Genomic DNA, 130,125 nt, shown 5'->3' with positions numbered 1-130,125 from the left:
TATTTATTTTTAATCCATATGTTTTATTCATCTGTCCATACTGTAGATCAAAGGAGCATCAGACACAAGGTTTCACAATCACACAGTCACATTGCCAAAGCTATATCATTATACAGTCATCTTCAAGAAACATGGCTACTGGAACACAGCTCTACAGTTTCAGGTACTTCCCTCTAGTTTCTCTCTACTACACATTAAACTAAAAAGGTGATATCTATATAACGCATAAGAATAACCTCCAGGATAACCTCTTGACTCTGTTTGGAATCTCTCAGCCATTGACATTTTGTCTCATTTCACTCTTCTCCCTTTGGGTCGAGAAGGTTTTCTCAATCCCTTGATGCTGAGTCTCTGCTCATTCTAGGATTTCTGCCCCATGTTTCCAGGGAGGTCCACACCCCTGGGAGTCATGATCCACATAGAGAGGGGGAGGGTGGTGCATTTGCTTGCCGTGTTGCAGGTCTTCCATCTTGGGGCTTGCCCTTACAAAACTTATTCCTGCAAAAGAGAAGTTAAACCTGCTGATGATTATGCCTAAGAGAATCCCCAGAGAACTTCTGTAGTTGCTCAAATTTGGCCTCTCTCCTTAAGCCAATTCTGGAGGTAAACACACTGACCTCCCCCATATTTGGGACACACTCCCAGGTGTGTAAATTTCCCTGGCAACCATGACTCCTGGGGATGGAATCACGGGAGTGAGAAAGACTTCTTGAACCACAGGGGGAAGAGAAATGAAACAATATGAAGTGTCTGTGGCTGAGAGATTTCAAAGAGAGTTGAGAAATCATTCTGGAGGTTATTCTTAGGCAGTGTATAGATATCCCTTTTCAGATTTTGATGTATTGGACTAGCTAGAGGGAATTATATGACACTGTTGAATGTAATCAAATAGCCTTGATTCTTGAAGATGATTGAATAACTATAGTGCTTTTGAGATGTAACTGTGATTGTGAAAACCTTGAGACGAATACCCCCTTTATCCAGTGTATGGACAGATAAGTAAGAAAAAAAAAAGAAACAATGGGGTAGATGGTGGGTGTGGGATGTCTTGGGTGTTAGTTTTTACTTGTATTTTTATTGTTAGAGTTTCTCTCTCATCTGGAAAGGCGTATGGTGAACACAGTCAGGGTTCCTCTCTCATCTGGAAGAGCACGTGGCGAACACGGCACCAGCTAGCCTCTTTTCCTGGATTCCTCTTTCATGAACCTCCCCAGGAGGCGATTTCCTTCTTCATCTCCAAAGGTCGCTGGCAGGTGGACTCTGCTTCTCTTGGCTATGTCGTTATGCTCTGCTCTCTCTGAATCTCTCATTCTCCAAAATGTTTCCTCTTTCATAGGACTTCAGAAACTAATCAAGACCCACCCGATTGGGTGGAGACATGTCCTCATCTAATCCAGCTCAACAACCACTCTTGATTACATCACATCTCCAGGGAGATGATCTAATTACAGTTTCAAACATACAGCATTGAATAGGGATTAGAAGAAACGGCTGCCTTTACAAAATGCGATTAGGATTAAAACACGGCTTTTCTAGGGTACATACATCATTTCAAATCAGCGCATTTACCATTATGTTATCAACTTTATGTATTTCATTGAATTTTTTATTGTCTCTTTAATTAAAGAAAAGAGCCAAGTATTATTTCAAAATGATGTGTGATCCTGCCTAGAATGTCACAGAGAATCTATTATTTCACCTTATAAAATTGGGGTAAAAATAGATTTATTTGATATAAATTGCATTAGAAATATCCATTAAGAAAGGATTTTGAACTTACTGTTAGGTAAATTTATATAAATAAAATGTTAATGTATTTATGAATATTTATATATATTCTAGAAATTGTATTAAGTTCCCAAAGCTTTGTCAACATCCTCACTGTCCATAAGATATCCTAGTACTAAACATTATATTAAACAAAATTATAATGTTAACAGGCATAATTTCAGTTACCGTTCAAAATGTTACATGCTAGAAGACACACATTTTTGATAATAAATGCTCATTAAATCTTTCAAATTTATAAAATAGTACTGTTAACCATAGCCATTATTTGCCTTTATTATTAGATTTTATTTATTATTGACATTGTGGGTTTACAGAAGAAGTGCAAATAATACACAAATAATACACAATTACCACCCCACCAAGAATAACTTGCATTAGTGTGGAACATTCGTGACAATTGATGATAGCACATTTTAATAATTATATATTAACTAAAGTCCATGGTTTAATTTAGGGTTCACTGTGTAATGTAGTTTCATAGATTTATTTTTCATTTTTATTCTGTTAACACATTACAATCTAACATTTCCTGTCTTAATCATATTTAGATGTATTTTTCAGTGCTGTTGTGATCACCGTGCTGTGCTACCATTACCACCATCCGTTACTAAAACTCCTCAATCATTCCAAATAGGAAACCTGTTTATTTCCAGCCTCAGCTTCCCAGTCCCTATCCCCACCTCATTCTCTGGCAACCTATGATCTAGATTATGACTCTATGAGTTTATTTATCATTGTACCTATTTCTCCTACATGTAATATTTGTCCTTTTGGTTCTGGCATATTTCACTCAACGTGATGTCTTCAAGTTCATCCCTGTTGCCAAATCTTTAGGACTTCTCTCCTTTCGATGGCTGAATAATATTCCATTGAATGTACATACCACATTTATATATCAGCTCGTGGGTTGTTAGACATGGGTTGCATCTACCTTTTGGCAATTGTGAATAATACTGCTATATGCATTGCTGTGTAAATACCTGTTCGAGTCCCTGCTCTCAGTTCTTTTCAGTATATATTTAGTAGTGCAATTGAAAGCTCATATGATAGTACTAAACTTAGATTTCTGAGGAACTACTAAACTGCCTTCCAAAGTGGATACACCATTTTACATTGCCCCTACCGTTGAATGAGTGCCACTATTTCTAAACATCCTCTTGAACAATTATCATATATATTTTTAACAGGAGCCATTCTAATGAGCGTGAAATGGTATCTTATTCAGGATGTTTTTACTATTTCTAAATTGGATTGTTTGTCTTTTAGTGATTTTGTTAGGTTGCTAAAGGTGCTGGAAAGCAATATATCAGAAATGGAAAGGCTCTTGGAATGGGAATTTAATAAGCTACAAGTTTGAAGTTCTAAGGCCATAGATAAGTCCTAACTAAGGTATCCAGAGAAAGCCACCTTGTCTCAGGGGAAAGCTGATCTGGGAAGGCACGTGGCTGGCATCTGCTGGTCCTTGCTCCTGGTTTTGTTGCTTCCAGCTTCCGATGCCAGTGGTTTCCTCTCAAAGTGTCTGTGGGCCTTCACTTAGCTCCTCTGGGACACAACTCTGGGCTCTGGCCTGCTTAGTATCTTAGGGGAAGGCACACGGCAATGTCTGCTGGGACTTGGACCTCCAAATGTCCGGATCTCGTGTTGGCTCTGAAGCAATTGTTCTTCAAACTGCATCTGAGGTTTCTTCAAAACGTTTCCCCTTGTAATGGACTCCAGTAAATGAATCAAGACCCACCTTGAATGGGTGGAGCCACATCTCCCTCTAAGCAAAAGGTCACACCCACAATTGGGTATGTCATATCTCCGTGGAAGTAATCTAGTCAAAAGTTTCCTACAGTAGTGAATGAGGACTAAAAGGAGGGCAAAGGAACGCTCATGAATACCGTGCCCACCTTATCTATTTTAAGACCCATTGCCTTCTTTAAAACCTTTAAAACAAAGTTCAACAGACCAGGCCCAATTATTTCTGTCTCACCTATCCCTACCTCCAGGGTCTCTTAAAATTTGGCTGAGTATGAATGAACTATAGGGATGTTTGGGTGCAGAAATATGGGGGAGGTGTGGGTTTGGTTTAGAATTCTTTCTACTGCCCTGGAGATCAGGAATGATAGGCACAGTGGAAATGTTGCAGAATAGGCCATGTTTGTTCTGAGTGAATTCTTTCATTAAAAGAAAAATTTTCAGTAATATCTTTGCAATGGTAGCTGTCATGAACAAATTATTATTAAATCATAAATGTAACGAGAAGAGGGTAATTGAATAAAATCTAATTGTCACATTTCCATAAGTAAAGACAAATATGCTTGAGAGTTATGGAAAGGTTTTCCTACATTATGCTTCAGACAAATTAAACAATTGTAGTATATTTTTCAGAACTTGATAGTCAATAACCTTTTGAGATTGTCACAATTTTAGGATATTAGGTGTTCTAGTTTGCCAGTTGCCGGAATGCAGTATACCAGAAATGGAATAGCTTTTAAAAAAGGGAATTCAATAAGTTGCAAATTTACAGTTCTAAGGCCATGAAAATGTCCCAATTAAAGCAAGTGTATAAGCATGTCCAAATTAAGGCACCATCAAGAGGTTACCTTCACTCAAGAAAGGCTGATGAAGTTCAGGGTTTCTCTATCAACTGGAAAGGCACGTGACAAACATGGCATCATCTGATAGCTTTCTCTCCAGGCCTCTTGCTTCATGAAGCTCCCCCGGGGGTATTTTCCTTCTTCATCTCCAGTGGTTGCTGGCTGGTGGACTCTCTGCTTCTCATGGCTATGACATTCTCATCATTCTCTGTTCTCTCTGACTCTCTCTCCAAAATGTCTCCTCTTTTGTAGGATTCCAGTAAACTAACCAAGACCCATGCAGACTGGATGGAGACACATCTCCATCGAATCAAGTCTGATTGAGTCACATTTCTGTGGAGATAACCTAATAAAGTTTCCAACCTGTAGTACTGAATACGGACTAGAAGAAGCTGTTGCTCCCACAAGGTTGATTAAGATTAAAACTTGGTTTTTCTAGGTTACATAATCCTTTCAAACCAGCACATTAGGTACACAAAGAGATTTTTCAACCTCTTTTTAGGTTTGCTAAAGATGCTGGAATGCAATAAACTAGAAATGGGTTTGCTTTTTACAATGGGGATTTATTAGCTTACAATTCACAGTTTTAAAACCATGGTCATGCCCCAATTAAGGCATCAGCAGGATGATGCCTTCTCTGAAGAAAGGCCACTGGTCTGAGAGAAAAAGTTACAAATCAAGTGAGGAAGATTATTCTCTAAGGGGCTCATCTTCCTCCCAAAATGGGGAAGCAGGGCCTAGCTCAAATGGCTGCCCCATGTAAGAGCATTCAGACCCCAGGTGCTGGGAACCAGAAACAGCTTGAGCTTACCTTCCTCCTCAGCCTCTGTCTCAACACATCCTGGGCAAGCTTAGAATGAAATGTCCCACACCTCTCTATGCCAGTGCAGAGCTGTGGGCTGACAACTGCCACCTCCAGAGCAGGTTAGAAAAAACACAGGTACTGGAGGTGCCACAGGAAAGTTAGCCAACCTGCTGGTTCTCCTCTTCAGGGAAATTGGTAATGATTCCACGCTTCACTTGAGACCTGGTCCTGCCTTGTCTTGGAAAATGTAATCTGGGTCATTCACTTCTGGGGAGACCCGCCTCAAAAAAAAAATGGTTCAATATAGGCAGAGAAAGTACCATAAAAACAAGAGCTGAAAAGTTCTGATCAGTTAAATAGATTGTTGGAGGTCTAGAATAAGATGAACTGAGTGTCAAAGAACAGACAGAGGATAAAGTTAACCAACAGGAAAATTCTAGGTAAAAGAGTTAAAATGACTTCCAGAATAAACTAATTAAGGAAATCGGATGTCTAGATATAGGCCAGAAATTATGAGGCATACTAAAAAAAATGAAGATATAGCCTGGTCAGAGGAATAAACTAATACTTTAAAAGAGATATAGGAGTTAAAACAACTAGCTAATGTTCAAACAAACATTCTAAATCAATTCGAAAATAAAATCAATGAGTTTAGGGAAGATATGGCAAAGGAGATGAAGGATATAAGAAGACATTGGATGAACATGAAGAATTCAAAATTTTGAAAAACCAAATGTAGAACTTATAGGAATGAAAGGTACAGTAGAAAAGATGAAAAACACGATGGAGAATTATGACAGCAGATTTGAAGAGGCAGAAGAAAGGATTAGTGAACTAGAGGACAGGGCATCTGAAATCCTATACACAAAAGAACAAATAGGGAAATGAATGCAAAAACATGAGCAGGGTCTCAGGGAATTCAATAACAACATTAAGTGGATGAATATATGTGCTATGGGAGTCCCAGAAGAAGAAGAGAAGGGGAAAGGGGAAGAAAGAATAATGGAGGAAACTAACACTGAAAATTTCCCAACTCTTATGAAACACACAAAAATTTCACAGATCCAAGAAACCCAGCATAATCCAAACGAAATAGATCCAAATAGAGCTACCCTAAGACACTTACTAATCAGATAGCCATATGTCAAAGAAAAAGAGAGAATTCTGAAAGCAGCAAGAGAAAAGTGACCCATCACATGCAATGGAAGCTCATAAGACTATGTGCAGTCTTCTCAGTAGAAACCCTGGAGGTGAGAAGGAAGTGGTAAGATGTATTTAACATACTGAAAGTGAAAAATTGCCAAACAAAATTCTATATCCAGAGAAATGGTTCCTCAGAAATGAGGGAGAGTTTAAAATATCTTCAGACAAACAGACACTAAGATAATTTGTGAACAGGAATATTGCTCTACAAAAAATACTAAAGGGAGCACTAAGGCAGATAGGGAAAGAGAGGAGAGAGAATTCTGGAGAAGAGTGCCGAAATGAAGACTAAGGGTAAAAAGAGAGAAAAATAATACAATAGAATGAAGTCATGTTGCATGCAAGAATGTGGATGAATCTTGAGGACATTATGTTGAGTGAAATTAGCCAGAATCAAAAGCACAAATACTGTATGGTCTCACTATTTTGAACTTACATTAATAAGCAAACCCTGAGAACTAAAGTTGAGAACACAAGTTAACAAGAAATAGAAAGAGGATAGAGATTGGGCATTGATGTTAAAGGAGTAAAGAATGTTCAATAAGGTTGATTGTAAAGATCCAGAAATGTATAGCACAATACTATCTGATGGCAGCACAATATTGTAAGTACAATGAGCAAAGCTGAATATGACTATAGATGAAAGGGGAAGGCAAGGGGCATGTATAGCACCAGAAAAAGAGATAGGAGATTAAGCTTGGGACTGCATAACTTAGTAAAATGTAGAGTGAATAATGATGGTGGTTAAATGTACAAATATAAGAATGTTTTTACATGATGAAGAACAAATGAATGTCAACAGTGTAAGGTGTTGAAAATGGGATGGTAGACGGAAAAAAACAAAACCAAGGCAAACTAGGATCTATACTTAGCGGAAGCATTGTACTATGCTTCCATTAAATGTAACAAAGGCAATAGACCAAAGCTAAATGTCAATAAGACGGGCCTATAAGGGAAACGTATGGGATTGTTGTTGTTGTTTCTCCTTTTTATTTCATTAATTTTAATTTTAATTTTATTTTTGTATGCTGTATGGCGGGGTCACATTTCATTCTTTTCCCATGTGAGTATCCTGTTACTGCAGCACCTTTGTTGAATTTTTTGTTTGGTTGTTTGTTTTTGATGTTTTTCTGTGTTAGTTAGGTTCAAGTGTCAACTTGGCCAGGTGAAGGTGCCTAGTTCTGTTGCTGTGGCCATGAGCCATTGGCATGTGACACTCATCTACCACTGATTGCACCTGCGCTGGGCTAAGGGGTGTGCCTCCTACAATGAACGATAGTTAATTTAACTGGCTGGATGCTTAAATGAGAGAGTTCAATGCAGCACAGTCCAAGCAGCTCGGCATACCTCATCTCAGCATACCTCATCTCAGCATACCTCATCTCAGCACTTGCAGCTCAGCCCAGACCTTTGGAGATGCAGACCCTAGGGAAAGCTGTGGGAACCCAAAAGCCAGGAGAGAAGGCCAGCAGAGATCGCCCAATGCTTTCTTGTGTAGGAGAGAACCTCAGATGAAAGGTAATTACCTTTCCCCTGAAGAACTGTAAGTTTTTAACTAAACAAATCCGCCTTTCTTAAAAGCCAATTCATCTCTGGTGTGTTGCATTCTGGCAGCCTTAGCAAACTAAAACAGATTTGGTACCTGAGAAGTGGGGTGCTGCTGCAGTTTGTAGATACCAGACATGTTGGAACAGTTTTGTTTTTTTTTTTTGGTGGATAAGGGGAGGATTCTGGAGGAATTGTGGGGAACTTGATGGAGGCCAGGAGTGCTCGAAGAGACTGTTGATGTAAATGGACCCACTGCCAGTTTGGACACACGGGGACAGAAAAGGGACGGATTTGAGGTTGAGAAGGTGGAGTCAAGAGTTTTATCTGTGCCATTTAAAAATGTCTATGAAACATCCCAAATGGAGAATGTTTCATATGCAGTTATCTGTGAGCCTGGGTCAGGAGAAAGATGTGGGCTGTGGATGGAAATTGGAGAATCTTGAATATATAAAATTTTGAAAGTGGTGAGAGTTGCTTGGACTACCGAGTGAATGATTATCCGACGAGAAAATCCTCGGGACCTGGGGCACAGGAGCAATTTGGGGAAGTGAGCTGGACACTCAGGTTTAACCTGTGCACGACCGCCATGGCCGTCGGAACGTAAAAACTACGTTTCCCAGAAGCACCTTCGGCCCCTGGTTCCGGGTCATAGGCTGCCAATGAAACCCCGCCAGATTTGGAAGTCGGAAGTGAAGCGCAAGCCATTACTCTCTGGAGGCGGTGGCCAGAAGACACATGGGCAGAGTAACGGTATGCTGCACTTTGTTTCTTGCCGTGGGTCGCCCCAAACGTCTTTCTTTCTTGCCCCCCGCCCCCGCTCCGCTTCCCCGTGGCAGACAGGAACCTTTTCGGCCCTTCGGCGGCGGCTTCCTTGACTTCCGCTCACCCAGCTGTGCCCCCACACCTGTAAGCCCGCTTTCCTCGCTTAACCCCATCACGCCCGGCGTTCCTGAGGCCCGCGAGGCAGAGGGGAGTCAGTGGATTCGGGAAGCCAGACAAACGGCCTAGTAGAATATTTTAGGCGCTGTGTTAAGCGCTATGAAACTCTGGGGACGCGAGGACCACCGTGTGTACAGACGTGGCGTTTTCAGAAAGCTGAGAGTGCGTGGGATGGGTGCGGAAAACCTGGTCGAAGTGAGTTCAGAAGCTAATGATAGGGCGAGGATAATCAACTTTGATTTGCCCTGTTGTCATTCTTGTCTGATATTAATATAGGCACACTGATTCTCTTTTTGCTAGCATTTGCCTGGAATAACTTTTATTCCCGAACTTCAACCTTTCGGTTGAATAGCTATATTTTAATTATTTTAGCTGGCCCTTGTTTAAATAGTCTATGACTGATTTTAAGAATTCAGGTCAACATTCTGTTACTTAACTTGAGAGTTAATCCATTAATATTTATTGTGATTACGGACATTTTACTTTGATTTTTGCCTTTTTAGTTTGTGCTTCCCGTTTATCCTTTTCCTTTCAAACGTTATTTATTGGGAAACAGAACATACATGCCAAATAAAGAATGAACTTACATATATATAATTAAAAGGTTGCAACGCCAAAGTGACTTAATAAACCAGGCCAAGAAAGTGATTATTAACCCCCTAAAACTTGTGTACTCCTTCCAAACAGCATTATTCTCCTTATGGATTTTACCGCTTAGATGTGTTTCCCAAAAAATGCGTTTCCTAATTTGTTAATAGATAGTACTTTTGGGGACATCCTTTTTTGTTCATATATCTTTTAATTAACCCACGTTGATGCGCCTAACAGTGAAAATGCATATGCCAAAACTTATTTGTGCATTCTACATATGAGTATTTGTTTTCATTTTTCGCTGTAAGCATTTTGTACATGTCAAAGTGCATGTGTAAGAGTGTATATACACCCTGGGTCATGGGGTGTGTGCTTAGTTCATTTCTTTAGGTAGTGCCAAAATGTTTTCCACTGTGGTAGTGAGATGGTATCTTAACTTTTTTTCCTTTTGGTTACTTTTTTTTTTTTAATTAAAGAAAAAAAAAAGAAATTAACCCAACATTTAGAAATCTTTCCATTCTACATATGCAATCAGTAATTCTTAACATCATCACATAGATGTATGATCATCATTTCTTAGTACATTTGCATCGGTTTAGAAGAAGAACTAGCAAAAGAACAGAAAAAGATATAGAATGTTAATATAGAGAAAAAAATACAAATAATAATAATAGTAAAAAAAAAAGAAAAAAAAGACGAACAGAAAAAAGCTATAGTTCAGATACAGCTTCATTCAGTGTTTTTTTTTTGTTTTTTTTAATTAATTAATGGAAAAAAAAAACAGAAATTAACCCAACATTTAGAAATCATACCATTCTACATATGCAATCAGTAATTCTGAACATCATCACATAGATTCATGATCATCGTTTCTTAGTACATTTGCATCGGTTTAGAAGAACTAGCGACACACCAGACAAAAATATAGAATGTTAATATAGAGAAAAGAAATAAAAGTAATAATAATAGTAAAAAAAACAAAACAAAAACGAACAAACAAACAAAAACAAACAAACTAAACCTATAGCTCAGATGCAGCTTCATTCAGTGTTTTAACATGATTACTTTACAATTAGGTATTATTGTGCTGTCCATTTTTGAGTTTTTGTATCTAGTCCTGTTGCACAGTCTGTATCCCTTCAGCTCCAATTACCCATTATCTTACCCTGTTTCTAACTCCTGCTGGACTCTGTTACCAATGACATACTCCAAGTTTATTCTCGAATGTCGGTTTACATCAATGGGACCATACAGTATTTGTCCTTTAGTTTTTGGCTAGACTCGCTCAGCATAATGTTCTCTAGGTCCATCCATGTTATTACATGCTTCATAAGTTTATTCTGTCTTAAAGCTGCATAATATTCCATCGTATGTATATACCACAGTTTGTTTAGCCACTCGTCTGTTGATGGACATTTTGGCTGTTTCCATCTCTTTGCAATTGTAAATAACGCTGCTATAAACATTGGTGTGCAAATGTCCGTTTGTGTCTTTGCCCTTAAGTCCTTTGAGTAGATACCCAGCAATGGTATTGCTGGGTCGTATGGCAATTCTATATTCAGCTTTTTGAGGAACTGCCAAACTGCCTTCCACAGTGGTTGCACCATTTGACATTCCCACCAACAGTGGATAATTGTGCCTCTTTCTCCGCATCCTCTCCAGCACTTGTCATTTTCTGTTTTGTTGATAATGACCATTCTGGTGGGTGTGAGATGATATCTCATTGTGGTTTTGATTTGCATTTCTCTAATGGCCAGGGACATTGAGCATCTCTTCATGTGCCTTTTGGCCATTTGTATTTCCTCTTCTGATAGGTGTCTGTTTAAGTCTTTTTCCCATTTTGTAATTGGGTTGGCTGTCTTTTTGTTGTTGAGTTGGACAATCTCTTTATAAATTCTGGATACTAGACCTTTATCTGATATGTCATTTCCAAATATTATCTCCCATTGTGTAGGCTGTCTTTCTACTTTCTTGATGAAGTTCTTTGATGCACAAAAGTGTTTAATTTTGAGGAGCTCCCATTCATTTATTTCCTTCTTCAGTGCTCTTCCTTTAGGTTTAAGGTCCATAAAACCGCCTCCAGTTGTAAGTTTCATAAGATATCTCCCTACATTTTCCTCTAACTGTTTTATGGTCTTAGACCTAATGTTTAGATCTTTGATCCATTTTGAGTTAACTTTTGTATAGGGTGTGAGATACGGGTCTTCTTTCATTCTTTTGCATATGGATATCCAGTTCTCTAGGCACCATTTATTGAAGAGACTGTTCTGTCCCAGGTGAGTTGGCTTGACTGCCTTATCAAAGATCAAATGTCCATAGATGAGAGGGTCTATATCTGAGCACTCTATTCGATTCCATTGGTTGATATATCTATCTTTATGCAAATACCATGCTGTTTTGACCACTGTGGTTTCATAATATGCCTTAATGTCCGGCAGCGCAACACCTCCAGCTTCGTTTTTTTTCCTGAAGATGTTTTTAGCAATTCGGGGCACCCTGCCCTTCCAGATAAATTTGCTTATTGGTTTTTCTATTTCTGAAAAATAAGTTGTTGGGAGTTTGATTGGTATTGCATTGAATCTGTAAATCAATTTAGGTAGGATTGACATCTTAACTATATTTAGTCTTCCAGTCCATGAACACGGTATACCCTTCCATCTATTTAGGTCTTCTGTGATTTCTTTTAGCAGTTTTTTGTAGTTTTCTTTATATAGGTCTTTTGTCTCTTTAGTTAAATTTATTCCTAGGTATTTTATTCTTTTAGTTGCGATTGTAAATGGGATTCGTTTCTTGATTTCCCCGTCAGCTTGTTCATTAGTAGTGTATAGAAATGCTACAGATTTTTGAATGTTGATCTTGTAACCTGCTACTTTGCTGTACTCATTTATTAGCTCTAGTAGTTTTGTTGTGGATTTTTCCGGGTTTTCGACGTATAGTATCATATCTTCTGCAAACAGTGATAGTTTTACTTCTTCCTTTCCAATTTTGATGCCTTTTATTTCTTTTTCTTGTCTAATTGCTCTGGCTAGAACCTCCAACACGATGTTGAATAATAGTGGTGATAATGGACATCCTTGTCTTGTTCCTGATCTTAGGGGGAAAGTTTTCAATTTCTCCCCATTGAGGATGATATTAGCTGTGGGTTTTCCATATATTCCCTCTATCATTTTAAGGAAGTTCCCTGGTATTCCTATCTTTTGAAGTGTTTTCAACAGGAAAGGATGTTGAATCTTGTTAAATGCCTTCTCTGCATCAATTGAGATGATCATGTGATTTTTCTGCTTTGATTTGTTGATATGGTGTATTACATTAATTGATTTTCTTATGTTGAACCATCCTTGCATACCTGGGATGAATCCTACTTGGTCATGATGTATAATTCTTTTAATGTGTTGTTGGATACGATTTGCTAGAATTTTATTGAGGATTTTTGCATCTATATTCATTAGAGAGATTGGTCTATAGTTTTCTTTTTTTTTTTTTTATTAATTAAAAAAGGAATTAACAAAAGAATTAGAAATCATTCCAATCTACATGTACAATCAGTAATTCTTAATAACATCACATAGTTGCATATTCATCATTTCTTAGTATATTTGCATCGATTTAGAAAAAGAAATAAAAAGACAACAGAATAAGAATTAAAACAATAATAGAAAGAAAAAAAACAAAAACAAAAAACCTATACCTCACATGCAGCTTCATTCAGTGTTTTAACATAATTGCATTACAATTGGGTAGTATTGTGCTGTCCATTTCTGAGTTTTTATATCCAGTCCCGTTGTACAGTCTGTATCCCTTCATCTCCAATTATCCCTTCTCTCTTTTTTTTTTTTTAATTAACGGAAAAAAAAGAAATTAACCCAACATTTAGAGATCATACCATTCTACACATGCAATCATTAATTCTTAACATCATCACATAGATGCATGATCATCCTTTCTTAGTACATTTGCATTGGTTTAGAAGAACTAGCAACATAACCGAAAAAGATATAGAATGTTAATATAGAGAAAAAAAATAAAAGTAATAATAGTAAAATCAAAACAAAACAACACAAAACAAAACAAAAACCTATAGCTCAGATGCAGCTTCATTCAGTGTTTTAACATGATTACTTTACAATTAGGTATTATTGTGCTGTCCATTTTTGAGTTTTTGTATCTAGTCCTGTTGCACAGTCTGTATCCCTTCAGCTTCAATTACCCATTGTCTTACCCTGTTTCTAACTCCTGCTGAACTCTGTTACCAATGACATATTTCAAGTTTATTCTCGAATGTCCGTTCACATCAGTGGGACCATACAGTATTTGTCCTTTAGTTTTTGGCTGGATTCACTCAGCATAATATTCTCTAGGTCCATCCATGTTATTACATGGTTCATAAGTTTATTCTGTCTTAAAGCTGCATAATATTCCATCGTATGTATATACCACAGTTTGTTTAGCCACTCTTCTGTTGATGGAGATTTTGGCTGTTTCCATCTCTTTGCAATTGTAAATAATGCTGCTATAAACATTGGTGTGCAAATGTCCGTTTGTGTCTTTGCCCTTAAGTCCTTTGAGTAGATACCTAGCAAAGGTATTGCTGGGTCGTATGGCAATTCTATATTCAGCTTTTTGAGGAACCGCCAAACTGCCTTCCACAGTGGTTGCACCCTTTGACATTCCCACCAACAGTGGATAAGTGTGCCTCTTTCTCCGCATCCTCTCCAGCACTTGTCATTTTCTGTTTTGTTGATAATGGCCATTCTGGTGGGTGTGAGATGATATCTCATTGTGGTTTTGATTTGCATTTCTCTAATGGCCAGGGACATTGAGCATCTCTTCATGTGCCTCTTGGCCATCCGTATTTCCTCTTCTGAGAGGTGTCTGTTCAAGTCTTTTTCCCATTTTGTAATTGGGTTGGCTGTCTTTTTGTTGTTGAGATGAACAATCTCTTTATAAATTCTGGATACTAGACCTTTATCTGATATATCATTTCCAAATATTGTCTCCCATTGTGAAGGCTGTCTTTCTACTTTCTTGATGAAGTTCTTTGATGCACAAAAGTGTTTAATTTTGAGGAGCTCCCATTTATTTATTTCCTTCTTCAGTGCTCTTGCTTTAGGTTTAAGGTCCATAAAACCGCCTCCAGTTGTAAGATCCATAAGATATCTCCCAACATTTTCCTCTAACTGTTTTATGGTCTTAGACCTAATGTTTAGATCTTTGATCCATTTTGAGTTAACTTTTGTATAGGGTGTGAGAGATGGGTCTTCTTTCATTCTTTTGCATATGGATATCCAGTTCTCTAGGCACCATTTATTGAAGAGACTGCTCTGTCCCAGGTGAGTTGGCTTGACTGCCTTATCAAAGATCAAATGTCCATAGATGAGAGGGTCTATATCTGAGCACTCTATTCGATTCCATTGGTCGATATATCTATCTTTATGCCAATACCATGCTGTTTTGACCACTGTGGCTTCATAATATGCCTTAAAGTCAGGCAGCGCGAGACCTCCAGCTTCGTTTTTTTTCCTCAAGATGTTTTTAGCAATTCGGGGCACCCTGCCCTTCCAGATAAATTTGCTTATTGGTTTTTCTATTTCTGAAAAATAAGTTGTTGGGAGTTTGATTGGTATTGCATTGAATCTGTAAATCAGTTTAGGTAGGATTGACATTTTAACTATATTTAGTCTTCCAATCCATGAACACGGTATGCCCTTCCATCTATTTAGGTCTTCTGTGATTTCTTTTAGCAGTTTTTTGTAGTTTTCTTTATATAGGTTTTTTGTCTCTTTAGTTAAATTTATTCCTAGGTATTTTATTCTTTTAGTTGCAATTGTAAATGGGATTCGTTTCTTGATTTCCCCCTCAGCTTGTTCATTACTAGTGTATAGAAAAGCTACAGATTTTTGAATGTTGATCTTGTAGCCTGCTACTTTGCTGTACTCATTTATTAGCGCTAGTAGTTTTGTTGTGGATTTTTCCGGGTTTTCGACGTATAGTATCATATCGTCTGCAAACAGTGATAGTTTTACTTCTTCCGTTCCAATTTTGATGCCTTGTATTTCTTTTTCTTGTCTAATTGCTCTGGCTAGAACCTCCAACACAATGTTGAATAATAGTGGTGATAGTGGACATCCTTGTCTTGTTCCTGATCTTAGGGGGAAAGTTTTCAATTTTTCCCCATTGAAGATGATATTAGCTGTGGGTTTTTCATATATTCCCTCTATCATTTTAAGGAAGTTCCCTTGTATTCCTATCTTTTGAAGTGTTTTCAACAGGAAAGGATGTTGAATCTTGTCGAATGCCTTCTCTGCATCAATTGAGATGATCATGTGATTTTTCTGCTTTGATTTGTTGATATGGTGTATTACATTAATTGATTTTCTTATGTTGAACCATCCTTGCATACCTGGGATGAATCCTACTTGGTCATGATGTATAATTCTTTTAATGTGCTGTTGGATACGATTTGCTAGAATTTTATTGAGGATTTTTGGATCTGTATTCATTAGAGAGATTGGTCTGTAGTTTTCTTTTTTTGTAATATCTTTGCCTGGTTTTGGTATGAGGGTGATGTTGGCTTCATAGAATGAATTAGGTAGTTTTCCCTCCACTTCGATTTTTTTGAAGAGTTTGAAGAGAATTGGTACTAATTCTTTCTGGAACGTTTGGTAGAATTCACATGTGAAGCCATCTGGTCCTGGACTTTTCTTTTTAGGAAGCTTTTGAATGACTAATTCAATTTCTTTACTTGTGATTGGTTTGTTGAGGTCATCTATGTCTTCTTGAGTCAAAGTTGGTTGTTCATGTCTTTCCAGGAACCCGTCCATTTCCTCTAAATTGTTGTATTTATTAGCGTAAAGTTGTTCATAGTATCCTGTTATTACCTCCTTTATTTCTGTGAGGTCAGTAGTTATGTCTCCTCTTCCATTTCTGATCTTATTTATTTGCATCCTCTCTCTTCTTCTTTTTGTCAATCTTGCTAAGGGCCCATCAATCTTATTGATTTTCTCATAGAACCAACTTCTGGCCTTATTGATATTCTCTATTGTTTTCATGTTTTCAATTTCATTTATTTGTGCTCTAATCTTTGTTATTTCTTTCCTTTTGCTTGCTTTGGGGTTAGCTTGCTGTTCTTTCTCCAGTTCTTCCAAATGGATAGTTAATTCCTGAATTTTTGCCTTTTCTTCTTTTCTGATATAGGCATTTAGAGCAATAAATTTCCCTCTTAGCACTGCCTTTGCTGCGTCCCATAAGTTTTGATATGTTGTGTTTTCATTTTCATTCGCCTCGAGGTATTTGCTAATTTCCCTTGCAATTTCTTCTTTGACCCAGTCGTTGTTTAGGAGTGTGTTGTTGAGCCTCCACGTATTTGTGAATTTTCTGGCACTCTGCCTATTATTGATTTCCAACATCATTCCTTTATGGTCCGAGAAAGTGTTGTGTAATATTTCAATCTTTTTAAATTTGTTAAGACTTGCTTTGTGACCCAGCATATGGTCTATCTTTGAGAATGATCCATGAGCACTTGAGAAAAAGGTGTATCCTGCTGTTGTGGGATGTAATGTCCTATAAATGTCTATTAAGTCTAGTTCATTTATAGTAATATTCAGATTCTCTATTTCTTTGTTGATCCTCTGTCTAGATGTTCTGTCCCTTGATGAGAGTGGTGAGTTGAAGTCTCCAACTATTATGGTATATGAGTCTATTTCCCTTTTCAGTGTTTGCAGTATATTCCTCACGTATTTTGGGGCATTCTGATTCGGTGCGTAAATATTTATGATTGTTATGTCTTCTTGTTTAATTGTTCCTTTTATTAGTATATAGTGTCCTTCTTTGTCTCTTTTAACTGTTTTACATTTGAAGTCTAATTTGTTGGATATTAGTATAGCCACTCCTGCTCTTTTCTGGTTGTTATTTGCATGAAATATCTTTTCCCAACCTTTCACTTTCAACCTATGTTTATCTTTGGGTCTAAGATGTGTTTCCTGTAGACAGCATATAGAAGGATCCTGTTTTTTAATCCATTCTGCCAATCTATGTCTTTTGATTGGGGAATTCAGTCCATTAACATTTAGTGTTATTACTGTTTGGATAATATTTTCCTCTACCATTTTGCCTTTTGTATTATATATATCATATCTGACTTTCCTTCTTTCTACACTCTTTTCCATATCTCTCTCTTCTGTCTTTTTGTGTCTGACTCTAGTGCTCCCTTTAGTATTTCTTGCAGAGCTGGTCTCTTGGTCACAAATTCTTTCAGTGACTTTTTGTCTGAGAATGTTTTAATTTCTCCCTCATTTTTGAAGGATAATTTTGCTGGATATAGGAGTCTTGGTTGGCAGTTTTTCTCTTTTAGTATTTTAAATATATCATCCCACTGTCTTCTAGCTTCCATGGTTTCTGCTGAGAAATCTACACAAAATCTTATTGGGTTTCCCTTGTATGTAATGGATTGTTTTTCTCTTGCTGCTTTGAAGATCTTCTCTTTCTCTTTGACCTCTGACATTCTAACTAGTAAGTGTCTTGGAGAACGCCTATTTGGGTCTAATCTCTTTGGGGTGCGCTGTACTTCTTGGATCTGTAATTTTAGGTCTTTCATAAGCGTTGGGAAATTTTCAGTGATAATTTCTTCCATTAGTTTTTCTCCTCCTTTTCCCTTCTCTTCTCCTTCTGGGACACCCACAACACGTATATTTGTGCGGTTCATATTGTCCTTGAGTTCCCTGATACCCTGTTCAAATTTTTCCATTCTTTTCCCTATAGTTTCTGTTTCTTTTTGGAATTCAGATGTTCCATCCTCCAAATCACTAATTCTATCTTCTGTCTCTTTAAATCTATCATTGTAGCTATCCATTATTTTTTCTATGTTTGCTACTTTATCCTTCACTTTCATAAGTTCTGCGATTTGTTTTTTCAGTTTTTCTATTTCTTCTTTATGTTCATCCCATGTCTTCTTCATGTCCTCCCTCAATTTATCGATTTCATTTTTGAAGAGGTTTTCCATTTCTGTTCGTATATTCAGCATTAGTTGTCTCAGCTCTTGTGTCTCATTTGAGCTATTGGTTTGTTCCTTTGACTGAGCCATATTCTCAATCTTTTGAGCGTGGACAGTTATCTTCTGCTGCTGGCGTCTGGGCATTTATTCAGATTTCTCTTGGTGTTGGACCCAGCAAGGTTGTAATATTTTTCTGTGAAATCTCTGGGTTCTGTTTTTCTTATCCTGCCCAGTAGGTGGCGCTCGTGGCACCCGTTTGTCTGCGGGTCCCACCAGTAAAAGGTGCTGTGGGACCTTAAACTTTGGAAAACTCTCGCCGTCCTGAGGGTTCGCTAGCCGAAACGGCTTGAGCCGGCCCGGGGTCCGAACGCAGGGAGGGTTGCTGGTCGCTGCAGCCAGGGAAAGAGCCCGTCCGAATTTCCTAGTCGGCCCTGGGCAACAAGCGTGGCGGGAGGGCGCCAGCGGCAGCGGCCCGCCCGAGAGAGTGCACGTTCCCCGGGAGTCACGGGTTTGGAAGGGGCCTCCCCCACCCGTCACCGTTCTCCGCGGCCTGGGGGTTTCCGATCCAATTCTCTCAGTTGGTCCGGGGGCTGCGCGTGGTGTGGGCGCCAGCCGTCTTTGTTTCAGGGGACCGCCTCTCCAATTCTCCCAGCCGGCCCGGGAAGGGGGAAGGGAGTAACTCCGGCCGCTTGCCACCCCGCCCGGTAAGGCCCGCGCGCCTCGGCGATCTCACCCGAGCTGCTTCTCTTAGCCAGCCAGCCGTTCCAGGATGGGGTACGCTGTCTTTTTTATCTCTGTTGTGGCTTTGGGCGCTTTCTGTATCGTTTCTACTCCCCTAGTAGGTGTCCTGGAGAAGAAACTAAGATCCGCGCATCTTACTAAGCCGCCATCTTCCAGGAAGTCTAGTTTTCTTTTTTTGTAATATCTTTGCCTGGTTTTGGTATGAGGGTGATGTTGGCTTCATAGAATGAATTAGGTAGTTTTCCCTCCACTTCGATTTTTTTGAAGAGCTTGAGGAGAGTTGGTACTAATTCTTTCTGGAATGTTTGATAGAATTCACTTGTGAAGCTGTCTGGTCCTGGACTTTTCTTTTTAGGAAGCTTTTGAATGACTAATTCAATTTCTTTACTTGTGATTGGTTTGTTGAGGTCATCTATTTCTTCTTGAGTCAAAGTTGGTTGTTCATGTCTTTCCAGGAACCCGTCCATTTCATCAAAATTGTTGTATTTATTAGCGTAAAGTTGTTCATAGTATCCTGTTATTACCTCCTTTATTTCTGTGAGGTCAGTAGTTATGTCTCCTCTTCCATTTCTGATCTTATTTATTTGGATCCTCTCTCTTCTTTTTGTCAATCTTGCTAAGGGCCCATCAGTCTTACTGATTTTCTCATAGAACCAACTTCTGGTCTTATTGATTTTCTGTATTGTTTTCATGTTTTCAATTTCATTTATTTGTGCTCTAATCTTTGTTATTTCTTTCCTTTTGCTTGCTTTGGGATTAGTTTGCTGTTCTTTCTCCAGGTCTTCCAAGTGGACAGTTAATTCCTGAATTTTTGCCTTTTCTTCTTTTCTGATATAGGCATTTAAGGTAATAAATTTCCCTCTTAGCACTGCCTTTGCTGCGTCCCATAAGTTTTGATATGTTGTGTTTTCGTTTTCATTCGCCTCGAGGTATTTACTAATTTCTCTTGGAATTTCTTCTTTGACCCACTGGTTGTTTAAGAGTGTGTTGTTGAGCCTCCACGTATTTGTGAATTTTCTGGCACTCCGCCTGTTATTGACTTCCAACTTCATTCCTTTATGATCTGAGGAAGTGTTGTGTATGATTTCAATCTTTTTAAATTTGTTAAGACTTGCTTTGTGACCCAGCATATGGTCTATCTTTGAGAATGATCCATGAGCACTTGAGAAAAAGTGTATCTTGCTGTTGTGGGATGTAATGTCCTATAAATGTCTGTTAAGTCTAGCTCATTTATAGTAATATTCAGATTCTCTATTTCTTTATTGATCCTCTGTCTGGATGTTCTGTCCATTGATGAGAGTGGTGAATTGAAGTCTCCAACTATTATGGTATATGTGTCTATTTCCCTTTTCAGTGTTTGCAGTGTATTCCTCACGTATTTTGGGGCATTCTGGTTCGGTGCATAAATATTTATGATTGTTATGTCTTCTTATTTAATTGTTCCTTTTATTAGTAGATAGTGTCCTTCTTTGTCTCTTTTAACTGTTTTACATTTGAAGTCTAATTTGTTGGATATTAGTATAGCTACTCCTGCTCTTTTCTGGCTGTTATTTGCATGAAATATCTTTTCCCAACCTTTCACTTTCAACCTATGTTTATCTTTGGGTCTAGGATGTGTTTCCTGTAGACAGCATATAGAAGGATCCTGTTTTTTAATCCATTCTGCCAGTCTATGTCTTTTGATTGGGGAATTCAGTCCATTAACATTTAGAGTTATTACTGTTTGGATAATATTTTCCTCTACCATTTTGCCTTTTGTATTATATATATCATATCTGACTTTCCTTCCTTCTACACTCTTCTCCATACTTCTCTCTTCTGTCTTTTCGTATCTGCCCCTATGCTCCCTTTAGTATTTCTTGCAGAGCTGGTCTCTTGGTCACAAATTCTCTCAGTGACTTTTTGTCTGAGAATGTTTTAATTTCTCCCTCATTTTTGAAGGACAGTTTTGCTGGATATAGGAGTCTTGGTTGGCAGTTTTTCTCTTTTAGTAATTTAAATATATCATCCCACTGTCTTCTAACTTTCATGGTTTCTGGTGAGAAATCTACACAAGTTTTATTGGGTTTCCCTTGTATGTGATGGATTGTTTTTCTCTTGCTGCTTTCAAGATCCTTTCTTTCTCTTTGACCTCTGACATTCTAACTAGTAAGTGTCTTGGAGAATGTCTATTTGGGTCTATTCTCTTTGAGGTGCACTGCACTTCTTGTATCTGTAATTTTAGGTCTTTCATAAGAGTTGGGAAATTTTCAGTGATAATTTCTTCCATTAGTTTTTCTCCTCCTTTTCCCTTCTCTTCTCCTTCTGGGACACCCACATCACGTATATTTGTGCGGTTCATATTGTCCTTCAGTTCCCTGATCCCCTGTTCAAATTTTTGCATTCTTTTCCCTATAGTTTCTGTTTCTTTTTGGAATTCAGATGTTCCTTCCTCCAAATCACTAATTCTATCTTCTATCTCTTTAAATCTATCATTGTAGGTATCCATTGTTTTTTCCATCTTTTCTACTTTATCCTTCACTTCCATAAGTTCTGTGATTTGTTTTTTCAGTTTTTGTATTTCTTCTTTTTGTTCAGCCCATGTCTTCTTCATGTCCTCCCTCAATTTATCGATTTCGTTTTTGAAGAGGTTTTCCATTTCTGTTCGTATATTCAGCATTAGTTGTCTCAGCTCCTGTATCTCATTTGAACTATTGGTTTGTTCCTTTGACTGGGCCATATTTTCAATTTTCTAAGCGTGATCCGTTATCTTCTGCTGGCATCTGGGCATTTAGTCAGATTTCCGTGGGCGTTGGACCCAACCGGTTGAAAGATTTTTCTGTGAAATCTCTGGGTTCTGTTTTTCTTATCCTGCCCAGTAGGTGGCGCTGGTGACACACGTTTGTCTGTGGGTCCCACCAGTAAAATATACTGTGGGTCCTTTAACTTTGGAAAACTCTCGCCGTGGGGGAGGCTCGCCAGCCAAAGCGGCTTGGAAGAGTGCCAGCCAGCCTGGGGGTCCAAACGTGGGGAGGGTTGCCGGCCGCCGCAGTCCGGGAGAGCGCCCGTCCGAATCTCCTAGTCGGCCCGGGGCGCCAAGCGTGGCGGGAGGGTGCCAGCTGTCGTGGCCCGGGAGAGTGCACTGTTCCCAGCTGGACCGGGAAGTCACATGTTTGGAAGGGACCCCGGTCACTGTTCTCTGCGGCCTGGGGATCTCCGATCCAATTCTCCCAGTTGGTCCGGGGGGCCGTGCATGGGGGGGGGGCGCAAGCCACCGCGGCTTGAGGGGACTGCCTGTCCAATTCTCCCAGCTGGCCCGGAAAGGAGGAAGGGAGGGACTCCGGCCGCTTGCTGCCCCGACCCGGGGAAGCCCGCGCCCCTCGGCGATCTCACCGGAGCGGGTTCTTCCAGCCAGTCAGCCGTTGCAGGATGGGGTACGCTGTCATTTTGATCTCTGTTGTGGCTCCGGGAGCTGTTCTGTATCGTTTCTACTCCCCTAGTAGCTGTTCTGGAGGAGGAACTAAGATCCGCTCGTCTTACTAAGCTGCCATCTTCTCCGGAAGCCCCTTTTGGTTACTTTTGAGGGTTAACTTTTTCTCCGTCATTGGCCATTTGTGAAGTACCTGTTGGTGTTCTTTACCTGTTTTTTTTTTAAATTGATGTTTGCTTTTCTCCTATTGCCTTTAGGAATCTTGTTTCATAATAACTGCTGCCTTATCTTTTGTTGTACTCATTATGCAGATATCTTCCTGTTTGTACTTTTCCACTATGTTGCTTAATCAGCAAATTCTTGTGTTCAGTCTCCTTTTAAGTGTTTGAGTGGCTGAGTATTTTGATGTAAGGTTAAAACATCTCACCTTGGATCATACACATTCTTTGTTATTTTTTTTTTGTGTGCTGACTGGCTGAGATTTCCAGTTTTATTGGATAGAGTGCAGAATTGAATTTTTCATTTGCCGGAGAGTTTTATTTTCAAATAAAATTTCAAAATAATTTCACACTTACTAGGGCAGTTGCAAAATTAATGCAACATCCATACAGAGAATTCCACCATGTCCACCAAAAAGGTAAAGATAATCTTCAAGGAAGCTCCCTTTTCCTAGTTTAAGAGTATTCCTTATGACTTGATATTGGTTTTGCAAATGATTTGTTTCAGCATATTATCTTCATACCTATTTATTGGTGTATTTCTTAGTACTTTAAGTGGTGCTTGGTCTGTGACAGGTACTCAGTATTGTTTGTTAATTGAATGAATAAATGAGTAATATGATCATCTTATTTGTGTGCTAGTGGCAAATTAGACTAGTTGATTGCCTAGTTTTAAATTTGCTTTGGTGAACAGCTAACTTGGAAAAGATGCGTCCTCTTTTTCTTTAGTTAGAGATGTTGTGGGTTTCCAGACCAATCAGTCATAAAGTACAGGATTCTCATACACCACCTCACCACCAACACCTTGCATTGTTGTGGAACGTTTGTTACAATTGCTCATAGAAGCTTTTAATAATTGTACTTTTTCTTTAAAATAACGGTAGTTGCCGTTTTTGCATTTGGTGAAAGATTATTAAAACCGTACTATAAACTTTAATTCACAGTTTACATTAGGTATATTTTTTTCCCCAGATACCAACCTCTTATTAGCACCTTGTATTAGTGCCATACATTTGTATAATTCATTAAGGAACATTCCTTTTTTTTTTTTTTTAATGTTTTTGTTGTGAAATTTAACATGTGTATAAAAAAGCAGTAAGTTTCAAAATGCAGTTTCACAAGTAATTATAGAGCAGATTTCAAAGTATGGTATGGATTACAGTTACACAATTTCAGGTTTTTCCTTCTAGCTGCTCCAAGACACTGCAGATAAAATGAAATACCAATGTAATGATTCAACAGTCATATTCATTTGCTAAATCCTATCTTCTCTGTTAAAACCCCTCCTTCTCCTCTGATCCTTCTCCCAGTCTTTAAGGGTACTATTAACTATAGTTAGTTGTCTATAATAGGTTCACTGTATTACACAGTCCTGTGCTTTATATCTAAATTCTTATTTTAGTAATATTACGACCTAAAGTTTTCCCTTTTAACTACATTCATCTGTATATTTCAGTGTTGTTAAATACACTCACGATATTGAGCTGCCATCACCACCATTCATTTCCAACTCTTTATAATAAACCTAGATAGAAATTCTGTATAAGTATCAACTCCCCATTCTCTGGATGCAGTCTGGCCCCTTGTAAACTCTATTGTATGAATTTGTTTATTGTAATTAATTCATATCAGTGAGATAATACAGTTTATGACCTTTTATTTTTCGTGTATTTCTTTCTTTCTTGTCTTCCCATGCACTGGATAAAGCAGGTGTTAGTCACAAGGCTTCTACGATCATGGTCACGAGATGAAAGCAGTGTTGTAAACAGTCATCATCAAAGATCAAGGCTACTGAATTAAAGTTCAGCGATTTCAGGTATTTCCTTCTGGCTATTATAACAGACTAGAAATTATAAAGAAATATTATATAATGAGCCAGTAGTCAAAAATATTTGTTAAATCCTAACTTCTCAGTTACGACTCCTCCCTCTCATTTGGTCATTCTCTCCATCTTCAGGGCTGTCTGAGTAATAACCATTTTAGCTGCCCCTGTGGGTGTTTCTCTCCTGCATCTCCAAAGGTCTCTGGCTTCTCTGAAGCAACTGTTCCCCAAGCGTCTGCGTCAGCTCTGAACTGTCTCCAAAATGTCTCCTCTTTTAAAGGGCTCCAGTAAATGAAACGAGACCCACTGAAATAGGTGGTTATAGCTCTGTCCGCACCCACGGTTGGGCATGCTGCATCTCTGTGAAGGTAATGTAATCAGAAGTTTCCACCGTATGTGCTGAATCAGGATTAAAAGAAATGGCTGCCCTCACAAGATAAGATCAGGATTAAAACGTGGCTTTTCTGGGGTGTATAATAGATTCAGACTGGCACATTGTGCTGCAGAAAATTTAAATTCTGGACAAAATAAACCTCTCTTCCTTTGGTCTCATACAGAAGTTGGAGTTTTAAAATAAAGTCGGTCGTTCTTTACCCTGTATTCTGGCTACTCTTAACCAGTTTAGCTTCATTTGTATCTCTAATTGGAGTCTGATCTCGTTTTCAGCTTCTTTAGTAGTTGCCATATGGGTTAATGCTGACTTTCAGAGCTGCAGAACCCTAACAGTAAGTCTAGGTGTAACACATAACCAAATTTCCAGGGAATGTTTGGGTTATACACAAAGAGCGCAGCATCTCAGAATTTAGAAATAACAGTTAAAACTCAGGAATAAATGGGACTACTATAAGAGCATATAATCTAGGAACCTTTACAGTGAGCCTTATTGAACATTTTGTACTTCTTAATCATAATTGCCCACTCAGCCCACTTTCTATTTCTTTTTTTTTTTTTTTTATTAATTAAAAAAAGAATTAACAAAACAATTAGAAATCATTCCAATCTACATGTACAATCAGTAATTCTTAATAACATCACATAGTTGCATATTCATCATTTCTTAGTACATTTGCATCGATTTAGAAAAAGAAATAAAAAGACAACAGAATAAGAATTAAAACAATAATAGAAAGAAAAAAAAACAAAAACAAAAAACCTATACCTCACATGCAGCTTCATTCAGTGTTTTAACATAATTGCATTAGAATTGGGTAGTATTGTGCTGTCCATTTCTGAGTTTTTATATCCAGTCCCGTTGTACAGTCTGTATCCCTTCATCTCCAATTATCCCTTCTCTTTTTTTTTTTTTTTTAATTAACGGAAAAAAAGAAATTAACCCAACATTTAGAGATCATACCATTCTACACATGCAATCATTAATTCTTAACATCATCACATAGATGCATGATCATCATTTCTTAGTACATTTGCATTGGTTTAGAAGAACTAGCAACATAACCGAAAAAGATATAGAATGTTAATATAGAGAAAAAAATAAAAGTAATAATAGTAAAATCAAAACAAAACAAAACAAAACAAAACAAAAACCTATAGCTCAGATGCAGCTTCATTCAGTGTTTTAACATGATTACTTTACAATTAGGTATTATTGTGCTGTCCATTTTTGAGTTTTTGTATCTAGTCCTGTTGCACAGTCTGTATCCCTTCAGCTTCAATTACCCATTGTCTTACCCTGTTTCTAACTCCTGCTGAACTCTGTTACCAATGACATATTTCAAGTTTATTCTCGAATGTCCGTTCACATCAGTGGGACCATACAGTATTTGTCCTTTAGTTTTGGCTGGATTCACTCAGCATAATATTCTCTAGGTCCATCCATGTTATTACATGGTTCATAAGTTTATCTTGTCTTAAAGCTGCATAATATTCCATCGTATGTATATACCACAGTTTGTTTAGCCACTCTTCTGTTGATGGAGATTTTGGCTGTTTCCATCTCTTTGCAATTGTAAATAATGCTGCTATAAACATTGGTGTGCAAATGTCCGTTTGTGTCTTTGCCCTTAAGTCCTTTGAGTAGATACCTAGCAATGGTATTGCTGGGTCGTATGGCAGTTCTATATTCAGCTTTTTGAGGAACCGCCAAACTGCCTTCCACAGTGGTTGCACCCTTTGACATTCCCACCAACAGTGGATAAGTGTGCCTCTTTCTCCGCATCCTCTCCAGCACTTGTCATTTTCTGTTTTGTTGATAATGGCCATTCTGGTGGGTGTGAGATGATATCTCATTGTGGTTTTGATTTGCATTTCTCTAATGGCCAGGGACATTGAGCATCTCTTCATGTGCCTCTTGGCCATCCGTATTTCCTCTTCTGAGAGGTGTCTGTTCAAGTCTTTTTCCCATTTTGTAATTGGGTTGGCTGTCTTTTTGTTGTTGAGATGAACAATCTCTTTATAAATTCTGGATACTAGACCTTTATCTGATATATCATTTCCAAATATTGTCTCCCATTGTGAAGGCTGTCTTTCTACTTTCTTGATGAAGTTCTTTGATGCACAAAAGTGTTTAATTTTGAGGAGTTCCCATTTATTTATTTCCTTCTTCAGTGCTCTTGCTTTAGGTTTAAGGTCCATAAAACCGCCTCCAGTTGTAAGATCCATAAGATATCTCCCAACATTTTCCTCTAACTGTTTTATGGTCTTAGACCTAATGTTTAGATCTTTGATCCATTTTGAGTTAACTTTTGTATAGGGTGTGAGAGATGGGTCTTCTTTCATTCTTTTGCATATGGATATCCAGTTCTCTAGGCACCATTTATTGAAGAAACTGCTCTGTCCCAGGTGAGTTGGCTTGACTGCCTTATCAAAGATCAAATGTCCATAGATGAGAGGGTCTATATCTGAGCACTCTATTCGATTCCATTGGTCGATATATCTATCTTTATGCCAATACCATGCTGTTTTGACCACTGTGGCTTCATAATATGCCTTAAAGTCAGGCAGCGCGAGACCTCCAGCTTCGTTTTTTTTCCTCAAGATGTTTTTAGCAATTCGGGGCACCCTGCCCTTCCAGATAAATTTGCTTATTGGTTTTTCTATTTCTGAAAAATAAGTTGTTGGGAGTTTGATTGGTATTGCATTGAATCTGTAAATCAATTTAGGTAGGATTGACATCTTAACTATATTTAGTCTTCCAATCCATGAACACGGTATGCCCTTCCATCTATTTAGGTCTTCTGTGATTTCTTTTAGCAGTTTTTTGTAGTTTTCTTTATATAGGTTTTTTGTCTCTTTAGTTAAATTTATTCCTAGGTATTTTATTCTTTTAGTTGCAATTGTAAATGGGATTCGTTTCTTGATTTCCCCCTCAGCTTGTTCATTACTAGTGTATAGAAATGCTACAGATTTTTGAATGTTGATCTTGTAACCTGCTACTTTGCTGTACTCATTTATTAGCTCTAGTAGTTTTGTTGTGGATTTTTCCGGGTTTTCGACGTATAGTATCATATCGTCTGCAAACAGTGATAGTTTTACTTCTTCCGTTCCAATTTTGATGCCTTGTATTTCTTTTTCTTGTCTAATTGCTCTGGCTAGAACCTCCAACACAATGTTGAATAATAGTGGTGATAGTGGACATCCTTGCCTTGTTCCTGATCTTAGGGGGAAAGTTTTCAATTTTTCCCCATTGAGGATGATATTAGCTGTGGGTTTTTCATATATTCCCTCTATCATTTTAAGGAAGTTCCCTTGTATTCCTATCTTTTGAAGTGTTTTCAACAGGAAAGGATGTTGAATCTTGTCGAATGCCTTCTCTGCATCAATTGAGATGATCATGTGATTTTTCTGCTTTGATTTGTTGATATGGTGTATTACATTGATTGATTTTCTTATGTTGAACCATCCTTGCATACCTGGGATGAATCCTACTTGGTCATGATGTATAATTCTTTTAATGTGCTGTTGGATACGATTTGCTAGAATTTTATTGAGGATTTTTGGATCTGTATTCATTAGAGAGATTGGTCTGTAGTTTTCTTTTTTTGTAATATCTTTGCCTGGTTTTGGTATGAGGGTGATGTTGGCTTCATAGAATGAATTAGGTAGTTTTCCCTCCACTTCGATTTTTTTGAAGAGTTTGAAGAGAATTGGTACTAATTCTTTCTGGAACGTTTGGTAGAATTCACATGTGAAGCCATCTGGTCCTGGACTTTTCTTTTTAGGAAGCTTTTGAATGACTAATTCAATTTCTTTACTTGTGATTGGTTTGTTGAGGTCATCTATGTCTTCTTGAGTCAAAGTTGGTTGTTCATGTCTTTCCAGGAACCCGTCCATTTCCTCTAAATTGTTGTATTTATTAGCGTAAAGTTGTTCATAGTATCCTGTTATTACCTCCTTTATTTCTGTGAGGTCAGTAGTTATGTCTCCTCTTCCATTTCTGATCTTATTTATTTGCATCCTCTCTCTTCTTCTTTTTGTCAATCTTGCTAAGGGCCCATCAATCTTATTGATTTTCTCATAGAACCAACTTCTGGCCTTATTGATATTCTCTATTGTTTTCATGTTTTCAATTTCATTTATTTGTGCTCTAATCTTTGTTATTTCTTTCCTTTTGCTTGCTTTGGGGTTAGCTTGCTGTTCTTTCTCCAGTTCTTCCAAATGGATAGTTAATTCCTGAATTTTTGCCTTTTCTTCTTTTCTGATATAGGCATTTAGAGCAATAAATTTCCCTCTTAGCACTGCCTTTGCTGCGTCCCATAAGTTTTGATATGTTGTGTTTTCATTTTCATTCGCCTCGAGGTATTTGCTAATTTCCCTTGCAATTTCTTCTTTGACCCAGCCGTTGTTTAGGAGTGTGTTGTTGAGCCTCCATGTATTTGTGAATTTTCTGGCACTCTGCCTATTATTGATTTCCAACATCATTCCTTTATGGTCCGAGAAAGTGTTGTGTAATATTTCAATCTTTTTAAATTTGTTAAGACTTGCTTTGTGACCCAGCATATGGTCTATCTTTGAGAATGATCCATGAGCACTTGAGAAAAAGGTGTATCCTGCTGTTGTGGGATGTAATGTCCTATAAATGTCTATTAAGTCTAGTTCATTTATAGTAATATTCAGATTCTCTATTTCTTTGTTGATCCTCTGTCTAGATGTTCTGTCCCTTGATGAGAGTGGTGAGTTGAAGTCTCCAACTATTATGGTATATGAGTCTATTTCCCTTTTCAATGTTTGCAGTATATTCGTCACGTATTTTGGGGCATTCTGATTCGGTGCGTAAATATTTATGATTGTTATGTCTTCTTGTTTAATTGTTCCTTTTATTAGTATATAGTGTCTTTCTTTGTCTCTTTTAACTGTTTTACATTTGAAGTCTAATTTGTTGGATATTAGTATAGCCACTCCTGCTCTTTTCTGGTTGTTATTTGCATGAAATATCTTTTCCCAACCTTTCACTTTCAACCTATGTTTATCTTTGGGTCTAAGATGTGTTTCCTGTAGACAGCATATAGAAGGATCCTGTTTTTTAATCCATTCTGCCAATCTATGTCTTTTGATTGGGGAATTCAGTCCATTGACATTTAGTGTTATTACTGTTTGGATAATATTTTCCTCTACCATTTTGCCTTTTGTATTATATATATCATATCTGATTTTCCTTCTTTCTACACTCTTTTCCATATCTCTCTCTTCTGTCTTTTTGTATCTGACTCTAGTGCTCCCTTTAGTATTTCTTGCAGAACTGGTCTCTTGGTCACAAATTCTTTCAGTGACTTTTTGTCTGAAAATGTTTTAATTTCTCCCTCATTTTTGAAGGATAATTTTGCTGGATATAGGAGTCTTGGTTGGCAGTTTTTCTCTTTTAGTATTTTAAATATATCATCCCACTGTCTTCTAGCTTCCATGGTTTCTGCTGAGAAATCTACACAAAGTCTTATTGGGTTTCCCTTGTATGTAATGGATTGTTTTTCTCTTGCTGCTTTCAAGATCTTCTCTTTCTCTTTGACCTCTGACATTCTAACTAGTAAGTGTCTTGGAGAACGCCTATTTGGGTCTAATCTCTTTGGGGTGCGCTGCACTTCTTGGATCTGTAATTTTAGGTCTTTCATAAGAGTTGGGAAATTTTCAGTGATAATTTCTTCCATTAGTTTTTCTCCTCCTTTTCCCTTCTCTTCTCCTTCTGGGACACCCACAACACGTATATTTGTGCGGTTCATATTGTCCTTGAGTTCCCTGATACCCTGTTCAAATTTTTCCATTCTTTTCCCTATAGTTTCTGTTTCTTTTTGGAATTCAGATGTTCCATCCTCCAAATCACTAATTCTATCTTCTGTCTCTTTAAATCTATCATTGTAGCTATCCATTATTTTTTCTATGTTTGCTACTTTATCCTTCACTTCCATAAGTTCTGCGATTTGTTTTTTCAGTTTTTCTATTTCTTCTTTATGTTCAGCCCATGTCCTCTTCATGTCCTCCCTCAATTTATCGATTTCATTTTTGAAGAGGTTTTCCATTTCTGTTCGTATATTCAGCATTAGTTGTCTCAGCTCTTGTGTCTCATTTGAGCTATTGGTTTGTTCCTTTGACTGAGCCATATTCTCAATCTTTTGAGCGTGGACAGTTATCTTCTGCTGCTGGCGTCTGGGCATTTATTCAGATTTCTCTTGGTGTTGGACCCAGCAAGGTTGTAATATTTTTCTGTGAAATCTCTGGGTTCTGTTTTTCTTATCCTGCCCAGTAGGTGGCGCTCGTGGCACCCGTTTGTCTGCGGGTCCCACCAGTAAAAGGTGCTGTGGGACCTTAAACTTTGGAAAACTCTCGCCGTCCTGGGGGTTCGCTAGCCGAAACGGCTTGAGCCGGCCCGGGGTCCGAACGCAGGGGGGGGTTGCTGGTCGCCGCAGCCAGGGAAAGAGCCCGTCCGAATTTCCTAGTCGGCCCTGGGCAACAAGCATGGCGGGAGGGCGCCAGCGGCAGCGGCCCGCCCGAGAGAGTGCACGTTCCCCGGGAGTCACGGGTTTGGAAGGGGCCTCCCCCACCCGTCACCGTTCTCCACGGCCTGGGGGTTTCCGATCCAATTCTCTCAGTTGGTCCAGGGGCTGCGCGTGGTGTGGGCGCCAGCCGTCTTTGTTTCAGGGGACCGCCTCTCCAATTCTCCCAGCCGGCCCGGGAAGGGGGAAGGGAGTAACTCCGGCCGCTTGCCACCCCGCCCGGTAAGGCCCGCGCGCCTCGGCGATCTCACCCGAGCTGCTTCTCTCAGCCAGCCAGCCGTTCCAGGATGGGGTACGCTGTCTTTTTTATCTCTGTTGTGGCTTTGGGCGCTTTCTGTATCGTTTCTACTCCCCTAGTAGGTGTCCTGGAGAAGAAACTAAGATCCACGCGTCTTACTAAGCCGCCATCTTCCAGGAAGTCCACTTTCTATTTCTTGATAACCTATGTTTTGAGTGATTCTTTTAGTTGCTGTTGAATATGGAATTTTTTTTTTCTTGACTCCTCTTTGGATAGCTCATAACTAGTGTATCGAAACAGTATTGATTTTTGTGTATGTTAATCTTGTTTTCTGTCAGTTTGCTAAACTCATTTATTAACTCTAGTGGCTTTGTCATAGATTTTTCAGAACTTTCTAGATATAGGATCATGTTGTTTGCAAATAGTGAAAGTTTTATTTCTTCCTTTTCTATTTGGATGATTTTAAAATTTATTTCTTGCCTAATTGCTTTAGGTAGAACTTATAGCACAATGTCGAATGAAAATGATGGTAGTGGGCATCCTGTCTTGTTCCCAATCTTAGAGGGGAAAAATTTTGGTCTTTTACCTTTGAGAATGATGGTAGCTGTGGGTTTTTCACGTATGCCCTTTATCATGTTGAGTTAGTTTCCTTCGATTTCTGATTAAGTGTTTTTATCAAGAAAGGATGCTGGATTTTGTCAAAGGTCTTTTCTGCATTGATCAAGATGATCATGTGGTTTTTCCTCTCAGATTTATTAATTTGGTGTCATTGATTTTTTTCTTTTAAACTCATTGTTTACCTGGAATAAAACCCACTTGATCATGGTGTGTAAATCTTTTAATATGCTGTTGGATTTGATTTACATATATTTTGTTGAGGGTTTTTTCTCTATATTCATTAGAGAGATTGGTCTGTGGTTTTCCTTTTTTGTAGTCTCTCTCTCGAGTTGGTATTAGTATGATGATGTTGGATTCATAGACTCAGTTAGATAGTATTCCCTTCTCTTCAGCTTTCTGGAAGACTTTGAGCAGGATTGATATTGATTCTTCTTGGAATGATTGGCAGAGTTTGCTTGTGAGGCCATTTGTTCCTGGACTTTTTTTTGTTTGTTGATTTTCGATGATTGATTCAATCTTTCTACTTGTTACTGGTTTGTTGTCTGTTGCCTGTGTCTTCTTGAGTCATTGTAGGTTGTGTTTTTCTAGGAATTTGTCCGTTTCGTCTACCTTGTCTTGCTTGTTGTCATGTAGTTACTCATAGTATCCTCCTTTTTGTTTCTGTGGGGTCAGTGGTAATATGCCACCTCATTTCTGATTTTATTTTATCGTGTCTTCTCTTTTGTCTTTTGTCGGTCTACGTAAGGGCTTGTTGATTTTGTTGATCGTCTCAACCAGCTTTTGGTTTTGTTGAATGTCTATTGATTCTTCTTTTTTTGTTCTCCATTTCATTTATTTCTACTCTAATCTTTATTTCTTTAGTTCTGTTTCCTTGGGGTTAGTTGCTGTTCTTTTTCTAGTTCGTGCAGGTGTGTAATCAGGTTTTTGACTTCAGCTCTTTCTCTTTTTTAATGTAGGCAGTTAAGGTTGTAAATTTCCCTCTCAATACTGCCTCCACTAAATCCCATAAGTTTAACTATATTTGTTCTCATTTTCATTCATCTCAAGATGTTTACTGATTCCACTTGCAATTTCTTCTTTAACTCTCTGATTATTTAATGGTGTGTTGTTTAATCTCCATGAATTTGTGCATTTTCCAGTTCCCCACCTGATCATTCCTTTATGATTAGAGAAAGTGCTTTGTAATATTTCGATCTTTTAAAATTTTTTGAACCTTGTTTTGTGCCCCTGCATGTAAAGTCTCTCCTGGAGAATGATCTGTGAAAACTGAAGAACAATGTAAGTATGCCCTCTTTTTTTCTCTCTCTTTATCCTTTTAATTACCCTTACTGATAATCTTCATTTCTGTGCTGTTCTCTAAGCTTCTCTCTCCTGTTCTTTCCTTTTATCCTGCAGTATATATTGTAGGGCAGTTCTCTTGTTAACAAACTCACTCGGCCTCTGCTTATCTGTGGCTATTTTAACTCCCTCATTTTTTAAGGACACTTTTGCTGGATAAAGAATTCTTGTCTAGCACATTTCCTCTTTTAGTATCTTGAATATATCATATGCCATTGCATTCTCACCTCCAGGTTTCTAATGAGAAATTGGCACTTAGTCTTCTCAGGCATTCCTTACATGTTATGAATCTCTTTTCTCTGGCTGCTTTAAGAATTCTCTCTTTAACTTTGGCAATTAATTTTTGATTAGTATATGACTTGGAATGGTTCTGTTTAGATTTATTTGGTTTGGCACATGTGGTGCTTTTTGGACCTAGATGCCAATGCCTTTCATAAGAGTTGGAATGTTCTCAGCCATTATTTCCTCACATACTCCTTTTTGCTGTTTCCCCTCCTCTTCTCCTCCTGGGACCCATGACACAAATGTTCATGTGCTTTGTGTTGTCAGTCAGTTCCCAGGGACACTGTTCAATTTTTCCTATTCTTTTCTCTCTGTTCTTTTGTCTGTTTGAATTTGAATGCTTTGTCTTCTCTCTCTGATCCTGCTTTCTGCCTCTTCAGATGTGCTTTTGGGTGCTTCTAGTGTATTTTTATTTCATCTGTTGTGCCTTTCATTCCCATAAGATCTGTTAATTTTCTTTGCATGCTTTCAAATTCTTTTTATGCTCTCTGAGTGTCTTCTTAGTAACCTTTATCTCTTAATTCATGTAATTGAGTTTATTTAGGAGTTTTGTTTGAACATACTCGGTTAGCTGTTCCAGGTTCTGTGTCTCCTCAGAGATTTTTATTTGTTCCTTTGGGCTATATCTTCCTGTTTCTTTGTATGGTTTGTAGTTTATTGCTGATATTTGGTCATTTGTTATCTTGTGGGTTTATTCTGAAGGTTGATTTTTCTCTTGTGTGGGATTTTGTTATTGATTGGATTTGTATTAAGGCTCTTCTTTGATGATTGGTTTGTTTAGTATTTCCCAGCCACAATAGGACCAAGTACCCATGCAGGGAGGCAGAGACCAGATGCAAAGGGCCTGTGGTGAGGTCAGGAAAGACTGCAGAAAGCCTTTTGTTCCCCCCTCCACTACCCAAGGCTGCACTTTTCTGGCCTGCTCAGCAGATGGGACTCCTTGCCAAGCCTCCTTGTTGATGCTTCTCTGTAACTGCATTTTCTTGACCTGCATAGTAGATGGCAGTCTCTGACAACTTATTCCCTCAGCCCTAAGAAGGCAGGCTATAATTGGTGCTTTGCCAGTTCTGCCTGTGATGTGGTTGAAACATTGACTCATTCGCTTATGAGCAGGACGGGCTAGAACAGCAGTAAATTTAGTAAATCTAAAAAATTTAGTAAATCTAAATTTACTGACCAATACTGGATGAGTATTGGGCTGTGTCCTCCCCTCAGGTTTTCGTTTCGTTGTAAATTTTTATGAATTTGTTTTTCATACATTTATTAAAATGTGTAAGTAAAAGTTCATAATACCTTTTTTGGGGGGCATTGGGGTAGGGTAGGAGGGAAGTGCCTGGGCCAGGAATCAAACCTGGGTCCTCCTGTATGGCAGGCAAGAATCATCATGTTTTCTGTTTTATTTTTGGTGCTGTAATTCTATCTGGCTTTTCATTCTTAATGTTTTTATGTGACTTTTATTGACTTTTTAATAAATCTTGCCATAATTATGCCAATTTTGTTTTTTTCAAATAACTTTTTGGCTTGATTGAACCACTTTATAATATGTGTGTTTTTTACTTTTAATTTTTTTCCTTTTACTTTTTTGGGGTATTTTCAGTTGCTTATGTTGTCATTACTTCCCACGGAATTGCAAGATAATATTTTTATTGTGTTTGTTTTAGTTTTAGATATTATCAGATATTATAATGGCTTCTTTGATGTGTCTTATTAAGAATGTATTTCTTTTAGTTTCCATTCTTGTGTTTTTCTGGTTATGTTTTATTTATTGTTTGCAAACTTCATTGCTCTGTGGTCAGAGATTGACACCCATGGTAGTTAGAGTCAGTTGTCAACCTTGGCCAGGTGAAGGCACCTAGTTCTATTGCTGTGAACAGGAGCCAATGGTACGTGAACCTCATCCATTGCTGATTACATCTGCAGTCGGCTAGGAGGCTGCCTGCTGCAATGAATGACGCTTGACCTAATTGGCTGGTGCTTAAATGAGAGACTCAGTGTAGCACAGCCCAAGCAGCTCAGCACGCCTCATCTCAGCACTTGCAGCTCAGCCCAGGCCTTTGGAGATGCAGAAAGAAATCACCCCGGGGAAAGTTGTTGGAACCCAGAGGCCTGGAGAGAAGGCCAGCAGAGACCACCCTGTGCCTTCCCACTAAGAACCTTAGTTGAAAGTTAGCTGTGTTTCCTCTGAAGAACTAATGAAATAAATCCCCTTTTATTAAAAGCCATTCCATCTCTGGTGTGTTGCATTCTGGCAGCTAGCAAACTAGAAAACCGCTGTATTCGGAGATGGGCTATAGCCCAATGTGTGGTTGAATTTTATTAAGTTAGGAAATGCTATTGTGATTCAGTAAAGTGGTTGATACAGTTGTCTTCTGTGTTGCTACTGAATTGTCTGCTTAACTTTTTTTTTTTTTTTCAGGCTTTACTTCTTTTTTTTTTATTAATTAAAAAAAGAATTAACAAAACAATTAGAAATCATTCCAATCTACATGTACAATCAGTAATTCTTAATAACATCACATAGTTGCATATTCATCATTTCTTAGTACATTTGCATCGATTTAGAAAAAGAAATAAAAAGACAACAGAATAAGAATTAAAACAATAATAGAAAGAAAAAAAACAAAAAAAACAAAAACAAAAAACCTATACCTCACATGCAGCTTCATTCAGTGTTTTAACATAATTGCATTACAATTGGGTAGTATTGTGCTGTCCATTTCTGAGTTTTTATATCCAGTCCCGTTGTACAGTCTGTATCCCTTCATCTCCAATTATCCCTTCTCTCTTTTTTTTTTTTTAATTAACGGAAAAAAAGAAATTAACCCAACATTTAGAGATCATACCATTCTACACATGCAATCATTAATTCTTAACATCATCACATAGATGCATGATCATCATTTCTTAGTACATTTGCATTGGTTTAGAAGAACTAGCAACATAACCGAAAAAGATATAGAATGTTAATATAGAGAAAAAAATAAAAGTAATAATAGTAAAATCAAAACAAAACAACACAAAACAAAACAAAAACCTATAGCTCAGATGCAGCTTCATTCAGTGTTTTAACATGATTACTTTACAATTAGGTATTATTGTGCTGTCCATTTTTGAGTTTTTGTATCTAGTCCTGTTGCACAGTCTGTATCCCTTCAGCTTCAATTACCCATTGTCTTACCCTGTTTCTAACTCCTGCTGGACTCTGTTACCAATGACATATTTCAAGTTTATTCTCGAATGTCCGTTCACATCAGTGGGACCATACAGTATTTGTCCTTTAGTTTTTGGCTGGATTCACTCAGCATAATATTCTCTAGGTCCATCCATGTTATTACATGGTTCATAAGTTTATCTTGTCTTAAAGCTGCATAATATTCCATCGTATGTATATACCACAGTTTGTTTAGCCACTCTTCTGTTGATGGAGATTTTGGCTGTTTCCATCTCTTTGCAATTGTAAATAATGCTGCTATAAACATTGGTGTGCAAATGTCCGTTTGTGTCTTTGCCCTTAAGTCCTTTGAGTAGATACCTAGCAATGGTATTGCTGGGTCGTATGGCAGTTCTATATTCAGCTTTTTGAGGAGCCGCCAAACTGCCTTCCACAGTGGTTGCACCCTTTGACATTCCCACCAACAGTGGATAAGTGTGCCTCTTTCTCCGCATCCTCTCCAGCACTTGTCATTTTCTGTTTTGTTGATAATGGCCATTCTGGTGGGTGTGAGATGATATCTCATTGTGGTTTTGATTTGCATTTCTCTAATGGCCAGGGACATTGAGCATCTCTTCATGTGCCTCTTGGCCATCCGTATTTCCTCTTCTGAGAGGTGTCTGTTCAAGTCTTTTTCCCATTTTGTAATTGGGTTGGCTGTCTTTTTGTTGTTGAGATGAACAATCTCTTTATAAATTCTGGATACTAGACCTTTATCTGATATATCATTTCCAAATATTGTCTCCCATTGTGAAGGCTGTCTTTCTACTTTCTTGATGAAGTTCTTTGATGCACAAAAGTGTTTAATTTTGAGGAGTTCCCATTTATTTATTTCCTTCTTCAGTGCTCTTGCTTTAGGTTTAAGGTCCATAAAACCGCCTCCAGTTGTAAGATCCATAAGATATCTCCCAACATTTTCCTCTAACTGTTTTATGGTCTTAGACCTAATGTTTAGATCTTTGATCCATTTTGAGTTAACTTTTGTATAGGGTGTGAGAGATGGGTCTTCTTTCATTCTTTTGCATATGGATATCCAGTTCTCTAGGCACCATTTATTGAAGAAACTGCTCTGTCCCAGGTGAGTTGGCTTGACTGCCTTATCAAAGATCAAATGTCCATAGATGAGAGGGTCTATATCTGAGCACTCTATTCGATTCCATTGGTCGATATATCTATCTTTATGCCAATACCATGCTGTTTTGACCACTGTGGCTTCATAATATGCCTTAAAGTCAGGCAGCGCGAGACCTCCAGCTTCGTTTTTTTTCCTCAAGATGTTTTTAGCAATTCGGGGCACCATGCCCTTCCAGATAAATTTGCTTATTGGTTTTTCTATTTCTGAAAAATAAGTTGTTGGGATTTTGATTGGTATTGCATTGAATCTGTAAATCAATTTAGGTAGGATTGACATCTTAACTATATTTAGTCTTCCAATCCATGAACACGGTATGCCCTTCCATCTATTTAGGTCTTCTGTGATTTCTTTTAGCAGTTTTTTGTAGTTTTCTTTATATAGGTTTTTTGTCTCTTTGGTTAAATTTATTCCTAGGTATTTTATTCTTTTAGTTGCAATTGTAAATGGGATTCGTTTCTTGATTTCCCCCTCAGCTTGTTCATTACTAGTGTATAGAAATGCTACAGATTTTTGAATGTTGATCTTGTAACCTGCTACTTTGCTGTACTCATTTATTAGCTCTAGTAGTTTTGTTGTGGATTTTTCCGGGTTTTCGACGTATAGTATCATATCGTCTGCAAACAGTGATAGTTTTACTTCTTCCTTTCCAATTTTGATGCCTTGTATTTCTTTTTCTTGTCTAATTGCTCTGGCTAGAACCTCCAACACAATGTTGAATAATAGTGGTGATAGTGGACATCCTTGTCTTGTTCCTGATCTTAGGGGGAAAGTTTTCAATTTTTCCCCATTGAGGATGATATTAGCTGTGGGTTTTTCATATATTCCCTCTATCATTTTAAGGACGTTCCCTTGTATTCCTATCTTTTGAAGTGTTTTCAACAGGAAAGGATGTTGAATCTTGTCGAATGCCTTCTCTGCATCAATTGAGATGATCATGTGATTTTTCTGCTTTGATTTGTTGATATGGTGTATTACATTAATTGATTTTCTTATGTTGAACCATCCTTGCATACCTGGGATGAATCCTACTTGGTCATGATGTATAATTCTTTTAATGTGTTGTTGGATACGATTTGCTAGAATTTTATTGAGGATTTTTGCATCTGTATTCATTAGAGAGATTGGTCTGTAGTTTTCTTTTTTTGTAATATCTTTGCCTGGTTTTGGTATGAGGGTGATGTTGGCTTCATAGAATGAATTAGGTAGTTTTCCCTCCACTTCGATTTTTTTGAAGAGTTTGAAGAGAATTGGTACTAATTCTTTCTGGAACGTTTGGTAGAATTCACATGTGAAGCCATCTGGTCCTGGACTTTTCTTTTTAGGAAGCTTTTGAATGACTAATTCAATTTCTTTACTTGTGATTGGTTTGTTGAGGTCATCTATGTCTTCTTGAGTCAAAGTTGGTTGTTCATGTCTTTCCAGGAACCCGTCCATTTCCTCTAAATTGTTGTATTTATTAGCGTAAAGTTGTTCATAGTATCCTGTTATTACCTCCTTTATTTCTGTGAGGTCAGTAGTTATGTCTCCTCTTCCATTTCTGATCTTATTTATTTGCATCCTCTCTCTTCTTCTTTTTGTCAATCTTGCTAAGGGCCCATCAATCTTATTGATTTTCTCATAGAACCAACTTCTGGCCTTATTGATTTTCTCTATTGTTTTCATGTTTTCAATTTCATTTATTTGTGCTCTAATCTTTGTTATTTCTTTCCTTTTGCTTGCTTTGGGGTTAGCTTGCTGTTCTTTCTCCAGTTCTTCCAAATGGATAGTTAATTCCTGAATTTTTGCCTTTTCTTCTTTTCTGATATAGGCATTTAGAGCAATAAATTTCCCTCTTAGCACTGCCTTTGCTGCGTCCCATAAGTTTTGATATGTTGTGTTTTCATTTTCATTCGCCTCGAGGTATTTGCTAATTTCTCTTGCAATTTCTTCTTTGACCCAGTCGTTGTTTAGGAGTGTGTTGTTGAGCCTCCATGTATTTGTGAATTTTCTGGCACTCTGCCTATTATTGATTTCCAACATCATTCCTTTATGGTCCGAGAAAGTGTTGTGTAAGATTTCAATCTTTTTAAATTTGTTAAGACTTGCTTTGTGACCCAGCATATGGTCTATCTTTGAGAATGATCCATGAGCACTTGAGAAAAAGGTGTATCCTGCTGTTGTGGGATGTAATGTCCTATAAATGTCTATTAAGTCTAGTTCATTTATAGTAATATTCAGATTCTCTATTTCTTTGTTGATCCTCTGTCTAGATGTTCTGTCCCTTGATGAGAGTGGTGTGTTGAAGTCTCCAACTATTATGGTATATGAGTCTATTTCCCTTTTCAGTGTTTGCAGTATATTCCTCACGTATTTTGGGGCATTCTGATTCGGTGCGTAAATATTTATGATTGTTATGTCTTCTTGTTTAATTGTTCCTTTTATTAGTATATAGTGTCCTTCTTTGTCTCTTTTAACTGTTTTACATTTGAAGTCTAATTTGTTGGATATTAGTATAGCCACTCCTGCTCTTTTCTGGTTGTTATTTGCATGAAATATCTTTTCCCAACCTTTCACTTTCAACCTATGTTTATCTTTGGGTCTAAGATGTGTTTCCTGTAGACAGCATATAGAAGGATCCTGTTTTTTAATCCATTCTGCCAATCTATGTCTTTTGATTGGGGAATTCAGTCCATTGACATTTAGTGTTATTACTGTTTGGATAATATTTTCCTCTAACATTTTGCCTTTTGTATTATATACATCATATCTGATTTTCCTTCTTTCTACACTCTTTTCCATATCTCTCTCTTCTGTCTTTTTGTATCTGACTCTAGTGCTCCCTTTAGTATTTCTTGCAGAGCTGGTCTCTTGGTCACAAATTCTTTCAGTGACTTTTTGTCTGAGAATGTTTTAATTTCTCCCTCATTTTTGAAGGATAATTTTGCTGGATATAGGAGTCTTGGTTGGCAGTTTTTCTCTTTTAGTATTTTAAATATATCATCCCACTGTCTTCTAGCTTCCATGGTTTCTGCTGAGAAATCTACACAAAGTCTTATTGGGTTTCCCTTGTATGTAATGGATTGTTTTTCTCTTGCTGCTTTCAAGATCTTCTCTTTCTCTTTGACCTCTGACATTCTAACTAGTAAGTGTCTTGGAGAACGCCTATTTGGGTCTAATCTCTTTGGGGTGCGCTGCACTTCTTGGATCTGTAATTTTAGGTCTTTCATAAGAGTTGGGAAATTTTCAGTGATAATTTCTTCCATTAGTTTTTCTCCTCCTTTTCCCTTCTCTTCTCCTTCTGGGACACCCACTACACGTATATTTGTGCGGTTCATATTGTCCTTGAGTTCCCTGATACCCTGTTCAAATTTTTCCATTCTTTTCCCGATAGTTTCTGTTTCTTTTTGGAATTCAGATGTTCCATCCTCCAAATCACTAATTCTATCTTCTGTCCCTTTAAATCTATCATTGTAGCTATCCATTATTTTTTCTATGTTTGCTACTTTATCCTTCACTTCCATAAGTTCTGCGATTTGTTTTTTCAGTTTTTCTATTTCTTCTTTATGTTCAGCCCATGTCCTCTTCATGTCCTGCCTCAATTTATCGATTTCATTTTTGAAGAGGTTTTCCATTTCTGTTCGTATATTCAGCATTAGTTGTCTCAGCTCTTGTGTCTCATTTGAGCTATTGGTTTGTTCCTTTGACTGAGCCATATTCTCAATCTTTTGAGCGTGGACAGTTATCTTCTGCTGCTGGCGTCTGGGCATTTATTCAGATTTCTCTTGGTGTTGGACCCAGCAAGGTTGTAATATTTTTCTGTGAAATCTCTGGGTTCTGTTTTTCTTATCCTGCCCAGTAGGTGGCGCTCGTGGCACACGTTTGTCTGCGGGTCCCACCAGTAAAAGGTGCTGTGGGACCTTAAACTTTGGAAAACTCTCGCCGTCCTGGAGGTTCGCTAGCCGAAGCGGCTTGAGCCGGCCCTCGGTCCGAACGCAGGGAGGGTTGCTGGTCGCCGCAGCCAGGGAAAGAGCCCGTCCGAATTTCCTAGTCGGCCCTGGGCAACAAGCGTGGCGGGAGGGCGCCAGCGGCAGCGGCCCGCCCGAGAGAGTGCACGTTCCCCGGGAGTCACGGGTTTGGAAGGGGCCTCCCCCACCCGTCACCGTTCTCCGCGGCCTGGGGGTTTCCGATCCAATTCTCTCAGTTGGTCCGGGGGCTGCGCGTGGTGTGGGCGCCAGCCGTCTTTGTTTCAGGGGACCTCCTCTCCAATTCTCCCAGCCGGCCCGGGAAGGGGGAAGGGAGTAACTCCGGCCGCTTGCCACCCCGCCCGGTAAGGCCCGCGCGCCTCGGCGATCTCACCCGAGCTGCTTCTCTCAGCCAGCCAGCCGTTCCAGGATGGGGTACGCTGTCTTTTTTATCTCTGTTGTGGCTTTGGGCGCTTTCTGTATCGTTTCTACTCCCCTAGTAGGTGTCCTGGAGAAGAAACTAAGATCCGCGCGTCTTACTAAGCCGCCATCTTCCAGGAAGTCGAGACTCTGATTATTTTACAGGTTAGGATATTGAGGCTCAGGAGGTATGTAAACTTGCCAGGGTCCCACATCCAGTAAGTCGCCTGATCCCAAAGCCTAATGCTTTGCCCACCAGCCTTGAGTTACAAATCACACATTATCTGTCTGCTTAACTTTTATTAGAGCTCTGGTGGTCATTTTATACATGTTTCAGGCTATGATATAACATATATACAGCTTTTTCTTAACTTACGCCTTTCTTCATTCTGTAATACCTTATTTTTCTCTCATAAGCCTTCTTGCCTCGAGCCATTCTGAGTAATGTTTGTTGGCTTCCTTTCTACTCTTTCATTTTTCTTTTTGATAGATTTACCTTATGTATCTTTCCAATAAGCTTATTGTATTCTTATGTTTTATATGTCTCTTATAAAATGTATATAACTAGAATATTTTAATCTTTTTTTTTTTTTCATGGGCAGGCACTGGAAATCGAACCCAGATCTCTAGCATGGCTGGTGAGAACGCTGCCTGCTTGGCCACCGTGGCCCGCCCTCTTTTAATCATTTCGATAAGATTTGTTTTAATTGGAATATTTAGTACATTAACATATTGTATTGATACATTTGAATTTTAAAAGTTCTTTTTCTATTTCAGTTTTCTTTCCTCTAGTTCCTTTTCATTTGAATATTTATCTCATTCTAAATCTATTATTTCAGTCGTTGTCCTGGAAATTTCTTCTCCATACTTATTTACTAAATTTAGATTCTAGCATATGTTCTCTTTCAGTGTATGTGGTTTTGTTATCATGTGTTTAATTCTTTTTTTAAACCTCAAGAGATTATTTTATACAGTGAATTCTGCTTTCATTATACCTACATAGTTACCACTTTGTGGGCTTTACTCTGAATTCTTTTTCCCTGAAATGCATCCTTTTAAGAATTTCTTTTGTCTGTGGGAGGCAAGCCCAGAAATACCTTTTTATCCCCCTGTTTTTCTGTGGATATTTTGGTGATTAAAGGAGTACGTATTTGTTCTAGTTTGCTAGCTGCCGGAATGCAATATACCGGAAATGGAATGGCTTTTCAAAGGGGAAATTTAATGAGTTGCTACTTTACAGTTCTAAGGCCGAGAAAATGTCCCAGTTAAAACAAGTATATAGAAATGTCCAATCTAAGGCATCCTTCCGGGGAAAGATACCTTGGCTCAAGAAGACCGATGAAGTTCAGGGTGTCTCTCTCAAGTGGAAAGGCACATGGTGAGCATAGTCAGGGTTCCTCTCTCATGTGGAGGGGCACATAGTGAACACGGCATCATCTGCTAGCTTCTTCTGGCTTTCTGTTTCATGAAGCTCCCCGGGAGGCATTTTCCTTCTTCATCTCCAAAGGTCGGTGACTGGTAGACTCTGCTTCTTGTGATTCTGTCGTTCTGCTTTGCTCTCTCTCAATCTCCTGTATTCTCCAAAATGTTTCCTCTTTTATAGGACTTCAGAAACTTATCAGTACCCACCCGAGTGGGTGGAGACATGTCGTCACCTAATCCAGCTTCATAACCACTCTTGATTAAATTACATTTCCAGGGAGATGATCTGGTTATGGTTTCAAACATACAGTATTGAATAAGGACTATTTTGCCTTTATGAAATGAGATTTGGATTAAAACATGGCTTTTCTAGGGGACATACATCCTTCCAAACCAGTACAGTATTTATATCCAGAACCATGAAGATATCTCACTATCCATTGTTGCTAGTGAGAAGTCAGCTGTCAGTTCAATTTCATTTATTTAGAGCAGTAGTTCTTAAAGTGTGTTCTCCAGTTCAGTAGCATCAGCATCATGTGAGAACTTTTGGAATTGCATATTATTTGACCCCCACTCTGGAGGTACTGATTCAGAAACTTTGAGAATGGATCCAGTTATGTGAGTTGTCTTTTGTTCATATTCTAATAGTTATTTGCAGTGTGTTTTAACAAGCCCTCCAGGTGATTTTGATAAAAGTTAAAGTTTGAAAAGAGAGAGGGAAAGGCACAGGCAAATACTGTAAAATGCGTAGTTCCTGTACTACACATTCTTTTCCCATTTCAGAGAGAAAATTTAATTGCAAAGGTTGAAGATAAATGAAAAAATCCACACAATGAATTCTCTGGTAACAGTGAAGCCAGAGAATACCAGTGAAAGAGAAAAAAAGACAGGTTACCTTTAAAGCTGTGGTTCACAGTCCCTGTCAGTGAATCTTTTTTTAATTTGGCAAATCTTCACACACATAACATTCCGTCCATGGTATGCAGTCAGTGGCTCACAACATCATCGCACAGTTGTTTATTCATCACCACCATCACCTTTTAGAACTTGCGTCACTCCAGAAAAGCAAACAAAAAGAAAAAACCCACGCATACCATACCTCTTTCTTACCCCACCTTCATTGACCACCGGTATCTCCATTTACCCAACTTATTTTTACTCTTTGTCACCGCTATTATTCATGTTTTTATCCGTGTTTTCCAACTCACCTGTCCATCCCTTGGACAAAAGGAGCATCAGACATAAGGTTTCCACAGCTCCCTTGTCTGACTTTTGCCTTATGAACTAATCTCACTAACCTCAGTTTTCAAAGAGAGCTTATTTCCTGGGGTGATTGCGAGGATGAAAGGAGAGCATATAATCTTATATGGCTTGATGAATTTTCATAAACTGTGAACACAACAATGTAACAAACCCTCAGATCCAAATTCCCCTTGAGCTCTCTTTCAGTCACTGCTCCCCACTTCATCCTGTCCATGGTATCCTCTACCCTGACGTAGCAACATAGATTAGTTTTGCCTGTTTTTGCACTTTATGTGAGTGAGTTTGTATAGTATGTTCACTTTTGTGTCTGGCTTCTTGCATTAACCCTGTTTGTGTGATATTCAACAATATTGTGTGTAGTAGAAAGTTAATTCTCATAGTATAGTGTGGATGAGTGGCAACTGGTTTACCCATTCTAGTCTTAAATGGACATTTGGATTATAAGTGGTGCTACTGTGATCACTCTATTTTATATCTTTTGTTTTGTTAATGTAAATATCTCTGCTGTGTATATATATAAGAGTAAATTGTTGGGCCAGAGGTTAAGATTTCATAAATAGTAGATGTTACCAAACAAGTTGCTCAAGTGATTGCCCTGGCTTGCTACTGTCAATAGTATATGAGAGTTACACTGTAACTCGGCATCCTCCAGAACTTGGTATCATCTTTTTCATTTTACCTCTTGTGGTGAGTTTATAGTGGTATGGCATTGTGGTTTCATTTTAGATTTCCCAACAACTATTAAAGTTGAACACCTTTTCATGTTTTTTTTTTGGCTGATTTGATTTTAGTTTTTGTGATGTGTCTATCCATATCCATTTCCCATTTATAAAAATTAGATTGTCTGCTTTTTGCTGGTTCTTTTTGAGTTTATACATTTTTTTGCTTGTGTGTCTGGCTTCTTTTGGTCAACATGGAATGGAGAGTTATCCATGTTCTGTGTCTCAGTAGCTAGTTTCTATAAACATAACAGAATTAATCCATTTTCTCATTGAAAGTTTATTTATAGTTCTTGGCTGTTATGCATAAGATTGCTATGAGCATTCATGTATGAATCTGTGTATATATGTTAATTTCTCTTGGGTACCTATCTAGGAGTGGAATTGCTGGGTTAAGTGATAAGTTCCTTTCTGAAAAAATACTGCTGCATTGTTTTCCAGAGTACTTGAAGCATTTCACACTTTTAAAGTCAGGATGTGAAGGTTATCGTTACTCTACATCTTCAGTAATATTTAGTGTTGATAGTCTCTTTTCACTATTCTGGTGGGTTGAAATGCTGAATTACTAATTTTAATTTGCTTTCCTCAGTTGCTAGTTCTTGAGCGTCTTTTCCCATGCTTATTATTGGCCATTTATGGCAAAAGACCACAGCAGGATTATTGTATCAGCAGATACATGTATTTTTAACAAAGAGCCCGAACTTTAGGAAGTATGTACCAAAACACTTAGGAATAAATGGATATGATGTTTGCAACTTATTCTCAAATGGGCTGAGAAATAAAATAGGTGTGTGCGCATCTCCGCCCGCCCCCCACCCCCCAGAAAGAGCACACAGACATGTGACAGGACCAGAGCATTGATACTTGGTCAGTCTTGCCAAAGGGGGTACAGAGGAATTCTGGGTACCATTCTCGTAACCTTTACTTAGTTTGAAATTAAATCATGATAAAAAGTTCCCAAGAAAAGAGTTCATTCTAAAGAACAATCACCACCCCACTTCTTTATTTCTCCCAACCCTTCAGCCCTCTCTCACCTACCTAGGAAAAGTTTTGGAAAGCACACTGGGCAGGGAACTGGATAGCTCTGAGTTTAGGAATATATAAAAGAGAAGGTGTGAAAAACAGACATTTAATGGTTGAATTTTGGTCCCCATCAGTGTTTCAGTGACCTTGGCCAAATTACATAACCTTCTTCACCTCAGTTTTCAGTTCTGCTTTATTGAATTAATATAGATAAAACACCTACAGTAGTGCCTAGGACATATTCATCTCATGCCAGCCGCTAGCACCATCACTGTTTCTTGTATGGCCTCCCAGGCAGTGCTCTGCTTCTTCAAAGTTGGTACCCCCACCCCAAATAGGTGCCATCTCTTCCTTACATATAATTTCTTCATTTTAAACCTATTTTTTTTTTAAAACATGGGCAGGCATCGGAAATCGCACCCAGGTCTCCGGCATGGCAGGCAAGAATTCTGCCACTGAGCCACTATCGCACTGCCCTTAATTTCTTTATTTTGAATGCTGTTAATTGACTTGTGTTGTGAATTGGTTTGATCAGATATGTTTTGCTAAGTGAGAAGATTGGTCCCCAGAGATGAATAAATTAGACCAGTGAGCACTTTGAGAACCATATCTTCTAAACTGGGGTGATGTTGTATGGATACCTAATGGGTATTTGGAACCAGGGATAGGTTTTGGAATTTGAGGCAGGGGTGGAGATGGTTATAATAGGAAGTATGTGATGTTTTCAAAGACAAATACTATGTTCTTTAAAATTTGTCTTGAGAGTTGACGTAGCACTTGAAAAAGTGACACATTTTTCGTGCTGCAGAATTGCAGTTCATTTGCTATGCTTTACAAGGTTGGTGATAAAGAAAGGATCCATACTGCACATTAGTTATTTAGAAGCAATAACAATTAAAATTTTTTTACCTTTTTTTGTAGTGAGATTATATTCTGATCAGATCGGTCTCATCAAGGAGTGCATTTCCCAGTCCCCCAGATGCTACAGACAGTCAACCAAGTTCCTGGATCTTGCGGAGCTACTGAGGGTAGCAGGTAGATCTTTTGAATGCTAAACTGCAGCGGGAGGTTTCTGTGTTAGTCTTAATGTCATGCAAGGCAAGCATTAAAACTTTGCTTATGGTTGTCAGAGAGCAAAGATTAGTTTTTTTCCTAGAAAGACTGGCATAACCATAAACCACATTGTGAAAGCGCTATCATTATTCAATCATCCTCAAGAAACATGGCTACTGGAACACAGCTCTACATTTTCAGGCAGTTCCCTCCAGCCTCTCCATTACATCTTGACTAACAACGTGGTATCTACTTAATGTGGAAGAGTAATCTCCAGGATAACCTCTCGACTCTATTTGGAATCTCTCAGCCATTGACACTTTGTCTCATTTCACTCCTCCCCCTTTTGGTTGAGAAGCTTTTCTCAATCCCTTGATGCTGAGTCTCAGCTCATTCTAGGGTTTTTCTCAATCCCTTGATGCTGAGTTTCAGCTCATTCTAGGATTTCTGTACCACGTTGCCAGGAAGGTCCACACCCCTGGGAGTCATGTCCCACATAGACAGGGGAAGGGTGGTGAGATTGCTTGTTGTGTTGGCTGGAGACAGAGGCCACATCTGAGCAACAAAAGAGGCTCTCTTGGGGGTGACTCTCAGGCCTAAATTTTAATTAGACTTGACCTATCCCTTGTAGGGTTAAGTTTCATATCAACGAACCCAAAGACTGGGGCCTCAGCCTATAGCTTTGGTTGTCCCCACTGCCTGTGAGAATATCAAGAATTCAACTTGGGGAAGTTGAATTTCTCTCCATTCTCACCATTCAGTTCCCTTTGGGAACTTTGCAAATACTTTTCCACTCACTGATCGAATCACTCTGGGATTCATCGGGGCATCACTCTGGACAAACCAACAAAGTCTCATGTCCTGCCTGAGATTCCAAGTACTTAAGGTGTTCAATCAAACTATCTACATAAGTTATATTAGGAAATGCACTAGTCAAAATATAAATTTTGTACCAAAGAAACATTTTTTGCTTTAGTCTCACACATAAGGTGAGGTTTTAAAATATTAATTACCATCTATTTTCAGCACCCCGCAATAATGACATTCCTTTGTCCTTCCTCATGCAAAAACGTTTTTAAAATTTGTACATTTAGTCACTATTATTATACACTCTAAGCATTCCTAGATTATACCATCTCAATCTTTAACATCTATCTTTCTTTCTGATTTCATTTATGCCCCCAGCCCTCCTCCCTCTATCATTCTCACATGCAGCTTCATTCAGTGTTTTAACATAATTGTATTACAGTTAGGTAGTATTGTGCTGTCCATTTCTGAGTTTTTATATTCAGTCCTCTTGCACAATCTGTATCCCTTCAGTTCCAATTAACCAGTGTCTTACCCTATTTCTATCTCCTGGTGGTCTCTGTTACCAGCGAAATATTCCAAGTTTATTCAGTAATGTCAGTTCATATCAGTGAGACCATACAGTATTTGTCCTTTTGTTTTTGGCTAGTCTCACTCAGCATAATGTCCTCAAGGTCCATCCATGTTGTTACATACTTCATACCTTTATTCTATCTTAAAGCTGCATAATATTCCATTGTATGTATATACCACAGTTTGTTTAGCCACTCATCTGTTGATGGACATTTTGGATGTTTCCATCTCTTTGCTATTGTAAATAATGCTGCTATAAACATTGGTGTGCAAATGTCTATTTGTGTCTTTGCCCTTATGTCCTTTGAGTCGATACCTACCAATGGTATTGCCAGGTCATATGGCAATTCTATGGTCAGCTTTTTGAGGAACTGCCAAACTGCCTTCCACAACAGTTGTACCATTTGACATTCCCACCAACAGTGAATAAGTGTGCCTCTTTCTCCACATCCTCTCCAGCACTTGTCATTTTCTTTTTTGTTGATAATGGCCATTCTGGTGGGTGTGAGATGATATCGCATTGTGGTTTTTTTTTTTTTTTTTTTTTTATTAATTAAAAAAAGAATTAACAAAACAATTAGAAATCATTCCAATCTACATGTACAATCAGTAATTCTTAATAACATCACATAGTTGCATATTCATCATTTCTTAGTACATTTGCATCAATTTAGAAAAAGAAAAAGACAACAGAATAAGAATTAAAACAATAATAGAAAGAAAAAAAAACAAAAAAAACAAAAACAAAAAACCTATACCTCACATGCAGCTTCATTCAGTGTTTTAACATAATTGCATTACAATTGGGTAGTATTGTGCTGTCCATTTCTGAGTTTTTATATCCAGTCCCGTTGTACAGTCTGTATCCCTTCATCTCCAATTATCCCTTCTCTTTTTTTTTTTTTTTTAATTAACGGAAAAAAATTAACCCAACATTTAGAGATCATACCATTCTACACATGCAATCATTAATTCTTAACATCATCACATAGATGCATGATCATCATTTCTTAGTACATTTGCATTGGTTTAGAAGAACTAGCAACATAACCGAAAAAGATATAGAATGTTAATATAGAGAAAAAAATAAAAGTAATAATAGTAAAATCAAAACAAAACAAAACAAAACAAAACAAAAACCTATAGCTCAGATGCAGCTTCATTCAGTGTTTTAACATGATTACTTTACAATTAGGTATTATTGTGCTGTCCATTTTTGAGTTTTTGTATCTAGTCCTGTTGCACAGTCTGTATCCCTTCAGCTTCAATTACCCATTGTCTTACCCTGTTTCTAACTCCTGCTGAACTCTGTTACCAATGACATATTTCAAGTTTATTCTCGAATGTCCGTTCACATCAGTGGGACCATACAGTATTTGTCCTTTAGTTTTTGGCTGGATTCACTCAGCATAATATTCTCTAGGTCCATCCATGTTATTACATGGTTCATAAGTTTATCTTGTCTTAAAGCTGCATAATATTCCATCGTATGTATATACCACAGTTTGTTTAGCCACTCTTCTGTTGATGGAGATTTTGGCTGTTTCCATCTCTTTGCAATTGTAAATAATGCTGCTATAAACATTGGTGTGCAAATGTCCGTTTGTGTCTTTGCCCTTAAGTCCTTTGAGTAGATACCTAGCAATGGTATTGCTGGGTCGTATGGCAATTCTATATTCAGCTTTTTGAGGAACCGCCAAACTGCCTTCCACAGTGGTTGCACCCTTTGACATTCCCACCAACAGTGGATAAGTGTGCCTCTTTCTCCGCATCCTCTCCAGCACTTGTCATTTTCTGTTTTGTTGATAATGGCCATTCTGGTGGGTGTGAGATGATATCTCATTGTGGTTTTGATTTGCATTTCTCTAATGGCCAGGGACATTGAGCATCTCTTCATGTGCCTCTTGGCCATCCGTATTTCCTCTTCTGAGAGGTGTCTGTTCAAGTCTTTTTCCCATTTTGTAATTGGGTTGGCTGTCTTTTTGTTGTTGAGTTGAACAATCTCTTTATAAATTCTGGATACTAGACCTTTATCTGATATATCATTTCCAAATATTGTCTCCCATTGTGAAGGCTGTCTTTCTACTTTCTTGATGAAGTTCTTTGATGCACAAAAGTGTTTAATTTTGAGGAGTTCCCATTTATTTATTTCCTTCTTCAGTGCTCTTGCTTTAGGTTTAAGGTCCATAAAACCGCCTCCAGTTGTAAGATCTATAAGATATCTCCCAACATTTTCCTCTAGCTGTTTTATGGTCTTAGACCTAATGTTTAGATCTTTGATCCATTTTGAGTTAACTTTTGTATAGGGTGTGAGAGATGGGTCTTCTTTCATTCTTTTGCATATGGATATCCAGTTCTCTAGGCACCATTTATTGAAGAGACTGCTCTGTCCCAGGTGAGTTGGCTTGACTGCCTTATCAAAGATCAAATGTCCATAGATGAGAGGGTCTATATCTGAGCACTCTATTCGATTCCATTGGTCGATATATCTATCTTTATGCCAATACCATGCTGTTTTGACCACTGTGGCTTCATAATATGCCTTAAAGTCAGGCAGCGCGAGAGCTCCAGCTTCGTTTTTTTTCCTCAAGATGTTTTTAGCAATTCGGGGCACCCTCCCCTTCCAGATAAATTTGCTTATTGGTTTTTCTATTTCTGAAAAATACGTTGTTGGGATTTTGATTGGTATTGCATTGAATCTGTAAATCAATTTAGGTAGGATTGACATCTTAACTATATTTAGTCTTCCAATCCATGAACACGGTATGCCCTTCCATCTGTTTAGGTCTTCTGTGATTTCTTTTAGCAGTTTTTTGTAGTTTTCTTTATATAGGTTTTTTGTCTCTTTAGTTAAATTTATTCCTAGGTATTTTATTCTTTTAGTTGCAGTTGTAAATGGGATTCGTTTCTTGATTTCCCCCTCAGCTTGTTCATTAGTAGTGTATAGAAATGCTACAGATTTTTGAATGTTGATCTTGTAACCTGCTACTTTGCTGTACTCATTTATTAGCTCTAGTAGTTTTGTTCGCATTGTGGTTTTGACTTGGATTTCTCTAATGGCCAGGAAAGTTGAGCATCTTTTCATGTGCCTTTTGGCCATTTGTGTTTCCTCTTCTGAGAAGAGTCTGTTCAAGTCTTTTGCCCATTTTGTAATTGGATTGGCTGTCTTTTTGTTGTTGAGTTGAACAATGTCTTTATAAATGCTGGACACTAGACCTTTATCTGATATGTTGTTTCCAAATATTGTCTCCCATTGTGTAGGCTGTCTTTTTGCTTTCTTGAAGTTCTTTGATGTGCAAAAGTGTTTAATTTTGAGGCGTTCCATTTCTTTCTTTCTTTCTTCAGTGCTCTTGCTTTGAATGTAAGGTCTATAAAACCACCTCTAAGTATAAGATTTTTAAGATATTTCCCTTCATTTTCTTCTAACTGTTTTATGGTCTTAGACCTAATGTTTAGGTCTTTGATCCATTTCGAGTTAACTTTTGTATACAGTGTGATACATGGGTCCTCTTTCCTTCTTTTGCATATGGATATCCAGTTGTGAGAGCCATTTTTGAAACCAACCCAGGAGAGAAGGTCCAACACATGTTTCCCTGTGCCTTCCCGGGTGACAGAGGAACCCAGATGCCATTAGCTGTTCTTCACTGCAGGTAACTTCTTGTTGATGCCTTAATTTGAACATTTCCATGGCCTTAGAATTGGAACTTGTGAGTTAATAAATCCCCTTTATAAAAGTCAATCCACTTCTGGTATATTGCACTTCAGCAGCTTTAGCAAACAAAATATATCTTGGTTTCATAGAAGTGGAGTGCTGTGACTTAGAAATGCCAAAAATGCTGAAAAGGCTTTATAAAGAATTAAGGGGAAGGTTCTGGAAGAAGTGTGATATGCTTGAGGAGAAAAGGCCTAATTTGCTTTAAATAAACTATTGGTAGAAATATGAACTTTAAAGATACTTCTGAGGAGGACTTAGACAGAAACGATGAATGTGTCATCGCCAACTAGCAGAAAGGTGAGTCTCATTTTAGTGGAAGACAAATTGGGAAAATTTAATCTGGGTATTGGATGGAAGGTAGAACTGAAAATGACAAAGCTGGGATACTTAGCTGAAGAGATTTCCAGATGAAATGTGGAACACGCAGCCTGGCTTCTCCTTGCAGCTTATAAGAACACGTGGCAGGAAAGGGTTAGGCTGAGGACTGAACACTTGGGTACAAAGAAACTGGAAACTGATAGTTTGGAAAATTCTGGGCTTCCAGAAAGTGAGACCCCAGAGGCTAGTACCCTCCATGAGGACTGACACAAACATGGTACAGTCAGCCATGTGAGGATAAGCTAGGCTTGGAGATGGACTTACCCAGAATGGATTTGTGGAAAATCCTATTGTCTGATTATCTTGACCCTTGTATGCTGCATACCAAGCCAACAATGGTTTTTTCCCTTTTTTTTTTTTTTTTGAGATCTTTATAATTCGAATCACTGCCAGCCTTTCACTAAAAGGGACAGAAAAGGAACAGATTGAATGAAAAATGACTTCAAATGCAGAACCATGGAAGCTAAGGTCTAGAGCTTGGAGATCTTGGACCAGGAGAGGGGACACATCTATTCATGTGGAGAGAGTGAATTTGCCCTGGAGTTTACAAAGGTTGGGGCACATTCCACAGAATTTGGGGAGAGCCTGGCTGCCAACTCACAATTCAGAACAGATTGAGTTGTGCGCCCTGGAGATTGCAGAGAGTCTGAGACAACCAAGATGCATGAAGAAGGTGGGACTGAGAACAACGTAGTCTCCCCGGACTTTGCCGATGTTGCAACCCTCACCCCACTGTTTGCAGAGAACAGGGCTGCTGTGTAAGCCCTTATGAAGGGTGGGATTGCTGGCTTATCAAGCTCCAAGTATAAAACATCGTTCTATAAATGACTCTCAGACTTTGAAATCAAATCGAGTATGTCCTTCAGGTTTTCAGAATTATTTGGTGACCCCTGTTTTCCTTCCAATTTCTCTCTATGTAAATGGGAATATGTATCCTATGACTGTCCCTCCTTTGTATATTGGCAACAGAAAACTTGTAAGTTTCACAGGTCCACAGGTTCACAGGACTCTTTTGCCATAGGACAAACCATGTCTGCAACTGATTTTGATGAGACTTGGTGCTTTTCGGACCTTGTTTTGTATTTTTATTCTTACTGAAATATTTTAAGGCTTTGTGATATTGTAATGGAGTGAACATATTTTGTATATGCAAAGTACATGTCATTGTGGTCCAGAGAGTGGAATGTGCTGGTTTGTAGTTATGTACCCCAGAAAGTCATGTTCTTTTAATCCAATCTTGTAGGGGCAGATGCATCGTTGGATGGGAACTTTTGATTAGGCTGTTTCCATGGAGATGTGATCTTGACCATTCAAGGTGAGTCTTAATCTGCTTACTAGTGTCCTTTAACAGTGAGACATTTTGTAGAAAGCACAGTCACTTGAAGTAAGAAACTGCCCCAGTAGAGGCAAATAGGACCCATAGGAGCAGAGAGAGCCATTTTTGAAACTAAACCAGGAGAGAAAGGCCAGCACCTGTTGCCATGTGCCTTCCCATGTGACAGAGGAGCGAAATGCAATCAGCCATCATCAGTGACAGTATCCTCTTGCTGATGCATTGATTTGGACTTTTCCCTGGCCTTAGAATTGTGACTTGTAACTTAATAAATCTTCTATGTAAAAGCCCAGCCATTTCTGGTTTATCATATTCCAGCAGCTTGAGCAAATTGAAACAGGTATCGTCATCATTCCCAATTACTATCATCATGCCAATTGTCCTTTATTGGCATAAATTGAAAAGAAAAATGTGGACGTCTCTCACTTCCAGCTCTCCAAACTCCATCCAAAGCCACAGTAGTAAAAACTGATAATTTCATGAAGATATGCATACTTTAATGGAATAAAATTGAGAGCTCAGAAACTCATATGTTTGTGGCAGCTGAATTTCTGAAAGGGTTTCAAGTATATTTACTGGGGAAAAAATCACCTCTTCAACAAATTGTGCTGGGAAAACTGGATACCCACAGGCAAAATAATGATGTTGGACCCCTACATCAAACCGTATATTAAAATTAATTTGAATAGATTAAAGGCCTAACTATAAAAGCTACAATGATAAAACTCAGAAGAAAACACGCATAACAGTGGATTTTGCAGTGATTTCTAGATATGACATGAAAATAAAATCTTTTGTTTGTCAAAGGACGTTATGAAGAAAGTGAAAAGAAAACTTATATAAAATAGGAGATAAAATTGATAACTTTATTTGTTAAGCATTTCATATATAAAGAATTAAACCCACTCAACGACAAAAACAAATAACTGTATTAAAACAAGGACAAAGGAATCAAACAGACATTACTCCAAAGAAGATATGCAAATGACTAATAAGCATGTGAAGAGATTCTTAATATATTTGGTCATCAGAAAAATGGAAATACGAACTACAATGACCTACCATTTCATACCCCCTAACCTGGCTAAAAAGTAAAATGAAATAAAATATGTTGGCAAGGTGTAGGAAAAAAAAGAGCACATCTATTGTTGATGGGGTTGTAAATGGTGCAGCAGTGGGGAAATCCTCAGAAAGTTTAACATAGGATTACCAAATGACCCCGCAATTCCACTTACTGGTTTATACCCACAAAAATTAAAAGCAGGGACCAAAAGAGAGATTTGTACACCAATATTCAAACTAGCATTATTCACAATAGCTAAGAGTGAAAAACAACCCTAGTGTCCAAGATGAATGGATAAAGAAAATTTGTTACATACCCACAATAGAATATTATTCAGCCATGAAAAAGAATGAAGTTATGATATATGCAGCAAAATGGATTAATTGAAGACATCAGGTTGAGTGAAATAATCCAGACACAAAAGGACAAATATTATAATATCTCACTGATAAAAATAATTAGTGAATGCGGACTCGTAGAGTCAGAAACTAAAATAGACATTACTAGGGATAGCGCCTGGCAAGGAATAGGAAGTTAAGTCTTAAAACGTAGAGTTTCTGTTTGGACAACGGGAAAGTTTTGGTAATAAATTGTGATGGTGATCTGAAATATATTCTACAACTAACTGTGGTGCTGTTTTGAAATTTCTTTTCTTTTTTTTTTTGTATATATGTTATTTTTCACAAAAAAAGAAAGAAAAAATATAGACTGTGATGATAAAAAAATATTCCTTCTAGCCTCCAATGGTCTGGAGCAGCTAGAAGGAAAAATCTGAGAGGGTCATATGGCAGCTTGTGACAAACTCTGGGATCTTTCCTTAACTACTTGTTGAAGAGTGCTTTCAAAACTATTGCTTTTTTATTTATTTGCTTTGTATATATGTTATACAATTCAATAAAAAAGTTACTAAAAAAAAACAAAACAGTGACTCTTATGCAAGCAACATCAAACCTCCCGATTTTGTCATCGCCAACACATATAATGGTTCCTTTTCCATCAGTGTCTTTTTGACTGTTGAACTATAGCACCACTTCCCCCTCTAAAGTTCAGAATAGGGCATGCCTCAGTTCCTTGCCACGAACTTACTAGGAAATCATTCATGTATATTTTTAGTATTCTACTAGTTAAACAGCCTTAATTTATTTTCTGCTTTTAGGATCAAGTTTTCCATCCTTGTTCCATATCATGATAATTTTCTTAGAAGATTTAGTTTTCTATGATACTTTAGTGTTTTCATGGCAGAGATTAAAATGAATCATTTATAGATTAAAGAATACTTTCTAGAAATGCAAAAAAGAATGGTAGTGGTGGTGACATAACATCGTGAGTGTAATTAACAGCAGGGAATTATATATTTGTGGTTGAAAGGGGAAATTTTAGGTTGAATATATGCTATTAGAATAAAAATTTTTAAGAAATCCTTTGAACTGTATAACACAGTGAATCCTAAATTAATCCGTGGACTTCAGTTAATAGTACAATTATAAAAATGTGCTTTCATCAGTTATAACAAACATACCACACCGATGCAAGTTGCTAATAATAGGGTGATATGTGGGAATAGTGTATATTATGCATGAACGCTCTGTAAACCCAGAATGGTCTTTTTTCCTGAATGAATTCTGATATAGGCCAATAAGAAGATACCTAGGATGGGAGAAGATAAGACATGCATCTTATTCAACAACTGAATGACTGACAACAGACAGGAAAAAAAAAAAGCTTAAAATCTCTCCAAACATTGCAAGTGAGGACTTGGTACTCCCAAATGCAGTGACTGCCGGAAGCAGCTGATCTTTGGAGAAATCATCTTATTGGTAAGAAACTCAGTTCTCAGTTACTGAGAATTTTGCTCACTTGTCTCCTCTGTTTTCTTCCCAAATATTTTATTTCATTGTTGTTCTGTGTTATTTGTCTAGATATTCCATCCAAATCATACTTTCTAAAATTAAGGTTGTTCTGCTACAAATAATTAAATCTCTTAATAATCACTTTATTTTGACCTCACATTTCCATCTTCTGAATCTGACCAGTTTCCCAAGACATAAATTTCAAGTTGGATCCTAATTTAAACTCATGTAAATATTAACTTTATAAAAATCAATAATTTCTGTATACTAAATTTTTTTTTAAGAAAGTCACAATTTCATTGCAATTTTATCGCGCTATAGTGATGTACCACCCAATCCATCAGAAGTATACAATCAGTAGTTCACAGTATCATCACATAGCTATGCATTCATCATCATGACCAATTTTGGAACATTTCATTACTACATAAAAGAAAAAAAAATCCAAAACAGCTCATACTTCTTATTCCACCCTATTATTGATACCCTAGTATTGGTGTGTTACATTTGTTACTGTTGATGAAAGAATATTAAGATATTACTATTAACCATTGTCCATAGGTTACAATATGTATATTTCCCATATACTCCTCTATACTAAATATTTATTAATGGTTATACATAAGAATCTGTAGGAATGTTTTCTGTAAGAGTCAGACTGAAACAGAGAAGGACTGCAGGGATGAACTAAATAATTGTTACCCATTTTTAGCTATCAGGTATTGACTACCTGCTATTTGCCAAGCTCTGTGCTCAGTCCTTTGTGTGGATATTCTCATTTAACACTATAAGTATTAATTTCATTTCACAGTGGATGACATTGTGGACCATAAAGGTTAAGAAACGTGACACAAGTCAAACAGCAAATGCAAGAGTCAGATTTGGACCTGGGAAATTTTATTTCAGAAATCAGACACCCCTGTGGTTTGAAGGATAAAATATTGGTAGCTTCAAATAGAAAATATGAAATTATGAGTTCAAAACCGATGTATTAAAAGAAGGTAGATGTATAAAAAACTGATGTATTAAAAGCATTATTTGGGAGCAGCCGAGCCGCCCGACCTCCTTCTCCCCTCTCTTTCTCCGCCGGCCCGCCGCGCGGCGCCCAAGCCCCGCAGCAGCCGAGCCGCCCGACCTCCTTCTCCCCTCTCTTTCTCCGCCGGCCCGCCGCGCGGCGCCCAAGCCCCGCAGCAGCCGAGCCGCCCGACCTCCTTCTCCCCTCTCTTTCTCCGCCGGCCCGCCGCGCGGCGCCCAAGCCCCGCAGCAGCCGAGCCGCCCGACCTCCTTCTCCCCTCTCTTTCTCCGCCGGCCCTCCGCGCGGCGCCCAAGCCCCGCAGCAGCCGAGCCGCCCGACCTCCTTCTCCCCTCTCTTTCTCCGCCGGACCGCCGCGCGGCGCCCAAGCCCCGCAGCAGCCGAGCCGCCCGACCTCCTTCTCCCCTCTCTTTCTCCGCCGGACCGCCGCGTGGCGCCCAAGCCCCGCAGCAGCCGAGCCGCCCGACCTCCTTCTCCCCTCTCTTTCTCCGCCGGCCCGCCGCGCGGCGCCCAAGCCCCGCAGCAGCCGAGCCGCCCGACCTCCTTCTCCCCTCTCTTTCTCCGCCGGCCCGCCGCGCGGCGCCCAAGCCCCGCAGCAGCCGAGCCGCCCGACCTCCTTCTCCCCTCTCTTCCCCCTCCTGCTCCGGCTGCTCTCCAACCACCACGGTGCCCTCTTCCCCCGCCTTCACCGTGCTCCTCTGCCACCAGCCTCGACAGCCTTGCCGCCCTCACCTTTCCTCCTCCAGAACAGCTACTGGGGGAGTGGAGATAATACAGAGCAGCTCCCGGAGCCACGACGGAGATCAAAGGGACAGCGGACCCCATCCTGGAACGGCTGACTATCTGGGAGAACCAGCTCCGGTGAGATCACCAAGGGGCACGGGCTTTCCTGGGTGGGACGACAAGCGACCGGAGTCCCTCCCTTCCACCTTCCTGGGCCAGCTGGTAGAATTGGACAGGCGGTCCCCTTAGGCCGCGGCGGCTGGTGCCCCCACCACACGAGGCCCCCCGGAACAACTGAGATAGTTGGGTCGGAAACCCCCAGACTGCGGAGAACAGTGACCGGGGGATCCCTTCCAAACACGTGACTCCCCCGTCGGCTGGGAACAGTGTACTCTCCCGGGCTGCGACAGCTGGCGCCCTCCCGCCACGCTTGGTGCCCCGCGCCGACTGGCTAATTTGGCCGGACACTCTCCTGTGCTGCGACGGCCGGCGACCCTCCCCACGTTTGGAACCCCGGGCCGGCTGGCATTCTTCCAAGACGCTTAGGTTGCCGAACCTCCCCTACGGCGAGAGTTTTCCAGAGTTGAGGGACCCACAGCAACTTTCGCTGGTGGAACCCACAGACAGGCGTGTGCCACGAGCGCCACCTACTGGGCAGGATAGGAAGAACAGAACACAGAGATTGTGCAGAAAAATCTTTCAAGCTGTGGGGTCGAACACCCGGGGAAATCTGACTAAATGCCCAGACGCCAGCAGAAGATAACGGATCACGCTCAGAAAATTGAACATATGGCCCAGTCAAACGAAGAAACCAATAGTTCAAATGAGATACAGGAGCTGAAACAACTAATGCTGAATATACGAACAGAAATGGAAAACCTCTTCAAAAATGAAATCGATAAATTGAGGGAGGACATGAAGAAGACATGGGCTGAACATAAAGAAGAAATAGAAAAACTGAAAAAACAAATCACAGAACTTATGGAAGTGAAAGATAAAGTAGAAAAGATGGAAAAAACAATGGATACCTACAATGACAGATTTAAAGAAACAGAAGATAGAATTAGTGATTTGGAGGATGAAACATCTGAATTCCAAAAAGAAACAGAAACTATCCGGAAAAGAATGGAAAAATTTGAACAGGGTATCAGGGAACTCAAGGACAATGTGAACCGTACAAATATACGTGTAGTGGGTATCCCAGAAGGAGAAGAGAAGGGAAAAGGAGGAGAAAAACTAATGGAAGAAATTATCACTGAAAATTTCCCAACTCTTATGAAAGACCTAAAATTACAGATCCAAGAAGTGCAGCGCACCCCAAAGAGATTAGACACAAATAGGCGTTCCCCAAGACACTTACTAGTTAGAATGTCAGAGGTCAAAGAGAAAGAGAGGATCTTGAAGGCAGCGAGAGAAAAACAATCCGTCACATACAAGGGAAACCCAATAAGACTATGTGTAGATTTCTCAGCAGAAACCATGGAAGCTAGAAGACAGTGGGATGATATATTTAAGTTACTAAAAGAGAAAAACTGCCAGCCAAGACTCCTATATCCAGCAAAATTGTCCTTCAAAAATGAGGGAGAAATTAAAACATTCTCAGACAAAAAGTCACTAAGAGAATTTGTGACCAAGAGACCAGCTCTGCAAGAAATACTAAAGGAAGCACTAGAGTCAGATACAAAAAGACAGAAGAGAGAGACATGGAGAAAAGTGTAGAAAGAAGGAAAGTCAGATATGATATATATAATACAAAAGGCAAAATGGTAGAGGAAAATATTATCCAAACAGTAATAACTCTAAATGTCAATGGACTGAATTCCCCAATTAAAAGACATAGACTGGCAGAATGGATTAAAAAACAGGATCCTTCTATATGCTGTCTACAGGAAACACATCTTAGACCCAAAGATAAATATAGGTTGAAAGTGAAAGGTTGGGAAAAGATATTTCATGCAAACAACAACCAGAAAAGAGCAGGAGTGGCTATACTAATATCCAACAAATTAGACTTCAAATGTAAAACAGTTAAAAGAGACAAAGAAGGACACTATATACTATTAAAAGGAACAATTAAACAAGAAGACATAACAATCATAAATATTTACGCACCGAACCAGAATGCCCCAAAATACGTGAGGAATACACTGCAAACACTGAAGAGGGAAATAGACACATATACCATAATAGTTGGAGACTTCAATTCACCACTCTCATCAATGGACAGAACATCTAGACAGAGGATCAACAAAGAAATAGAGAACCTGAATATTACTATAAATGAACTTGACTTAACAGACATTTATAGGACATTACATCCCACAACAGCAGGATACACCTTTTTTTCAAGTGCTCATGGATCATTCTCAAAGATAGACCATATGCTGGGTCACAAAGCAAGTCTTAACAAATTTAAAAAGATTGAAATCATACACAACACTTTCTCGGATCATAAAGGAATGAAGTTGGAAATCAATAATAGGCGGAGGGCCAGAAAATTCATAAATACATGGAGGCGCAACAACACACTCTTAAACAACAAGTGTGTTAAAGAAGAAATTGCAAGAGAAATTAGTAAATACCTAGAGGCAAATGAAAATGAAGATACAACATATCAAAACTTATGGGACGCAGCAAAGGCAGTGCTAAGAGGGAAATTTATTGCCCTAAATGCCTTTATCAGAAAAGAAGAAAAGGCAAAAATTCAGGAATTAACTGTCCACTTGGAAGAACTGGAGAAAGAACAGCAAACTAATCCCAAAGCAAGCAAAAGGAAAGAAATAACAAAGGTTAGAGCAGAAATAAATGAAATTGAAAACATGAAAACAATAGAGAAAATCAATAAGACCAGAAGTTGGTTCTATGAGAAAATCAACAAGATTGATGGGCCCTTAGCAAGATTGACAAAAAGAAGAAGAGAGAGGATGCAAATAAATAAGATTAGAAATGAAAGAGGAGACATAACTACTGACGTCACAGAAATAAAGGAGGTAATAACAGGATACTATGAACAACTTTACGCTAATAAATACAACAATTTAGAAGAAATGGACAGGTTCCTGGAAAGACATGAACAACCAACTTTGACTCAAGAAGAAATAGACGACCTCAACAAACCAATCACAAGTAAAGAGATTGAATTAGTTATTCAAAAGCTCCCTAAAAAGAAAAGTCCAGGACCAGACGGCTTCACATGTGAATTCTATCAAACATTCCAGAAAGAACTAGTACCTACTCTCCTCAAACTCTTCAACATAATCGAAGTGGAGGGAAAACTACCTAATTCATTCTATGAAGCCAACATCACCCTCATACCAAAACCAGGCAAAGATATTACAAAAAAAGAAAACTACAGACCAATCTCTCTAATGAATACAGATGCAAAAATCCTCAATAAAATTCTAGCAAATCGTATCCAACAACACATTAAAAGAATTATACATCATGACCAAGTAGGATTCATCCCAGGTATGCAAGGATGGTTCAACATAAGAAAATCAATTAATGTAATACACCATATCAACAAATCAAAGCAGAAAAATCACATGATCATCTCAATTGATGCAGAGAAGGCATTTGACAAGATTCAACATCCTTTCCTGCTGAAAACACTTCAAAAGATAGGAATACAAGGGAACTTCCTTAAAATGATAGAGGGAATATATGAAAAACCCACAGCTAATATCATCCTCAATGGGGAAAAATTGAAAACTTTCCCCCTAAGATCAGGAACAAGACAAGGATGTCCACTATCACCACTATTATTCAACATTGTGTTGGAAGTTCTAGCCAGAGCAATTAGGCAAGAAAAAGAAATACAAGGCATCAAAATAGGAAAGGAAGAAGTAAAACTATCACTGTTTGCAGACGATATGATACTATATGTAGAAAACCCAGAAAAATCCACAACAAAATTACTAGAGCTAATAAATGAGTACAGCAAAGTAGCAGGCTACAAGATCAACATTCAAAAATCTGTAGCTTTTCTATACACTAGTAATGAGCAAGCTGAGGCGGAAATCAAGAAACGAATCCCATTTACAATCGCAACTAAAAGAATAAAATACCTAGGAATAAATTTAACCAAAGAGACAAAAAACCTATATAAAGAAAACTACAAAAAACTGTTAAAAGAAATCACAGAAGACCTAAATAGATGGAAGGGCATACCGTGTTCATGGATTGGAAGACTAAATATAGTTAAGATGTCAATCCTACCTAAATTGATTTACAGATTCAATGCAATACCAATCAAAATCCCAACAACTTATTTTTCAGAAATAGAAAAACGAATAAGCAAATTTATCTGGAAGGGCAGGGTGCCCCGAATTGCTAAAAACATCTTGAGGAAAAAAAACGAAGCTGGAGGTCTCGCGCTGCCTGACTTTAAGGCATACTATGAAGCCACAGTGGTCAAAACAGCATGGTATTGGCATAAAGATAGATATATCGACCAATGGAATCGAATAGAGTGCTCAGATATAGACCCTCTCATCTATGGACATTTGATCTTTGATAAGGCAGTCAAGCCAACTCACCTGGGACAGAGCAGTCTCTTCAATAAATGGTGCCTAGAGAACTGGATATCCATATGCAAAAGAATGAAAAAAGACCCATCTCTCACACCCTATACAAAAGTTAACTCAAAATGGATCAAAGATCTAAACATTAGGTCTAAGACCATAAAACAGATAGAGGAAAATGTTGGGAGATATCTTATGGATCTTACAACTGGAGGTGGTTTTATGGACCTTAAACCTAAAGCAAGAACACTGAAGAAGGAAATAAATAAATGGGAGCTCCTCAAAATTAAACACTTTTGTGCATCAGAGAACTTCATCAAGAAAGTAGAAAGACAGCCTACACAATGGGAGACAATATTTGGAAACGACATATCAGATAAAGGTCTAGTATCCAGAATTTATAAAGAGATTATTCAACTCAACAACAAAAAGACAGCCAACCCAATTACAAAATGGGAAAAAGACTTAAACAGACACCTACCAGAAGAACAAATACGGATGGCCAAGAGGCACATGAAGAGATGCTCAATGTCCCTGGCCATTAGAGAAATGCAAATCAAAACCACAATGAGATATCATCTCACACCCACCAGAATGGCCATTATCAACAAAACAGAAAATGACAAGTGCTGGAGAGGATGCGGAGAAAGAGGCACACTTATCCACTGTTGGTGGGAATGTCAAAGGGTGCAACCACTGTGGAAGACAGTTTGGCGGTTCCTCAAAAAGCTGAATATAGAATTGCCATACGACCCAGCAATACCATTGCTGGGTATCTACTCAAAGGACTTAAGGGCAAAGACACAAACGGACATTTGCACACCAATGTTTGTAGCAGCGTTGTTTGCAGTTGCAAAGAGATGGAGACAGCCAAGGTCTCCATCAACGGAGGAGTGGCTAAACAAACTGTGGTATATACATACGATGGAATATTATGCAGCTTTAAGACAAGATAAACTTATGAACCATGTAATAACATGGATGGACCTAGAGAATATTATGCTGAGTGAATCCAGCCAAAAACTAAAGGACAAATACTGTATGGTCCCACTGATGTGAACAGACATTCGAGAATAAACTTGAAATATGTCATTGGTAACAGAGTTCAGCAGGAGTTAGAAACAGGGTAAGACAATGGGTAATTGAAGCTGAAGGGATACAGACTGTGCAACAGGACTAGATACAAAAGCTCAAAAATGGACAGCACAATAATACCTAATTGTAAAGTAATCATGTTAAAATACTGAATGAAGCTGCATCTGAGCTATAGGGTTTTTTTTGTTTTTGTTTGCTTGTTGGTTTGTTTGTTGTTGTTGTTTTTTACTATTACTACTACTTTTATTTCTTTTCTTTATATTAACATTTTATATCTTTTTCTGTTGTGTTGCTAGTTCCTCTAAACCGATGCAAATGTACTAAGAAACAATGATCATGCATCTATGTGATGATGTTAAGAATTACTGAGTGCATATGTAGAATGGTATGATTTCTAAATGTTGTGTTAATTTCTTTTTTTTTTTTTCCGTTAATAAAAAATAAAAATAAAAATAAAAAAGCATTATTTGGGAGGTGCTCAGGATAGAGGTAAAAAGCAGTGATCATTCAAGATTTTCAAAGGTTTTTGGTAAATGATCTTCATCATGATAATGATAGGTAGATGTTAAAAGCTTTAATAACATTATTTTATTTAATTTTCACAACTGACCTTGTGAGGAAGTTGTATTTATTATATGCACTTTTTAGTTGAGCACCTAATGGTTAGTTAAGATAGTCACAGTTTCCCAAAGACCCACAGCTAATAAATGCCATAGACAGAAGTTAAATGCTATTTAAACTGACATGGGGGTTTTCACCTTTAACAGCTGTATGCCATTGAAATCTTTCAAAATGTTAGGCTATAGAAAGGATAGAGGTTATTTACTGTTTGTGTACAACAACCTGATAAATTCTACATTTAGTGAAAAGCCACATCTTTTTTGCTCAGAGAGAGGTCACATCTGGGCAATAAGAGAGGTTCTCTGGGGGTGCCTCTTAGGCCTAATTTTAAGTAGACTTAGCCTATCCTTTCAGGAATGAGTTTCATTGGGGCCACTCTCAAAATCGAGGGCTTGGCCTATCGATTTGGTTGTCCCCTCTGCTTGCTAGAATATCAGAAATTTTCCAAATGGGGAAGTTGAATATTACCCATTCTCCCCATCCCCCAAGGGTACTTTGCATGTACTTCTTTATTTACTCTCCAAATCTCTCTGGCATTTATCAGGGCATCACACTAACTTGAACAAACCAACAATATCTTATGCCCTATTCAAGATTCCATGTGCTTACGGTGTTAACTAAACTGATCATACAAGTTAAATTAGGAAATGCATTACCCAAAGTATTAATTTTGCACCAAATAAGCATCTCTCCTTTTAGTCTCAAACAGAAGTTGATGTTTTAAAACATTGACAATATCATCCTTTCCCCAGTCTTCTGATATACCTAGTCCTATCCAGGTCACCTTCATTCATATCTCTGCTCAATGTCTGATCACTTTTTCAACTTCTTAAACAGTTCCTGTATGGAGTAGTGCTGACTTTCATAGCTTCAGAGCTGTAAGTCTGGGTCACAGGTGTCATATAAACCCCTGAAGTTTCTGGGAAAGGCCATGTTATATACAAACAGCTCAGTATCTCAGAATTTAGAATTAACAGTTACACTTCCTGAATATATGTAACTGCTGTCAGAGTTTACAATCTAGAACCCTTTACAATAAGCCCCAACCTGATAACCCATGCTCTCAACTTCAGTTTACTGAATTTTTACATTATAGTTTGTCCATAGGATTGAGACATGACAATATTTGTATTTTTGTTTCTGACATTTCATTCAACATACAGCTTTTAAGGTTCATTCATCTGGTTGCATGCCTCACAACCTCATTCCTTCTTGTGGCCACTCAGTAGTCCCTTGTATGTGTACGACCATAGTTCCCCCTTCCATTCCTCAGTCGTTGTACCCTTAGGCCACCTCCTCTCCTTGTGGGTCACGAACATTGCCACCAGCGACACCAGCATGCAAATGTCCATTCATGTCCCCACACTCAGTTCCTCCAGGTATACACTGAGCAACCGGGTTCCAGGATCTTACGGCAACCCCACCCCTAGCCTCCTGTGGAACCACCACCCTGCCCTGCAAGGGGCTGCACCTCTCAGTTTCCCTACCGATGTCAATAGGTACATCTCTTTCTCCGCATTCTCTCTAGCACTTGTTTCTCTTGTTCATTTTTAAACAATTTTATTCACACATCAAACAATCCAACCTTATTGTATAGACATGCCGTTACCACCATACTCTATCTGAAGACATTTCCTTTTCTTCCACATAGTATCTATCCGCCTTCCCCCATCCGCCTGCCTGTTGACATTTAGTTTTGGCATAATGCCTTTGTTACATTCAGTGGAACCATATTACAATGTTATTGATGATACCAGATGTCAGCTTACATTGATTGTACTTTTTCCTATGTACGGTTTACTTGCAACACCCTGCAATACTGATATTCATTTGTTCTCCCACGTGCAAAAACAGTTTTTAATTTGTATATTAAATCACCGTCATTGTACACTCTCAGTCAGTCTTTATTGTCTATCTTTTATTCTGGTTTCATATGTGCCCCCAGCCCTTCTCCCTCTAGCAATCTCACATTCAGCCACATTCAGTGTACTTATATTATTGTCCTACAGTCGATAATATTGATGTGCTTCTTTTTGTTGTCTTTTTGTAAAATTTTATGACATATTTTCATATGAATAGATTCATAAACCTTCATCAATTTCAAGATTGTGGACCATTCTGTTGCCCACAAAGAAACTTCTTTGTACTATTCCTTTATAGTCACACCCTCCCTCCCCTGCTGAGCCCTCATGACCCCTGATCTCTTTTCCATGTCTAGAGTTAATGCCATTCCAGGAAGGGTATGTGGTGGAATAATACAGAATGCTACTTTTGAGATTGGCTTTATCATTCAGTATGATTCCTTTAAGATCCATCAAAATTGTTGCAGTATCTGCTATTCATTCCTTTTAATTACCAAGACGTGCATGCAAAAAGCAGTAAAGTCTGAGAATGCTTTAAATCTAGTTAACTCTATTGTGCCTATATAAATTTCCTAGTTTTGATAAGTACCATGGTCATGTAAATATTTTGTATTTTTCAAACTTCCTGTGAGTCTATAGTTGCAAACTTTCAAAATAAAAATATTGAAAGACATAGTGGAGATGAAGGAAGGCCTAAACCTCTCTTTAAGAAGGATCCCAACTAATAATTAGAAGTTAGAGATTAGAAAAACTATTTGGAAATCACAGTGGTCATAACAGATTCTAGTACAGTCGTCAGTGAGAGCTAAAGCCATCTGGTGGAATGTTATTGAGAAGAAGATATTCACAAAGTCTCATAGCATTGCCCCAGAGATTAATTATTAGTTACCGGATGGAAAGTGACCTTTAAAGTGAAGAAACCACCTTGGCCAAGTGGTCAGACCCGTTATCACCAATTAAGTGAGAAGCTGACATCCTGATAGGATGCTCCAAAAAGAATACAGCATCTGCTCTGTGATCGTCTTGCCAAAAATACATACCTGCAATTTAATCATGAGAAAATCAGAAAAATACAAACTGAGGAACGTTCTACAAAACTATAGATGGCAATATTTAAAAAAATAGGTATTATGAAAGATTAAAGGAAAAGTTGATAAGGGACTTTTCTAGATTGAAGGACACTAAAGTTGGAAGTAAGAATCTTGATTAGATTCTGTTTCTTTTAAAAGTCAACGGAAATTTGATTGCAAACTATGTATTAAACAACAATATTGGTGTTATGTTAAAGTTTTAGGTTCATAGGGAAATGCCCTTTTACTCCAGAAATTCATTATGACATATTTAGGACTAAAGCATCTTGATATCTGAAACTTACTCTCAATGGGTCCATCAGAGTTAGAAAGAGAAAAACAGCGTAATAGAGAGGAGATAGAGATGCACAGAGAGACACAGAGACAAAGAGAAAGAAAGACCAAATTCACGAAGATATACCAGTAGCTGTCAGAAATGTGACGGGACTTGTGACTGAAGCAGTGAAGGCAGTTTACCGGAATGACCAGCAGATGGCAGTATCGGCTAGTCTTCAGTGCAGTGGCAGAGGGTGGGTTCCTGCTGCCAGCCTGGGTGTGTTGGGACCCCTCCTCCCACACCCACACGGCGCTGGTGGGGAGTGATAGGTGAGGACATGCGCACCCACTGAGATGCAGGTCATCTGGCCTGTGGATTTTTGACTCTGCGTTCCTGCGGTCACTGAGACACTTTATAAATTTAATATTTGCAAGTGTTCCCTGTTGATTCTATTTCTCTAGAAAACCCTAACTAATACATCTTGGTACCAGGAGTGATTCTTAAGAAACAGAATCTTAAAAATGGGTTTTTATGAATGGTTTTCTACTCTGACTGGACTCAGAGACACTGAGGACTCTGATTCCCACAGTCAGAACGACATTCCCAATCCATGGAGTGAGTTGGCAAAGGAGATAGTCAAAATATCATCATTCGATTCTCCTAATGCTTCGCTTGTCTGAAGCCAGACTCTGGGGGATAATGTTTTTGACACCTTTACAGAGTTTTGTAGAAATAAGATGTGTTTCTAAGTTTTGTAGAAATAAGAAGAGTTAGAGAGATGTTTGTTGGTTGTTGTTAGATACACTGGCTACATTAAGGGGTGGAAGGGATGGGCTTAAGGCTTCCAACGAGAAGCTTATGCGCGGTCTGAAAAATGTCGACGTTTCTATGAGTATCCTGAAGGAAAATCTTATTTCCTGTAGCCGTAGACTTGAGATCTCTGAAAATCAGACTCAGAATCTTATCGTTAGAGTAGCACCTTTACAACATAAGCTGAAATCTCGGTCTTGCATGGTGTCTGCCGTTAAAGTGAGGGCATTGATTGGAAAGGAGTGGGACCCTGAAAAATGGGATGGTGACATGGATTGATAATGATGTCGGGGGTGAGGTTGAAGCCCTAGATCATGCTGAGTCTTCTCTAGATAACCCTGTAATAGTTTGCCCTGAGGACATAACTGCCCCACCTGCAGCCTGCCTTGAGGAATTGGCCACCTAATCTCCTCCTGAAGGGATTAGCCCTAGAGTGATTAATCCTATTTCACCAGAGGAATCTGCAAATGAAGGCCCTGAAGCAAAATGGCTTGGAAGATATTTCTAATTTTTTTCATGACCCACCCCCACCACCCCTCATTTCTTCGAGACCTATGACTAGACTAAAGTCCCAACAGGCCCCTAAAGGTGAGGTACAAAGTATCACACATGAGGAGGTACGTTATACTCCAAAAGAACTGTGTGAGTTTTCCAATCTATATAGACAGAAATCAGGGGAATATGTGTGGCAATGGATTTTAAGAGTGTGGGATAATGGTGGGAGGAATATGAGGCTGGATCAGGCTGAATTTATTGATATGGGCCCACTAAGCAGAGATTCTGCATTCAGTGTTACAGCTCGAGTGATTAGAAAAGGTGTTAACTGTTTGTTTGTGTGGTTGGTTGAAACATGGATAAAAAGGTGGCGAACGTTACCTGAGGTTGAAATGCCAGAACTGCCCTGGTATAATGTAGATGAGGGGATCCAGAGGCTTAGAGAGATTGGAATGTTAGAGTGGATTTATCATGCAAAGCCTGCTCTTACACCCCAGGAATGTCCAGAAGATGCACCTTTTACCAGAACAGTGGGAAATAAATTTGTGAGACTAGCACCATCATCCCTAAAGAGCTCTGTGGTTGCGCTTCTCTGTAGGTCAGATATTACTGTAGAAACTGCTGTCACTGAGCTGGAATCCTTTACACAATGGGGATGACAGGATCCCAGGTTGGCAGAAGCCAGGTGGCAGCACTTAATCACCAAAAACAGGGTGGACGTGGCTATTAAAATAGACAGCAAACTCAAAGGAGGTGTCAAAATTATGTGACATGCAGAGATTTGTGGCAGTGGTTAGTAAATCATGGGGTATCTAGAAATACAATAGAAGGGCAGTCTACTAAATTCTTGTTTGAGCTGTATAAACCAAAGAGTTCTAGGTCAAGTGAACAGAAGTCTAACCTGAATTACAAAAACACAGAGTCACGGCCCCTTAATCAATTTCCAGACTTGAAACAGTTTACAGACCCAGAGCCCCTTGAATGAAGGGGAGGCTAGGTCCCTTTGGGGAAGAAACCTGTTACACTGCCAGAAATTTATACTGTTAATCTTCCTCCAAGTCTTCCCCAAGGAGACCGACGGCCTTTTACCAGGGTAACTGTGCATTGGGGAAAAGGAAATGATCAGATATTTCGGGGATTATTAGACACTGGTTCAGAAGTGACATTAATTCCAGGGGACCCAACACGTCACTCTGGACCACCAGTCAGAGTGGGGGCTTATGGAGGCCAGGTGATCAATGGAGTTTTTAGCTCAGGTCCATCTCACAGTGGGTCCAGTGGGCCCCCAGACCCATCCTGTAGTTAATTTCCCCAGTTCCAGAATGTATAATTGGCATAGACATACTGAGCAACTGGCAGAATCCCCATGTTGGCTCTCTAACTCGTGCAGTGAGGGCTATTATGGTGAGAAAGGCAGAGTGGAAGCCAGTAGAACTGTCCCTACCAAGCAAAATAGTAAATCAGAAGCAATACCGTATTCCTGGAGGGATTGTAGAGATTACTGCCACTCTTAAGGACTTGAAAGATGCAGGGGTGGTGATTCCCACCACATCCCCGTTCAACTCTCCTATTTGGCCTGTGCAGAAAACAGATGGGTCTTGGAGAATGAGAGTGGATTATCGTAAACTCAACCAGGTGGTAACTCCAATTGCAGTGGCTGTTCCAGATGTGGTATCATTGCTTGAGCAAATCGGTACATCCCCTGGTACCTGGTATGCAGCTGTTTATCTGGCAAATGCTTTTTTCTCAATAGCTATTAGTAAGGACCACCAGAAACAGTTTGCTTTCATCTGGCAAGGTCAGTAGTATACTTTCACTGTCCTACCTCAGCGGTATATCAACTCTCCAGCCCTATGTCATACTCTTGTTCACAGAGACCTTGATCATTTCTTCCTCCCTCAAGACATCACACTGGTCCATTATATTGATGATATCATGTTGATTGGACCGAGTGAGCAAGAAGTAGCAACTACTCTAGATTTAGTGGTAAGGCATTTGCGTGTCAGAGGATGGGAGATAAATCCAACAAAAATACAGGGGCTTCCACCTCAGTAAAATTTCTAGGTGTCCAGTGGTGTGGGGCATGTTGAGATATCCCTCCTAAGGTGAAGGATAAGTTGCTGCATCTGGCCTCTCCTACAACCAAAAAAGAGGCACAATGTCTAGTTGGTCTTTTTGAATTTTGGCGACAACATATTCCTCATTTGGGTGTGTTACTCCGGCCCATTTATCGAGTGACCAGAAAAGCTGCTAATTTTGAGTGGGAACCTGAACAAGAGGAGGCTCTGTGACAGGTCCAGGCTGCTGTACAAGCTGCTCTGCCACTTGCGCCGTATGATCCAGCAGATCTATTGGTGCTGGAAATGTCAGTGGCAAATAAAGATGCTGTCTGGAGGTTCTGGCAGGCCCGTATAGGAAAATCACAACACACACCCTTAGGACTTTGGAGCAAAGCCTTGCCATCTGCTGCAGATAACTACTCTCCTTTTGAGAAGCAGGTTTTGGCCTGCTACTGGGCCTTAGTAGAGACTGAATGCTTAACCATGGGCCACCAAGTTACCATGAGACCTGAGTTGCCTATCATGAGTTGGGTGTTGTTTGATCCACCAAGCCATAAATTTGGGTGTGCACAGCAGTACTCTATTGTAAAATGGAAATGGTATATACGAGATAGAGCCAGAGCAGGTCCTGAAGGCACAAGTAAGTTACATGAAGAAGTGGCAGAAGTGCCCATGGTTTCCACTCCTGCCACATTACCTTCTCTTTCCCAGACCAGAGCTATGACCTCTTGGGGAGTTCCTTACAGTGAATTAACTGAGGAAGAGAAAACTCAGACCTGGTTTACCGATGGCTCAGCACGATATGAAGGTACCACCCAAAAGTGGACAGCTGCAGCATTACAGCCCCTATCTGGGGTGTCCTTGAAGGACAGTGGTGAAGGGAAATCCTCCCAGTGGGCAGAACTTCAAGCAGTGCACCTGTTTGTTCATTTTGCTTGGAAGGAAAACTGGCCAGAGGTGCGTTTGTATACTGACTCATGGGCTGTTGCTAATAGTTTGGCTGGATGGTCAGAGACTTGGAAAGACCATGATGGAAAATTGGTGACAAAGAGTTCTGGGGAAGAAGTATGTGGATAGACCTTTCTGAGTGGGCTAAAAACATGAAGATATTTGTGTCCCATGTGAATGCACACCAGAGGGTGACTTCAGCAGAGGAAGGTTTTAATAATCCAGTGGGTAAGGTGACCCGTTCTGTGGATAGCAGTCAGCCTCTTTCCCCAGCAACTCCTGTCATTGCCCAGTGGGCTCATGAACAAAGTGGTCATGGTGGTAGGGATGGAGGTTATGCATGAGCTCAGCAACATGGACTTCCACTCACAAAGGCTGACCTGGCTTCAGCCACTGCTGAGTGCGCAATCTGCCAGCAGCAGAGACCCACACTGAACCCCTGATATGGCACCATTCCTCGAGGTGACCAGCCAGCTACATGGTGGCAGGTTGATTACATTGGACCACTCCCTTCATGGAAGGGGCAGCAATTTGTTCTAACTAGAATAGATACATGCTCTAGATATGGGTTTTCTTTCCCTGAATGCAATGCTTCTACCAAAGCCACCATCCATGGGCTTACAGAATGCCTTATCCATTGTCATGGTATTCCACATAGCATTGCTTCGGATCAAGGAACACACTTCACAGCAAATGAAGTGTGGGCATGGGCACATGCTCATGGAATTCTCTGGTCTTACCACGTTCTACATCATCCAGAAGCAGCTGGATTGATAGAATGGTGGAATGGCCTTTTGAAAACTCAATTATGGTGCCAACTAGGTGGCAATACCTTGAAAAGGCTGGTGTAATGTTCTCCAGGAAGCTGTATATGCTCTGAATCAGCGTCCGCTGTATGGTGCTGTTTTTCCCATAGCTAGGATCCATGGGTCCAGGAACCAAGGGGTGGAAGTGGGTGTGGTACCACTCAGTATTACCCCTTGTGATCCACTAGGAAAATTTTTGCTTCCTGTCCCTGCTACCCTGAGTTCTGCTGGTCTACAGGTTTTCGTTCCAAAATGTGGTGTGCTTCCTCCAGGAGGAAGAACAATGATTCCTCTGAACTGGAAGTTAAGACTGCCTGGTCACTTTGGGCTACTTATGCCCCTAGATCAACAAGCCAAGAAGGGGATTGCATTATTTTTGGGGTAATTGACTCTGACTATCAGGAGGAAGTAGGACTGCAACTACATAATGGAGGTAAAGAAGAGTTTTCCTGGAATATAGGAGATCCCCTAGGGCGTCTTTTAGGACTACCATGCCCTGTGATTAAAATCAGTGGAAAACTGCAACAACGCAATCCAGGCAGGACTACTAATGGCTCTGAAACTTCAGGAATGAAGGTTTGGGTCACCCCACCAGGCAAAGAATCACGTCCAGCTGAAGTGCTTGCTAAGGGTAAAGGGAACGTGGAATGGGTAGTGGAAGAAGGTAGTGAAAAATATGAACTTCGACCATGTGATCAGTTACAGAAACAAGGACTGTAATGCTGTTTTACTTATGTTATACTATTTTAGTTGTAAGATACCAGGTTTAAGAATGAATGTTGCCCAAGGATTTGCACTTTATTCTGGAGAGATTTAATGTATTTCCAGTATACGCAGGACAATTGATTATTGTTAGGTAAAAGGAAAAAATGTGTGCTTTATTGTTTTCATTTGGAAATTAAGTATGGTTTAAGGTGATATATATATGGCTGTCCAGTTGACAAGGGGTGGACTGTCATGGTTAGGAACATGTGTCAACTTGGCTAAGTTGTGGTACCTGTTTATCTGATTGGGCAAGTGCTGGCCTGTCTGTTGCAACGAGGACATTTCATAGGATTAGATCATGATCACGTCAGCTGCACACACAGCCGATTCCATTTGTAATCAGCCAAAGGGGAGTGTCTTCTACAATGAGTGATGCTTAATCTAATCACGGGAAGACTCTTAAGGAGGATTCAGAGGAGACAGGTCCCATTCCTGCTTTGGCTGGTGAGCCTCTCTGGTGGAGTTTATCCAGACCATCCATCGGAGTCGTCGGCTTCACAGCCTGCCCTGTGGATTTTGGACTCTGCATTCCCATGGTCATGTGAAATACTTTTATAAGTTTTATATTTGCAAGTGTTCCCTGTTGATTCTGTTTCTCTAGAGAACCCTAACTAATACATCTGTTAAGTCTAGTGTTGGTTAGCTGATGGCTGGGTCTAAGTGGCCGTACTAAGTCAGTCACACAGACACACGGCACACAGCACCGACTCAGGAGACAACCCTCAGGGGTGAGTGGAAGGCTTTATTGAGGAAGTGCACAGGCTTATATAGGCTGGGAGCATGCAGGAACACGTGTCGGACTGGGATTGGTCACCGTTGTTGCTAGAATGGAGGGCAGATTTCTGGGGTTGGTCACTGTTTTGCTAGAGCGGAGGACAGATTTAAGGTCAGTGCTTTTGGCGCGAACCACTGCCAGTTCCGGGAAGAAAGCTGGTCGTGGGTTAGGGCATTTTGTGTTGCCTTGCACCAGCCACTGCAGCCATGTTGGCAGAAATTATGACATCTCCATCAGTCTAGTTCATTTATTGTATTGTTCAAGTTTCTTTTTTCTTTATTGATTCTCTGTCTAGATGTTCTATCCATTGATGAGAGCACAGAATTGAAGTCTCCAATTATTATTGTAGAAGTGTTTGCTTCTCCCTTCAGTATTGTCAGTATTTGCCTCATGTGTTTTGGAGCACTCAGGCTTGGTGCATGAATATTTATGATTGTTATATATCCTTGTTGATTTTTTGTTTTTATTAATGCATAATGTCCATCTTTGTCTCTTTTAATTGTTTTACATTTGAAGTCAAATTTGTCAGGTATTAGTATAGCTGCTTCTCTTTTTTGAGTGTTGTTTGCATGAAATATATTTTCCAAACCTTACACTTTCAACCTATTTTTGTCCTTAGGTCTAAAATGAGTCTCTTGTAGACAGCATTTAGATGGGCCCTGCTTTTTACTCCATTCTGTCAGTCTGTGTCTTTTGATTGGGGAGTTTAATCCATTAACATTTGGTGTTATTATCGTAAAGGCAGTACTTTCTTCTACCATTTTGCCTTTTAGATTTTATATGTCGTATCTATTTTTTTCCTCTTTTTATTTTTACTGATAGTCTTCATTTCCACACACTTCTCCAGACCTCTCTTTCCTGCCTTTTCCTTTAGTACTTCTTACAGAGCTGGTCTCTTGGTCACAAATTCTCTCAGTGATTGTTTTTCTGAAAATATTTTAATCTCCCTCTCATTTTCGAAGAACAATTTTGCTGGATATAGAATTAGTAGTTGGCAGTTTTTCTTTTAAAATCTTAAATATATCATACCATGCCTTCTTGCCTCCATGGTTTCTGCAGAGAAATCCACACATAGTCTTATTGGGCTTCCCGTGTATGTGGTGGATTGCTCTTGTCTTGCTGCTTTCAGAATTCTTTCTTTCTCTTTCTCGTCTGACAATCTGATTAGTAAGTGTCTTGAAGTATGATCTACTCTATTTGGTGTAGTCTGTCCTTCTTTGTTTTTTTTTATTCAACATAACAACATACAAACACAGACATTCTTGCCATATGATCATTCCATTATTGATATACAATTAATAACTGACAATATCATCACATAGTTGTATATTCATCATCATGATCATTTCTTAGAACATTTGCATCAATTCAGAAAAAGAAATAAAAAGAAAACAAAAAAATTCATACATACCATACCCCTTACCCCTCCCTTTCATTGATCATTAGCATTTTAATCTACTAAATTTATTTAACATTTGTTCCCCCTATTATTTATTTATTTTTAACCCATATGTTTTACTTGTCTGTCAATAAGGTAGATAAAAGGAGCATCGGACACAAGGTTTTCACAATCAGACAGTCACATTGCGAGAGCTCTATCATTATACAATCATCTTCAAGGAACATGGTGTTCTAGTTTGCTAGCTGCTGCAATGCAATATACCAGAAATGGATGGCTTTTAAAAGGGGAATTTAATGAGTTGCTAGTTTATAGTTCTAAGGCCAAGAAAATGCCCCAATTAAAACAAGTCTATAGAAATGTCCAATCAAAGGCATCCAGGGAAAGATACCTTGGTTGAAGAAGGCCGATCGATGAAGTTCAGGGTTTCTCACTCAAGTGAGAAGGCACATGGCGAACACAGGGCTTCTCTCTCGGCTGGAAGGGCACGTGGTGAATACGGCCTCATCTGCTAGTGTCTTCTCCTGGCTTCCTGTTTCGTGAAGCTCCCCGGGAGGTGTTTTCCTTCTTCATCTCCAACGGTGACTGGCTGGTGGACTCTCTGCTTTGTGGTGTGCTGCAGCATTCTCTGCTCTCTCTGAATCTCTCATTCTCCAAACTATTTCCTCTTTTATAGGACTCCAGTAAGCCAATCAAGACCCACCCAAATGAGTAGAGACATATCATCCCTAATCCAGTTTAACAACCCTTCTTGACTAAATCACATCAACCAGGGAGATGATCTCATTACAGTTTCAAATATACAGTATTGAATAGGGACTATTCTGACTTTACGAAATGGGATTTATATCAAAACGTGGCTTTTCTTAAGGGGCATACTTCCTTTCAAACCAGCACACATGGCTACTGGAACGCAGCTGTGCATTTTCAGGCAGTTCTCTCCAGCCTCTCCATTACACCTTAACTAAAGAGGTTATATCTATATAATGTGTAAGAATAACTTCCAGGATAACTTCTCAACTCTGCTTGAATTTCTCAGCCATTGACACTTTATTTTGACTCATTTTGCTTTTCCCCCTTTTGGTCGAGAAGGTTTTCTCAGTCCCTTGATGCTGAGTCCCAGCTCATTCTAGGATTTCTGTCCCACATTGCCAGGAAGGTCCACACCCCTGGGAATCATGTCCCACGTAGAGAGGGGGAGGGCGGTGAGTTTGCTTGTCGTATTGGCTGAGAGAGAGAGGCCACATCTGAGCAATAAAAGAGGTTCTCTGTGGGTGACTCTTAGGCCTAATTTTAAGTAGGCTTAGCCTATCCTTTGCAGGGTTAAGTTTCATATGAACAACCCCCCAGATTGAAGGCTCCACCTATTGCTTTGGTTGTCCCCACTGCTTGTGAGAATATCAAGAATTCTCCACTTGGGGAAGTTGAGTTTTCCCCCTTTCTCACCATTCCCCCAAGGGAGCTTTGTAAATACTTTTTTATTCACTGTTCAGATCACTCTGGGATTTATTGGGGCATCACTCTGGAGAAACCTACAATATATCATGCCCTACTAAAGGTTCCATTTACTTATGGTGTTCAATTACGCTGTCCACATAAGTTATATTAGGAAATCCACTAGTCAAAATCTAAATTTTGTACCAAATGAACTTTTTTTTGCTTTAATCTCACACATAAGTTAAGGTTTTAAAACATTATTTACCATCTATTTTCAACACCCTGCAGTATTGACATTCCTTTGTTCTTCCTCATGCAAAACATTTTTAAATTTGTACATTTAGTCACTATCATTATACACTCTAGGCATTCCTAGGGTATACAATCCCAGTTTTTATCGTATCTCTTTCCTTCTGTTTTCATTTGTGCTCCCAGCCCTCCTCCCTCTATCATTCTGACATTCAGCTTCATTCAGTGGAATTTGGCCACCATTGTATGAAAATATCATAAAAACTGCATGCAGTAAATTTAAAATCACCAAAAATGCACAGCTAATTATAAAGAATTCACGTTCCTGCATTCATTTCAGTCAATCTAATGAATTCATTTTACAAAATCTGGTCATTTACTAAGGGTATATGTCATTATTGACACTCTGCTTTCATTTTTACTACCTGCCACTTTAAGGATTCCTAATTATATGTTACAGAACTTGTTTGATATTTTACAAGGAAATTCTGATTTATTAAGTAAAAGGCAGTTAACATCTGTGGCTGGACAAGAATTACAATTAATTGAACAACGCATTCAAAAAGGACAGCTTATTCAAATCGATTTAGAAAAACCGGTTGATTTTATTATTTTCTTTACCTTGCAATCTCCCACAGGCCTGTTTTAGCAAAATAATGTTTTAAAATAGATTTTTTTGCCAAATAATTGACAAAAACATTTGAATACATATCTGTTAAAAATCATTTCTTTACTAGCCAAAGGTCGCTAAAGATATTATCAATGAAGAGGTCACGATCCTCATCGCATAGTGTGTGATCTCACAAAGGGAGAGGTTCAAAGTCTATTTATCTTCAATTCCTCTTGGCAAATAGCATTAAGTGATTTTAAAAAACAAGTTGATAATCATTTGCCTATGTCAAAACTTTTACAATTCTTAAAAAGAACACAATGGATTTTGCCTAAAGTAGTTCAGCTGCCCCGCTGGAGGGAGCCATTACCATCTTTACTGATGGTAGTAGTAATGGGCAGGCTGCATATGTCACCCCAGGGGAAAACAAAAGTTGGAAAACACCTTATACCTCAGCCCAGAGCACTGAATTAGCAGCTGTAATTCAGGTATTGCAAAATTTTCCGTAATCTCTTAATATTGTTTCTGATTCTGAGTATGTCTGCCAAACAGTCACTCACATTGAAACAGCTTCTTTGTTTGAAAGAGATGAATTGTCTGGAATGTTTTTACATTTACAAACATTAGTCAGGAGTCGAATCAATCCCCTTTTTATCATGCATGTAAGAGCTCATACCAATCTTCAGGGTCCTTTGTCATTACAAAATCAGCAAGCAGATACTCTTGTGGGGGTGATTCAAAATCCCACAACATTTCACAAATTGACTCATATTAATAGCAAAGGGCTATGAAAGAAATTTCCATCTTTATCTAAACAGTAAGCTCAGGACATTGTTAGGACTTGTCCAACATGTGGGCCTTTAAATACACTCCCATTTACATCAGGGGTTAATCCTCGAGGTCAAAAAGCAAATGAATTATGGCAAGTGGATGTTACTCGTATTTGACATTTTGGTAAAATGCAGTATGTACATGTTATCATAGACACCTGTTCTCATTTCATCTGGGCTACCGCACAATCTGGAGAATGTTTTTGCCACGTTCGATCACATTTACTTAATGCTTTTCTGTTATGGGATGCCCCCAATCTATTAAAATAGACAGTGGTCCTGCTTATACAGGAAAGCAATTTCTAAATTTTGTACTACTTTTCATATTACTCATATCACAGGAATTCCACATAATCCCTCTGGGCAAGGAATTATTGAATGAGCAAACCAGACCATAAAGTCTGTGCTCTTGAAACAAAAAGGGGGAGATGATGATCAGGAGGATGATGTTGTACAAATAAGTACACCTGAAGATCAGTTAGCAAAAGCATTGTTTACTTAAAATTTTTAAAACATTTATGATAATTCATCACAGGCTCCTGCAGAACAACATTTTAATGATTTGGAAAAGAAAAGCGATAGGACTCAAAACAGAACTGCAGCTGCAGCTGATCTATTGGAAAGATGTTAAGGACGATCTATGGAAACCAGGCATGATAAAGGTGTGGGTAGGGGATTTGCTGTTATCATTACAGGTGATGGAACCTTGGTTTGGATACCCTCAGAGAATAAAACCCAGGCATGTTGACCCGGACAAAAATAACTAAATGGGTAATGTATATTATAGGACATATCGTTTTAATTGCTGAAGGACAGGGACATATTTATACTTATTGGGTTTATATTCCTAACCCACCTCTGCTGTGGGCCCTAACATGGGCAGATCCAACTTTACCAAAATATCTGAATACAAGTTTAAGATTCCAAGGTCCAGTAGATTCAAGGCTTCCTAAACTACTTAAGAAAGAAGAAAAATGGTATCAAATTTAACTCTTTCAGTTTTAGAAAGACCCATAGGCATAGGTAATGAATTACCAGGTATGAGAATAAGTAATCGAACTACATGGTTTAAGATTCAGAATGATTCTCATAATTACCTATATGTATATCCCTCTTTTAACTCTATGGAATCAAATAATACTTGCCTGTTAGATGGGAAAGAAAGTTGGAATGGATGGCAGTTATGTCATATGGACTGAACAGTTATCATAATTAATGATTCCTATGGAATTGTAAGAGATACAGCCCCTGTGGGGCCTCCCATCTCTAACTCGAAGATAACTGAGACTATATGGACAGGCAAGCTAAATCAGAGTTTAATACATAGAGGATGATTTGTGCCAAATCCATGGGATGATAAATGCAACATTAATCAGAGAAATTTATGGAAAATTTTCCTAGGACTGGGATCAATTTTTATAGCAAATTCTAGTAACTATAACTTCCTTTTAAATAGCAGCCATAAACATTATATGCAAATATGTACTAGAGAGCCATATGTATTTGTTAAAGGTCATATGCATATAAGAAGTCAGACTTTAGTTGTGAGAAATGTTCTCTATTCACGTGTCTCCAAGTATTTTTGTTGCAGGAAAATGAGACGATTATAGCAGCAAGGAGAAGAAGAGGTTTTTGGCTGTCAGTGCAGATGTCAAGATCCTGGCAATCCTCTCCAGAAACACAGATCCTGATCCATTTGGCAAAAGAATATCTGAAAAGGACTAAGAAACTAATTGGACTCATTATTGCAGCTGTCATTGGAATCATTGGAACTATCACAGCGACTGCGGTCGCTGGAACTGCATTGCATGAAACTATACAGATGCAGCATTATGTTAGAGAATGGCATAAAAATGCCAGTGAACTATGGCATAGTCAATCTCATATTGATGAGCAAATTAATAATAGACCAAATGATATAGAGACAGCATTGGTTCATATTGGAGATCAAATGTATAATTCACATTTTTTACGAAGTTTAAAATGTGACTGGAATGAGACCAATTTTTGTATTACCCCTTTAAGATATAATCATTCTGAAATAGAATGGGAAAAGGTAAAGAGGCGTATTTTGGGACATTCGGATAGTTTAAGTCTTTATATTTTAAAATTACAAAAGCAGGTTTTAGAAATATCTCAAAGTAATTTACATATAACTAACGGAGGTGATATTATACAATCACTTACCCAAGAGCTAAAAAATCTTAATCCTGTTTACTGGTGGAAATCACATCATGTTTTGACTACTATAGGCTTAGGTTTGGGGCTGTTTATACTCTTTCTCTCCCTCCTCAGCTGTGTCAGACAACAAATGTTCAAAGTAGCAAGCCGTGCCACTAAGCAGAGCCGAGCTAACACGGTGATTCTGGCGAAAGCCCTTGGCTCCCTCACGAATCAAAGTCAGAGAGCTTGACTGGTAGCCAATGACGGGTAAGACCCTTACTTCAGAGCCTAAGGGCAACTTAAGACAGGCACAGTCACCCTGGCTTATAAAATAAAAAGGGGGAAATGTAGGAGCCAGGATTAATGGAAAACCTGCGGAATTTATTGGGAGCAGCTGGCTTCGGAGTGGCATCGGCAATAAACTGTGGAGACTGCTATCTGCTTAATTCAGGATAGTCTGAGAGGGAGAGAATGTTTGTTTTTTCTTAAGCCCCAAGGTTTGACAGATAGCAAATGGTGCTTCAGGACACTTAAGAGGAAAAGAAGTAGTATAAAAAGTAAAATTCCTATTCCCAATGTTGTCAGAAAATGAGACGATTTCTACCAATAAATAGGGTTAAGATTTTTAAACTCTTGGGTAATTGATTGTATAATATCATTTCCATAGGCTATATGTAAATTATTCTGAGATATTTCTAATACCCTTTTTTGTAATTCTAAGATATCGAGACTTAAACTATCTGAAAGCCCCAAAAGATGCCTCTTTTATCTTTTCCCATTCTATTTCAGAAAGGGGTAATACAAAAATTGCTCTTATTCCAGTCACCTTTCAAACTTCGTAAGAAATTTAAATTATACATTTGATCTCCAATATGAACCAATGCTGTCTTTGTATCATTTAGTCTATATTAATTTGCTCATCAATATAAGATAGACTATGCCACACTTCACTGGTGTTTTTATGCCATCCTTTAACATAATGCTACATCTGTCTGTATAGTTTGATGCAGTGCAGTTCCAGCGACCACAGCCACTGTGATAATTCCAGTGATTTCAATAACAGCTGCAATAATGAGTCCAATTAGTCTCTTAGTCCTTTTCAGATATTCTTTTGCCAAATGGATCAGAACTTGTGTTTCTGGAGAGGATTGCCAGGATCTTGACATTTGCACCGGCAGTGTACCTCTTCTCCTTGCTGCTACAATCGTTTCATTTTCCTGCAACAAAAATACTTGGAGACAGATGAAGAGAGAACAATTTTCACAATTAAAAGTTTGATTTCTTATATGCATATGACCTTTAACAAATACATATGGATTTTTAGTACATATTTGCATGTAGTGTTTATGGCTGCTGTTTAAAGAGAAGTTATAGTTACTAGAATTCACTATATAGATTGGTCCCAGTCCTAGGAAAATTGTCTATGAATTTCTTTGACTAATGTTATATTTATTATCCCATGGATTTGGCACAAATTGTCCTCTATGTATTAAACTCTGATTTAGCTTGCCTGTCCATATAGTCTCAGTTATTTCTGAGTTAGAGATGGGAGGCCCCACAGGGGCCTCATCTCTTACAATTCCATAGGAATTATTAATTATGATAACTGCTCAATCCATGTGACATAACTGCCATCCATTCCAACTTTCTTTCCCAGCTTATAGGCGAGTATCATTTGATTACAGAGTTAAAAGAGGGATATACATGTAAGTAATTACGAGAATCATTCTTGATCTTAAGCCATGTAGTTCGATTACTTATTGTCATACATGGTAAGAGTTAAATTTGATACCATTTTTCCTTCTTCCTTAAGTAGTTTGAGAAGCCTCAAATCTACTGGATCTCAGAATCCTAAACTAGTATTCAGATATATTGGTAAAGTTGGATCTGCCCATGTTAGGGCCTGTAGTAGAGGTGGGTTAGGAATATAAACCCAACAAGTATAATTATGTCCCTGTTCTTCAGCAATTAAAGTCATATGTCCTATAATGTACATTACCCATTTACTTATTTTCATCAGGGTTGACATGTCTGGGTTTTATTCGTTTCGAGGGAATCCAAACCGGGTTTCCATCATCTGCAATGACAAGAGCTAATCCCCTACCCCACCATGCCTGGTTTCCATAGATCATCCTTAACATCTTTCCAATAGAGTGGCTGCATCTGCAGTTCTGTTTGGGTCATATCATTTTCCTTTCCAGATTACTAAAATGTCGTTCTGCAGGAGTCTGTGACGAATTATCATAAATGTTTAAAAAATTTAAACAGTGCTTTTGCTAATTGATCTTTTGGTATACTTATTTTCACAACATGATCCTCCTGATCTTCCCCCTTTTTTTTTTTTTTTGATTTTTTTTTATTAACGGTAAAAAAAGAAATTAACCCAACATTTAGAAATCATACCATTCTACATATGCAATCAGTAATTCTTAACATCATCACATAGATGCATGATCATCATTTCTTAGTACATTTGCATCGGTTTAGAGGAACTAGCAACACAACAGAAAAAGATATAGAATGTTAATATAGAGAAAAGAAATAAAAGTAATAATAATAGTAAAAAAAAAACCTATAGCTCAGATGCAGCTTCATTCAGTGTTTTAACATGATTACTTTACATTTAGGTATTATTGTGCTGTCCATTTTTGAGTTTTTGTATCTAGTCCTGTTGCACAGTCTGTATCCCTTCAGCTCCAATTACCCATTATCTTACCCTGTTTCTAACTCCTGCTGGACTCTGTTACCAATGACATATTCCAAGTTTATTCTCGAATGTCCGTTCACCTCAGTGGGACCATACAGTATTTGTCCTTTAGTTTTTGGCTGGACTCACTCAGCATAATGTTCTCTAGGTCCATCCATGTTATTACATGCTTCATAAGTTTATCTTGTCTTAAAGCTGCATAATATTCCATCGTATGTATATACCACAGTTTGTTTAGCCATTCTTCTGTTGATGGACATTTTGGCTGTTTCCATCTCTTTGCAATTGTAAATAACGCTGCTATAAACATTGGTGTGCAAATGTCCGTTTGTGTCTTTGCCCTTAAGTCCTTTGAGTAGATACCTAGCAATGGTATTGCTGGGTCGTATGGCAATTCTGTATTCAGCTTTTTGAGGAATCGCCAAACTGCCTTCCACAGTGGTTGCACCATTTGACATTCCCACCAACAGTGGATAAGTGTGCCTCTTTCTCCGCATCCTCTCCAGCACTTGTCATTTTCTGTTTTGTTGATAATGGCCATTCTGGTGGGTGTGAGATGATATCTCATTGTGGTTTTGATTTGCATTTCTCTAATGGCCAGGGACATTGAGCATCTCTTCATGTGCCTCCTGGCCATCCGTATTTCCTCTTCTGAGAGGTGTCTGTTCAAGTCTTTTTCCCATTTTGTAATTGGGTTGGCTGTCTTTTTGTTGTTGAGTTGAACAATTTCTTTATAAATTCTGGATACTAGACCTTTATCTGATATGTCATTTCCAAATATTATCTCCCATTGTGTAGGCTGTCTTTCTACTTTCTTGACGAAGTTCTTTGATGCACAAAAGTGTTTAATTTTGAGGAGCTCCCATTTATTTATTTCCTTCTTCAGTGCTCTTGCTTTAGGTTTAAGGTCCATAAAACCGCCTCCAATTGTAAGTTTCATAAGATATCTCCCTACATTTTCCTCTAACTGTTTTATGGTCTAGACCTAATGATTAGATCTTTGATCCATTTTGAGTTAGCTTTTGTATAAGGTGTGAGATATGGGTCTTCTTTCATTCTTTTGCATATGAATATCCAGTTCTCTAGGCACCATTTATTGAAGAGACTGTTCTGACCCAGGTGAGTTGGCTTGACTGCCTTATCAAAGATCAAATGTCCATAGATGAGAGGGTCTATATCTGAGCACTCTATTCGATTCCATTGGTCGATATATCTATCTTTATGCCAATACCATGCTGTTTTGACCACTGTGACTTCATAATATGCCTTAAAGTCCGGCAGCGCATGACCTCCAGCTTCGTTTTTTTTCCTCAAGATGTTTTTAGCAATTCGGGGCACCCTGCCCTTCCAGATAAATTTGCTTATTGGCTTTCCCCCCTTTTTGTTTTATGAGCATAGACTTAAGGTCCAGTTTGTTTATTCAATAATTCATTGCCCCGAGGGATTATGTGAAACTCCTGTGATATGAGTAATGTGAAAAGTAGTATAAAATTTACAGAATTGCTTCCTGTATAAGTGAGACCATTGTCCGTTTTTATAGATTGAGGGCATCCCATAACAGCAAAAGCATTAAGTAAATGTGATTGAACATGGCAGAAATGTTCTTCATATTATGCAGCAGCCCAGATGAAATGAAAAAAATGTGTCTATAATAACATGAATACATATTGCATTTTACCAAAATGTGAAATCTGAGTAACATCCATTTGCCATAATTCATTTACTTTTTGACCTTGAGGATTAACCCCTGATGCAAATGGGAGTGCATTTAAACGTCCACTTGTTGGACAAGTCCTAATTATGTCCTGAGCTTCCTGTTTAAATAGAGACAGAAATTTCTTTCACTGCCCTTTGCTATTAATATGAGTCAATTTGTGAAATGTCGTGGGATCTTGAATTACCCCACAAGAGTATCTGCTTGCTGATTTTGTAATGACGAAGGACCCGGAAGATTGGTATGAGCTCTTTATACACAAGATAAAAAGGGGGAGTAATTCGACTTCTGACTAATGTTTGTAAATGTAAAAACATTCAGGACAATTCACTTCTTTTAAACAAAGAAGCTGTCTCAATGTGAGTAAACTGTTTGGCAGACTTATTCCAAATCAGAAACAATATTAAGAGATTGTGGAAAATTTTGCAATACTTGAATTACAGCTGCTAATTTAGTGCCCTGGGCTGAGGTATACGGTGTTTCCTAACTTGTTTTCTGCTGGGGTGACATATGCAGCCTGCCCATTAATATTATCATCAGTAAAAGCAGTAATAGCTAACGGAAAATTCCAAACTATTTTAGGCAAAATCCATTGTGTTCTTTTTTGAAAATTGTAAAACGTTTTGACATAGCAAATGATTATTAATTTGTCTTTTAAAATCACAACGCTATTTGTCAAGATGTATTGAAGATAAATAGATTTCACACACTATGCGATTAGGATTGTGACCTCTTAAGTGATAATATCTTTGGCGACCTTTGACTATTAAATAATTTTGTGCAAATATGTATTTAAACGTTTTTATCGATTGTTTGGTAAAAAAAAAATCCATTTTAAAACATCATTTTGCCAAAATAGGCCTGTGGGAGATTGCAAGCTAAGGAAAATAATAAAATCAACAGGCTTTTCTAGATCTATTTGAATAAGCTGTCCTCCCTGAATGCATTGTTCAATTAATTGTAACTCTTGTTCAACCACAGCTGTTAATTGTCTTTTGCTTAATAAATCAGAGTCTCCTTGTAAAATATCAAACAGGTTTTGTAACATATAGGTCAATAGTGACATGTACCCATAGTAAATGACCAGATTTTGGAAAATGAATTCATTGGATTGATTGAAAGGGAATGCAGGGATGAGGATTCTTTATAATTGGTTGTGCGTTTTTGCTAATTTTAAATTTATTGCATGCAGTTTTTATGATATTTTCCTACAATAGTGGTCAAATTCTAATTTGCTTAAATGACCGGGTCCAGTTGGGTCCTCTGGGAACTGGCTAGGGACCAAGAGGAGCTTCCTGGGATTTAGATATGTGTATTAAAGTACACCTCCTGGGAGGATCGCCATTCCCCCAGCTAGAGTGCACATTTGAACTGTTTCTTACCAAGGTCATGTGATAGCAACATCAGTTGCATGTAATGGCAACATCAGGTGAACAGAACAGACTCCACAAGTATATTTTTCCTTTGCATTTAGCCCTCAAATCTGATCTGCTCCCAAAATAGGCCATGGTTATTTTGGGGATAAATTTAGTTTATGCATACGTAGTTTATATAAAACACTGGACAAAGCATTAAAATATTTTGACTTGAAGGAATTTAGGTATTTATATGATTTGAATATTATTTAGCCAGTAATAGATTAATTTACAGCAATATTATTTAGATTACTAGATTAAGCCACCTGGGTTGGGGCAAGAAAGCAGTTTTTTGCCAATATATTGATACCCAGGAGAAAATCATTATTTTTTATAAAGATAACAACATGATAAAAGTTAACATAAGTTATTTTGATAAAACACAGACTTTTTTCTTTTTACACTGATTATTTAGAAAATTTTTTTATATTCATTAGAACAGGCTGAGTCCAAGAAAACGTTGTCATTAATCATTAAATCTTTCTTGATTTTGACCATAAATTCCATTTTTATAAACTCTCAGCAACTGTTATATTAGTTTAGGCTTTGTTCTACATTTTCATCATTTTGTAGCAATTATTCATTTCATTTTGGGATAAAACTATTCTTTTTTTTCCCTATTAATAAAAATACGTTTTTAATGTTTTTCATGCTTGTCATTATTTTAAATATTTTACCACATATAATTACCATCAAAATTAAATGTTAGAATATTAAATACTTAAAATACTTCAGTTAATGCCTATTCAAAACATCAATATATAGTTTTTAGCAAGAATTTTCAGTTTTAAAGTCCTTAAAATATATTTCTTTTTAAAATATGAACAGGAGCTAAACTCATGGCCAGTTTCCAAACTGCTGTTTGTTGAGAATCTAAGTTAACAAAAGGAGATGGGGCTGCCCTTCCCATTCTGAGTCATAGGATTTTATCTGTAGCATTGGTATAAATTTCAGTAGAGTTATTTAGATTAAACCAAGGTAACTTAACAGAGCACTCCGAGTCAGAACTACAGTCCTGAATTGCAGACCCCTTAGGGGACCAACGTGTTACGCTTCCGTAGGGACCAGTAATGAGCACTGACGTCTGTTCTGATTGTTCCTATTGGATAGTTTCTGTGTAGGGATTATAACTGGTGGAGGCAAACCAGGTTGCCATGACTCCATGGGTTGAATTACAGCATTAACTTTTATCAATTAACATTCTCCATTTTCCTGATTTCTTTTTTATAATAAATACTGGAGAATTCCAGGGACTATGAGATTCTTATATACGTCCCACTTTAAACTGTTCTTGAACTAACTGAGTTAGAGCCTGTAACTTTTCTATAGATAAAGGCCACTGCTCAACCCACAAAGGCTCATGTGTTTTCCAAGTTAAAGGTATGGGTTGGAGTGTTATGTCAGCAGTGGGCTCAATTACGTATTTGGATAGCTGAGAAAAAGTACATACTGGGGTATGTTTAAGATTAAGTGTCTCATATCTGTTTCTTAATTGTTTTCCTAGTTTTGCCCAAATTTGAGGATTAACTGTATTTCCTTCTGAAAACCCTGGGCAATAATCCTGTACATGACCAAGAAAAGTTTCTAATTGAGACTGAGAAAATTTTGTGCCTCTCGTGGACAGCATAGATTTATAGAGGTTCCTTTCTGCTGACCTTGAATGCCCCATGTTTTACACCTAGTTGAAAATATGTCCAATTTTTGCTCCTTACCCTTTTGTAGCTCTTATTAGCTCTTTGTAGTATTTGTAGTGGAGTCCCTGGAGTGTCTCCTCACTTTATGCTTTAAGAGTTCCCCTATCAGATTCCTGTCTGGGCACCAATTGCCAAGTCCAGCTCAAGCAACTGTCCAGACAGAGTCAGAAGGGGCAGTGGGAGATTGAGAAAAAACACGACACAGAGTTTAAGAGAAAGTGGGGGCTAGGTAGTTCATTGCCTGACTGAACACAATGACCAAATAGAAACAGGAATATCTTCCCCATTTTGTTATGCTCGCTGCGAAGATTTCATAACCAATTTCCATTACTTAAGGTTTAAAACATTACAGCCTTAATCCTGAAACTTATAACAATGCTTCTGTACTAAAGAAAAGAGCTCTAGTGACTCTGAAGTCTTCCTTGAGACCCCTGTAGTTTCTAACAATGTTTTCAATACACAAATATACTCTTCTGTTCGCCCACTATGATTTCCCATTACCCTGATGCTACAAGGAAATTAAAAATTAAAAGACTTACAACAGTGACCTAGGTCTGTACTTGTGGTGAATCCTCAGCATCTGGAGACACTCAATTTCCTTGGATACTTTAACACGAAAGCGGAGTAGTCGCTTCTTAGAGTCCCTTCATGGTCGCCATCTGTTGGCCGCAGCTATGACCCTAAGGAGTGTTAAAGTAAAAAACGAGAGAGAGAAAGGAATCAGGGGATCCAGAGACATCAGTCTTCAGACAAGTTTGTTTTCAGCCAAGTACAAAATTATATACTAGAAAGAAAGGTGATAAAGGTTGTTTGCATGCCAAAGCTATACAATGCAAAACCAAATTCCAGGAAGTAAATACTCCTAAGGCTAGGATGTTAATTTCCCTTAAGCAAGTCTCTTCCGCACCTCATTGTGCTTTATCTGCATATCTCAGCTTCTATTGATGTTCCAGATCCTGAAAGCTCAAGTCTGCATTTCCTCATAGACTTGTGCCTGCAAGCTTTAGGATAAACATCAACCTTTTAACTCCTACATTCATTACTGTTAATTCATATCAGTGAGACCATACAGTATTTGTCCTTTTGTTTCTGGCTAATCTCACTTGCATAATGTCCTTAAGGTCCATCCATGTTGGTACATACTTCATGACTTTATTCTGTCTTAACACCTGCATAATATTCCATCATATGTATATATCACAGCTTGTTTAGCCACTCTTCTGTTGATGAACATTTTGGCTGCTTCCATCTCTTCGAAATTGTAAGTAATGCTGCTATAAACATTGATGTGCAAATGTCCTTTTGTGTCTTTGCCCTCATGTCCTCTGAGTAGATACCTAGCAGTGGTGTTGCTGGGTCATATCTGTCTGCCCTTCTTGAACTTGTAATTTTATGTCTTTCATAAGATGGGAAATTTTCAGTGATTATTTCCTCCATTAGTCTTTCTCCTCCTTTTCCCTTTGTAAAGAAGGATTTTATAAAGCTTAACAGTAGCTAATTTTTCCTGCTTAATTTAGCTATTTACATATATTTTAGCTTCTGAATGCTAGAAATATCCAGCAAAAGCATTTGTGTCATTTTATATTCACTGCTATGCATTTGGTGTGAGTTAAGAATTGTAAAGAAAAGAGTTTCTTAGCCCCATCAGGCTAAGAAAAACAACCCGGGACTTCCCAGGGGCGGTTATCTGCTGCCTTGGTTATGCAAGGTTATCTGCTGCCTTGGTTATGCAAGGTTATCTGCTGCCTTGGTTATGCAAGGTTGTAACTGCCGGAGGAAGTTTATCTAAGAATGCAACTGAGAAGGTTGAGTAAGGGAGTTTTTTGCACAACGAGACAGCTGCTTCTTGCATAAAGCAGCTCCCAAGACTCATGCGCGAAAAATGTTTGTTACCTGCTTCTTGCAAAATGTTTGTTATCTACTTCTTGCAAAATGTTCGTTATCTACTTCCTGCATAAAGCAGAACCTGTAACTCATGTTCAACCCTCAAACCCCACCCCCTTATCCTGGCCCTTAAAAGGCTTCCCAAACCCAGGCTCGGGGCTCTCTGTTCCTGCGTGTTCAGTGAGCCCCACGCATGTGTGGTAAATAAACCCCTTGCGTGTTGCATGAGAGAACGTCTCTTGGAGTCCTCCTTTGCGTGGCAAAACTCTCGAATTCTTACATTTGGAGGTCCCACCGAGATCGGCTCTTCGTAAGGGGAGGCTCCAACAGCTCTTTCTCTCGGGGTAAGTGAGGCCTTTTTGTCTGAGGTGCGATCGCTTAGTCTGTCAGACTGGCAGTGACTGTCGGAGAGTTGCGTGAGCACTCCCCGACCGCAACCGGCAGACGTGTCCAGGGGTTGGGGGACCTCCGGGGACGCCTGGAGGCTTCCTACAGAGCCTACTCTGATTCTGTTTCCCTTCTGACGGGGGGAGACTCGATCACAGTCATCAGGCCAGTCTCAGCTGTGTCTCTGAAACTGTATAAACGTGGTGTGCCGGCTCTGTGTGTGTCTGTCTGTATTTGTGTGTTAGGAATTGTTTTTGTTTTACCAAAGATGGGTCAGGGAACGTCGACTCCACTTTCTCTGACCTTAAGACACTGGTCTGAGGTCAGGGAAAGAGGTCAGAATCTATCTCTTATTGTAAAAAAGGCAAATGGCAGACCTTCTGCTCGGCCGAGTGGCCCTCTTTTAACGTGGAATGGCCTCGTGAAGGAGCTTTTCATCTCCCCTTGATTCGGGCCGTCACGTCAGTCATCTTCCGCCCTGACCCGTATGGCCACCCGGACCAGCAGCCCTACATCATGGTTTGGCAGGACCTGTGTGAAAACCCACCTCCATGGGTAAAGGCGTTTCTTACTCCTCTTGGTCAACATGACTCTCCCTCTGTACTCCCAATCAAGGTGCCGGGTCCTTCTCAAGCTCCGAAACTCTATCCTTCCTTACCTCCTGCAGTCCTACCGGAATCCCAATCGGATCTACTCCTCTTCGACGCAGGTCCTTCTTCCCCTCCTCCCTACCCTTCAGCTCCGGCACAGGACCTCCCTTCTCTTAGCTCACCTTCTCCCTCCTCTAATTCTCTCTCTCCGCCCTCTTCCATTCCCTCTCCGCAGGTTCACCAACAGACGATCCCAGATGAACCAGGACCGGCACATAGTACACAAAGCAGACGAGCACAAAGCCCATCTGATGTGGCGGTCACTCTCCCCTCAGACCGTACGGGCCTCCAGTGGGATGATAGACACGGGGGAGAAATGCCCACTCTACAATACTGGCCCTTTTCCTCCTCTGACTTATATAACTGGAAAAATAATAACCCTCCTTTTTCCGAGGCTCCCACTAGGCTGACTGGATTGGTGGAGTCCCTTATATTCTCTCACCAGCCCACTTGGGATGGTTGTCAACAACTCCTGGGGACTCTCTTCACCATGTAAGAGCGAGATCGGATCCTCCTGGAAGCCAGGAAGCAAGTTCCCGGACAAGATGGGAGACCCACCCAACTCCAGCATGTCATCGACGATCGGTTCCCGCTGCGCCGCCCTAATTGGGACCCGAACACCTCTAAAGGTAGGGAGCATCTGTCCATCTATCGCCAGACTCTAGTAGCGGGTCTCCGAGCAGCCGCACGCCGGCCCACCAATTTGGCCAAGGTAAAAAAGATTATTCAGGGAGCGGACGAATCGCCCTCAGTCTTTTTAAAAAAAAAAAAAAACTAATGGAAGCATACCGTAGGTGTGCTCCCTTTGACCCTCAATCAGAGGATCAAAGAGCCTCAGTGGCCGTGGCCTTCATCGGCCAATCAGCTCCAGACATTAGACGCAAGCTGCAGCGCTTAGACAGGTTGCAGGACCTAGCCTTGCGAGATTTAGTCAAAGAAGCAAAAAAAGTGTTTTATAAGAGAGAAACAGAGAAGGAAAAAGAACAAAGGAGAGAAAGAGAGAGAGAGGAAAAAAGAATTAGTAAGAGGAAAAAAGAATAATACAGCTAATTAAGGACCAAATTAATTCTGCCCTAAGCAGGCCCATTCAAGTGCATTATCACCGGCTTCATCTCGCTAACCAAGGTGTGAGACCAAAATATCTGACTGCTACCCACCCTCTCGGGTAAGAATCCCCACTCCTACGGGAGCAGCATACAACTCGAAAATATGCTTCTAGCTTATGCTATGATTGGTACCGCTGGGTGCAAGGCAAAGCACTGCAAAGGAGGGCCAAAACAATTAAAGGCCATTTTCGAGCTCCTTGAGAAGTATGCTTCATCTTGCATAGAGGTTCGCTCTGCAAAAATTCCTCTCCCCAGAAAAACAGAGCCACAAACAACCTGGGGGATGAGGCCTCTACTTCCCCCAGCAAAGGTTAATGCCAAAAGAATGCTGGATCAGCATTCTTCCTCCATCCTTTAAAAAAAAACAAAGGGAGGAAATGTTGGGGACAATTAAAATAGCATGTATAAAATCCACCCTCAGCGATGCCGGAAACATGCAACATGGCCGCCAGGGCTGAAACAAAGAACTAGCCATTGTCCACTGTGCTAGCCACCAAAGAGGCTCGGACCCAATAACCATGGGTAATAGGCGAGCAGCTAAAGAAGCAAAAGCGGCAGCATTAAGGGACCCTATAAACTTGGTCCTAATAACCAAAGAAAACCAGCAACCCCCTGAGACACTATCTGAGGTTACACCCCAAGGAGAGTCGGAAGCCCTAGCTTACATACAGCAGGTCCACCAGCTCACTCGCCTGGGGACAGGGAAACTACAGCAGCTCCTGCAAGACCAGAGGGAATTGTACCCTCTGGCAGCCTCAAAAAGGAAAGAACTGGCAGATCGCGTAGCCAGAGAGTGTCAGGCATGTCAAATCGTAAACGCCTACCCCACCAAAGCCCCTAACGGAAAAAGACTAAGGGGAACTCGACCTGGGCAGTTCTGGGAAGTCGACTTTACTGAAATTAAACCTGCAAAATACGGACTTAAATGCTTACTAGTTTTTATAGACACCTTTTCAGGATGGGTTGAAGCCTACCCAACTAAGAGAGAAACGGCCCAGGTCGTAGTCAAGAAGATTATGGAAAAATTTTTCCCCAGTTCAGTCTACCAAAGGTAATAGGGTCAGATAACGGACCCGCATTTGTAGCCCAGGTAAGTCAGGGTGTGGCCAGGATATTGGGGATTGATTGGAAATTGCATTGCGCATACAGACCCCAAAGCTCAGGACAGGTAGAAAGAATGAGCAGGACAATTAAAGAGACCCTAACCAAATTAGCTATAGAGACTGGCTTGAAAGATTGGACCATGCTCCTGCCTTATGCCCTGTTCAGGGCCAGGAATACCCCCTCTGCTCTCACGTGTAATCTAACCCCTTATGAAATCTTGTATGGAGCGCCACCTCCAGTCAAGGACATGTCCTCCATTCTAGAAATTAATAGTTCCCTTCATACCCCCTTGCTTGACAGGCTGCGAGCCTTAGGAAAAGCCCAGCAGTTCCTGTGGCGGCAGCTCTCCACCTCCTACCAGCCAGGAGACAACAGAACTCCGCATCAATATCAGGTGGGAGACTTCGTCTACGTCCGCCGCCACCAGGTACAGACTCTTGAACCTCGCTGGAACGGACCGTATCAGGTACTCTTGACCACCCCCACCGCAGTCAAGGTTGGTGGCATCGCATCCTGGATCCATGCATCTCACCTCAAACCTGCGCCTTCGCCCTCTGAGTCCCAGTGGAAACTGGAAAAGACTGACAATCCTCTCAAGTTGCGGGTTCACAGGGCTACTACTCCTTCTCCTCCTTCCCCCAGGGGAACCCAATTCCAACCCGCATAAGCCTTGGAAATGGACAATATCCAGATGGGAAGATGGGAAGACTATAAAAACTTGGGAGGGAGCAGGGGAGCCTTCTTTTCTAATGACCCCTTGTAGTCTTAACATTCATAGGGAGCAGGGGAGCCTTCTTTCTATTGACCCCTTGTAGTCTTACCATTCATTAATTGTGTTATAGGACCATGTATTCTAAATAGAATTATACAGTTTTCATAAAGGCAGATTGGAAATGTCAAATTAATGCTCATCAGACAACAGTACTCAGTATTAAATAACCCAGAAAATCTCTAAGATTAGAGATATGTACAAAAAGGAGTGGGAAATGTAAAGAAGGATTTTATAAAGCTTAACAGTAGCTAATTTTTCCTGCCTAATTTAGCTATTTACATATATTTTAGCTTCTGAATGATAGAAATATCCAGCAATATGATACATATCAGTGTCCATTGGCAAATATATTTCAAATATTCTTTTCCAGTTTCTCTTCTTTCTTGTAACTCTTTGAAAATGATCCTCAGAAGTTTAAAAATTGTGTCTAGTCAAATTTATCAGCCTTTGCTTTTATGATTTCTGCTTTGGTGAATATTCATTCTGTGTTTTCTTCCAGCAAAGCATTGTTACAGTCTTTTAGGTTTAACTTTTTTATCCATCTGGAATTTATTTGGTTGTGTGGGGTGAAGTGACGGTCAAATTCAATTGTTTTTTCCAAATGATTAGTCAGTTGTCCCAGACCCATTTATTGAATAAGCTGCCTTTTGCCCTCTGATTTGAAGGTTCTCATTTATAAAAACATAATAATCATTTGTATTTTGATCTGTATAAAGATTTCCTATAAATCTATTTTTCTTCATGTCTGGGTCATACTGATATCTTCACAATATCAATCCTTCTCATCCAGGGACATTTATTTGTTTAGATTTTTATATCCCTCGAACTTATTTATTATTTATTCATATTAATCCTTCGCATTTATTGTCAAATTTATTCCTGGATCATTCATATTTTTGGTTGCTATTATAAAATGGGCATTTCCCCATTATATTTTCTAGTTATTTCTGGTCTATAAGAATGCTGTTAATACTTACATATTTATTTCATACTCCGTTATCTTCCTGAATTCCAATGAACTCTAGTAGTTTTTCAGTTAGATTTCCTAGGGTAGATAAAAATGATCATCCATAAATAAAGATATGCCATCTCCTTTCCTTTGGTATATGTTTTTCTTATTTTTTTCTTATTATAATATAATGGTTGAAATATCCACATAGTACATGTTGGTGAAAAGAATTCTTAGTCTTTCCTCAATTGCAACTGGAAAGCCCATATTTCCCTGTTAACCATGATGGGTGGGTGAGATAGAGTAATTTCTTATTAAGAAATTAGTAATAGCAGAGTAATTTATTATTAAGAAATTATTAATAGCCATAGGTACTTAATGATTTATTAGGTAATCACGATGTGCCAGGTACTTTTCTAAGCACTTCACAGAGGTTGTTTCATTTAATTTTTTTCAAACAGCCCTCTGAGGTAGGTACTATTGTTATTTCCATTTACATGCTAGGAGACTTAGGCTCAGAGAGCTGTAGAAAAACAGTAAGGGACAAATTGCGTTTTTGGTTTGCATGGGCAGGTACCGGGAACTGAACCCGGGTCTCCGGCATGGCAGGCGAGAACTCTGTCTGTTGAGCCACCACGGCCCGCCCAAGAATTGAGTTTTAAACGTAAGCAATAGAACTTCTGCGTCTGAGTGTTTAACTATATGCTATATCAACCTCTAGAAAATAAAAACTATCCATCCATTACTTGTTTACTGAGTTTTTACATCAGGGATGGATAAAGATTTTATCAAGCAACTTTCTGACTTTTTGGAGTTGAACATGAACTACTTTTTTCTTTCACCTACCGATAATGAATTTTTTATTTGCTTCATATGATAAGTTTATTAAGGTTGTGGTACCTTCTTTTTTTTTAGTAACAGTTGTATTGAAATATCAGTCACATACCTAAGAACTTACTCATTTAAAGTATATAACTGAATGGTTTGGGCATATTTACAGTTATGTGTAGCCATTACCACAAGCAATTTAGAACATTTTCATCACCTGATAAAGCAGCCCCATACCCTAAAGCTATCATCTACGTATCCTTCTGTTATTCCCCAGCCCTAAGCAACCATTATCTACGTTTTGTTTTTATAGATATGCCTTTCTTTTACATCTGTATAAATGGTAGCATGCCATATTTGGTCTTTTGTGACTGTCTCCTTTCACTTAGCATATGTTTTTAAGGTTCTCCATGTGTCAGTACTTCATTCCTTTGTATAGATAAACCACATCTGTTTATCCATTAATCAGTTGATACGTGGGTTGTTTCTACCTTTCGGCTATTATGAATAATGCTGTTATTATAAACATTTGTGTACGGGTTTTTATGCAGACATATTTTTTTCATTTCTTTTGAGTATATACCCAGGAACGGAATTGCTGGGTTAGGTGGTAATTTTCTATTTAACCATTTGAGAAACTGCCGGACTGCTTTCTAAAGCGACTGCATCATTTTACTTTCCTACCGGCAGTGTACAAGGATTCTGATTTCTCCACGTCCTCACCAACAATCATTATTAGTTGGCTCTTGATTCTAGTCATTCTCGTGGGTGTTGAATAGTGTCTCATTAGGATTTTTATGTGCTCTGCCCTGATGTGTAATGATGTTGGGCATCTTTTCATGTATTTGTTGACCACTCGTTTATCTTCAGAGAAATGTCTATTTAGGTGTGCTTCCCTGTTTAATTGAATTATTTACCTTTTTATTACTGAATTGTAAGTGCTCTTCATAAATTCTAGATATGAGGCCCTTATCAGATACACTGTTTGCAGATATTTTCTCCCATTCCATGGGATCTTTTCCTTTTCTTATTAGTGTTCTTTGAAGCCCAAATATTTAAGCTTGTGATGAAGCCATACTTATCTATTTTTTCTTCCATCGCTCTTGCTTTTGGTGTCATATTTAAGACTCCATTGCCAAATCCTTGGGCATAAAGTTTTGCCCCTGTAGTTTCATTTAGGAGTCTTTTAGCTTTAGCACTTATGTTAAGTCTTTCATTCATTTTGAGTTAACTTTATGTATAGTGTAAGTAAGGGTCCAATTTCATCCTTTTGCGTGCGGCTATCCAGTTGTCCCAGCCACACTTGTTGAAGAAACTGTACTTTCCCCATTGAATTGTCTTCTTTTTAGTTAATTAATTAATTAATTAAACTTAACCACATACAAACAAACATTCTTACCATATGATCATTCTATTCTTGATATATAATCAATAACTCACAAGAATTTTTTTTGAGAAGTTTTTAAAAGAATTCTGTAGAGTGCTGGTAAATGAAAGAAGAAGAAGAAAAAAAAACATCCCCGATTTGTAGCATTTGCCAATGACCAAGGTGTAAATACTGCCATGACTGATTTCAAACTACCAACAATCTGGAGTGAGGAAGTGGGAAGAGAAGCACTTGTCTGTTTCTTGTGACCCCGTATGACCCAGTACCAGCACATCACTGCTAACATTTATCTACATTTGCACTTTTGGCAAAAGCCTCCGTGATCATTGTGAATTATCATTTTAATACACACACAAGTACGGTAAAGCATCTCTACTGTTGTATCACTCAACTTCCCCAGTGAGGCATGCAGAAAGATATTGCAAACAAGCACATTAATATTCCAGCAACGAAAATGTATGGATATTCACTTTACATGTCCTAAATAAATATTAATAGCGTCACAGCACTTTTGGTCAAGTTGGTCGCCTTCTTAGTTTTTTCCGATAATAATTTAAAGATATATTTTATTATTAAAGTCTAGCATCAGCTTAGTTTTGGCATCGAATTCACTCTAAAAAATGTGGTGTGCAGAGATTTTTGGGTTTCAGAATCATGGACTGTCGTTGGGAATTGGATGGTATATCCCACAAAAGCATATTCAACTCAATCTGCTTCCCTGTGGGTGTGAGCTGACTTGTAAATAGAATTTGTCTAGATTGAAGTGAGTCAAGGTATGGGCCCATGTATCACTAGGAACTTCCAAGATCCTACTAAGTGTAGCCAAACTGAATAAGGGTAGAGCTTAAGTCACATGACTGGAGGCCTTAATTAAGAGAGGAAATTCAGGTGCAGTCAGAGAATCCAGAAGTCAGAGAGAGCCCCAAGGAGAGGTCAAGGACATTGCCATGTGACAGAGACAGTGATAAAAGTCCAGGAACCTCAGGGATGGTGACAAACCATTGACAGACTACTACAGACTTCAAGAGAAGACATGGCCTTAATGACACTTTAATTTGGGACTTCTTGCCTCCAAAGCCAATAAATCCTTGAGTCATTAAATCCTTGGGGTTTAAGTTGACCCGTTGTGTATTTGTCATAGCAGCTCTGGCAGATGAATATAACTGGGAGCCTGTGTTTTACTTCTGCTCTTTGTGTGTGTGTGTGTGTGTGTGTGTGTGTTTGTAGCTTGGTCTTTAGATAATTTTTTTGTTGGTTATTGGGTTTTGTATCAGGGCTGAGCTGAAGTTTAGTTTCCTAGGCTGCTCAAGCAAATACCATGAGATGTGTTGGGTTAAACAATGGGAATTTATTCACTTGTGGTCTGAAGCTGGGGAAAAGTCCAAATCAAGATGTCATCAAGTGATGCTTTCTCCATAAAGACTGGAGCATTCTGGGCTAGCCAGTGGTGACCCTTGGTCCTTGGCTTGTCACATGGTAAGGTACATGGCGGTGTCTCCTGGTCTCTCCGTTCCCTTCTGGATTGTGTTGATGTTGCAGCTTCTTGCTTTCTATAATTTTCTCTGTCTGAATTTCATTCTGTTTATAAAGGCCTCTAGCAATAGGATTAAGACCCATCCTGATTGAGTTGGGCCATGACTTAAATGAAATCACCTCATCAAAATGTCCTACTTACAATAGGTTCTCACCCACTGGAATGGGCTACATTTAAGAACGTGTTTTTCTTGGGGTATGTGCTGGTCTTAATCTGTGCTGGTCCCCAGAAAAGCCATGCCCTTTGATCATTATTAAATATGGCTGGGCGGGAGCATTTTTTATTTCATGAAAATGTGACCCACCCAATTGTGGGTGGTAACTTCTGATTAGATGATTTCCATGGAGGTGTGTCTCCACCCACTGAAGGTGGAGTTGCTTGCTGGAATCCTTTAAAACAAGAAACATTTTGGAGAGAGTCCCTTTGGTAGAGCCACGAGAAAGCCAGCAGACGCTGCCATGTTTGCCATGTGCCCTTCCAACTGAGAGAAAGACGTTGAACGTCGTAGGTCTTCTTGAATCTTTCCGTGGATGCCTTAGACTGGACATTTCTCTAGACTTGTTTTAATTGGGACATTTTCTTGGCCTTAGCATTGTAAACTTGCAACTTATTAAATTCCCCTTGTTAAAAGCCATTCCGTTTCTGGTATATTGCATGCTGGCACCTAGCAAACTAGAACAGGGTACATACAGCGTCAAACCGCCGTAAGATGTTTATAGAATGATTAGGAAATCTTCCATCTGTTTTGGAAATCCTTACTTCCTGAACTTATTTTTTTGGGGTGCATGGTCCAGGAATTGAACCCAGGTCTCGCTCATGGCAGGCAAGCATTCTACCACTGAACCACCCACATACCCCTAATAAAACTGTTTCTTGAACTTTTAAAGGTTGAATGATGGCTTAACCTTCTGGGATTGACCTTTTTTAGAGGGTATTTTTGATAATATCCTTAGATTCTTCCCTTATTATTTATTTGTCCATTCAGGTGGGTACTCTTTCCTGTTAATTTTGGTAACGCATATATTTGCAAAGAGCTCCATTTTATTGAGATTTCCAAATTTATTAACATAGAGTTGTACGTCATATTCAATTTTAAAAATCTCGTCTATGTCTGTGTTTATAGCTCTTTTCTATTTCTGATTTCAGATGATTGTGTTCATTTTCTTTCTCTGTTTCTTGGATACACTAGCTTGAGATGTGACGATTCACTTCCCAGATTTTTTTCTTTATTCCAATATTTTTATTTGTCATAATTGATGAAGATCTGCTTTTGTCACGCATTATTAATTCCTTCATCAGCTTGTTTTATTTCTATCTTTACAACTTCTTGATTGAAATGCTCTTTGGTTCATTTACATCCCTGGTAGCAAAGTAGAGGGATGGAAAAGAGTTCATTTTGCAGAATGTAGGAGAAAGGAGGGTCAGGGAAGTACATATGAAGTGGAAATTTGTTGGGTGAGTAGGAGTTACCTAGATGCAGAAATGTTCTTGCTGGTTGAGATTACCACCTACTATAGAAGGATGAAAGACCATTCTTGTTCTAGAAATGAGTACTGATATAGGGTGTTTGCATGAATAAACAAATGCCACAAGCTGCCATTGGTAATAATATATTTATTTGTATGATTATTTGAGTTGACTATAAGCTCTATGAGGGCAGAGACCACTATTTTCTGGTGCCAACTCCAAGACATGGCACAGAGGAGGTCTACACAAATATTTACTGAAGAAATGCACAAATTCCCAGAATAGTTATTGTGTGCTAAACCTTGTTCCAGGCACTGGGGCCACAGCTGTGAAAAGAGCCTACAAAAATCTCTGCCTTCCTGGGGGGACAGATGGTAAGAAGGAGACAGATAATAAGCAAGTAAACACATAAATGAGGAAAACGAAATGTTCTAATGGAATAGTGGAAGATGAAAGTGGTCAAGGAGGATCTCACTGAGAAGGTGACATTCCCTCTCCCCGTCTTGGGAAGATGTGGAAGGAAGAGGCTGCAGGCAGAAGGAACGCCAAATGCAAAACCCTGGAAGCCATCTGAGCTTGGCATCTTCAAGGAACTGAAAGTTCTCTTGGGGCTGGAACGTGGGGAGATAGAGGCAACGTGCTATAAGGTCAGAAGGAAAGTTACGAGGGACTTTGCCCACTGAGGTGTGGAATTTGGAATTTATGGATTGTATGGAGCAAAGACTTGGGAGGGACACGTTGGGGACAAACAGTGTATTAAAAAGAAAATATAATCCCAGTGGGTGCAGTACTGAGAGTGGACGCTAGGGGACAGGAGTGGAAGCTGAGAGGTCAGGGAAGAAATGGCTGCGTAGTTGGTACAGATGGGAGATGATGGATACAGAGAAAAGTGGTCATATTTGGCAGCTCTGTATGAAGAACAGCTTTGGACCAAATGGGACTACTTGGTTCAAAATACTACATTTTTTATGGCTTCATTGAGGTATAATTCATCTATAATATTCAAAGTATTAAATTTGATGCGTTTTGACATATGTGTGTATCTATAAAAATACCAGCACTAGCAAGATACTGCATATATTCATCACCCCTAAAAGTTTCTTCCTATTCCTTGTTAATCCCTCCCTGCTGCCCCTCCCCTGACCCATCTACAAGCCACCTCCTCTGTGCCTTCTGTCACTGCAGATTAGTTTGCATTTTCTAGAATTTTATGTAAATGGGGCCACATAGCATATGCTCCTATTTTTTTTGTCGGGCTTTTGAGATTCATCCATGTTGCATGTATCCATTGTTCTCTTTTACTGCAGAGTGTGACATTCCATTGTGTGGATATACCATAATTTTAAAAATTCACTCTCCTGTTGATAGGTATTTGGTTTGTTTCCAGTTTGGGGCTATTAAAATTCAAGCTGCTAGGGACATTTGTGAACAAATCTTTGTATGGACATATGCTTTTGTTTCTCTTGGATAAATGCTTAGGAGTGGAATGGCTGGGCCATATGGTAAACATATGTTAACTACTTAAAAAAAAAAAAACACTCAACTGCATTCCAAAGTGGTTGGACTATTTTACATTCCCAACAGCAATCTTTGAATGTTCCAGGTCATCCACATCCTCAACACTTGTTATTGTCCTTTTTAAAATTTCAGGTGTTCTAATAGCTGTATGGTTGTATCTCGTTGTGGATTTACTCCGTATTTCCCTGATGAAAAATGGGGTCCAGTGTCTTTTCAAGTGCTTATTTATTGTTCCTATACCTTCTTCGGTGAAATGTCTGTTCAAATCTTTTGTCTCTCATCTATTTTTCTGAGCTTGTTTTTCTCCCTGTTGAGTTATAAAGTGTGTCTTAGTTTTCCAAAGCTGCTATGACAAATACCACATAATGGGTTGGCTTAAACAATTGCTGTGTATTGGCTCTTGGTTTCAAGGCTTAAAGTCCAAAGTCAAGATGATGGCAATTTCCTGGTTTCTTTAACATTCTGCTGCTAGCTAACATCAACCCCTATGGACCCTCAGTTTCCTTCTCCATCTCCCATCACATGCAATGTCCTCTCTTTTCACTGGTTCTTAGGACTTCCAGCTTCTTCCTAGGTGATCTTCTGCTGACTTCCAGCTTCTTTCCATGTGGCTTCTCCAGCCTCGGTCTTCTGATTTCTTCTCTTTTAACATGCCTTAGTTGAGGGACATATTCAGTCTACCACAGAAGGGTATATATTTGAGATGCCAGTCCTTCATAGGTTATATATTCTGCAAATATTTTCTCTCAATCGGTAGCTTGCCTTTTTATTTTCCTAACAGTATCTTTTGAAGGACAAAATGTTTAACTTGGATGAAGTCCAAGTTATTGATGTTTTCTGTTATAGTGTGTGCGTGTAAAGTTTGTGGGACATCCTAAAAATACCACCAGCTACAGATGTGGAAACTGGGGCTCAGCAAGGCCAATTTGTCCATACTTCTTTCACTGCCATTTGTGGAGCCCCTGCCCTTGTGATGTGGACCAGCCTAGCCCCTTGGATTCCCTGCACAAGAAGGGGGTTTGGATCTAGTGGTGGCCAAGTCCTGCTGACCTTCCATTTGGAAGATGCATCCATGTTTTAACTCTGTCTTGGGTCATGAGGTCCAGTCTCTCTGGCTTCCTCATTCCTCACTGTCCCAAAGACCAGAAATAACCAACCCATTGGTTGTGTCAGCTGTCGGAGCTCTTGGGGTCCTGGTCTCTGACTCCTGTCTCCTTGGAAGTTGGAAGGGGTACCCTCTTTAGTTTCCAGGATCACTTTGCATCTCTGGGGTCTCCCTTTTCCAGCTGAACCTCCCCTACTTCCCTGGTGATAACTCCAGGATTTTTCAAAGACATCCCTCCCACTCATCGTGCCTCAAAGACTTTCCAATACACCAGGCACTTACTGAAACCACTCTTTGTACTGAAAATAAAACCCACACTCTAGCCCACAGCCTACCAGACCCTGTGGGATCTCTCAAACCTGATTCTCACATCTCTTACCCTTGCTGCTGATACTCCACCCACACTGTCCCCTTTCTGCCTCTTGAATGCCCCAGACTCATTCCCGCCTCCCGGTTTGGTTCCAGCATGTGTCACTCAGCACAATCAGGAATAATTTCTTTGCTATGTCATGATGGTCTGTCTTCCCCACCAGAACATGACTTAATAAATGCAGGGACCACTCACTGTCTTGGTCAATGCTGGGCTCAGCAACTTCCTTTCTAAAATTGAAATATAACATTCATCGTATTGTTCTAAGCAGAGGATGATGTGGTAGGATTTCATTTTGAAAGATGTGGACAGTTAGAAGGTGGTTTCCAATGAGAGCCCAAGGGTTGCAGGTTGTATTTTCTAAAAATGGGCATGACAGTATCTCCCAGGCCACATGCTCTTTTTTGCAATGTGACGTGGACCATTCTCCATCTAGAGGTGAGTTGAGATTCTCTTCCATTAAATCTGGGTGGGACCATGACTATACCGAAAGTGATATGAAGTGGCTAAGTCACTAAAGGTGATACATCTTCCTCTTGTTACTTTTGGGAGGCTCACGCCCATTACCCAGCCGTCATACCATGAGGAAGGCCAATAGCAGATTGTGGGAAAGAACTAGACCCACTGCCCACATGCCCAGCTGTGCTCTCAGCTCTAAAATGAGTGATTCATATTAGAAGCAGACCACCCATCCCAGATGGGCTGCCCCAACTGATTACTCCACGAACCCCTACCAGATTGCAGATGCATGAGCAAAATAAATGATTATTGCCACTTTAAGCCACTGTTTTCTGAGGGTTTTTTGCACAGCAATTGTAACTGATACACCAAGACATTAGATGGTCTGGTGTCTAATTTATGAGCCCCTTCATACAGTTCAGAAAAGGAATTGTAAGGACCTCGGATATTTCTTGCTGTGGGTTGCAGGTACGTGAGCGTTTGTTATATTATTCTTGAAATTGTACATGGGCATTTCATGGGCTCTTTTGCATTGCCTGTATGATCTATGGATTAATAAACACTTACAAAGGTCTGTTGGAGACTTGAAAGACAAATACTAGCCTTGGCTATGCGTCTGCAGTTCTGAAGAGCTTCTGGAGGGTAAAGAAGTGGTTGGGAGATTTTACACACCTTCACACTCCAAGAAATGAGGCCAGGTGCTTGCATCAACCCCCCACCCAGCCCCAACACCAAGGATAGAGAGAGCCTCCAAGTACATCACAAGTGGCCTGTATCCATTCCTTCGAATGCCCAAGTCTCTACCATGCAAATACCATGCATATTTTTTACACTTGGTTTAAATATGTAAGCATTGTTTTTCCCCATCTCATGAATTAACTGCCTCCCATCTGCCCATCTATATTTGCAGATGGTTCCTTTCCCTTTCCTTTTACCCTTACAATAAGAGAACCTTGAATTTTTTTTCAGTCTACAATGCTGGGCTATCTTTCTTTTTTTAAAAATATTCTTATTGGCATATCTTCACACACATATAGTCCATACATGGTGTACAATCAATGGCTCACAATACCATCACATAGTTGTGTTTTCATCACCATGATCATTTTTTAGAACATTTGCAACACTCCAAAAAAAAGAAAAATCTCAAACATATCGTACCCATTACCCCTCCCTCTCATTGACCACTAGCATTTCATCTACCCAATTTATTTTACCCTTTGTGCCCTCTGTGGTGGTTAGATTCAGTTGTCAACTTGGCCAGGTGAAGGTGCCTAGTTCTGTTGCTGTGGACATGAGCCAATGGTGTGTGAACCTCATCTGTTACTGATTACATCTACGGTCGGTTAAGAGGCGTGTCTGCTGCAATGAATGATGTGTGATTTAATTGGCTGGTGATAAATAAGAGACTCAATGTAGCACAGCCCAAGCAGCTCAGCATATCTCATCTCAGCACTGGCAGCTCAGCCCAGACCTTTGGAGATGCAGAAAGGAATCACCCCAGGGAAAGTTATTGGAACCCAGAGGCCTGGAGAGAAGGCCAGCAGAGACCATCCTGTGCCTTCCCACCTAAGAAAGAACCTCACTTGAAAGTTAGCTGCCTTTCCTCTGAAGAACTATACGTTAACTAAATAAACCCCTTTTTATTGAAAGACAATCCATCTCTCGTGTGTTGCATTCTGGCAGCTAGCAAAATACAACACCTCCATTATTTATTTATTATTTTATTCATATTTTTTTACTCATCTGTCCACACCTAGGATAAAAGGAGCATCAGACACAAGGTTTTCATAATCACACAGTCACATTGTGAAAGTTATATCTGTATACAATCGTCTTCAAGAATCAAGGCTACTGGAACACAGCTTAAGAGTTTTAGGTACTTCTCTCCAGCCACTCCAATACACCATAAACTAAAAACATATTTGTAGAATGTGTATAAATAACCTCCAGGACAATCTCTCAATTCTGTTTGAAATCTCTCAGCCACTGAAACTTTATTTTGACTCATTTCTCTCTTCCCCCTTTTGGTCAAGAAGGCTTTCTCAATCCCTTGGTGCCGGGTCCCAGCTCATCCCAGGAGTCCTGTCCCACACTGCCAGGGAGATTGGCACCCCTGGGAGTCATGTCCCACGTAGAGGGGGAAGGGCAGTCAGTTCACCTGATGAGTTGGCTCTGAGAGAGAGGCCACATCTGAGCAACAAAAGAGGTTCTCTGGGGGTCTTAGGCCTAATTTTAAGTAGGCTTAGCTTTTACCTTGCAGGAATAAGCTTCATAGGGGCATGCCCCGAGACTCAGCCTTATTGAATTGGTTGTCCTCACACTGCTTGTGAGAATATCAGGAATTCCTCAGATGGGCAAGTTGAATATTTCCTCCTTTCTCCCAGTTCCCCAACAAGACCTTGCAAATACTTCTTTATTCACTGCCCAAATTACTCTGTCATTTATTGGGGCATTACACTAACCTGAACAAACCAATAAAATCTCACACCCTATTCAACATTTCATGTACTTATGGTGATCAGCAAAACTGACCATACAAGTTAAATTACGAAATGCACTACCCAAAATATAAATTTTGCACCAAATAAACATCTCTCCCTTTGGTCTCACACATAAATTGAAGCTTTAAAGTATGGACGATATCATCCTTTACCCAGTCTTCTGATATACCTTAGTCCTATCCAGATCAGCTTCATTCATATCTCTATTTAAATTCTGATCCCTTTTCCAACTTTCTTAAATTTTTTTTAATTTTTAATTTTTTTTGCATGATCAGGCACCAGGAATCAAACCTGGGTCTCCAGCATGGCAGGTGAGAACTCTGCCTGCTGAGCCACCATGGCCTGTGCCCTGTTTCAACAGTTCCAGTCTGGGGTATTACTGACTTTCATAATGCTAGGGTATCTTCCAGAGACCTGAGGGAAAGGCTTGGTGCCTCCATACATCTCGGAACACATATTGTAAAAACAATGACATACTGCAAATATATGGAAGTTCCTTGTGGTCCAACCACGTGAACATTTGTCTACTTCCCCAGAACACTACAGACACACTGTCACACATCCGTGGATGCTGCTGGTTTTATCCGATGTCATCGAGGCTCTGAGGGGTAATGTAAGCGGAATCAGCACCCCGCAGCTAATAGTGTTCCATGGGAGAGCAGGGTTGCACCCGCTGCACAAAGTGACAACCCCTGGGTCACCTTTGCCCCCTCCCCCCCAAAGGAAGGCGGTCGATGGTTGCTGATTGCATGTTGAATGGATTTCCACTTCTCAGCAGTGGAAGGAACAGCAGTGGCGGATGTGGAGAGTGTCCAACATCCCAAAGTGACACCTGGCTGTGAAACTTACCTCCGTGCGCGCAGAAAAGGATTTTTATTTTTTCATGAGACGTCGCAGTATTGTCTTGACAGCGAAGAAGGACACTCCCTCTCCTGCAACGAGAAGGAATCTGGCAGAGCTCTGGGAGAAGGTGGTTTTGCCTTGAATGCGTTGTAATATTCATTCTCTTGGATGGAGGAGTTTTTCATTCCTGGGAGACTCTCCGAGGGACAGAATTCCAACGTGGCAGGCTCCTGTTTGCCTGCGATGCGGCTTATAAATTTGCATCTTTGTTCTGAAGACGATCTAAACGTACAGCAGGAGGCAAAGGGTAACGCGAATTTGGTGTGTCCATTTGATGGAATATCAGGCGGCGGCTCATAACGACGGAGTCGCCAGAGGAATTAAATTAGATGTGGTATTTATTTAGGGCACTCGGTGCACACTGCATAATCCACAGTGGTTTGAGTGTCACCAGCGGCCCATCCAAGACCAACGGTGCATAAAAAAGGAAAGACTGGAAGGAAATATGGCAGATTCGTGGCTGAGGATTTTCTTTCCCTACTTCCATTTTTTTTTCTGATTTTTTAATTTTTTATAATGGGAACAACCAGATACAATTTATTTAAAAAAATTTTTTTTAATTGGACAGACGTAAGCAGGAAGTGACAGTCCCCTGCCCTTCCCCCAACCCCCCCCCCCCAAAGAAAATCATGATTCCCTGGCTTGTTGGCTTGACATAGCCTTAATCTGCTTACTTGAAAAAACTTCTCAGCCCCAGGAGCCCAAGGAAGAAGGCGACCAGGAAAACGCTGAGGCAAACTTCCTTAGAACAAACCTCTGGAAACCGACAGGGGGTTTGGCAAGGTTTCCCGCTGCCCCTTTCGGAGCAGGGGATGCGGGACAATTTGGCAGCGATCTTTGTACCTTATCGATGACCTTGAAGATGCGATTGACACATTCCTGCCCGGTTCTGCCTCCTCTGACCACCTCCCAGATTTCTCATCGCAGGCCGGCCCATGGTACCCAGCCCCACCCATCCCACCCCCCACCCCCACCCCCCACCCCCGCTGCTCCCGTTGCCTAGCAACCAGGGAAGCATCTGCCTTGGGTTCTTTCCCGTGCTCCTCGCCCAGTATTGATTTTTTGTTTTTTGCGATGGGAGGGAGGGGAGTGGAGAATCAGGCTCAAAATCTTCCAGCCACCCTGCCGACCCTCTGCCTGGTGAGACGAAAGCTGGGGTGCAAGAAAGCAGGGGGGGGTTCAGTTGCTCAGATGCTCAGTTTTTTGTGGTTTTTTTTTTTTTTTCGGATTTACTGGAAGGGCAGACCTAAGCCCTTAACAGCAGGGTTGCTATGAAAGCCCCTGGTGGCAAGTCTGTCTCTGGCTTCCCCGGGAGCCTGGGATAGAAATGGGAGCCGTGAGTGGGGGAGACTTTTGAGAGCCTACGCATGAGAGAGGATTTCTGTCTGCAAAGCTGTTTGTGACTCGTGGTAGGGACATGTTTTCCATCAAGGTGTAGCTGCGATGTCACATCCCCGAGATGGGGGCTCACCCATTCTTTCTTCTCTTCATCCCATTGAAGAGAGAGGCCTTTGTTTAAGTCTTTTACTCTTACTTCAACTGTTGCAATACTCTCCTGCAATGAAGTGGGGTGGAAAAAGGGTTCTTTCTGCCAAGAAGCAAGTTCCTCTCATGGAGATTTGCCTTGGCCTGCCAGAACGCAGCAGTGTGTGATCAAAGTGTGATCATTTTTGGTAGACAGACATTGAGCTCCGAGGGTATACCTGGCCCGTTCTAGGTCTGGTGTCTAAGCCAGACATGCTCCCAGCCCACCGAGAATTCACCTTCTCAACAGAAAGGCAGATGCCTAATTTTAGTCCATGATATGTATTCAAAAACAAAAGAGTAGGGTCATGTGACAGATTGGAGTGGTGGGGGTTGCCTCTCAGAGGATGTGACACATGAACTAAGACCTGAAGGACCCTAGAAAGGAGGAGCCAAGGGGGAGAGGGAACAGGATGTGCAAAGGCCCTGAGGCAGGGACAAGCATCACTAGTCAGAGGCTCTGCAGAGTCCGGTGGGGCTGGAGCGGAGAGATTGGGGACAAGTGGCAGGTGGGCTGTTGAGGAGAGGGCTTTGTTAACATTCAGGGTTTTATCCTGAACACACTGGGGCCACTGAATGTTGGTGAGGATTTAGAGCAAGTAGATTTCCTGAGGGACTGGCTTCGAAGTGCCAGGGAATCCAGGAGGACTTCCTGGTGGTGGTGGTGGTCAGCCTTGGCAGCTGGGTGAAGGGCTTGCCAAGATTGGGGCAGCAAGCAGGTACACCCTCCTCCCCGAGGGTCCATCACCACCCTGCATGCGCCCACCTCTCCTATGTCCTCTCTCTGTCATGTCCAATACTGCGTGGGGAACCCCATGGTGCTAGCCAGCTGTGACCAGTTCTCCTCGTCTGAAGCCCCCTCTGCCTTCTGAGGTTTGCACTGAGGATCTGGCATCGTTGGGCCTGGGAAGCGCTCAGCGCTGTGACTGCAGGCAGAGGTGATCCAAACTCAGCTCAGCCGCCACCTCCTCCAAGAAGTCTTCCCAGGCTGCAGCATGTGAATCAGCTCATCTCCCATCCAGACCGCAGTGGGTTCCCTGAGTTATGGGGTAGATGCTTCTGCAACCCTAGGGTCAGACACTGACCCAATGCACGGACAGCCTGAGGGCACTCACTACTGGCAGGGACACTGACTGGGTTGGGCACCCCTGCCCAGACCCACCTATACCCTGCATAAAAGAGCATGCATCCCACCCCAAGAGAAAGGCAGCCCTCATTTTATTTCTCTCTCTCTCCCCCCAAAGTCCCCGGGCAGCATTCCAAAATCATTCAGATGTTAAGCTGCATGCAAGTTGTCCCTTAAACACATAAGTACGGGACCAAATGAGCCACATCATAGGACTGCAGTGCCGCAAAAGGAATTTTCTTTTTCAGTGCCACCGGACAAGTGGCATTGCGAGAAAACTCTACAAAGAGAGAGGTTTGAACAGATTGAACCAGTGGCCCAGATGGGGGTGCCCGCATCCCCACACAGCCTACCACTTGGGCCCCAGACACCGGGAGCCCCCGGCTTCAGCACTGACAAAGAAGGGAGTGAGTGAGGAAGGCGTTGGGGCCCCAGGCCCAAGTGACACCATGTGGCTCTCAGCCGTTCCTCTGTAGAGGGCACTCAGGGGTTCTCCAGAGGCTCCATCTGCATCCCCACAGCCCCTCGCAGTCCAGGGTGCACCAGCTCAGGGTCGTGAAAACCGTGAACCACTGCGAGGCCATTTCCAACTGGGGAGCAGCTGGGTGCAGCCAGGGTGGGCTCACCCTTCACCCACGGTGGGGATGCTGAACTGGCCCGCTGGCCCTACGTGGCCCCTCACCCACCTCTTCCTTGCCTGGCCTCCCACGGCCTCTTCCTGAAGCTTTTGGGTCAGCTTTCTCGATATCTGGCCCCCACTGGGCCCACCCACCTGATTCCAGGTTTGCAGCTGGGACATCCAAAGGAAGTGGCTTTAAGGACAGTGCGATGAGTTTAAAACCAGTCAGAAATGCCAGAGTTGAAGATCCCCTGGCCAGCACTTTCTATCCACGGGACTGTGTGTGGGGTGAGGGTGGGGGTCCTTGGGTCCTGGGACAGGGGCGCAGCTGCCAGGGCCACATGGCATTACCGGAGGATGCCATTTCTTTAATGATTTAAGCACAAGGGCTTTTAAGAGAAACTTATATGATGTGATGCAAAAGGAAAACTGCAATTGAGATGTGAAGAACAGCAAATCATCTGCATATGCAGGTGGGTATACAGGTGTGTGTGCAGGTGCATGTACAGGTGTGTATGCAGGTGTGTTTACAGGTATGTGTGCAGATGCATATACAGGTGCATATGCCAGTGCATATATAGGTACATGTACAGGTGTGTATGCAGATGCATGTATAGGTGCAGGTGCAGGTACAGGTGCGTGTAGGTACATGTACAGATGCTTGTGCCAGTGCATGTACAGGTGCATATACAGGTGTGTGCAGGTGCATGTACAGGTGCATGTGCAGGTCATATACATGTATGTGTGCAGGTGCACATACAAGTGTGTGTACAGATGCATGTACAGTGTGTGTGCAGGTGTGTGTGCAGATGCACGTAGAAGTGCATGTATAGGTGCATGTGCAAGTGTGTGTGCTGGTGCATGTACAGGTGTGTGTGCAGGTGCATTCAAAGGTGCATGTACAGGTGCATATGCCAGTGCATATATAGGTACATATACAGGTGTGTATGCAGATGCATGTATAGGTGCAGGTGCATGTACAGGTATATGTGCAGATGCATGTACAGGTGTGTGTACAGGTGCATATACAGTTGCATGTGCATGTACAGGTATGTGCAGGTGCAAATACAGGTGCTTGTGCTAGTGCATGTATAGGTGCATATACAGATGTGTGCAGGTGCATGTACAGGTGCGCATACAAGTGTGTGTACAGATGCATGTACAGGTGTGTGTGCAGGTGCAGCTGTGTGTGCAGGTGCATGTATAAGTGCATGTACAGGTGCATGTGCAAGTGTGTGTGCCGGTGCACGTACAGGTGTGTGTGCAGGTGCGTTCATAGGTGCATGTACAGGTGTATATACAGGCGCAGATATAGTGTGTGCGTGTGTGTGCAGGTGTGTGTACAGGTGCATGTATAGGTCCGTGCACAGGTGCATGTGCAGGTGTGTAGACTGCTGTATGCACAGGTATGTTTGCTCACATGTGAAAGTCCATCTGACAGAAGGCCAAGATGGGCCAGACCAGTCCCTCCTGGTGCCGCTGCTCCTGCTCCCTCTGGCCCTTGCCCACCTCCCGCGGCCTCTTTTCGGGAGAGGCAGAGGGTCCAGCCCGAGGGTGTCGTGTATTTGCTGGGAGATCGGCATGTGCAGCATCTGCTGCAGAGAGACAGACCCCGACGCCACCAGGACCCCTGCCTTCAAGTAGCCTGGGCCCAGAGGGGAAAGATGGGGCTTACTGGGGTCCTCAGACCCTCACCCCCAAGGCGAGAGCGAGGGAAGCACATCCGGTGCCAGCTGATGGGCCAGGCCTATTCCGTGCCCTCTGCACCGACCCTTCTGGTCCTGCTGAGCCCAAGTCACCTTTGGGCATGAAGAATATGCCGGAAGCTGAGCCCTCAAGCAGTTCACAGGACAGTCCTTGGCCTGCAGGAGCCCAAGGCCCCCTCCTGGACGAGTGGAACCCTGGGTGATGTCGCCCTGTATCCACCTGAGCCCCCCTCGGGATTGGAGGAGGTGAATAGGACCTGCAGGTCTTTCCCCAGATGAGGCTCTGCTGCAAGACAGGTGGACCCTGCCTCCTCCATGGCCAAGCTGTGGGTCCCCTAGCCCAGCCTCCCTACCTAGGCACTGGCAGTCCTCTTGCTCCTGGGGGCGTCATGCAATCGGGCCGGTCTTTGGGAAGGGAGGTGGGGAGAACAGAAGAGCTGCTGGGGACAGCCAGTGCAAGGGAGGCATTGGCTTGGATCAAATATACACCCTTCTATCCACTGCCCCTGCGATGCACAGGTGGCAGTTTTCCTCTGGGTTTTTGTTCTTTGCATGCATATGTGTGTGTGTGCACACGTGTACTCACATATTGGGTGCACACCGCAGGCCCAATGCTCTCTCCCCTTTTCCCACTTACTCCCCTATCATCCCGTGTCACTAGAAGTTACTGGAAAACACTGCCTTTTGTGTCCAATGGCAACTGCTTGTATGAATGAGGCATGACGCTGCTGTCACAGAGATGGTGGCTTTTTCCTTTTTCGGTCCTGTCATTATAAAAACACCTTGCAGGAAAAGAAGTGGAACAAATAAGGTATCAGTGGCTGAGAGAGTTCAAATAGAGTCGAGAGGCTACTCCGGAGGTCACTCTCGTCCAATCCTCAGTTATACATTGCTACCTATCATAGCTTCCAATCCCCAACCAAAACCATTCCTGCCAATCCTAAGGAATATCTAGGACATATATAAGATAAGCCCCTCCTGCTGTCTTGGGCAGCACAAATCCTGCTCGAGAGAGGCAGCCTTCCAGCGAAATGTCGATTCAGAAGATGGAGGCTGCAGGTGGTTTCTCAGGTGCCTGAGTCACCAGCTTGTCTTCTTCTGTGACCAAGCCCAAGCTTTTGCCTGACTAATGGCATCTGGGGGTCTCAGGAGGGCCAGAGACTGGCAGCCACATGCCTCCTGCCTGGAGCAGGAGGAGAAGGCAATACTGGCTTCCAGGTCAGAGAAGACAGAGAAGATGGCATCCTCGGGCACCATCAAGGAGGTGTAAACACCACACGAGGCAGGCCACGTTACCCCAGCTGTGTCCCATCCAAACAGCCAAGGACGTGGTTAGCATATGCCTTCAGCAGTCCTCACTCAGCGGTCCTGGGATGGGGGTCTGGGGCCTCCAAACGACAGACGCACAGCCCCCAGCCCTCTAGGAGTGTGCACACATGTGGAAATGTGTACACACCACCAATCCTGCGACCTACAGCACAAAAGAGCAAATTTCCTTCATACGTAAAGAGCTCTCATAACTCAATAAGAAAAATACCTCCAATCTAATGATATGAAATTTCCTTCATACGTAAAGAGCTCTCATAACTCAATAAGAAAAATACCTCCAATCTAATGATATATCAGCAGACAGAGAAAGATGCATGCCCTTAAGTGCATGAAATGAAACTCCAGCTCACAAATGAGATGAGAGAAGCAAATGAAAATCATTATGAGATGCCATTTTCCACCCATAAAGTTGACGAAGCTCAATGAATTGAGCAGCTGATCTGGTGAGTCCGGACTTCTACGAATCTGTTGGTGAGAGCTGGCCTGGCAACCTGTATCCTGGTGCCCAGTTGTGCCCCTGGGGTCCTACTTCCATTGCACACACACAGAGACATGAGGACAAGCTTAGTTACTGCAGCTTGGCTTGTGCTGGCACAATCCTCGAGAAGACTTAATGTCCAGCTCCAGGGAAGGACTCATTTGATTAGAGAGGCAAGTACGAGACACCCAGCAGCTACAAGAAGGAATGGAGCTCCTTAAGTATGAATGTGCTGGCATTGCTGGAAACAGGAGAGGGAGAGATGAGGGGGCCACATCTGAGCAAGCTCAGAACCCCCTCCCATCTGGCTCCCGTCCCCCACCTGCCTGTGACCCTGCTTCAGGCGAGGAGGACAAGGGTCTGGCTTGGTTCCCTTCACAGGTGTATTTCAGGGTTCAGGGTCCCTGCTGCTGTGGGGTGGCAGTGGGGGCGCAATAGTGGGTGTGCTGCCAGCCTCCTCTCCCACAGTTTGTCTTCATGATTGGGCTGCAATTTTCCAGGAGATGGACTGCATATGATTCACTTTTTTTTGTTTTTTTGCATGGGCAGGCACTGGAAATCGAACCTGGGTCTCCAGCATGGCAGGCGAGAATACTGCTGTGGTGCCATCATCACACTGCCCCTGATTCATTTTTGCACCCCCACTGGGTGGGAATTCATTGTGTCATAGGTGTTTAGGAAATGAACAGATAAGTAACAGAAGGCACAGCATGTCAACCTCCTGCTATCTCCCTCCCTCAGTCTCCCACTCCACTGAGAATGCAATCTATCTCCTTGTATGGGCTTCAGGCACAGCTTGATCCAGCCTCTCACCACCCTTCATTCTTTATCAGGACTGCTTAAAATTCTGCTGGATTGACTGTAATTTGTTCCATTTCCCTTTAAAAAAATTTTTTGTTATGAAATATAACATATATACAAAGAAAGAAAGAAAAAGCAATAATTTTCAGAGCAGACCTCAACAAGTACTTACAGAACAGATCCCAGTTTGTTATGGGCTATCATTCTACCCGGTCAGATTTTTCCTTCTAGCCACTCCAAAACCCTGGGGGCTAGAAGGAATAGTAAATAGTGATTTAGCAGTCATAGTTGTCTGTTAAGTCCCATTTTCTCAGTTATACCTCCTTCTTCTCCTTTGATCCTTCTCTTAATCTATAGGGATGTTTGGGCAATGCCCATTCAGACATTTTTATGTTGAGAAGGGTGTTGACAGTATAGGATAAGGGGATGTAATTCATTGATAATCCTGGAGAGGCTGGTCCCTCTGGGTTTCAGGATTTATCTGACCTAGGAATCCTGAGGGAATTATAGGTTCCAGGAAGGCAAAGTGAGTGCATGAAACCTTTATAGAGTCTCACTTCAAGCCTGCATGTTCTTTTTTTTTTAATTAATTAAAAAAAATTTTTTTAAATACCAAAAAACACAAAACAAATGCAAATATTCATAGCTTTTGATCATTCCATTCTACATATATAATCAGTAATACACAATATCATCACATAGTTGCATATTCATCATCATGATCATTGCTTGGAATATTTGCATCAATTCAGAAAAAGAAATAAAAAGAAAACAGAAAAAAATTCGTACATACCATACCCCTTACCCCTCCCCCTCACCGATCACCAGCATTTCACTCTAAATTTATTTTAACATTTGTTCCTCCTATTATTCATCTTTATTCCATATGTTTTACTCGTTTGTTGACAAGGTAGATAAAAGGAGCATCAGACACAAGGTTTTCACAGTCACATTGTGAAAGCTTTATCATTATACAATCATCCTCAAGAAACATGGCTACTGGAACACAGCTCCACATTTTCAGGCAGTGCCCTCCAGCCTCTCCATTACATCTTGACTAACAAGGTGATATCTACTTAATGCATACGAATAACCTCCAGGATAACCTCTCGACTCTGCTTGGAATCTCTCACCCATTGACACTTTGTCTCATTTCACTCTTCCCCCTTTTGGTCGAGAAGGTTTTTCTCAATCCTTTGATGCTGAGTCCCAGCTCATTCTAGGATTTCTGTCCCACGCTGCCAGGAAGGTCCACACCTCTGGGAATCATGTCCCATGTAGACAGGTGGAGGGCAGTGAGTTTGCTTGTTGTGTTGGCTGGAGAGAGAGGCCACATCTGAGCAACAAAAGAGGTTCTCTTGGGGAGAACTCTTAGGCCTAATTTTAAGTAGGCTTGACCTATCCTTTCTGGGGATAAGTTTCATATGAACAAACCCCAAGATTGGGGAGCCTGCATATTCTTAAGAGTCAACAGGAGCGACGCTGGTTGGGGTTTAGCAACCATGACAATTAGCACTGTCTAACTGAAGCTTGCAGAAAAGCAGCCTCCAGAATAGCCTCTTGCCCTCATTTCTTCTCTCTTGGCCACTGATGTCCTACTTTATTACACTTCTTTTCCCTTTTTGGTCGGGAAGGCATTGTTGATCCCACAGTGCCAGGGCCAGACTCATCCCCGGGAGTCATGCCCCACGTTGTCAGGGAGACGTTCACTCCTGGATGTCATGTTCCATGTCAGGGGGAGGGCAATGATTTTGACTGGAGGTCTTTTAAGGAGAGGAGAAGTGGGGATAGACAGACAGACACCCAGAGAGAAGACGGCCACTTGAAGACCGAGGCAGAGGCTGGAGTGATGCATCCACAAGCCAAGGGATGCCCTGGAACTTGAGCCCCCACCAGAAGCTGGAAGAGGTGACACCGACTGACACCTTGGTTTCAGACTTAAGGCCTCCAATAGCAGGAGACAATAAAGTTCTGTTTTTTTTTTTTTGCATGGGCAGGCACTGGGAATCGAACCCAGGTCTCCAGCATGGCAGGCGAGAGCTCTGCCTGCTGAACCACCGTGGCCCGCCCTCTTCTGTTTGTTTTGAGCTGCCTTCTAAGTTTGTTCTGACAGTCCTGGGGAATTGAGACGCTGCTCTCAGAACTGAGCTTTTTAAACCTAAGATGATTGATTTAAATTGCGCTGTGACCTCTTTTGTCTCCTAAACATCACTCGGCATAAGAAAACTACACCGATGCAATGAAAGAATTACTCTAGAGGAGAAGAGTCTATCTCTTTCCCCGCTCCTAAACATGGATTTTCAACTCCCTTTGCATCTTTCCAGTCTTGCAGACGTGAGTGTCATCACCATAATCACTGTACACATCTCCTGGGTAGCTTTCGCCACCTTCGGTCTTTTTTAATGGCTGCGGAAGATTCCATCCAGTGGGTTTGACAAGTTCCCACGCCACAGAGGTGGAAGATTCGATTGTCTCCAAGGCTGGGTCCCCAACTACATTTCTAGGAGAATCCTGATGTCATTGGGCCTCTCTTAGCAACTCTTGCTTTTTTTCTGCTTTATACGCTCCAGTTTGTTTCCCATAGTGGCCTCTCTTATTTCTGAAAATTGTGCAGAAAAAAATCTTACCCTCAGACAAAGGGACTGAAAGGGGCTTGGAAGGAGGTTGGCCGTCAAACGGTGCTGGCTGAAATGAACAGAAGGGGCCACCCCACCTTCCCAGGAGCTGCCTGCGCAGCTGCTCCCACTTCCCTGCAGTGGGGCATGGGTGGGCTTCTCGGGGCTCAGGGGACCTAGTGCACGGAGAGACCCTTCCAGGATGCTGACCTGCGTCCTTCAGGATCCGGGCTGCGGGCCTGACATCCTGCGAATGCAGACAGACAGATGGACAGATAGGGGCACGTGGCTGCGAGCAAGCAGCTTGGCACGTAGGGAGCGAGGGAACCAGACAAGAGGATGGTTTGTAACCTGGCGTCTCAGGAACCTGGCTTAGCCCCTCTGGGCCTCAGTTGCCGCATGTGTAAAATGGGCCCAAACCCCTCTCCTGGAGGGCATGGCCGGCATGAACAGAGAAATGGTGAAATTGTTCCGAGGAAGGCTCTGGGAAGGGCAGCTAGAAAATTGTGCACAGTCGTAAAGGCTGAAGGTTGCTCTTCTTTTCTGGCCTCTGGGGCTTTCTCTGTGTCCCCTAAAGCCACCGGGCTTGTTCAGAAACCTCTCTGGGGGCCCCGACGTGCTGTCCTGACTTGGTGGTGGATGTGGCCACCCGCACCTGTTCCCTCGCTGAACCCCCACTTTATTTTTCTTGTGGCACTTTTTGGGATGGGAGGTAGCCTGATCTTTTTTTCTTTTTTCTTTTTTTATTTATTGATTAAAAAAAATTTAACAATAAACGAACAAAAACATTCTTAACATATGATCATTCTGTTCTACATATATAATCAGTAACTCACAATATCATCACATAGTCGCATATTCATCATCATGGTCATTTCTTAGAACATTTGCATGAATTCAGAAAAAGAAATAAAAAGAAAAAAGAAAAAAATTCATACATACCATACCCCTTACCCCTCCCTTTCATTGATCACTAGCATTTCAATCTAAATTTATTTAACATTTGTTCCCCCTATTATTTATTTTTATTCCGTTTGTTTTACTCGTCTGTTGATCAGGTGGATAAAAGGAGCATCAGACACAAGGTTTTCACAATCACACAGTCACATTGTGAAAGCTGTATCATTATTCAGTCATCCTCAAGAAACATGGCTACTGGAGCACAGCTCTACATTTTCAGGCAGTTCCCTCCAGCCTCTCCATTACACCTTAACTAAAAAGGTGACATCTACTCAATGCGTAGAATAACCTCCAGGAAAACCTCTCGACTCTGGGATAGCCTGATTTTTTAAAACATATATATATATTTTTAATTGTAAACTATACCAAATATACAAAGCAAAGAAAGAAAAAAGCAATCGTTTTCAAAGCATGCTTCTACAAGTAGTTACAGAGCAGATCCCAGAGTTTGTCATGGGCTACCATTCCACCATCTCAGATTTTTCCTTCTAGCTGCTCCAGGACACAGGAGGCTAGAAGGAATATTAATCTAGTGATTCAGCAGCCATACTCGTTTGTTAAATCCCATTTTCTCTCCTATACCTCTTCCTTCTCCTTTGATCCTTCTCCTAATCTATAGGGATCTTTGGGCAATGCCCCTTCTGACTTTTTCACGTTGAGAAGGGGTGTCCACACTAAAGAATAGGGGGATGGAATTAGCTGATAATCTTGGAGAGGCTGGTCCCTCTGGGTTTTAGGATGAATCTGACCTAGGAACCCTCTGGGAATTATAGGTTCTAGGAAGGCAAACCTAGTGCATGAAGCCTTTATAGAATCTTGTTCGAGCCCTATGTGTTCTTAAAGGTCAACGGGAGCGATGCCGGTTGGGGTTTAGCAAACCATGGGTAGCTTGACTTTTAATGGGGTCACTCATCTCTGGTCTGTCTCACGGCCACCCCAGGACACCTTGGCCCCAAGGCAGCCCAAGAGGCCACAGCTCTGTGACTTGGTCACCTGCTGGGCAAGGGCCGGCTTCCCACAGACCCTGGCCAACCCACTGACCACTACTCCATGAGACTCGGTGGAGGGCAAGTGTTCTAGTTTGCTAGCTGCCAGAATGCAATATACCAGAAATGGAATGGCTTTTCAAAGGGGGAATTTAATGAATTGCTAGTTTACAGTTCTAAGGCCGAGAAAATGTCCAATTTAAACAAGTCTATAGATAATGTCCAATCAAAGGCATCCAGAGAAAGATACCTTGGTTCAAGAAGGCCGATGAAGTTCAGGGTTTCTCTCTCATCTGGAAGGGCGCATGGTGAACACGGTGTCATCTGCTGCCTTTCTTGTGGCTCTACCAAAAGGGATTCTCTCCAAAATGTTTCCTCTTTTAAAGGATTCCAGCAAGCAACTCCACCTTCAGTGGGTGGAGACACACCTCCATGGAAATCATCTAATCAGAAGTTACCACCCACAATTGGGTGGGTCACATCTTCATGGAAACAATCAAAATGCTCCCACCCAGCAATATTGAATGAGGATCAAAGGGCAGGGCTTTTCTGGGGGACACCACAGATTCAGACCAACACAGCAAGGGAAGGTGAGCACGCCTGGCTCAGGCTGCCACCCTCTGTGGCCTTAGCAATTCATTGACTGCAATACGGAGGCCGAAGAAGCTGGCTGAAAATCCAGATTTGAGAGCTCTACAAGGCAGAGACTCAGCGTCTTCAACAGACAATTATAAAGGGGGGAAAGGAAGGTGAGAGAGAAGCGGTAGAGCACCAGAAAATCAAAGAGACTTAGAGGCTTTACTCATCAATTTGGATCTCGATTCAAATTGTAGAATAATATATATATATATATATATATATATATATATATATATAAACAGGCATGGGCCCATTGGAAATTTGTACACAGACTGAATATCTTTGATGATATTAAAGAATTGGTGTTCATTTTTTTTTCCAAGCATGAAAGTGGCATTGTGGTTTTGCTGAACCAGAAATGAGTTCTTATGCCTTAGACACACCTACTGAAATGTGTACTGAAGGGATGATGTGATTTCCTTTAAACCACTGTGGAAGGGGGCCTGGGGGAGGGGTGACGGACAAAATAAAATTAGCCACGAGGTGATCATTGTCGAGGCTGATCGATGGTTCTGTAGAGTTCGTTGTTCTGTTCTGTATGTTCGAAATTTTCCATAGTAAAAAGTTAAAAAAAAATACACCCTAAATTAACACCCTCTTTCAACAGTTAAGTCCATATGAATCATCTCAAAGATGGCTTATGATGTTCCTGTTAAAATTTTAAAACGCCATCTGCAAGTTTTGGAAAAATAATTCTTAAGGATATGGAAAAAGGAGACAAGATAGAATGTTGGGTGTAAAAAAAGGAAAAGCAATGGAAATTATTTTTGTCTTTCAAAAACATACAGTGGGACCGTGCAGTGGTGGCTCAGTGGCAGAGTTCTCGCCTGCCATGCCAGAGACCCAGGCTTGATTCCCAGAGCCTGCCCATGCAAACAAACAAAAAAAAACAAAAACAAAAAACAAACTGATTTTCAATTTGGGGGAAGGTCTATATTTAGAAGTGGGATTGCTGGGTCATCTGAGAATTCCACACTTTCTGAGGAACTGCCAAACTGCCAGAAGGTGCTTCCTTATATTTTCTTCCAGGACTTTGATAGTTTTGGTTCTTAAATGTAGGTCTTTGACCCATTTTGAATTGATTTTTGAATGTGGTGTGAAGCAGGGGTCTGTCTTTATTCTTTTGCAAATGGAGATCCAGTTTTCCCAGCACCATTTGTTATGAACCTCTTCTTTCCCAGTCTTTCCCCCCTTGTCAAACACCAGTTGGCTATAAATGTGAGGGCTGATTTCTGAGCTGTCTATTCAATTCCATCGGTTTGTAATCTGACCTTGTGCCAGTACCATGCTGCTTTGGTTACTGTAGCTTTGTAATAAGTTTTAGGACCAGGAAATGTGTGCTGGTTTGAAAGGGTGTATGTCCCCTAGAAAAGCCATGTTTTAATCAAAATCCTATTTCATAAAGGTAGAATAATCCCTATTCAATACTATATGTTTGAAACTGTAATCAGATCATCTCCCTGGATGATGTGATTTAGTCAAGAGTGGTTGTTAAGATGGATTAGGTGATGACATGTCTCCACCCATTTGGGTGGGTCTTGATTGGTTTACTGGAGTCCTGTAAAAGAGGAAACATTTTGGAGAATGGGTGATTCGGAGAGAGCAGAGAATGCTGCAGCACCATGAAGCAGAATCCACCAGCCAGCGACGTTTGGAGATGAAGAAAGAAAACGCCTCCCGGGGGAGCTTCATGAAACAGGAAGCCAGGAGAAGAAGCTAGCAGATGATGCCGTGTTCACCATGTGCCCTTCCGGATGAGACAGGAACCCTGACCGTGTTCGCCATGTGCCTTCTCACTTGAGAGAGAAACCCTGAACTTCATCAGCCTTCTTGAACCAAGGTATCTTTCCCTGGATGCCTTTGATTGGACATTTCTATGGACTTGTTTTAATTGGGACATTTTCTCGGCCTTAGAACTGTAAACTAGCCACTTATTAAATTCCCCCTTTTAAAAGCCATTCTGTTTCTGGTATATTGCATTCTGGCAGCTAGTACACTAGAACAGAGTGTGAGCCCTCCAACTCCATTCTCCTTTTTCAAGAAGAAATGTAACAGATGTTCCACACCAATGAGAGGGGTTAATAATAAGGTGGCTTGTGGGGAATCTTGCATTTTATGCATGTTGTTCCATAATCCCACAACTTCTCTAATTAAAAAAAGTTAATCTCAAAAAAACAAAACCAATGCACAGAGGTGGTCACTGCGATTCTTTTTCGTGAAGAGATGTTTGCACAAGTCAAATGTCCTGGAGTTCTCTGTGTTTGTCTCACAACATTTCTAGAAGTCTGAAATAATATGAAAATGAAATAAAAAAGATGAAACCTTGGGGGTGGGTGGGGGGAAGCTGAGGAAAGTGTCGTTAGGAGTCTTTGATTATTGCCAAACAAAAAGCTAAAGAACTAAAAGGCGAAGCACTTATACGTGTGGAGGGGAACAGGTAGAATGCAAGGAAGCTTCAAAATAAGAAGGGTCATTTTTATGACTTTCCTTTTGCTTTTTGTAGCCCCTACATTTTCTACAAGGAGTAAGCATTAGACTTAATCATCGCAAAGTATGAATGCGACATTTGTCATCCCGGGCAGATCCCTTCTGCCTCGGGACCTGCTCCGTCCCCTCCCAGACACTGCCCGACCCCACACCTTAGAACCTCACGCTGCACCCCATCTTCTCCTCCCCTGTGACAGCTGAGACAAACCTCCGGAGTTCTAGGCGAACCAGCTCTGAGAGCGTCCTTCTGAGACTTTGTGACATGGTATTCTAGCTTCCCTGCAGGCTCCTGGGGAGAAGTGAAAGAAATCCAAGGCCCGGGAGGAATGAGGTGCTTTCCTCTTCCCTGGCTGAAAGCTTTCCTTGTCCCCCTTTGGCTTTCACTTTGGGTCGCCCTGAGTCGATGGAAGGTTTTGGGGAAGTCTTCGGAGCCCCTTGGTCAATCATCTGCTGCTTTTGTTTTGTAGGATCAAATCACTGTGTTAAGAAGAAGCTACTGAGAAAGAGGAGACATTGGAAACCGTTCACTCCTTGTCGAGTTATTTAAAATCTTAAAATAATATATCATATTACTCCGGGACTTTGGTGTCTTCTCAGAACCGCAGTGACTGAGAATATGACCCTGAGGTGCATTTGTCAATGCCGCCTCCTGGAATTCCTTCACCTCTCATGGAGGCCAAGAGATTGGGTCAGAATCCTTGAAAAACTGAATTTTGGGGTGTGCCCTCAATAGAAAAAGCAAACTGATATTGTTTGCAATGGCCAGACCAAGTGGCACAAACTAAACTCGCTCATGCCTCGAAGGTGAAGCTCCCAGATTTTGGGGAGCAGGGTAGGCAGATGGGGCCTCTGCTCCCCACAAGCTCCCCCTGCTCCCCCCACTGCCCACCGCTGCTTTGTCCAGGGCTCTGGGCCAGGTAGGCTTGGTCGGTGAGTGAGGAGAGCTTGAGACCCCCGCCCTCACCCTGGCCAACGACCCTCGCTCGCTGCCCTCTTTCTCGGGCCTTCTGGAATTTTCCTCAGCCAGCCTGTCTGTCCCAAGAGGGCAGTGGGCTTCTGGGTCCTGCCTCTTCTTAGAGGGGTGGGTGGTGGGGTGGACTGTCATGGTCAGGTTCATGTGTCAACTTGGCCAAGTGGTGGTACCTGTTTGTCTGGTTGGGCAAGTGCTGGCCTGTCTGTTGCGATGAGGACATTTCATAGAATTAAATCATGATCATGTCAGCTGCATCCTCAGCTGATTCCATTTGTAATCAGCCAAGGGGAGTGTCTTCTGCAATGAGTGATGCTTAATCTGATCACTGGAAGCCTTTTAAGGAGAATTCAGAAGAGACAGGTTTCTTCCTGCTTCGGCTCCTGTGGAGTTTGTCCAGACCCTCCATCGGAATCATCAGCTTCACAGCCTGCCCCGCGGATTTTGGACTCTGCGTTCCCATGGTCATGTGAGACGTGTTTATAAATGTTATATTTGTGAGTGTTCCCTGTTGATTCTGTTTCTCTAGATAACCCTAACTAATACACTTGCACATGGCCTACTGGACTCAGGTCACCTCCTGGGCTGCAGGGGGAGCAGGCCACCATGTCCAGGAGACAGATATGGCTTGTCACAGACAACCCAAGCTCTCCAGCCAGGAGGGGAGGTGCGGGCAAGGCAGGGTGAAGAGGCTGTAGTGTGGCCAGGTCCAGTTCACATGGAGTGTGGGGAGTGGCACAGGGCACTCATGGGCGTGCAGGCTCAGGGAGCCACGGGGGTCCGAGCAGAGCCCGGGCGGCTGCGGGACACTGGGGTCCGAGTGAACAGCTAGTTGGCTCCGCTTTGGCAGAATTCTCACACTTCCATGTTAGAGGCTTTTGAATCACTTTCCCTTGGCAAGGTGCAAACCCAAGGCTCCCCTCCAAACTCGGGGTCCAGCCTGCACAAGCAGAAGCATCAGAGAAAAGGCACAACTCTCTCTCTCAGTCAACACAACAAGCAAACTCACCACCCTCCCCCTGTCTACGTGGGACATGACTCCCAGGGGTGGGACCTTCCTGGCAACGTGGGACAGAAACCCTAGAATGAGCTGAGACTCAGCATCAAGGGATTAAGAAAAACCCTGGAATGAGCTGAGACCCAGCATCAAGGGACTGAGGAAAACTTCTCGACCAAAAGGGGGAAGAGAGAAATGAGACAAAATAAAATATCAGTGGCTGAGAGACTCCAAACAGAGTTGAGAGGTTATCCTGGAGCTTATTCTTACGTATTATACAGATATCCCTTTTTTAGTTTAGGGTGTATTGAAATGGCTGGAAACCATTGAGCTGTGTTCCAGTAGCCTTGATTCTTTTTTTTTTATTATTAATAAAACCAATCAACATACAATATGAACATTCTTTTCTTTCCTCCTCACATAGTTGTATAGTCATCATCATGATCATTTCTTAGAACATTTGCATCAATTCAGAAAAAGAAATAAAAAGAAAACAAAAAAATTCATACATACCTTACCTCTTACTCCTCCCTTTCATTGATCACCGGCATTTAAATCTACTAAATTTATTTTAACATTTGTTCCCCCTATTATTTATTTATTTTTAATCCATATATTTTACTCATGTATCCATAAGGTAGATAAAAGGAGCATCAGACACAAGGTTTTCACAATCCCACAGTCGCCCAGTAGCCTTGATTCTTGAAGATGATTGTAGAAAGATATAACTTTTACAGTGTGACTGTGTGATTGTGAAAACCTTGTGTCTGATGCTTCTTTTATCCAGGGTATGGACAGATGAGTAAAAACATAAGGACCCAAAATAAATAAATAATGGGGGGGGGGATAAGGGGTAAAAGAAAATTGGATAGATTGCAATATTAGTGGTCAATGGGGAGAGGTAAGGGGTGTGGGTTGTAGGAGTTTTATCTTTTTCTTTTTATTTCTCCTTCTGGAGTGATGCAAATGTTCTAAAAATGATCATGGTGTTGAATACACAACGACGTGATGATATTCTGAGCCACTGACTGTACGCTTTGGATGGACTGTATGTGTGCATGAAGTCATCTCGATAAAAACATTAAAAGAAAAGAAAAGCCCCTTAATCGGGACGGGGGAGGTTCCCCAAGAGGGGTAACAAAACCGGGGTGCATGGGGGAAGCTGAAGGGGGCCACGGAGGCCTGGAGGTGGGCCCCCCCCCACTGGAACCACAGACGCTTCACTTACAGAAGCTGCCAGCTGCCTTTCCTCCTGGGAACTGCAAATTCGAAATGGAATAAATCCCCTTTCTAAGAGCCAGTCCATCTCTGGGGTATTGCATTCCGCAGCCTTAGCAAGCAAAAATACACCCCAACAGCCACGCCACGCTCTTGAGCTTACAACAGGGTAGCCGTGGCCCAGCAAGCTGCTGGCACCGGGTCCAGGGTCCTGGGTGGCTTCCGAGCCCTGCTGTCCCTGTAGATGCCTGGGACTTGGTGACCCATGCCCAGAACAGGGGTATGTGTGCCCCCACGTGTCTGCCCATGGTTTCTGCGGGAGGCAGCGGCAGTCATGAGTCCAGGGGCCTTCCGGGTGGGAAACCCTCCCAGAGCCTGAATAGGGTGGTGGGGTCTGAAAGCCAAGGGCAGGTGAAGGCTCCGGCCCCTTTCTGCTCTGCCGCCTCTCAGCATGCAAATCCATACACGGGCACACGCACGCACACTTGCACAGGTACACGTGCGTGCACGTACTCCTAAGCGCCCAGAACACACGCGTCCACACCTTCACACAAGACACGTGCACAGACACCGGCACATAAGCTCGCAAATGCCGGCACTTGCACACGAGTACACGTGCACACGCGTCCACGCGGTACACCCGCTTGCACATCACGGCAGGGCACACGTGCTTACGTATGATCCGGCACATACACACTCACACACACACACACGTGCCTGCACACACATGCCATGAGACAGACACTTAGGCACACACATATGCCCGTGAGCACATCAGCGCACACTTGCGTGCACACTCACACTTGGTCGTGCAAGCTTCTCCTAAAAGCACTTGGATACCACGCGTCCAAGAATCCATCGGCATCTTTGAACGTCACCACTGCCTTTGTGGGCAACTGCAGCAAGGAAACAGTAAAACCAAAATGCTCATGGACAGAGATGCATATTAAGCAGTTCCTAAATTGGCCAACAATTAGGCGTGACCTAAACGCTCCACGATGGCTGAAAAGCAAAATCAAATGTGGCAGAACCAGTTACCAGACTGTGAAATCCATCAAGCAAAAGGCTCACAGTTAATTTCTGAGAACTGGGAGCACAAAGCAACAAGACATTAAGTACAGCATACGACACAGTCATGCCCAAAGTGAAATATATAAAAATAAAATATGTATGTATAAAAGTGGAAGGAAAGAGACCAAAATGTTAATAGCAGCTATCTCTGCTTGGCTTTTTTTCTGTTATTTTCTTCTTTCATGTTCTCTGATCTTTCCAAATTTTCTCTGCGGCCGGCATTACTTTTACAATAAGAAAAAGAAAAAAGATCTTCGTAATATGTTTTCTCTTGGTGTAAACATACTTATCACACATGCACATAAGCCAGGCATTCAAAGGAAAGACATGAGTCAAAGAAGATGGTCACAAAAGGCCACGTATGTCTGATTCTATTTGTATGAAATGTCCAGGGCAGATAACTCAGCAGAGACAGGAAGCAGTCTGATGGTTGCCAGGGGCTGGGGGAGGGGAGAATGTGGGTGATACTTCAGCCCTCACTAAGAGGTATAAAGATTCTTTTGCACGGAATCAAAATATTCTAAATCGATTGTGGTGATGGTTGCCCAGCTCTGTGAATCCCTCCCAAACCACTGAACTGTCCACTTTAAATGGGGGCATTGCAAGGTGTGTGGATTATGTTTCAGGAAAGCTGTTAAATAAGACAAAATGGCAGGGGGCGTGGGTGGTTCGGTGGTAGAATGCTCGCCTTCCATGCGGGAGACCTAGGTTCGAGTCACAGACCATGCACCCAAAACAAAACAAAAACGGTAGAGAGAGTGAAGGCAAAGTAATGGCCATCTGTTACCCTGAGGCTGAGCTGCCCCCCCTCCAATGCCGAGGATGCCCTGTGAGTTCCCCAGCACACGGCGGGACCCCGTTGGGTGGGAAACGGAGCCCCTGTGGTGCTGTGAGGCCCTGGACCTCAGAGCTCCTGGCTAGCCCCTCACCCCACCCCAGGACGGCTCAGCCCCAACAGGGCACCCACCTGCAGCAGCATTTCCTGTACCGGTGCTCTGTCCCTCCGCACATGTGTACCCCGGGGCTCCAGTGCACCCCATGCCAGCGCCCCCCGCACCCCCACCCAATGCCCATGTGAGCCGAAAGCATCTTCCCCACCTGTTACTGAGGGCTGGGAACGCCCGGCTTGGTTCAGGAGGCCGGTCAGAGGGCCAGGAGAAGAGAAGCAGGGGCAGCCGAGGCTGCGTGACTCAGGAGATCCAGCAGCACCACCAGCCCCACTCTGACTGCAGCCTTGAGCTCTTCTCCCCGGGGGCAAGTGGGCACAGAGTCTGCAAACCAGAGCAATGCTACCAGAAAGAGACGGATGCCATGACACATCCCAGTCTGTCCTTCCCTCTGGTTCCCAAACCTCCCCGTTTTAATGCCTGCTAACCAACTGCATGAATGAGACTGAAGATGTTACCCAAAATAATGCATGGCGGTCCCTGATTTCTGTTCAGTCCAGCTGTCTGTCCATCCATCTATCCCCGTGTGATCCCACCCATCTGTCCATTCACCATCCATCTGTCCATCCATCCGTCCATCCACCCATCCATCATCCATCCATCTGAACTCAAGGCTGCAGTCAGAGTGGGGCTGGCGGTGCTGTCCATCTATCCATGCATGCTTCCGTCCATCTGTCCATCCA

General features: G+C 40.7%; 3 long non-coding RNA genes across 4 annotated transcripts; 2 read left to right on the top strand and 1 right to left on the bottom strand.

The window, feature by feature from the left end:
- The first annotated feature begins 8,590 nt into the window (after positions 1–8,590).
- Positions 8,591–97,042, top strand: LOC143650400 (uncharacterized). Of its 2 annotated transcripts, none has more exons than XR_013159544.1 (7): positions 8,591–8,679; positions 24,527–24,632; positions 48,111–48,224; positions 53,161–53,272; positions 54,959–55,030; positions 57,743–57,928; positions 95,474–97,042. It is a non-coding gene; the product is annotated as an uncharacterized LOC143650400 (long non-coding RNA). The 2 variants fall into 2 exon arrangements; XR_013159543.1 differs by having other exon boundaries at positions 93,139–97,042.
- Positions 68,689–109,922, bottom strand: LOC143650401 (uncharacterized). The gene is made up of 3 exons (XR_013159545.1): positions 109,813–109,922; positions 90,582–90,722; positions 68,689–68,858 (listed from the first exon to the last, which is right to left on the bottom strand). It is a non-coding gene; the product is annotated as an uncharacterized LOC143650401 (long non-coding RNA).
- LOC143650402 (uncharacterized) lies at positions 84,981–92,153 on the top strand. Its single transcript, XR_013159546.1, has 2 exons — positions 84,981–91,750; positions 91,803–92,153. It is a non-coding gene; the product is annotated as an uncharacterized LOC143650402 (long non-coding RNA).
- Positions 109,923–130,125: the final 20,203 nt, after the last annotated feature.

This window comes from Tamandua tetradactyla, chromosome 11 (genome assembly GCF_023851605.1).
Source record: "Tamandua tetradactyla isolate mTamTet1 chromosome 11, mTamTet1.pri, whole genome shotgun sequence".
Taxonomy (NCBI): Eukaryota; Metazoa; Chordata; class Mammalia; order Pilosa; family Myrmecophagidae; genus Tamandua; species Tamandua tetradactyla.
The sequence above is the reverse complement of the archived record's forward strand: the minus strand, read 5'-3'. Positions and strand labels throughout refer to the sequence as shown.